This window comes from Cimex lectularius, unplaced genomic scaffold (assembly GCF_000648675.2).
Source record: "Cimex lectularius strain Harlan isolate CLEC.00 unplaced genomic scaffold, Clec_2.1 scaffold284, whole genome shotgun sequence".
Lineage (NCBI taxonomy): Eukaryota > Metazoa > Arthropoda > Insecta > Hemiptera > Cimicidae > Cimex > Cimex lectularius.
The window spans coordinates 191,957-336,135 of NW_019392966.1; the positions used below are offsets into that span (position 1 = coordinate 191,957).

At 34.5% G+C, this 144,179-nt stretch overlaps 5 protein-coding genes and 1 non-coding gene across 14 annotated transcripts; 5 read left to right on the plus strand and 1 right to left on the minus strand.

Moving 5' to 3' along the window:
• Nucleotides 1-21,345: 21,345 nt before the first annotated feature.
• LOC106673259 (FMRFamide-related peptides type HF-1) lies at nt 21,346-23,071 on the plus strand. The gene has a single exon (XM_024229513.1). It carries the CDS (start codon nt 21,776-21,778, stop codon nt 22,901-22,903), a length of 1,128 nt encoding a protein of 375 aa, XP_024085281.1. The 5' UTR covers nt 21,346-21,775; the 3' UTR covers nt 22,904-23,071.
• A 3,884-nt stretch (nt 23,072-26,955) lies between these two features.
• Nucleotides 26,956-39,707, minus strand: LOC106672191 (lysoplasmalogenase-like protein TMEM86A). Of its 6 annotated transcripts, none has more exons than XM_014403419.2 (8): nt 39,608-39,707; nt 31,684-31,850; nt 31,415-31,497; nt 31,154-31,329; nt 30,758-30,948; nt 30,430-30,545; nt 30,257-30,367; nt 26,956-27,668 (listed from the first exon to the last, which is right to left on the minus strand). In XM_014403419.2, the coding sequence occupies exons 3-8, from the start codon at nt 31,430-31,432 to the stop codon at nt 27,594-27,596; spliced, it is 687 nt and encodes a 228-aa protein (XP_014258905.1). In that variant the 5' UTR covers nt 31,433-31,497; nt 31,684-31,850; nt 39,608-39,707; the 3' UTR covers nt 26,956-27,593. The 6 variants fall into 6 exon arrangements, with proteins under 6 accessions (XP_014258905.1, XP_014258933.1, XP_024085282.1 ...); XM_014403447.2 differs by lacking the exon at nt 39,608-39,707 and adding an exon at nt 39,190-39,293; XM_024229514.1 differs by lacking the exon at nt 39,608-39,707 and adding an exon at nt 36,821-36,959 and having other exon boundaries at nt 31,659-31,850.
• LOC106672169 (uncharacterized oxidoreductase YjmC-like) lies at nt 39,334-46,733 on the plus strand. 2 transcript variants are annotated; one of them, XM_014403381.2, is made up of 10 exons: nt 39,334-39,436; nt 43,375-43,539; nt 43,807-43,995; nt 44,068-44,129; nt 44,203-44,256; nt 44,494-44,592; nt 44,873-45,068; nt 45,183-45,337; nt 46,405-46,515; nt 46,621-46,730. In XM_014403381.2, exons 2-10 carry the CDS (start codon nt 43,383-43,385, stop codon nt 46,666-46,668), a joined length of 1,071 nt encoding a protein of 356 aa, XP_014258867.1. In that variant the 5' UTR covers nt 39,334-39,436; nt 43,375-43,382; the 3' UTR covers nt 46,669-46,730. The 2 variants fall into 2 exon arrangements, with proteins under 2 accessions (XP_014258867.1, XP_014258859.1); XM_014403373.1 differs by lacking the exon at nt 39,334-39,436 and adding an exon at nt 42,460-42,502 and having other exon boundaries at nt 46,621-46,733.
• Nucleotides 46,734-49,184: 2,451 nt separating this feature from the next.
• On the plus strand, nt 49,185-56,309 carry LOC106673116. 3 transcript variants are annotated; one of them, XM_014405111.2, is made up of 10 exons: nt 49,185-49,330; nt 52,065-52,252; nt 52,311-52,421; nt 52,542-52,647; nt 52,716-52,812; nt 52,871-52,960; nt 53,057-53,194; nt 53,259-53,410; nt 55,815-56,013; nt 56,108-56,199. In XM_014405111.2, exons 1-9 carry the CDS (start codon nt 49,311-49,313, stop codon nt 55,951-55,953), a joined length of 1,041 nt encoding a protein of 346 aa, XP_014260597.1. In that variant the 5' UTR covers nt 49,185-49,310; the 3' UTR covers nt 55,954-56,013; nt 56,108-56,199. The 3 variants fall into 3 exon arrangements, with proteins under 3 accessions (XP_014260597.1, XP_014260604.1, XP_014260587.1); XM_014405118.2 differs by having other exon boundaries at nt 55,833-56,013; XM_014405101.2 differs by lacking the exon at nt 55,815-56,013 and having other exon boundaries at nt 56,108-56,309.
• Nucleotides 56,310-65,500: 9,191 nt separating this feature from the next.
• Nucleotides 65,501-87,699, plus strand: LOC112127935. Its single transcript, XM_024229524.1, has 3 exons — nt 65,501-65,657; nt 66,526-66,841; nt 87,637-87,699. Exons 1-2 carry the CDS (start codon nt 65,646-65,648, stop codon nt 66,838-66,840), a joined length of 327 nt encoding a protein of 108 aa, XP_024085292.1. The 5' UTR covers nt 65,501-65,645; the 3' UTR covers nt 66,841; nt 87,637-87,699.
• Trnaq-uug lies at nt 68,586-68,657 on the plus strand. Its single transcript has one exon. It is a non-coding gene; the product is annotated as a tRNA-Gln (tRNA).
• Nucleotides 87,700-144,179: the final 56,480 nt, after the last annotated feature.

Genomic DNA, 144,179 nt, shown 5'->3' on the forward strand with positions numbered 1-144,179 from the left:
AACAGAAGACATTATACACAGTAGTGCCGAAGATCGTGGGTTCGAATCCCGCTCTTGCCATTGACTTTTATTATCTCAACTAAAAACCTTAATTAATTGTATTATACACAGTTTTAATTGCTTTAAAAAAATTATTGTGTCCAATAAACAAAATTATGGAATTAAAACCTTTTATTTTGTTATCTTTCATAATCCCATAATTAAATTTTCCTTCAGTAAAACACATAATTTCTAATAAATTTTAACGCAGTTTATAGCAAAAATAAAATCAAAATGCTAGGGAAAGAAGGCAAAATTCCTATTCATTTTTGAGCAGTTTATTTGATGACAAAAAATGGGATTTCATCGGAGTGTTTAGCTATGTTCAGTTTCTCCGTTTTTATTTCGGCCAGATTGCGTTTAGCAAGCAGAGTTGTTCGATTTCAGTTCATTATTGACAATCTGTTTCTCTTTCCCCTTTTCAGCATATATATCACACAGTTGGAATAGAAGGAAACACAATGACGTTGTCACAGACGAGAACGATTGTAGAAACGCGGATGGCCGTCGGTGGTAAAAGCATAGCCGAGCATAACGAAATTCTCGGCCTGGACGCTGCTCTTAAATACATCAATACGACTTTGATCCACAGGTGAGGATTTTCTTCTTTTCTGAGGTTGCAATTGGGTGAAATATTGAAGAGTGGTTTAAACTCAACCCCAAAATGCAATACAAACATTTTTAAAAGAAGGAAGCAGCTTCGGTTGGCCGCCGCGTCGGCAGAGAAGCTTTCACGTATCGAGTGTATTGTCGATAGGTGGCCCTCGGAGGATCTGATTCGTAAAAGGTGGTCATCCTCCCCCGATTAGGAAGTAGCCATACGTGGTTGACATAAGGACACTTGTATTTGATCCAAAGCCCATGTATGTGTCCGGCATGTAGAGAAAGGTTGCTCCATGCGGCCCACCTAGTTGAGTGAGGTGTGCAATACATTGGCTCCATGTAGAGAGCGTGAAGGAGTGCCACCCGATATGTGAATCGTGCTTGTGCATCAAAAGGGTGATGGAGGAATATCGATTACTCCACAATTCTAATTGAATTAACGTTATGTAAATAGGAGAGAACGTATTTAAGAATGAACTGAGTATGAATCGTTTTAGATCTAGAAGCTATGTATGTGCATTTGTGGATTTTGGCCTATATAAACCCAAATCCAAAGCCAAATCTTTTGATTTAACAACTATTCTGAATTGTGGTTTTTCATAACCCAATTATTTTATATTTTTCTTATATTTCATACCATCTCCTAAGCGTTTTTTATAATGCTTTATAGAAAGGGTTAATTTGAAGTTAAAAGGGGTTCATTTGAAATTAAAAAAGGTTGTTCTAAAGTTTAATAAGGTTTATTTTAAATTTTAAAAAACAACAATTAAATTGAAACCAAAAAGAAATAATTTGGAAAAAGGATTATTTTGAAGTTGGAAGTTAAACAGGGTTAATTGAAAATTAAAAAGGTTATTCTGACTTAAAAATGGTTTATTTTAAATAAAAAACGATTAATTTGAAATTAAAAAGAGATATTTTGAAAAAAAAGGTTATTTTGACGTTAAAAATTAAAAATGGTATATTTAAGATTAAAAAAGATTATCCTGAAGTTGAAAATAGCTTATTTTAAATAAAAACGATTAATTTCAAATTAATAAGAGATCATGTGAAATTAAAAATGGTGATTTTTTGAAGTTATAAGTTAAAAATGATATATTTAAAATTAAAAGATGTTATTCTGGAGTTAAAAATGGTTAATTTAACGGAATACACCTTGTATACATTCTTTCGTATATTCGTAACTGTATCTAAATATGTATAGAAAATAAAATACAAATAAATACATACTATAAATAATAATGCAGTTCACGAACGGTTGACTGACATGTCAGAAACAATTAAATTTTCTTGAAAAAAATATTGGCTGCATTCTTTTTGTAATAAAAAATCGCGCATTGGTTTTTTTAAATTTTGACAAGTTTTTCCAGCCGCCTTTGCCCAATTTGATTGCATAGATTTCGTTCTACAGCCTCATAAATTACTAATTACTAATTGACAGAGCCTAAAAATTACTAATTAGGCAGAGGAGGATACTCATCCTAGATTTATTTATATTAAATTAAAATTATGTATATATATCATGTATATTATAAATACGATAAGGTCTCTCGTTATTTGTAAATCACTATGATTCTTTCTTTGTAGTGGCGGAGGTAAGGAAGTCCGATGCGTATGCAAGATAGAAAAAGTGGTCTAGGACGCTTCCTTGTATAACTCCCGCTTTATATCATGGTTTTTTTGTTTTTGTTTTTTTAATAAAAAGGGTAGTTTAATAAAGTGCTATTTAAAATTTAAAAAAAGTATAAATGTTATCTTTTTGGTCCACCCTGAATAAACATTTTCCATAGGACAATGGAAGGGTATAAAGGCATTCCTCAATGGGTCTAGTGATTATGAAAATCAGAGTACGATATTTGAAATATTTTCTGAAAAGGGTATATTATGGGATTTTGGCCAGTGTCCGGGGGCGTTCTTCGACGATTCAATTTCTTTATTTACGATTTTCAGTATCGAAATTAAGAAAACTGACTCGAGATGGAAGGAATAAGTGGATTCCTCGATTTAATTACTCCAAAAACACGATTCGACCGTTTTCTTCTTGTTCTTCTCTGTCTAATTAGTAATTTATTTAGAAATCGTGAGATGCGGTCTGGTGTGATGTAGGTTTCAGAAAAACATTTTCTTTATCGTGCCAACGTTTCGATCTTTATTGAGATCATCTTCAGGGCCTGGGATTTACAAACATTGTTTACATATAACAATTACATTTTGGATGTGGAAAAGTGAATTTATACAATGCAAAATATATTTTATATATTCAATCATCACACCAGACCGCATCTCACGATTTCTAAATAAATATCGATTAACGGTCACTAATCACCACACACTAATTAGTAATTTTTAGTAATTGATAAGGCTTGATAAGATATTAAATTTAATGTGAAATTTAGTATTAATTTAATAATGTCTGAATTTCAATTTTAAATGTTTTATTTTGAGAAATTTCCTGAGAAGTTGTTTCCTATTCATCAAGAACAGCCGTTTCCAGCCTTTCTAAGTTGTTAGGAGCTGGGTTTCGCCGTCGTACTCGTCGCTTAAGTTTGTCTCAAATTTGTTCGATTGAGTTCAAATCTGGATTTCGAGTTGGCCACAAAAAGCACTCAATTCCAACTTCATTCAGGTAGACATTCACATACGTGCTCTATGGGGCCTGGAATTAGCAAGAATCTATAACCGATGTGAAGGCAAATGACACTACGCGTTCTTCGATTGTAAGTACCTCTATGAAGTTGAAGTGACATCTTCCTCGCACAACAACCAATTCGGTGCGGGTGCCCAAGGAAATGCCAACCTAGAACATCGATGCCACCCGAGGAATCATAAAGCCGGGAACACACTTACCCGATGCAACGCCATGCAACGCCGCTCGATGCTACCCGACGCAAATCCAAAATCCAATTTTCCATAAGGTTGTATTACGTGCACATATGCCCGATGCTAAGCAACGCTAACCTACTCTACGCTCTGCGATCCCCACAATCCAGATTTTCGTCGGGTAGCATTGAGTACAGTCGAAGATAAAAGAACCAGACACTCATATTTTTATTCAAATTACATAATAATACAAATAATCTTTGAGCTTTATCCACTCGGACACTAATTTCCCATCTCAACTTACAAACTTTGGAATTTTCCCTCTTTTTGCCATTTTGCAGTGATGTGGAGTTGGAGGATCAAAGTCACGAGAGTTGTTGTTAGAAGTCACAAGTTGTTAGAGCAACGGCGTGTTAAGCCAGAAGGTCGGGGTTTCGAATCCCGCTTGTGACACTGACTTTTTTTATCTCAACCAGCACCTTAAATACAGTTTAATTAATTGAAAGATATTATTTGGTCAAGCGGACCACAAAAACTAGTGAATTAAAATAAATGCCTTCTTTCAATTTGAGTTTTTTTAAATGTGCAGTAATTGGGCTTTCAAAAAGAATTTCTCACATTTCTCAAATTAAAAAATGAATCCATTATTTTTATTAACTTTTATAAAATTTCTAATTTTAATGGAAATTAATTTTAATATGGTATTCTAATAACTAATTTTATATCTAAAATAAATTTTGATTTATTTTTATATTCACCCTTTTCCTAGTCAAATTAACCCTTTTTCGCATTGAATTAGCCATTTTTAATTTTAAATCAACTTTTTTTTCAAATTAACTTTTTTTCATTTCAAATTAAACCTTTCTCTAAAACATCAAAACCCTAAAAGATGGAATTAAAGTAAAATTCCTGTATAATTGCGATTTTTAAAATACAAAATTAATTAGAAAACTATGAAAATGAATTGCAATTAAAATTATGATTTTATAAAATTAAATATTAAAATAAATCATATATTTTTTTCCGTCAACTTAACCTTTTTTAACTTCAAATTAGCCCTTTTTAATTTAGATCACCTCCGCGCAATAAATAAAACCTGATAAAAACATAGAACTCTGGTGATATTCACTTCGCCAGAGTACTCGATATTCCTCGGGGCGGGGTTAATAAAGCCCTTCCTTTCACGCTAATAAATTACAATCATAAATTAACATAGGCACAACACCATAAAAGTCTGGCCACATTCTCTCCCCCCAGAGGAGTCGATATTCCTTGGGGTAACGATATTTTCAAATAAAGTTACACGGTCAAAGAAAGGGTGATTTTTAAAACAATGCATAGAACTTGAAATAGTTAAGTCTAGAGCTATTAATCTGTTTAATTGAATTGTGTCATCAGACCTTGAAACGTCTAAAAAAATAAACCCCCAACAATCGTGAAACAGTAATATTTTTGTATAAATAACTCCCAAGGAAGGTCTCAAGGGCTAAATTAACTTTAAATAGTCAGTCTTACTTTCTTTCCGTTCGGTATTTATTAGACAAGAATGAATTATTAATTTCTAAACGACTACCCCCGGGGTTGATGGCAATTGTGGGAGGCTAGGAGGGGTGGAAGTCAGGGAGGTATATAAGCGGAGCCGGAGAAGAGGACGTACCAGTCTTTTCTCCATACGGAACTTGGTACTTCCGTCTTCGTTCAACGAATAACGAAAATACCTGTGAGTTTCTGAAATCTAGATATAATAATAATAACTAAATTCTGTACAGATTAAAAAGAAAGAAAACAAATTGCCCTCCTAGTAGAATTTGCTGTTCCTCTCACACTATTTATTATATTATTATTTTTTACAACTGTTAATGAAAACTAGTCAACGTATATGTTAAAGGGCAAAAAGTCTATTAAATTTATATTATTTGAATTGAAATAAATTCAACGTTTGAATTATTATAATTAAAAACAAAATTTTATTATGAATGTATGAAGAGAAAGCTCGCCCTGGGTCGGAAGGCGTCTTCAATTAGCTGACTATTATTGCAAAGTGCAAAAGCTCGTTATCGTAAATTTGTATATCGCGATGGGTCTGCGATGGGATAAGCACACCCACCACCCCAGCTTTTCAAAACTTACCCCCTTATATTGTGCAATTAGTGCCTTAATTTCCTTTTTTATATATTTGATTTTTTGAAACGTGTTTTCTTTAAATAAAATAATTTAAGAAACAGCCAACTCATACAATTTTTAAAATTAAATCAAATCTTACAAGATATTTGGAAGGCAATATTGAAAACTCGTCATATTCCAAGGTTGAGCGCGAAAAATGGGAAAAGCATTTCAAACATCTAGGTTTTGAAGGCCTGAAGGCCAAAGAGAGAAAAGGGGGAAAAGATGGATATAATTTATATGCTTGGTCCAGTGAAACTAATTTTCCTGTTTAAAATAGATATTGATTTATATGTTTGGCCAATCTTAAGGGTTGATACACGAATGACGGATGTTTTTATAGCGTTTCATGGTCAACGAATTTCAGATAATCCTATGATGTAAATTGTATAAAATCGATCAGCCGAAATGATACCAATAATCCATCAAAACAGCGTAATAAACCGGAAAACTGAAAAGTAACTAAAATATCCCTGGAATGCTTTTGATGTCAGTCGAAGAAAAAATTTAAATATCCATAAACAGTACAGTTTTAAAAATCTTTGTCCTCTTCCCCTAGGACTAAAGGTTTTTTTTTCATACCTTTAAGCCTGTTTTCTGTTAGATTGTCCCCCCATCCCGTTGTTGGGAAAATTGAATCTGGCTGTTATGCTGCACGAATTTGTATATTAAGCGTACCAATATCCATTTGTAAATAGTCGATTGACTCTCGGCTTATTTTCTCATCCTCTCTCAAATTTTCATCCGCGAGCAATAACGAGACAGAGACGGCGATATTTTTCCTTTCTAGTCCGTGCTCTCAAGAAGGAATAAACCTGAGCGATACTTTCCACTTAAACCATGTTCATACACACGGTACCGGTAATATATTTAACTGATATAACTCGTGGGATCTGAAAATGTACCCAATCCCACACGAAAAGGGTTTTAACCATTTTTCTTTTGTCCGCTGTGAGAAATATGGTCGGCACGTAGGAAAGGACTAAGTATCCTTCGGACAAAGAGTCTCCCGCAAATGTTGCCGGGGCTAAAGGTAAAATTACGTAGACAATCGAGTAACGCCACGAACCGACCACTCACCATCGAGTTGTCATAGCTAGTCAATTAAAAAACATTATTTTTTTTAAAGGGTTCAATGATTTTTGTTATTTTCCTTTCCTCCAAACTCTTTCTCTTCCTTGCTTCCCCCTAGGATTATATATTATTATTTTATTAGAGACTTACTTGTTGCTTTGTTTACACTTTCCAAACTCAATTCAGTATATGGGTCGAATAATAGGTTTAATAGGTTCAACCTTTAACAAATTAAATTAAATTTTTTACAATTCAAATTCATTCTTTTGAAAATTAAACTCACTCTTTTGAAATTTAAATGCATATTTTGCAAATTAAATTCACCGTTTTGAAAATCAATTTCACACTTTCCCAAATTAAATCCAGCCTTTTTTAAATTTAATTCACACTTTTGAAAATCGATTTTACTTTATTTTATAATATAATTCAGCCTTTTGCAAATTTAGTTCACGCTTTTACACATCACGTTCACACTTTTGCAAATTTAACTCACCCTTTTGCAAATTAAATTCACCGCTTTGAAAATCGATTTCACATTTTTTCTAACTAAATTCACCCTTTTGCCAATTTAATTCCCTCCTTGTGCAAATCAAATTCACTTTTTTGAAAATCAGTTTCACATTTTTTCTAACTAAATTCACCCTTTTGCCAATTTAATTCCCTCCTTGTGCAAATCAAATTCACTTTTTTGAAAATCAGTTTCACATTTTTTCTAACTAAATTCACCCGTATGCAAATTAAATTCACCTTTTTGCAAATTTAATTCCCCTTATGCAAATCAAATTCCATTTTTGAAAATCAATTTCACATTTTTTCTTACTAAATTCACCCTTATGAAAATTAAATTCACCTTTATGCAAATTTAATTCCCCCTTATGCAAATCAAATTCACCTTTTCGAAAATTAATTTCACAATTTTTCAAATTAAATTCACCCTTTTGCAAATTTAAATCACAGTTTTACTTACTATCAGTTCACCCTTTTGCAAATTTAAATCACAGTTTTACTTACCACGTTCACTCTTTAGCAAATTTAACTCGCCCTTCTGCAAATTAAATTCACCGTTTTGAAAATCAATTTCACACAATTCCACATTAAATTCAGCCTTTTGCAAATTTATTTCACCCTTTTACATATCAGTTCACCCTTTTGCAAATTTAATTCATTCTTTTGCAAATCAAATTCACCTTTTCGAAAATTAATTTCACAATTTTTCAAATTAAATTCACCCTTTTGCAAATTTAAATCACAGTTTTACTTACCACGTTCACTCTTTAGCAAATTTAACTCACCCTTCTGCGAATTAAATTCACCGCTTTGAAAATCGATTACACATTTTTTTCTAATTAAATTCATCATTTTGCCAATTTTAATTCAGTCTTTAACATACCAAGTTCACCTTTTTGCAAATTTCATTCCCGCTTATGCAAATCAAATTCACCTTTATGAAAATCAATTTCACCATTTTTCGAATTAAATGCACCATTTTTCAAATTTAATTCACGGTTTTACTTATCACGTTCACTCTTTAGCAAATTTAACTCGCCCTTCTGCAAATTAAATTCACCGTTTTGAAAATCAATTTCACACAATTCCACATTAAATTCAGCCTTTTGCAAATTTATTTCACCCTTTTACATATCAGTTCACCCTTTTGCAAATTTAATTCATTCTTTTGCAAATCAAATTCACCTTTTTGAAAATCAATATAATATTTTTCTAATTAAATTCAGCCTTTGGCAAATTTAATTCACGCTTTTACATATCAGATTACCCTTTTGCAAATTTAATTCCCCCTTATGCGAATCAAATTCACATTTTTTCTAATTAAATTCACCTTTTTGCAAATTTAATTCACTCATTAACATATCAAGTTCACCCTTTTGCAAATTTATTCCTCCTCATGCAAATCAAATCCACCTTTTTGAAAATCAATTTCACACTTTTCCAAATTAAATTCAGCCTTTTGCAAATCAACCTCGCCATTTTGCGAATTAAAGTCACCATTTTGCAAATTTAAACCACACTTTTGCATATCAACTCCATCTTTTCGAAAATCAATTTTATACTCTTCCTAATGAAATTCACCCTTCTGCAAATCAATTTCACCCTTTTGCAAATTTAATTCACTCTTTTGCTAATCAAATATTTCTGCATCCACGTTATATTTAAAAGTACAACAAATACTGCCAATTACTTAGTAGGAATTATTACGAATGGTCGAGTTGTAAAAAAAAGTCATCGAAAATCGCGTTGCCATAGACACGTTTTCGGAACCAATTTTCACGCGATTTGTGATAAAATTGAAAAAATGGACGAATCTGCAAATGAAAATGTAGAAAACCATTTTATTTGTTTTACTCTTTTAAGAAATTAAAATAACTGCAATGATTATTGAGAGCTTGTACTACACAATATTTTTTTTAAATTTTATTCTAAGTAGAGAGGTTTTGGAGAAAACCAGGGGTGACAATATTTAGTTGACACCCTGTATATTTATTATATGTATTAACCTGTTGAGAATGTAATGGGTACCAGGTAACCGCAAAAGTTCGTGCTGTTTTACGTAATTTTTGCACGGCACTCAGAGATGAAACAATAAGTGAGCGCAGTGTCCAAAAATGGTTCAAAAAGTTTGATTCTGGGAATGAGGGGATTGATGAACCACGGTCTGGTGGACCTTCTCTTGAACTACGGCGAACTGACGGCGCTCACTTATCGTTTCTTCACCGAGGGCAATGCAAACTTTACGAGCTGCTTCAGCCACCAAGCTAATATTCATGCAACAAGAATGTACTAGCTTTGAAGCCATAAGAAAGAAAATGTTTTATATTTTAAAATAAACTATTCAAAGCATTTTTTCTTATGAACTACCGCATTATCTTTTAAAAAACGTACAAAATTTTCTAGACGTAGAAATAGATACGATATAAATGAAATAGATAATTATGGTAGAATGAGTGAAATTAAAAAAGTTATTAAAAGAGTCAAATAAATTTGCAAACGGGTGAATTTAATTTGGAAAACTGTGAAATTGATGGGGAGTGAATATTCTTTCGAAAAGAATGAATTTAATTTGGAAAAGTGTGAAATTGATTTGCAAAAGGGTGAATTTGATTTGTAAAAGAATGAATTTAATTTGGAAAACTGTGAAATTGATTGGAAGTGAATATTCTTTGGAAAAGAATGAATTAGATTTGGAAAAGTTTGAATTCGAATTGTAAAAGAATGAATTTGATTTGGAAAAGTGTGAAATTGATTTGCAAAAGGGTGAATTTGATTTGTAAAAGAATGAATTTGATTTGGAAAAGGGTGAAATTGGTTTGCAAAGGGGTGAATTTGATTGGTAAGAATGAATTAGATTTGGAAAAATGTGAAGTTGATTTGCAAAAGGGTGAAATTGATTTGTAAAAGAATGAATTAGATTTGGAAAAGTGTCAAATTGATTTGCAAAAGGGTGAATTTGATTTGTAAAAGAATGAATTCGATTTGGAAAAGTGTGAAATTGATTTGCAAAAGGGTAAATTTGATATGTAAAAGAATGAATTTGATTTGGAAAGTGTGAAGTTGATTTGCAAAAGTGGGAATTTGTTTTGTAAAGTATGAATTTGATGTAGAAAAGGGTGAAATTGATTTGCAAAGGGGTGAATTTAATCTGGAAAAGTGTGATATTGATGTTCAAAAAGATGAATTTGTTTTGCAAAAGAGTAAGTTAAATGAGCAAAAGTGTGAAATTGATTTGCAAAGGGGTGAATTTAATTGAAAAAACCGCACTAGGCTGTTGTGCCGATTGATGTATCAATAATAAATATAGTAAAAATGATTAAAAAAAGATACTGCCCTTATTGTTTTTTTCTGTACGTTAGCAGATTCTGGTTTAACTTCAGCTTTTAAAAAGTCCATAACTACACCCATCTCGGGTTCAACACGTAAACGACCTCTGGCTAATGATCTTGCTGCAGATAGCTGGCGGCTGGTCACGAGTGGAATATTGTAAACAGCATTTCTCGAAACTTCGAACCCACGGGACGATCAGCATTTAAAATACGATATAATAACGTTAAGAGTCTTAGGGAGGACATTATAAAACGCCATATATAAGAGGTTTTATCATTCTAAAAAATTATCTAAATTTTTGTTGAAAATCGAAAGGGAGATACAAAGAATGTAGAGAACAATAAGCGGTTATGGATATGGGATCCGGATTTCAATAGAACTTATTTTTTGTGAAACTAGATCGAAAGTATTAAAGGGTGTCTGAGCGTTTTAACCAAAGAGAATCGGAGTTGACAAAAATTTGAATTTGATGTTTTTAAATATAGCTTTCTGCATTTATTGCGCAAGGCACTATATATTAGTCGATTTGTTTTTTTACGTAGAATAAGAAATAATATATACGATTGTAATAAATGAGATTAGATCTATTAAAAGTTACAAAAACCGAAAGACTCTCCGTAAACTGGGCCAAAAAAATTTTTTGATGAGAAAAGCAACTCTGATTTGTTTTAATCATGTTGTCAACCCCTTAAATATGAATTTTAACAGTAATGACAAAACACTCTTTTGGGCTGGATCAGCCAGGGGTAGTTTTTCTTTCCTCCGAATCGAGTGTTATGCTGAAAAATTCATAGCTCCTTTTGATTTTATCCCAATTTCATTGTCATTATAGTTAATAAGAAAAATGGCAAAAAGGAGGGAAAATTCAAAAGGTGTGGTTGAGATGGGAAGTTGATGCCCGAGTGGATCGAGGTCACGATAGCTCAAGTGGTATAGCAGCGGCGTATCAAGCAGAAGATCGTGGGTTCGAATCCCGCTCGTGCCATTGACTTTTTTATCTCAACTAAAAACCTTAATTAATTGTAATGTATTAATTGGTCAAGCAGACCACGAAACTAGTGAATTGAATAGTTAATAAGGTTCTACAATTCCGTAATATTTTCACATGTATCGGTTTACTCTTCTCAAAGTTATCTATGTTTTCACGATTTTCGGAAAAAATCATAGGGTCATTTATAAGATTGTAAAGCCCGTAGGATTTTTATTTCATTTTTTACGGTAAAGTTTTGTCAGTTTTGCGAAAATGTCACGTCCTAGAAAACAAATTTTATCAATAATATATGAAATATTTTGTTTCACTATTACTTGCCATGTTATTTTATTATTCCCTCTTCCCAAAACGTAAGTATTTTTGAGCAATGAACTAACTCTGCGATGTGTTTTGCGCAGACTTCAAATCAAATCAAGTTTTTCTCATTAATAGAATTTTGCAGAGCCCGGAGGTTGTGAAAATCTGAAGTGGTAATGACTAGGTAATGTGCTGGGTGGGGCATCACAGTCAAGCTCCAACGATTTTGGACGTGTATTATTCCCGGTTGAAAAAATCTTGAGATTAGTCGATTTCGGTCGTTTTTCGTCGATAGCTGACTTTAATACAATGTATACACAATAATTAACGGTTTAGTTAGGCGGAAGAATCTCATAATAAAGCTGGACCCCGTTCTAATCCCACCGAATACACTTTACCTTAGGGTGTAATCAGCCTTTGGAGTTTTGGACGGTGTTTCGCTGCGTTTTCTCCACGTTTTTCCTCTCTGAACATTGCCGTAAAGAACCCCGGTTATCCATTTTTTTCACTCGTGGCTCTAACAAATCCAACTGCTCCTGAAACATCCTATTCGACAGTCAGCGAAAAAATCCAAAAATCTAGGAAATATTAAGTACAGTATATAAAAGTTTTGTAAAAGTTAAAATATAGCTAAACAAAAAAGCCAATAGGCCCACGCTTTTCAATAGCTTTTCGAAAAGGGTATGAACGATTTGTATGCCAATTCAGCCATGAAGTCCCGGGTACAAAACTCAACCTAAATTCAAAATTTTTTAAAAATCACTATAATATTAAATAGTCCAACAGAAAGAATTGTCTTTCATAGAGAACCCTGCGGTTTTGTCTGTAGAATGGGCTTTGCGAAACGACCACTCGTTACTCTCACGCCTCTCATCCCGATTCATCAAGGATCATTTCACAAAAAGCCAAATGCACTTATTTCCCGACTCCGAATCCATTAGACTTCGGAATTAGCGAAGGGAATTGTGAGCGGCGAGTTTGCGTCATGATCTAACCACACAATTGATCGATAATGATTGATAGAGTGGTGTGATTAAAAAATAAGCTATTTTAAAAGAAAGGGTTTGAAGCCATCTTTCCGGACAAAATACAATAGACGAAGTATTAATTAGTACAAATATGTTTATTGTAGATAGATGTCAACAGGTCTGAAGTTTTTCAGCGCCTTGGAACGAATGAATCCGAAATTTTTAAGAACACTAAAGTCACAAAGTACCGGGACCGCCGATTTTAACGAAAAAACTTTTTTGTTGATACTTAGTCGACAAATACGGCGTTATATATTTTATATTATTTTGATATTAAGAAAACTGCCCTGGACTTAATTACACCGCACGTTCGATAGACCATTTTCCTCATGTCATCATCTAATTAATAATATTTAGTAATTGATAAAGTTGTAGAACTTGACATCTGTGCAATGACAATTCCTTCTGTTGGGTTTAATATTATAGTAATTTTAAAAATTTTGAATTTAGATTGAACTTCATGTCCGGACTTCAGGGCTGAATTGGCATAAAAATCGTTCATACATTTTTTTTTTTTTTCAAGTAAAAGCTATTGAAAAGCATCGGCCTATAGGCTTTTATGTATTCAAATATTTAAACGTTTATTTCACTTTTATATACGGTAGGATAGGAATAGGATGTTTCAGGAGTAGCTGAATTTGTCAGAGCTACGAGTGAAGAATTTATAGAAAAGCACCTCCATTTTCAGTTCCTCCTAACACGCAATATAAACAATTTTTAAAAAAATTGATAACCGGGGTTCTTTACGGCAATGTTCAGAGAGGAAAAACTGGAGAAAACGCAGCGAAACACCGTCCAAAACTCCAAAGGCTGATTACACCCTAAGATAAAGTGTATTCGGTGGGATTAGAAGGGGGTCCAGCTTTATTATGAGATTCTTCCGCCTAACTAAACCGTTAATTATTGTGTATACATTGTATTAAAGTCAGCTATCGACGAAAAACGACCGAAATCGACTAATCTCAAGATTTTTTCAACCGGGAATAATACACGTCCAAAATCGTTGGAGCTTGACTGTGATGCCCCACCCAGCACATTACCTAGTCATTACCACTTCAGATTTTCACAGCCTCCGGGCTCTGCAAAATTCTATTAATGAGAAAAACTTGATTTGATTTGAAGTCTGCGCAAAACACATCGCAGAGTTAGTTCATTGCTCAAAAATACTTACGTTTTGGGAAGAGGGAATAATAAAATAACATGGCAAGTAATAGTGAAACAAAATATTTTATATATTGTTGATTAAATTTATTTTCAAGGACGTGACATTTTCATTGAATTTACCGTAAAAAATGAAATAAAAACTTTACGGGCTTGACAACCCTATAAATGACTTGTGACCGAACGACGACGTAGCTAAGTAGGTTAAAATATTTTTTTAACGAAAAACAAAGTTGATATTATTTTTCGTACCCTTAAAAATCTATGAATAAAATTTTTCGAAAAATCGATTTTTTCCGAAAATTATTCCGAGGGAAAATATGGTATCCGTAAATAAATCAGAACCGGCAATTCGTACTGGTTTTTATCAGTTATACTGACATAAAATCTAAACATAATTTATAAATTCTGAAAATAGACATATTCCGCATTCGGACGGTTTTGATGACATTGAATTGGGATCAAATCCATAGGAGTTATGAATTTGCCAGCATAAAACTCTATTCGGAGAAAAGAAAAACTGCCCCCGGTTGATCCAGGCAAAAAGTGTCTGCTTTTCATGACTAAAAATTCATATTTAAGGGGTTTACAACATGCTTATAACATATCCGAATTGTTGTTCCAAACAAAAATTTTTTTGGCCTACTTTACTGAAAGTGTCTTTTGATTTTTCTAACTTTTAATAGATCTAATCTCATGTATTACAATCATACATATTACTTCTTATGCTACGTAAAAACAAATCCACTCGTATACAGGGTTCCTTTTTAGATGACCTGGCTGAATTTCTCTTGAACCAAAAAAAAAAATCTTGTGTATTATTTTTTAGCCTAGTTTCAAATTTTTAACTTTCTTTGGAGAAAAAATTATACAGGCTACCTCAGGCCCTATAGATCAAATTTCAAAATTTTAAAAACGACCCTATACATCTTGGCACAACGTTTTAACGGATTTTTTACGTTGAAAACAATGGTGCAATTGGATTTTGGAAATTGCTCAAAAATGACAAAGGTATTGCAAAACGTTTGAAAAAAAACATCATTTGGTTTGCTAATTATTAATCACATTTCATGTTAGAACTGCCAGCCTAGCGTAAAAATGCTAAGATTTCTCTTTTTTACCACTCTTCACCGGTGCTCAGAGTGACAGAGTCAGGGGAGATGGATTGACATTGACAAGCATTTTCTACCCTTTGCCGCAGTTCTTCAATTGAAGTTGCTAGGTTGTGATTGGCGTAGACACTGTTTTTTAAATGGCCCCACAGAAAATAGTCAAGTGGAGTTAAATCGGGTGACCGAGGAGGCCAACAGATCGGGCCATGAGGTTCTTCTATCCACCTATACCGGAAGTGAGGATTCAAATAACGTCTCACTCGCAAAGAATTGTGTGCCGGGCATCCATAATGCTGGAGGTCTCTTTACGAGGAGGAACATCATGTAATAGTGTTGGTAAAAACTTCCACAAAAAAAATGTAACTGAGCACCATTTAAATTATTTTCGTAAAAGTAAGGCCCAATTAATTTATTCCCGAGAAGTCCATACGAAACGTTGATCTGTGAACCACCTGATGATGACAAGAGTACCAAATGCTCGGATTTTCCTCTGCCCAAGTTCGAAAATTCCAATGGTTTAGCATGTCATTAAAGGTGATTTGGATTCATCAATCCATAGGATGTATGGAAGAACGTTTTCTTCACCCTCCCAAATCGACATTTGTGCAAGGAACGTTAGACGTCTGTCATCCTCAGAGTGCTGAAGTTCCTGGACAAGATGAGAGCGATACGGCTTAAAATTGTAAGCCCGGAGTACATCTCTGATTTTATTTTTTTTTAATCTAAAACCCTTCCAACATTTCGGAGAGAGGTTTTTCGCGCACAGTAAAATATTCACTCCTCGTCGAAATTACGCTGCCGGTTTCTTGGTGATGGAACAGCAGCTGATCCGTCCTCATTTTGCGAATAAACGTTTTGCGGTTTACTCTGGGGTGATCAGTAAATTTCTGGGAGTACAACATGGCTTCAATACCAACATCATCAATAAAGCAGTCGTACATATCAACGCGTTGTTGATCGGAAAAATGTGCTCTTCGGTTCATTTTGAATGGAATACTGAATGCAACGGATAGGTACTATTGTTTTTTACTAAAATTTATTTACCTCCAGGAATTAAGATTTGCTCTCGTAATGCGAGTTTGACGAACAATGACAGAATGTAAACAATAAAGGCAATTAATGTTTATTTTAGTGAAGAAGCAAATTATAGAAATTAACAAACGAAATTGGTTTTTTCAAACTTTTTACCATAACTTCGTCATTTTTTGACCAATTTAAAATCCAATTACACCATTGTTTTCAGCGTAAAAATCCTTTAAATCCTCTGTCAGGAGTTTTCATATGTATAGGGTCGCATTTGGAATTTTGAAGTTTAACTGGGCCTGATGTACCCTGCATTTTTTTTTTAATAGCATCATAGAAATTCGGCCATCTAAAAAGGACACCCTTACCCTTGAAACACTTACACAATAAAGGCAAAAAACTATTAAAAAATGAAATTACATATTTTTTCTCGGATCCTAGGGCCCATTGGTTGAAACGATCAGACGTGTTTCTCATATTTTTGATCTAGTTTCACCAATAAAACTTTGATTGAAATCAGTGATCCCATATCCCTAATCTCTACATATGAATGTCATTTTTCCTGTTTTTAACTTTAATTATATAGAATTTTTAAGAAAACTATTCAATGGTCAAGGTAATGAGTCAGAAACCTCAACTGCCTGTCGAGATTAACACTTTTGGGCCTGGTCTCGTATGCGAGGATTGTGTTTCTTATTTATGATCAGCCAAGACGAGAAGTAAACAATAATAATTAGGTTGGAACACCAAGTCGTTACAGTTAATTGAAAGTCTCAACTGACAAATTATGCTGAATAGCTCTCATACAACGCGTACAGTCACGTGTCGAGAGCGGTTCAAGTTATTAAGTTATTATTTTAATGATAAAATGAAATCACATTTGAATCGAAGCAGTGTAAAGGAACATTTTAACTTGTCCTGCAAAAAAAATCCACCTGTTCAATTTTGCGCGTAAAAGTAATTATTATTGAAGTTTTCTGTACAAGGAACCTTCTGTTCGAACAGTGTGGAAGGAAAAATTCCTCATAGCTTCATTTAAATTTGTTGTTTCTGATTTCCGGTCCGGCTGTCCTCGCTGTTTTCGTCCATCATGCGCATTTCCCTTAACTTCATTCATGGGTTTATGTGGGTCCTTTTCCTTTGAGGCAAACAGCTGCTGCACTAGTAAAACAATTAAATAAAAACCCTAATGATTCTATGATTATAATTTATGTTTCAGGAATTTTGGGAGGCGGCGGAGTCGTAAGAAATATAAATGGTCATCTGAAAAGGGGACGCAGAGAGCTGGTCAATTTTCACCTGATGTTGCAACATGCAAAAAACATCTAACATTTTAAAAGTCACACAAACAAACAAAAAAAAACTTTTTTAAATTAATTTTTATTTATTATTTTAAAAAAATCAAAATTCCTTATGCTTAATCTTCATAAATACTATTTTTGTTTAAATTTTGTGGTTGGGGGGGGGGGGCTGCGAATAAACAGGGAAAAATTGGACCGGTGGTTAGGTTAAAAGTATCTACAAAGGATAATTAATGTAATGTATAAAAAATAAAACTTTTTTCTTTCAGAGGACACCTCAAAAGTAACCGACTTTGGGACATCATTGGAAGATTGGCCAGCCGAACTGCATGAATAATGCTGACGAGCAACGTTCACCACCTCTTCATGCAAAGTACAAAGGATCAATTTTTTATTTTATTTTATTTTATTTTTGTTTATTGGAACAGTTATAGAAATATACTAGGGAAGATAATTATAGTAAGAGGAAAGGGTAATAAACAAAAATAATTAGTACTACTGACAATAATAATCTCTTTGGGCGTCGGTGGCCGCAACGGTTTAGGTGTTGACACGGCGCTCATCACTTAAGGTAAAGGTCCCGGGTTCGAAGCCAGCAGCCCTGCATTCGAACCCGACATACTTACTTTTTCAAAAACACCGACACCCCGAGGGTTGATATGACCTGTGCTGTTGCGAACCCTCGTAAAAAAAAAAAAAATAATAATTTATCTAACAAAGACGATAAACAAAACATATTAACAACGGACCAATCACAACTTGCCAAATTTGTACTTTAGATTTTTTCGTCAATTAGCCTTTTTCAAACTTCAAATTAACCCTTTTTTTAATTTCAATTTTACCCGTTCTTTAAAGTATTAAAAAACTTCGAAGCATGTAAGCATGTAAAGTAAAATTGTCTTGTAAAATAAACGGTGTATTTGACCTTTTTTTTTTATATATAAAATAATTGGGCTCTTAGAAGAACATATAAAAATTAATTACAATTAAAATTTAAAATAGATAAAATAAAATATAAAGCCAAACGATTCTTCTTTTAATTACAGAAATTGTGATATTCAAGAGCTTAATTATATTTTTATAAACCTCAAATTGAAAAAGTCTGTTTTTATATTTAATTTTATATAATTTTTCATTTTAATCATAATTAATTTTCATATTGTCTTCCAAAAGCTCAATTATTAAGTTAAATTATTTTTTTTTATAAGCAAAAATTTTTCTTTTAGTGCTTACATTCCACACCATCTCCTAGTTTTTATAACCCTTTACAGAAAGGGGTAATTGTACGTGATACGAAAAAAGTTGAAATTCAAAAAAGTTAATATCAAATTAAAAAGGATCAATTTAATGAAAAATAGCTCTACTAAAAAATCTCAAATTAAATGAAGAATAATTTGTTTTTATATTTTTATTATATATCTTTTAATATTAATTGTATATCATTTCCATATGGCGTTCTAAGAGCGCGTTTATTAATTTTTTAATTTTTTTTTCAAATGCACGAATTTTACTTTTATTTACCTTTCATACCATCTCCTCCCTAGGTTTTTTAACGTTTTAAATAAAAGGGTAATTGTAGGTTAAAAAGGTTAATTTAAAATTAACAAGGGTTATGAAGTTAAAAATGGTTAATTTGTAGGACAAAAAGATTAATTTGAAATTTAAAAGGGTTAAATTAATGCGAAAAAGAGTTAACTTGATGATTAAATAAATTAATTATTGAAATTTAAAATTAAAATTTAAAAAAATTCAAAAAATTAAAATCAAATTGAAATTTCAAATTACAAATTACAAAATGATTAATTTTACGGAGATAATCTATATTTAAGAAAATCTCAAATTAAAAGAAGATTAATTTTTTATAGTTTTTATTTTATATCATTTTTAATTTTTACTTTAATTAATTTGCATATGCTTTCTAAGAGACCAGTTATTGAATATTTGTATACAATTTTTTTTTTTCAAACGCAGGAATTTTACTTAAGTGCTTACATTTCATACCAGGTTTTTTTTAACGTTTTAAAGGAAATGGTGATTGTAGGTTAAAAAGAGGTTAATTTGAAATTAAAAAGTATGTATTTGAAGGAAAAAATTAATTTGAAATTTAAACAGGTTAGCGTGATACGAAAAAAGTCAATTTGAAATTCAAAATGGTTCATATCAAATTAAAAAGGATCAATTTCCAGCACTGACTCTCGCGCGAGACGAGGATGCTCTTAGATCTCTACAGACAGCATAGTTTATATACCCCAAGTTACATCCCATCTTAAGCGTAATCAGTTTTAGTATAGAACCCTATTTTCTTGGTATGACTATAAATTGAATGCAGGAAGAGAATTTTACCTGAGAACAGTCAGGTAATTCTGGAGAGATTTACTATAAAAAGATGAGTGTTTAGTATTTAGTGATTGTTAATTGATTATTATTTGGAGGTCGAGAGATGCGGTCTTGGGTGATTTAGGTTTAGAAAAACATTTTCTTTATTGTGCCAACGTCTCGATCATGAGAAAATAAGAGAGGCGAGGTTGAGATGGGAAGTTAGTGCCCGAGCGGATCGAAGTCACGATAGTTCAAGTGGCAGAGCAGCGGCGTATTTAGCTGAAGGTCATGAGTTCGAATCCCGCTCGTAACATTGACTTTTTTATCTCAACCAATACCTTTCATAAATAATAATTAATTGAAAAATGTTAATTGGTCAATCGGACCACCAACTATAATGGGTTTCGATCTTTATTGAGATCATCTTTAGGGCCTGGGATTTATAAACATTGTTTAGATTATACAAACACATGAAAGATGTGAAAATGAATTTATACAATGATGTACACAATTTTGAAATTTTAGGTTTAATCAAAGACACACTAACATTACAGAGAAAACACATACTTTGAGTACAAATACTTTGATTAAACCTAAAATTTCTATATTGTGTACATCATAATTCGGAAATCGTGAAATGCGTTCTGGTGTGATGTAGGTTTCAGAAAAACATTTTCTTTATCGTGCCAACGTTTCTATCTTTATTGAGATCATCTTCAGGGCCTGGGATTTACAAACATTGTTTAAATTTAACAAATACATGTAGGATATGGAAAAAATGTGGTTTATATGTTATATTATATGTTTTGTGTGATGTGACTCAGTCTCAGCTACGCCAATATCATTAATCAAATTCAATATCGATAACATACATATATCATCTCATCACAAAACATATAATATAACATATAAACCATTCATCACATACCACACATCAAACATTTGTACATAGTCTAATTTTTGAACAATTTAGCTTTCCTTTTCCTAATTATCCCCGCCTATATAATCCTGAATGGATAATCTGGCCGAACCATTACCAACGTTTTTCCCATCGTCGGCTCTTTTCACCTCTATCACGACTTCCTTCCCCATCTCTTCAAAATCCAACGTATATAAACATAAAACAGCAAAATCTCACTGGCACTCTCAACTCGACACGCAAGAATGGCACAATTACACAGAAAACAAACATTTTGAGTGAGTAGAAATACTTTGATTGAATTTAAAATTTCTAGCATTGCATAATTTTTTTCCACATCCTACATGTGCTTGTTAAATTTAAACAATGTTTGTAAATCCCAGGCCCTGAAGATGATCTCAATAAAGATCGAAACGTTGGCACGATAAAGAAAATGTTTTTCTGAAACCTACATCACACCAGAACGCATTTCACGATTTCCGAATTATGATGTACACAATATAGAAATTTTAGGTTTAATCAAAGTATTTGTACTCAAAGTATGTGTTTTCTCTGTAATGTTAGTGTGTCTTTGATTAAACCTAAAATTTCTATATTGTATAAATTCATTTTCACATCTTACATTTATTTGTATAATCTAAACATAAATAATCCCAGGCCCTGAAGATCTCACGATCTCCAAATAATATTTAATTTAAAAAAATGAACTTAGTTCTAGAGGAGGAAGAGACTTGAAATGTGATCCGGAGGAGAGAGTGCTACGCTGACGACGCAGGTGGTAAGGTAGAATGCTAATTTATTTTTTATGGATGATACCGATGGACGATATGGATGATGGACGATTTTATGAAGCGGAAACGATTTCCTTTACTTTAAAAATATAAAGAATATAAAAAGTGACATTCGTAATTTTTAAGGTTTCAGTTCCGAACTATTGGCAACATAGCTTTGCGAACCCAATGGTAGTTGTGTAAAAACACTGTATACGTAATTCACTCAATTGGGGTGCAGGGAACCGAATTTAGGGTCTTTGGGCGATTTCGTTTGTCGATGTATTCTTTTTCTCTTTATTCCTGTTCCAGGTTGAAATGTTCGGTGCAATGTTGGTGGGGGCTTGGTTGCTGATACACCAGCAGTGCTGCGTCACGGGGGAGGCAGATTCAAGAAACCGATATTCCCTGTATGACCCGTTGACGAGAAGGAGTGCCCTCGAAAAGAATTTTATGCGTTTCGGCCGTTCTCTGTGGACCAGCGCCGATGACTACAATCAAAGCGAGACGATGGCGAAATTCAGCTTCCTGCGATTCGGAAAGAGCAAAACGGACAGTTTCACCGAGTTGGGCTCGTACGGCCGTGGAAACGAGGATATCGGACCGAGGGCGACGAGGTCGGACGACAATCCCGTCAACGAAAAACACTCCGACGGCCAGCAGTTCGACGAGATCAAGTTCGATCTAGACGGATTTTCGAGATTCGCAAAGGCCAAAGGGAATTTCATCAGGTTTGGAAGGAACGCGGACAATTTCATGAGGTTCGGCAGGGCTAGAAACAATTTCATCCGTTTGGGTAGAAACACGGAAAACTTCATTCGATTCGGACGAAACAGGGACGTCGTCCTCAGTCCGTGGACGGGGAAAAGGCGCATTCCCTCCATCTCAGAGGCGAAACGCGGGAAAGAGGATTTTCAGAGGACCGGGAAAAATGACAACTTCATGCGGTTCGGAAGATACAAAACCGGTGATTTAGATCCTTTGCAAGGGCGAGGGGAAGGAAACGAAAACGAACGGCCAAGACGGCGTACGAGGAGCACAAACGAGAACATCCTCCGTAAAAACCGCGGTAGGGGTTTCGTGGGTTTCGCGAGGCAGAAGGAGATGGACAAAGGGGGAGGATTTATACGATTTGGCCGTACTGGAAAAGAGGAAGGGAGCAGGTTCGACGACGAGATACAGTTCGCGAGCATGGACTGCAAGCAGAAGCACTACAGGCTTTCGAGGGTGGAAAGGGGAGAGAACGACGACGACCACCGTCTCCGTCGGTTGTTTCAATTTCAAAAGAGCGTCGGGATGGCGCCAAATTTCACGGCCCTCCTCCAAAATCGAATGGCTCCGACAATCGGTTCTTTCCCAACAGATTCTATGGAGGTGACGCTCAAAAACTTTTTCCACTTCTATTCAATCCTTTTGACAAAATTAAATGCAATCGCACTGAAGTAAAGAGTCACTAGTCGGCTAAATTATCCAAATCCAGTTTATTGACAAACGAACTCAGCTGATACCAATTGATGATTGAATTATTCAACCTACTCATTAAAGCCAATCCTTGTGAATATTTATGTTAATTTATTATTAAAATTCCTACAAGTATGATTAGTGTATTTTTTGAATGTAAAAATAAATATACGTGAAATGTGTGTGTTCCTACTTTATTGCTTTATGGACTTCCACCCCGAAGGGTTGTCACCTCCCAATATACTGCCCCTAGGGTATACCAGGGGAGTTCACCTACCCAGTTAAACGGCTGGGTCGCTAGTATCTCCCTTAAGCCAGATGCCCAGATCATCTCTTCCCAACCAACGGGGTTAGGCTCCAGGAATTTCAACAGCTCGGTCATTACAGCCCCAACACGTTCGAAATATAATTTAGCCTAAAACTAACTAACTTCTATCATACAGTTGCACAAATAAATACATTCACACCTATGTACATCCATAGGAATCCATCAATGTCAAGACCATTTGCTATATACATAAAATATTCTTCAATGTCGGCAAAAAAAAGAAGTTTAAACAGCAGCGGACGGAGTGATTATCCTTGTAGATCTTTTTTAGGTTTCCTTAATGTTTTCAGGTAATTGGCCCTTCTTCAGATTAACCTGCATCTTCGCCGTGAGGTAAAGATTATTCATTACATGAATTAGTTTTGAACTGATGCCTAGATTAAAAAGTTTTGCCCAGAGTTTATGCTAGAGTGAGTTGAATGCACAGTGAAAGTCCACAAAAATGTGGACGATCGAGCCTGTGGCTGTAGCCGTATAATGTTGTGAATCAGATAATATTTTATAATAATATTTTTTTAAACCAACCCCCTTATGTGGCTGGGTCGCCAGTATTCCCTTAAGCCAGATGCTCAGGGGATCGTCACTTCCCAACCAACGGGGTTAGACTCCGACACGGGCTGTACAGCTAAGTCATTTCAGCCCCAAAGGCATGTAAACTATAATCTAGCCTAATACTATCTATATTCTATGAGACAGTCGCACAAATAAATACGGTATTTGTCGGTAGAGTACTCGATATTCCTCAATCGGCCTACAAACAATATTAAACGTAGATATAATGATCTAATCTAAATTAAGGTCTATGAGGTACTTTTATAAAATTCCGCCATCGACCCTAAATACACCACAGCTGGAGGGTGCCATGATAACGCTATATTTCACCACCACTCCTCTTCACTCACACTAATAAATTCAGGCACTCAAACAAACAACATAATCACAAAATACATAAAACATAGCTGTATACAATAAAAAACCGACTCCTCCAAAATGCGGAACAGGGAACCCAGAAAAACGCTACTAAGGCTACATCGCTACTCGCTCACTGTAAGGAGCCAAGCCATGACAAGGTTCAATTACGTGGACACATCGAGCAACATCTGCATAAGGGCCACCTGCGTGGGCTTTGGCCTATTGCGTATGACCTATTCTTAATTGAGTAGGTACGATTCCTCGTTTCCGGCTCAAGTTCTCGGAGGGCTATCTACAGGTCGTACTTGTACTCGTCGCACTCTTCATACGCAAGAGCTCTCGGACAATCCCGCTCCTTGATTTATATAGATTATTAGATTTTATATAGGATTGCCATCGGAAAATTGTGCTTAAGCACGGCAGCGACTGTTTGGAAGGCTGTTTTATTACATATAAGCAAGTTATTGGTAGATATATAGTTTTGGGTATATTGAAAGCATTTATTAACATGAGATGTAGTGTGAGCGGGCTGATAGTGGACAATGAGTAACAAAGTCTTCTCCGTCAAATTAACCCTTTTTAATTTCAAATTAACTTTTTTTCCCTTTAAAAGTAACCATTTTTAAATTGAAATTAACCCCTTTTAACTTCAAATTAACCCGTTTTAATTTCAAACCTCTTTTTATGATGATGAAATATAAGCATACACATTAAAATTCCTTTACATTTGATTTTTTTTAATAAAAAATAATTGGGCTCTTAGACCATATGAAAATAAATTGCAATTCAAATTGAAAATGATATAAAATTAATTATAAAAGCAAATGATTCTTCTTTTAATTGCAGATATTTTTTATATAAAATAATTGTTCTCTTGAAAACGACAATTTCTCAAATTAAAAGAATCCATTATTTTATATTTTTTTAACTTTAATTGAAATTAATTATCATGTTTTACCAAGTAAATTATTTTATATTTAAAAAAGATCAAACTAGAAGAAGAATAATTCCTTTTTTTTATTTAATTGTATATTTTTAAATTTTAATTGTAATTAATTTTCATGCGGTCTTCTAAGAGCCCAATAATTTTATTTAAAAAAGGCAATTTTTTATGCTTTAAAGAAAGGGTTAATTTTAAATTAAAAAAGGTTAATGCAAGGTTAAAAAGGGTAATTAAAATAAAAAAGAATGTGAAGGTAAAAAGGGCTAATGTGACATTAAAAATGGTTAATTTGAGGGTAAAAAAATGGTAAATTGGAGATTAAAAAAAAAGTTCATTTGAAGTGAAAAAAAGGTTAATTTGATTAAAAAAATCCCAGTTAATACCTTTTCCTCAAATGCAGAAATTTTACTTTACATACATTTCAAACTATCCCATAGGTTTTTTTTTACATTTAAAGAAGGGTTAATTTGAATTTTAAAGACTTTGAAATTACAAAGATTTAATTTGACCGAAAAAAGCTTCAGTTAGATATTATGGATAGTGTGTGTTATGAAGGAATATCCAATTTTTGGCGAGCTGTTTTATTGTATATATAGTGCTTGGTAGATACCTTGTTTTGAGTATATTGAGAGTGAATGTATTTATTAGCATGTTTATGTGAGAGGGCCAATGGTGGAATATGTCTACTCCATTGTCCCTGAATTAGATTCTGACAGAATCAGTAATCCAGAAAAACCAGTTATCCCTTTTCAAATATCAACTTTTGTAAGAATCAAAACTTCGTACGTGATTGTGTTATTGTAAAACTTTGAACTCTTTCTCATTTTAATATGTCTAATTTCACTCCCTTCTCTTGAACGAGTGTGGGACTGGTGTCTCTCGTGGGCGGTGACCAGGAGGCAATTCTTTTGTGTTTAGAGTAGACCAAGCTAATTGCCTTTTATGACTAGTTCTATTTTGAATAATAAGAAATGTACAGTGGTGCATTTTTTTTGGAAAACAATTGTGATGGAAAAAAGCATCACTTCTATCGAGTCATGTCCCTTTTGTAGTGTATATCAAATCTTCTGTTGTTTGGAGACTCAGGATGGGCTGATTAATAAATAAATTTTATACCGCATAACTCTTAGGGTTTTAGCTTTATATGTTCCTCTTGAACTAAGGAGAACATTATTACAATACATACAATGACAGAGGAGTCAGTGGCACGAGGAATCTGATAGTTCAGAATTCAAATCCGTTAAAAAATAAAAATAAATAATTAAAATTCTCTTACTTTTTTCATTTTGACCTAATCCACTCTGACCTCTGTTATGTTATGTCACCAAATTCTGCTTTGACAACATGTTTCTTCATAAAATCCATCGTCATGAAATGTGGAATAGATGAACATTTTTATTTCTCTTGCAGTTGTGTAACAAGTTAATACAGTAGATCAAGCGATAAATATTTCACTGAAACATCGTTGTTTAGAATGAAGTAAATAAATTTATGCAAAACCAGACAAACAGATTGAAGAGGCTTATGAAAAGAAAATAGGTACAAGCACTGGTACTGATCATTAAGAAATGGTTTAAACAATTACAAAAATGGGCATCAGTGGCCGCAACAGTTTAACATCAGTCAGTTAACATTGACACAGCATTTATCACTTGTAAGGTAGTCCCGGGTTTGAATCCAGCAGCCCTGTATAAAAACCCAACATACTTACAAATGGGCTTTTTTTTAAAAACACTAGTGCCACAAGGGGGGATGATCTCACGACTGTTGCAAACAGTTTTAAAAAATTCAAAAGACTCCATGAAAGAAAATCTCATACAGTGACCAGGTTCAGGTTAATATATAAAAACTATATAAATTTATAAAATATCAATATTTATTTCATAATAAAATAATCAATATTGCTTAACAGGGAAGACTAGTTACAAATACTTACAAATTTCCATTTCTTCAAACATATATTTTGTAAATTAGTTTTCACATTAATTTCACCAAATGGAACAACATTAACACGTTTTTCAAAATAATAATAATAATAATAATGAAAAAACTTTAAAGACAGAAAAAATTGTCATTAATTAAAGGCCTAACATTTCAATTTCATTCTTGGTTATTTATTTATTTTTTAATGCCATTGAAAGCTTGAGTTTTACTACAAAGCAACTATGTAAAAACACTGAGATTATTTGAAATTGTATTAATATTTCAAGTAAAGAATTTAAGTTTGCTCTAAGAGAAGTTAAAAAAAAGTAATAAGGAAAAACTAGTGGTTTTTATTCCAGTAGGAATGGATTTAGTAACCATTTATGAAAAATCTGGAAGACTTGATAATTCATAAGGCAGTTTGAACCAGCCAAAAAACTCGTGGAAGTTGTAAAGTCAAGAAATACTATTAAAAATAAAATTTCTTGGTGGGTTCTTACATTAAACAGATTTTTGTTTGTTTGCCTATAATATTCCTAAGAGTTTTATGTTGTACAATTTGCCGCCCTTTAAGCTTTACACTTTGTTAGCGTGCTCAATGCTATTCCCAGCTGGCCGAAGTAGTAAGTAAACATTATCAGAAACTGAAACAGAAATCAGTTCTTTCAAGGGGAAGCAATTTTATTTATACAAAAGGTTCATATTAGGAGATAAGCAGATGCGGTCAAACACACACACACACACATTTATTTATTTTAAGAAGACTGATGTTGAACTGCAACCCAGTGGTTTATTATTTTTTCTAGAAATAAAGTGTACAGAATTTTGTTGGATAAACTTTAATTAACCTGTCAAACAAAAGCATGCTTGTAAGCTAAGAAATAGAGCTTCAAAGGCAATTAGTTAAGTTGCATGTTGCCGTAGGAGCGTAATTGATTGAATTTAGGACTTAAGCACATGCACGAATCAATTATTGTAGTTTTTTCTTTATCAATCCATATTAAAGATGCAACTTGTTTTAAGCAACATTTTGTACTATTTAATTATTTTACAATTATATTTTAATTTAACATAAAAAAAACTACGATAAAAGAGCAAGCCACATGCTTGACCATTTAAATAGGCATTTTTCACCGGAATATTATTATTGAATTATTAATTAATAATTGTTTGATTACCATTGGTATTGATGACCACAAAGGTTAGAGCACTGAAACAAGGGTACCAGGTTTTAATCCAAGTGTCCCTCAATTCAAACCCAACGTGGACAAATGAGTTTTTACTTTTTTCTTTTCAAAAACATTGGAACCCCAGGGGTGGAATTATTAATTATAAATTACTCTTGTCGAGTCTCACCTATAGGGATTTCCCCCCTTCTCCTTGTTTTGAGTACAGATTTAGAACTTTGCTTAGCACGCTATGATGGTATGGGTAATAAAAACAAAGGGTTGATATGACTTCGTAGTTGAAATTAAAAGTTAAAAATAATAAATTATCTATTCACATTTCCTATTTCGTTTCCCCACAGTGGTGATGAGAGAAAAGTAGATGAATGCAATCAGATGTGAATAAATATCAATGTCATTCGATACGAATAAGACAACTTCTTACCATAATGAACAAAATGGCCAGACTTAGCTTGCTCACCCAGTGTATTAAATTCTTAGAAATGAGTTGTACTCAAGAGTGAACATTTCAATTGTCCCACTCACAGAAAACAATTCAGTTCAATAGCGTTGAGGCTTAGTTTAAAATTTAACCCAATCAGGTATGTCGATGCTCCAGGATATTGCTGGATTTCAGGCCATTAAGAATTAACTAGAATTTTGCCCAAATTGAGTCTTCATTTTCTTTATATTTTTCCCTATCCTCGCCTGATTCATCAGACTCTCTTACACATCCTCTCCTATGCAATCTATTTAAAATCGTCTTCCAGATACAATCTCTAATTGTCTCCCTAAAGTCAACCCTTACGAGTTTTCTTACATTACCTTCTTAATGAATTTCCTTCTTGCCATTTCCTGTCCCCCAATACCCTTTACAATCCACCCAATTTGTTCATACTGTTGAACAAGAGCTGCAACAGCAGAGAGAGCATGGGAGCACAGAAGGCCCGAAGTCCTATGCCTATGCCCTCAGTGACAAAAGGGTGATCATTTCTAATTTATTTTGATGCATTTTTTCCCACTTTACGCATTTAACACATGCCCAATACTTGTGGTCCTCTGGGCTGGATGACCAATTTTGGCGTGTATCGAATGCATAAAAGGGGCAATATTATATTAATTTCCTAATGACCAAAAGGCCCCCAGAATCAACAACGTGCTTATTCTCAAGTTGCCTTATTTTAACTTGAGTAAGTAAGTTTCAATGGTCATACACATACATTTTTTATAAGTTCACTAATTTCGTGGTCCGCTTGACCAATTAATATATTACAATTAATTAAGGTTTTTAGTTGAGATAAAAAAGTCAATGTCGCGAGCGGGATTCGAACCCACGATCTTCGGCTAGGTACGCCGCTGCTTTACCACTTGAGCTATCGTGAACTCGATCCACTCGGACATCAACTTCCTCTCTCAACCCCACCTTATGAGTTTTCCCTCCTTTTTGCCATTTTTCAAATGTCGTGTAATCGGATTGGATTCTGGGCGACAAATGAAATGGCCATGGAGAGCTTTTATAAGTGTTGATTTTTTTATACTTTTTTTAATGAGGATATTTCAACTACGAGGTTGCAGGCCTGTGCCAGTGTTTTTGAAAAAACAAACATTTGTAAGTATGTCAGATTCAAATACAGTAAAAGACTCAGTGAAATCACCACTGTAGGAAACCAAAGAAAGAAAATATTTGTGTTCACTACTTTTTTTTTAAATCTTTCTTACAGAGATATTTCAACTATGAGATCATATCAGCCCTCAAGTTTTTTACCCATCCACCACCCCACTGTTCCTCAGGTGAACACAATATTTATATGGTATACCGTGCCAAGCAAAGGACCTTTACCTTACAGTGATGAGTCACCATATCAACACCTTAACCATTGCGGCCACCGATGCCCCTGATTTCTCTACTTTACCTTCATAAAAACTGAGATAATTTATTTGATTCCACATTTTTAAATTAAATATCCTGAAAACTTTTTTTTATATATGCATAGGTATTGAATAGAATAAATTTGGTAAGCATAAGTAATCTGAATAATTGGCTAAAAAAGTAAACTCGCATTTACCTGAGAAAATGGCACTGGAAACAAAAATTTATTAACTCCCAAAAGGCCATCGGAAAGCATCCACGAAACCGAAGATACTCGGATCACATTGTTCATCCACATAAAATCCTTCTAAAATACAGAATTTTTCCTTATGACAATAATTTTATTAGCTTTTAAGTAAGCGAACGTACTTTCAAGTTATGTGTAAATGCTAGTGATCTCCACACCATAGTTACAAGTATAAAACTGTAAACAGGTACTGCATACTGCAATACTCCTTCAAGCCCGTGGATCAACATATATAAAACTAAAACCAAGTTATACCTGTATAATTATATAGTTATATTATTAATAAAAATATTTAATTATAAGTAAATAATTTGTAATGCACATTATTTTTCACATATTTTATGTAAAAAAAATCTAAAACTAATTATTTGCAGTTTGAAGCTTTGAGCTTTTTGATTTTGCTGTTTTGCAATCTGAAAAGGTAGCTAAATAAAACATATTCCTACTTACTGATTATACAGAGGGTGTAAAGTACAAAGCCATACTCAATTTTTAGAGATGTAAAACCAAATGCGGCGATATAATATATATGTGCGACCGCAAACGCTATCATGCCTAATTTGAAATAATCCCACATCAGAAGTGCATCGCCGAGGCTTGAATATAGTAGGCCATACAAAATTTTATTTTTAAATTTTTGCCTAAAAGAAAAAAATTAACACATTCCAAATCATATTTTACAGAATATTTGATTTGATCCACTTTTGACTTAATTTAAAATATTTTTTAGTTATTGACAAATTTTGCTTATATGGCTGAAATGTACTTAAAAAGTTTATCTGCTTATAGGATATTCAGACAGAGTGTAATGAGCAAATAAATTAATTTTTTTAAAAAGTTACTTACTCTTTTGACCTTTTATGCGAATCAACTGAAGCGAGCCAACATAGGCAGAATATCGGCAAACATTTTAAAAATGTTGCAAACCATAAGCCATGAAGCAGTACCCAATCGTAAAAGAAGAGGTATAAAATGGAGAAAGCACAAAATGCTACTAATGGGTAGCTAATTTCTGGCCGCGTCTGTAAAGTAAAGAATTATACTCGAGCTTTATTCAATAAAAATTACGATCAGGACCAAGAATTGTAAAGATTAGATTTTACTTACAAGAATCTTGGGAAGCATTGCAATTTAGCTAATCTCTCAAGTGTGCCTGTGCATGTGCCTCAGTAAAATATTGTTTTGAAATTCTTAAAATAAAATATGGAAAAACAAAAGAAGTTAATCAGCCGTAATAAAATAAAATAACCAAAAAAAAAATTAACTAGAATAAAAACACATCGGCTGATACGACTGATTTATTTGTTTAAACAAAACATCTAAACTTAATCATGTGCTCAAAAGTGATTACATATAAATGTGAATTGTAAACCCACTAATCTCTGCTATCAAAGGAATTCGTTCCTATATTTGACCTTTGTGATCTTGTTTCTTCAATTTAAAACATAGCATTTGTTCAGGTACAGATTGTTGAACGTTTGCAGTCACTCTTTGCGTTTCAATTTATGTTTGGCGTTTTTTTCAACTTTAGTCAAGTTCAATCCTATAAAAAACAACAATTGAAATGATTACCCAAATATATTAAAAATAAATTAGTTTCTAATAAAGCTTTTTTCCGTCAAATTAAGTCTTTTTTGAACATTAACTTAGCCCTTTCTTTAAAGAATAAAAAAAGATTAGGAGATGGTATGGAATATAAGCATGTAAAGTAAAATATATTTGCAAATTTTTAAAATATGTTATATAATTATTTTATATTTTTGAAAATCTTGAATTAATATAAGCAGTTGTTTATATATTTAATTTTATTTGTAATTAATTATCTTCTGGTATGTTAGTTAGGAACCAATATCTTTTTTTAATTCTCAAATAAAAGAAAAATCCTTTACTGTTTATTTAACTGTATATGTTCTTTTAAGAGCCCAATGATTTTATGTCAAAAATCTCAAATATACAATTTTTAATGCTTTAAAAAAAGGTTAATTTGAATTTTAAACAGGTTAAAGTACTTATTTAAGTAAGGTAAGTTAAAGTATTTTATCTAAATTAAATCAATTTTATATTTTTTTAATCCTTTTATTTTTATTAGCATGTTCCCTTTACATAGATTACATGTTTTTCTTATAGTAATGTATTGTCATAAATAGTGTAATACATTGATCACTCTTAGTAAACAACAATTAATTCAGAACTGATGACAAACTTAACTACTCCTTAAGAAATCAATAAATTATTTTAAAATAACATGACAGCAAATTAATCAACCATTTCAATAACTTTTAGAGTTATATATATATATGTAATAACAACAGGGGATCAATCAGAAATTTCCATTTTGATTTTGGAAACCAATTTTAAGAAGCTCTCAAACAAGTCCTTTGACTCCAATTCCATTGGAAATGCCGGCCACCTGTATCCTTTCGAAGCTGCGGTTTGAATCAAATACATTCTCCATTTCTCCTGAGGATTGCAGTCATAAATAAGAGTAACGATGTTTTCTTATATTTCGACCTCAACAGTTTAACTTATGATTTTTCCTTCTTGAAGGAGGGATAATAGGTCATCTCAAAAAAACCACGTTTTGGATTTATTTTAATCCTTCCTCAGGTGACAACGCAATGGTTAAAACAGTGGTCGTCAGTCATTAATATTTTATAATAGTTTATTTTAAAAAAGAGCCAGTGTGGCACATATTTGTCTTTCAGACTCCAAACAATTTTTTTAATATTTTGAACCTGACTGTCAGAATGAGCATTAAATAATTTTAACGTTTTCTGAGTGAGATACTCGATGTGGCAGGACCACTTTAAGTTTTTTGTAAAGATGACCTCAAGGTAAGTTAACTGAATAACAATTTCCAGATTTGTGCCGTTCACGTAGCTGAAAATTAAGCGACGTGCGCCTTTTTGTAATGTTAAGCACCTTTGTTTTATCTGCATTGAATATAACCTTATTAATATAAGGTATAGTCATTAATACATAATCATAATTATATTATGATATTTTAAGATTCTCTTATTATTATATTATGTCATAATCATCATAATTATATCATATTTTTTAATCCTTAAAATTTTTAATTCATATAGTTTTCTAAGAGCCAAATTATTTTATATTAAAAAAAGGAAATATACAGAAATATAACTTTACTTGATTATATTTCATACCATCTCTTTTTTTAAATCCTCTAAAAAAAGGGTTAATGAGAAATTAAAAAAGATTAATTTGAAGTTAAAAAGGGTTAATTTGAAATTTAAAAAAGATTAATTTGAAGTTAAAAATTGTTAATTTTTAGTTAAAAACGTTAATTTGACTTAAAAATGTCATATATTTTATTTAATATAACTTTTTATGTTAAATGTAATTATTTTTACTTTACATGCTTATATTTGATAACAACGAATTTTTTTAATGCTTTAGAGTAAGGGTTAACTTGAAATTAAAAAGGATTAATTTGATGGGAAAAAGCGATGACATCAATTTGTATCAACAATTAAAACTAATAAATCAACCCCATACTTGGCAATTTCATTGTATTAATTTTATCACTCACATTATTACCAATGAAGCAATACATTTGCCACAACTATGTACTTTTTGTATTACTTTTGTAATTCGGGCCAAAAGAAATTGATGAAATTAAGGTGCCTTTATTTCCCTGTGGTATCGTTAATAAATTATGCTAAGGTTATTTTTGAGTCGGTCTTTAATTAATAACGACAGATTAGATAAATCCACTTAAACGACACTGATAAAATGTCAAGTGATGACCGATCCAGCAATCTATAAATATAAACTAAAAAATTCGCTATGCTTGAAACCACAAGTTTCAGTATTGTAAGTAGATGTTGATATTTTTAAACCTTAAGGCTTGAACTGTGTCCTTAATCTCTCACTACACACCAATAAACCTAGATAAAGATTTTTTTAGAACAAGTGCGTAAAACTTGTTCTGCATAACTGTTTTTTTTTTGTTTTTTTAATGTTAGTGTGTGAAATCCATGACGAATAAAGAAATGTGGGTTTGACAATCATATTATAGATCATTAGTTATTTTCTGGCCATATCAGATTCTCTTTTAACTAATGGAAACAGGACTCTGATAGAAACTTTGCCCTTACTTACAAGACTGTTGGATCATAGGACGATCCTAACCTGACTCAGAATTGGACATACATGATACACAGACAATTATTTAGTGGCCGGCATGCAGAGAAAGGTTAGGTTGCTCAATATGTCTCATTTAATTGAAGGGTGCCATTCCTAGGCTCCATTAAGTGAGTGAGTAGGATGCTTCCTGATATGAGAACTGTTGGAACTAGAATGAAAGAGGTCCAGAATGCATTAAAGGAAGGCGGAAAAAACTGCGAATCCTAACAGGATTCTTAATTGGACTCTGCAAACTAAATTGGCATCTGAAGAATCTTGGCATAACCCAACACAGCAAGTGCAGATTCTGCAAAGAAGCAGTGGAAACACTAATACACCTACCAACAAACTGTGGAGCTACACTTGCCTGCAGGAGGAAGTGTGTTGAGATGTATACATTCCAGAAAGTTATCCATTTTTCTGACAGTTAGTGGCACTTAAAGCCTCATGCGAGGTAAAGGCAAAAAGTGTATGGAATTGTATAGAATCCCTGGCAGAAGTCAGTGACACCAATGACTGACCCTGGCAAGTGGGCCGTAGAGGTGATGAGAGAGCAGATATGGACCAAAAAAGGAACCAATATGATTTCTCTAAGCCCCAAACCTTATTGGCCTTGCACCTTGTCACAAAAAAGATCCTTAATGAGTACAAAACCTGTTGGAACAATACCTTCAGGCATGAGGTGAAAAGATTCATAGAAGGGCCATCCGCAAGATTTAGGAATTACTGGAAGGTAACTGCAAAAGAACCAGGATTCTGCTTGATCTCCTGACAGGGTACTGCCGCCTATGAAGGCACATGCACCAGATAGAAGTATAGATGGAAAAAACACTGTGCAGACACACAAGAAGAAGAGGAGACCACAGAACACATTTCATGTTTTTGTGAGGATCTATGAAGGTGTAGATTCTTGCAACTAAGGAAAAGCCGCAAGCAAGTTCCAATGCTAAGGAGTCACTGGCAAGGCTATTAACAACCTGAAGATAGCCAGTGCTTTATAAAAGTCGATCTACTCAGGTAGAGGTGCAGGATTTGTGGCCAAATCTTTTATCCCTATCCCTATCCGTCTGCCAACGGAGCTGGCAATCAGGCAGGATGAGGGCTTTCTAGGTTAAATGGACTATTTGGAGGATTTTGAGGTTGATAATTTGATAATTATTGGAGATGTAAGCAGGTGCCAATGCTCTATGGTAAGTGATAAGAGAACATTCAGCGTACTTGCTTAACTACTTTTTGTGTAGGGAAAGGAAGGGTTCCGAAAATAGAATAACCAGAGAGATGTATTTTTTAACATTTATTGTTTCACTGGCTTGTCTTAAATAGGGGGAAAAAAAAAAAAAAAAAAAAAAAAGTCAGCTAGTCAGCTACAACTCTAACTGTGGGTCCGGGATGAGTTTATTCACAAGAGACCTAGCTGCCATCATCTTCTTTCTGCTGCTTCCTTGGTCCTTGACAGTTGACTCTATTCAACTTGTTGCAATGGCTGAGTCCCAGACTGCTTACTGCACCGGATTGAATCCTCCACTGGACTGGGATGAGTCTTTGAGTTGACTGTTGTTGCTGTTGACTGAATGCTCTCACTGTCATTCTGGCTCTGGCTGACCGAGTATGTCCTCCTGAACGCTGCTTCTATGACACTCGACAAGTTGACTGACTTTGATTACCAGATCATCTTAATTTATACCAGTTTCCCAACCAGAGAGCGAAGGAAAGAAAAATCAAAAACTATGGGGCCAGATAAAATCTGGGGGAGTTTCCATTAAACAGCCTTGGTGCCACGTCACTGGGCGACCAGCAAAGATATTGCCCACCCGGCTGATATGACCCTAAATTTATGGTGTCCCACAGCTCGAAGAACTGTGCTTGCTACAACCTTCCCACTCTAAACAACTCTTCAACTTTCATTATTAAGTGGACCGAGTGTTTGACTATTGCGTTTCTATGATCCCCAAGTTTGTGGGAAACATCTCTTTGCTTCCTACTGGGTGGGCCAGTGGGTCAGATCTACAACCTTATTTCAAATATATGTTTAACATTCCTTAGAACTATTTTTAACTTATTTTAGTAACTATTCCTAACTTGACCGGCTTAGAGACATGAATGCAGAGATTGGCATTGCCCAGTCTTTTGATGCTGCATGCGGCCCGTATCTTAGTAGTTTTAGATTGTCTCGTTTCTTCCAAAGATCGGATGAAATAAATTGGAATACAATTTTTGGCCTGCCATGACAATAACTTCATAGTGAATGCTCTCTTGGGTACCCAGAAGTTAACTTCACTTTTATCAGACCAAGATGTCAGATAATCTGTTGCATTTTACTCTCTGCTTTATTTGACTCCTTATTTGACTACTTTAAGATCTTACCTGAAAATGCTCAGACCACCTCCCAATTTGCCTTACGACTGACATTAAAAAATTGAAAATATAAATCAATAAATAAAAGAAGACTATTACACAATAAGTATGAATAATTGTTTGAGATAACCCCCCCTTAATAAAAACTTTAAGAACAGCGGAAGTTTTTAGATTTGTTTACACACTTTACCAATGATAAATTATTCTGATGAAAGTAATACATTTTAAAGAACAATTAAACTTTTTTTTTCTTGCATGATTTTTCTAAATAAACAGTTCATAATATTATATGAATTTTTACAATAAACGATAACTTTAAGGACAATTTTTTACAATTAATAAATTAAGTTAATAGTTTGTATGACTTTTTTAATCAACTGAAAAACACAATTTTTCATTGATTCGACCAAATTTGCGCCAAGTATTTCAGGACTCTTTTTAGGTCATTAAGCATCGAATAATGCCTGCTTTCGCGAATAACGCTTCCCATTTTGATATACTCTCCTAGACAGATCTCCCCACAAGTTCTCGATTGGGTTCATATCTGGACATTTCGCTGGCCGTTTAAGTTTGTCCATTCACATGCTGTTCATCCAAGTTTTTATAACTTGAGAAGCATGGACAGGGGCATTGTCTTGCTGAGATGTTGACTTTTCACAGCTAGAACTTCAGCATTAGGTACAAGATATTCCATTAACAATTATTTATATCCATCACCATTTATCCTACTAGAAATAAATGTAAGAGAGCCCTCACCATTATAAGAAAATGTGTGGTGATTAGTGACTGTTAATCGATAATTATTCAGAAACCGTGAGATGAAGTCTGGTGTGATGTAGGTTTCAGAAAAACATTTTCTTTATCGTGCCAACGTTTCGATCTTTATTGAGATCATCTTCAGGGCTCAATAAAGAGCGAAACGTTGGCACGATAAAGAAAATGTTTTTCTGAAACCTACATCACACCAGACCGCATCTCACGATTTCTGAATAATTATAAGAAAACTAACCCTATACTGTAACGAAACCATCGTCAAGTTGTCTTTTAGAAAAAATTTCTTTTTCCTTCCCCAAATCGTGCCAGTAATATTTCCAACAATCAGGTTCATCGAGATTAAGTTTTTTTTTTCATTGGAAAAGATCACATTAATCCATTTATCATCCCAAATCATGACACCTTGGGCAAATTCTAAGCGCTGAATTTTGTATTGATCTAATAAATGAGGTCCTTCTTTTTCAAAGTATAGACTATGTTCCCAGCTCTTTTAATTGTATTGTTGAGTTCGACAGACTGGAAGTCTTGTCGCTTGAATAATGTCCCAACACGAATATTTTCCAGAAGATACCAGGCACAAAACTGTCCATATACCTGGATATTTTTCTAGCTCTCTTTTATACATAAAAAATTACACATGACAGTTTTAGAATGCCCAATAGGGATTAAAGAGACGGCCACAAGGCCTACTGCACCTCGATCTGAATAGATCTATTGTGCTCCCCTGTTATTTATAACTCACTGGCCAGCTTCAGGTCATTAACCAGCCTCAACAGCTTGCCAGCGGCTCCTTGGTGTAGGATCTTGCTTGTGGTTTTTCTTGTCCTAGTTGCAAGAACCTACACCTACATAGACCTTCACAGAAACATAAAATGTGTTCTGCGGTCTCTTCCTCTTCCTCTTCCTGGCACAGTGTTTCTTCTGTCTGTACTCCTATACAGTGCATATGATTTCTTAAGTGGCAGTGTCATGTCAGGAGTCCAACCAGAATGCTGGTTCAGTTGCGGTTGCCTTTCAGTAATTCCTTCGAAAGTTTTGCGGATGGCCCTTCTATGAATCTCTTCACGTGCCTCGTGGTATTTTTCCACCAGGTTTTAGACTCATTAAAGATCCGTTTTAAGATGTATCCTGTTTTGTGGCTTTTCTCCTTTAAACGTTAAAAATTATATATGGCAGTTTTAGAATGCCCAATAGAAATTGTTATATCGCATCAACTCAAACTGTCATCATGAAACTCAACAATTTGTCATTTTTCGTACTCACTTAAGCGTATCTTTTTTAGGCATTATGGTGAATATAAAACGTGCAATATACTCAAAAGAACATGAACATTTATCGAAACTGATGAAGTTTGATGTGAACTGATTTTTTGTACTGTCCTTAAAGTAATTGTTCAGATATCGACAGACTAGCGAAATTGTCTTGTTAATCCTTTTACGGGTGAACTGTTTTTATGTATACTCCGTCAACTTTAAATATAATCTGAAGAATATATCGCAGAACAGAGTTTATATAACGTAAATTTCTTATGTCTTTAAAGTTTTTATCATGTGGGGTGTAAGGCTATGTAAAATCAAAGAAAAGAAAATTCCAAGACTATTCACCAACAAGAGGCTGGAAAGTTGTCACTTTTTTTTCAAAATATGTTTGAAAATACATGTATTTCGCCACAAATGTCACATAGAATATTAATAAGCCAAGGATGATGTGAAGGTAAATTTACCTAGTCCGTTGCGTAACAAAGAGCCAAAATAATGTGATAACAAAGTTAAGAGATTATCAAGGACAATTTTTTTCCCGTTATTTATTCGAAAACAGGTTGACATTTGATAGGAAGCCGTCTTGTCAGTGGTAAGTGATTTTAATTTTTTTAAGTCCGCGTTAATATTTTGATATTTCCAGTTCATTTTGGTTGGTTTTTGTTCCATACTTACGAATTTACATCGTGTAGAGAGAAGGAACTCGCCTTAATAAAATCGGCCCTTTTTTTTTTACTTATTTCTATTCTGAAACTCGTCTTACCTGCTCTGAGGCATTTAAAGTTAATTTTCTGTTTTCCCACGTTTAAAAGTGCTTTTAAGGTTTCTTCCAGGTGTCAAAGTTGTCTACTAATTGCCCAATGGGACGTCAACCTCTGCCCAGAAGCGGCAAAAACCTATTTTTAAAATTAACTTATACGAGTATTAAATTTTATAAAGGTTTAAACTATACATAAGTAAAAATGTATAATTGATTTGGATTTGGATTTATGTAGGCTCAAATCTGTTCCTCTAACATACAAACATGTGCCGGATTGAGCCTATTTGCTTCTCGTAGTACATCGACAGTTCCAGGTTTTGCTGTATTCAGTAAATTGCCGGTGGACTCGACAATCATCCACCACGGATGTTGGTAGTCCGGAGGCAGAACTCAGTCTTATCCGTCCAGCCACTGAGGTTGAGCTATGGAGGGTGGGTGTTGTCAAGAGCTAGGTGTCAATTCAGCACCCAATGCCGTCCAAACCCATTCGTACTTGCATTCATTCTTAAATAACTTACATACCGTACATTCAATAAGTGGGGAAGGATTACTTGATTTTAGTATTCTTCCATCACTATCGAAAACATTTGAGAAAATTTTATTTAAACAAATATTTTCATTTATTGACTCCCATGCCCTCACATCCCCTTTTCAATCTGGCAAAAATTTCATAGTCGTGAGACAGCCCTTCTCAGAATCTCAGATGATATTCGCTTAGGCATTGATGATAAGTGTACTATTTTTGTGCTACTTGATTTTTCCAGTGCATTCGGTTCCATAAAAAATAATCTGCTTATTTGGAAACTGACGCATCGTTTTGGTTTTTCTTCTACTGCTATTAATCTCATTTCCTCCTATCTGCCTGACACAACTCAGAGAGTTAAAGCTTCAAATTCTCTCTCAATTTCACCTGGTGTACCCCAAGGCTCTATTCTTCGGCCTTTACTCTTTTCCATGTTTCTAAATGATCTTCCATTAGTTCTTAATTTCTCCCAATTTCATCTTTATGCTGATGACATTGAGGCTAAAGATTCAATGTCCTGCAAGCAACATCTCTGAAGCTATCTCTATGCCTAACCATGACCTTCATTCTCTTAACCAATTGTCAACAAATAATGGCATTCTTTTAAACCCTACAAATCCCAGTCCTTATTAATTTCCAATAAAACCATTAATATAGATTTCCTATCATCCCCTCCTCATATCAATTAATTTTTGTCCTAAAGTTAAAAATTTCGGTGTTATTTTTAACTCCAAGCTTACATGGCATGACCATGTGAACTCTATTATTAAAAAGATCTACTCAAGCTTCCATTCTCTTTGACATCTTAGATTTTTCACTCCACAGAAAACTAGAATACTTCTTATTAACTCCCCAATAATTCCTTTATTCTCTTACTGTAGTGATATTTTTTTCACTTTCCTTAGACTCTCAATCTGCTTATCGCCTGCAAATTAATTATTATTCCTGCATTAGATACTGTTATGATCTTATGAACCAAAGGATCATATTTATTTCTGTATTAGAATCATGTTCAGCAACCTTACCATTCTAAGCACTTATAAACTTAGAATTTTCATATACATATTTAAAATTAAATCAAATAAATGTCCTCTATATCAACTATTTTCCCTCATTCCTTACCCAAATATACCAAACATATCCCAAGCCTTCAAACTCTTCTAAACGTTTAGCCTTATCCTTCAGAATTGCAGGGTCAAGACTACGGAATTTGTTTCACCGGGAAGTACGTTGTGCTTCCTCGCTGGCTTGTTTCAGGTCCATGGCATCTGAGTTTTTCAAAATGACATGAATCATCTCTTTTTCTTCCCTCTTCCTTTTCTTTTCCTTGTTTCCTTTTTTCTATTTCTGCTTTTCTTTCATAATGTGGTTTCATCATGCGATTATAAATAATTAATTTTTAAAACTATATTATTGTCATTATTGTTTTGTATATGTGTTGGAAGAAGGGGCTATCCTTAATTGGCAGCAACACTCCTTACCTTTGCTAGGTCGCCGGAACCTGTCCCTTCACGTTGACTCCCTGACAGAATCAGGACGCGATATGAAGAAATATAGATTAAATTAAACTAAATTAAATTAATATGATATACATACATTGGGCGATAAAATTAATTTAATTTAAATAAGTTGAACAACAAAGTGACCTGGCCAGGGTCAATAGATTAAAGAGAATAGTGAGACTTATTACAGAAAATTAATCAAACGATACAAAAAACTTGGTTTTAAATGTTTTTCACAGTACTTAACAATTATGAGAACAAACACTTCAAATTAAAGTCTTATTAGAAGATGTGAGCAGCCGAAAGGAAAAATCTGACCTGGGAACAGCAAAATGATGTGCGATGAAGAATTGCAGGCGACGTGATTCCACAGCGATGAGCGGGCGAAGAGAAAACAAATAACTTTGTAATCAGGCGGGGTACTCGTAAATTGTAACTTTGATTACAAATCGAGATCAAAAAGAATTAGACAAACGCGTTCATCCACTCTCCAATACTAACTGGCCAGCTGTGGACCCCGAGACCCTTTTTTTTGTTTTTCGTCTCCATGGATATTTGAACAAATAAACAAAATTTAAAAAAAAAATGAATAAAATTCTCTCCGGCGTAAACAGTATTATTTAATGTTTTATTATTATTATTGCTGTTATTATTATTTTACTATGTTTAAAAAACTTAATTTATTTCAGATATAAATACAAGTAAGGGGGCATAAACCTATCTGCACCTTTAAAATAAATAAATAAAATAAATATTCCTCCAACACCCTTTACTCGTATTGTACAACTAACCTAATTGATGGGGTACTCGATATTCCGCCATCGACCCTCTCAAATCACACATTCATGCTAATAAAGACATTCACTCTCAACGGTAGGTACACACAATGACTATTACTTATACAACAGAACAACCCCGTTTCCTCCGAGATTGGAACAGGAGATCCAAATATCACTGCTCGAGCACAATTCTCAAATCGGGTGTTATTCCTGCGTGCTCTCTGTAAGGAGCCAAGGAATTGCACTCTTCAATTAGAATCATCATCACATCGAGCAGCCCCTTTTTCTGCATGCCAGACACATACACGGGTTTTGGCCTAAAAGTAAGTGTCTGTGTGTCAGCACATGGCCTATGCTTAAACGGATGAGGATAACCATTCTTCTATGAGATAGATCCTACAAGGGCTCCCTATTGACAGTGTTATTGATAGGCGAAAGCTTTTCTATCGATCCACCCCTTTGATGCTGCCACCTTCTTTTAATCATGTTTTTAGCATCTGAGGACAGGTTGGTGCTTAAGTCTGGAGATAGGATCCTTAGCCGCCTCATCTGGCTTTTCATTACCCTCCAGACCTATGTGTCCAGGTACCCAAACAACATCCACCGTTTTGCCAAGACTTATATAAATTTATAAATTAAAAAGCTATAATTTAAAATTATAGTCTTCAAATTCTGTCCCCTCCGAAGTTCCTCAAGGGTCACTACTTGGATCTTTCTTGTTTGAACGAATTATTTATTATAATTCCTCTTGTTATATATAATATATAGCTATATAATGACTGCTGATATCAAGCAATCAATGTAATATTCCTAGTCTTCAAATTCTGTTCCCTCCAGAGTTCCTCAAGGTTCACTACTTGAATCCTTCTTGTTTGAACTTTTTATAAATTATAATTCCTCTTGTTTTCCACTATTTGCCAATATCAAGTTCTAACTTTTCTCAATTTCATTTGTTTCTGTCATTAGGTAAAAATATGTCAACGAAAAGAGTGAGGGTCGATGATGTGAGACGTTTCATGAAATCATGTTTGACATGCGTCGGTGCTCCTTCAAATCATGCACAGCAACTTACTGATGTACTCGTCGCTGCTGATGTTAGAGGACATTTTAGCCATGGGCTCAACCGTCTTGGTGAGTGAATGTTATAAATAACGGATGGAAAAATTAAATGAGACTAATTAAATTTTATGTTAGTTAAATTAAACTAGCAAATGAGAGCCTAGTTTATTTTCACTATAAAACAACCAACTATGTACCTAAAAAGAGAAACACTCTTTCTTTAATTTTTATAGTTTTATACTGCATTTGATACTTTTCTTCTAATAAGCTCCATAATTATTTACACTTTACTATTATTTTCATCATGATCATGACTTTAATAGATTTTTTTTTTTTTAGAAATGTATGTTAGAGATATCCAGAATAAAACAACAGATCCAAGTGCAGAGCCAACGATAGTGAAAGAAACAAGTTCCACAGCCTTAGTGAATGGAAACAATGGGCTGGGGCCAGTTGTAGGCAATTTTTGTATGAAATTGGCCATCAACAAAGCCTCCGATGCAGGAATCGGTTGGGTTGTAACAAAAGGTTTCCCACATATATAAATTATAAATAATAAAATACTCATTTCAGTGTAAAAGAAAATATTTCATATTTCAGGCTCGAATCATTATGGCATGGCTGGCTGGTATAGTATGCAAGCTCTTGAGCATGGAATGATGGTGAGTCCATTTATTTTTTGATTTTTTTTTTAAAATAAATATTTATTATAAAAGGATTGCATATATGTTTAAGGGTTTCTCATTTACTAACACTTCTCCATTGATGAGCCCAACCAGAAGCAAAGGTGTAAGTACTTGTGTTTTTTACCCTTATTTTACTTGACTGCCAACAAAATATTGGTAATATTACCAAAGAAAATTTCGGTCACCTGAGGCAGCACGGTCCTAAGTCTCTCAGCTGAATACCCGGACAACAAAAATTTATAATTTTTATTAAAACCATTAATGTATATTAAAATTTTGATCATGATTTCATATTTTGATTGACTTCTTTTATGGCTATGTCTATTTTTTGTAAATTTAGGCTGCTCTTGGGACAAATCCAATTTCTTTTACTGCACCGGCAATGAATGGAGACTCATTCGTTCTTGACATGTCTACCACTACTAGTTCTCTTGGAAAGGTAAATAATTAAATATGTTTTGAAAAGAAAAAACAACAACTTCTAAATAAAAGATATCTGCACGAACTTCATTCTTGATTTTGGGTCAAAAATTAGAAGTTTATTTGTATTCATTGCTAAGTGTTCACCAAACAAGAAGAAAATTTAATCAGTAAAAAAAGAATTATTATTAATTTAATAAATTATAATCGGTGTATCATGTATAAAAATGTTTCATTCATAGAAAAGTTTTTTTCCCCTTATACTGGGAAAAATTCAGGAAATGTTCACACGGTTTCAGATTGAATATGCAAAACGAAAACAAGAGCCTATCCCTAATGTATGGGCGCAAGATGATGAAGGGAAACCAACGACTGACCCTGAGGTCGCTTTTAAAACGGCTAATTTGTTGCCTTTAGGGGGTAGAGAAGAACACGGTGGCTACAAAGGCTATGGGTTGGCCCTAATGGTCGAAGCACTCTGCGGCATTTCTGCAGGTGAAATATACTCTACAAAAAATTCCAAAAATGAAAAAATATATAATTAAATAATAATCTAAAATGCTACAGAAAATAATGCTAATGAACAATTCCTTTCTCTTTCTTTCTTAGGCAGTCATTACGGTTACAAAATTCGAGCTTGGATGGGGGCGGGATCAGTAGCTAACCTGGGTCAGTGCTTTGGGGCCATAAATCCAGATTGCTTTGAAACCGGTTTTAAAGAAAGGATGTCGGATATGATGTCATTCCTTAGAAACATGCCAAAGGTATATTTTTGGTTATAATTGTGATATATTATTTAATAAAATTTTGAGATTTTTCTATATAATAAAAAGGTAAAGCTACTATAAACGATGTATAACTTTTGATCATCAAATTAACATTTTTTAATTTCAAATTAATATTTTTTTACTTCAAATTACCCCTTTTTAATTTCACATTAAACCTTTCTATAAAGCATTAAAAACTTAAGAGATGGTTTGAAATATAACCTTAAAAAGTAAAATTCCCGTATATGCACATTTTTTTATGACTTTATGAACTTGCATATTAGCCAGAGTATGATTCCGTTGATTATTTTATCATTTACAGGTGGGGGGAAGGGAATCGAATGGTGGTGTCTACCAGCTGAGGGTCTCTCATGCTGGCCACTCGGAAAAGCGTTAATTTGACATTAAAAAGGTTAATTTGATGTTAAAAATGGTTAATTCAAAGTTAAAAGGGTTAATGGTAAATTTAAAAAGGTTAATTTGAAGTTAAAACATGTTGATTTGATGGGAAAAGGTATTTATATGGTGTTTGTAGGCCATGATGTGTTTTTAAATTATTTTGAGTTCCACTTATTCATTTTATACTAACAGAATAGAAAGCAAACCTGAGAACTGTACTTAGTACAGTTAAATGAAACTTAAATTTAAAATTTAGTGTAATTGAAAGATACTTAAATACTTATATAGTTTATTTTTTATTGTATGAACTTACAACCAAATAAATATGTTATATTATTATCATACAGATTCCAACCATATAGTTTTTTATTTGTGAGGTTGTTTAATTTAATAATTTTGCCTTGTTTTTTAAAAATTTTGATAATTATTTGGTTTATATTTTCCTTTCTTCTGTCATACAAACCTTTTTTAATTTTAAACTAACCCTTTTTAACTTCAAACTAACCTTTTTTTAAATTCCAAATTAACCCTTTTTAACTTCAAATATAGAAAAAAAAGCTATATATGTTTTAGAGAAAAATCACAAATTGAATGTGTATTTTTCTTTTTTAAAGATATGTATGTATATGATATAATCAATGACAATGCATATTCCTATTTTATAGGCAGATGTAAATAAACATGTACTAATTCCTGGTGATCCTGAACGGCATAGTGAACAAGAAACTGTTAAAAATGATGGCATACTTTATAGCACCAATCAGCTCTTACATTACGTATGTAAAAATTCCATCATTATAACTGTAAAAAAAGTGTCCACAAACCATATTTCAAATATTAAATACAAGAATAAGTTTATTAATATTTCTTTTTTGTCGCAGGAATTATTTGCTAAAGAGCTTGGCGTGGAACAGTTGAAATCGTACTAATTGGATGGTCTGTTGATATCAAATTTATTGTTTTACAGTGATAATTATACAAGTTGTTAGATCAAGATGTACTTTTTTTCCATTATTTCACTATTAATAAGACATGGCAGAGAGCTAGAACAAGGATGTACATATGCTGTGGAGGTTGATTAACAACCTGGAGCTAGCCAGTGATTTGTAAAATCAGAGTTGTACTCACACAGAATCCACTCAGGTCAAGGTGCAGAAGGCCTTGTAGCCACCACTTTTATCCCTGTCCCTAACCTATGCTAGTAATCGAGTCCTTACTGTTGTCGCCTCTAACCACGGAAAGCACAATTAGGCTGATAGGATTTCAGAATTATACCTAAGCACTCAGATATTCAAAGCAAATTTGTGGTAATTTTATTTGAATGGTGTTGACATTAATATCTAGGACTGCAGAATTTCCTTGAGGAGTTGGCTTAAAAGGTCTGCTTGCGGTCGACTCTTTCCACTTACGATCAATAAGAATCAAATAATGTACAATGATTAAAAAAATACATATACATTGATTTAGATTTATGTGGGACTAAATCTGCACATGTACGTACAAACATGTGTCAATTTGAGCCTATTTGCTACTCGTAGTTCACCGGCAATTCCAGCTTTGGCTATTTACAGTAAACTGCTGGCAGACTCAAGAATCATTCACCGCTGGTGTTGGCAGTCTGGGGAACCTTAGTCTTATCTATCCAGCCCCCGAGATTGGGCTGTGAGGCGGTGGGTGCTGACAAGGTCAATTCAACACCCCAACGCATGTAGTTCCAAACCCATTCGTACAAACGTACATTCTTTCTTAAAAGCTAAAGGCAAACTCCTACTGGTACACCGACAGCTCCAAAACTGACAAGGGCATGAGGGCTGGAATCTTCAGGATGAATCCAAAGACCAAACTGATGGTTAACCTAGGCAAATATGTTACAGTTTTCCAGTCTGAAATCATAGTGATTCAACACTGCGACAGGGAAATTAAAAGGCTAGGAATACATTTCAGGTAGATAGCCATCTTCACTGTCAGTCAGGCAGCACTAAAAGCCCTAGCCTCATATGAGGTGAAGACAAAGAGTGTTTGGAACTGCAGGGAGGCCCTGATGGAAGTCAGCGACACTAATGACCTGACCCTGGCTTGGGTCCCTGGGCATTCGGGACGTAGAGTCAACAAAAAGGTTGATAGTTGGCCAAAGAGGGAGCCAACTTGGACTCTCTAGGTCCTGAACCTTGCTGTGGCAGCATTTTGCCTCCAAAGAAGATACATCTTAAAATCCTTGATGAGTCCAAAACCTGGTGGAACAATACCACAGGTATGAGACATGTGAAAAGATTCATAGAAGGGCCATCTGCAAAACTTAAAAAGGAATTACTGAAGCGCAACCACAACCGAAACAGGATTCTGGTTGGACTCCTGACATGACATTGCCACTTAAGAAAGCATATGCACTGTATAGGAATGCAGACAGAAGAAACACTGTGCCAGGAAGAGGAAGAGACCGCAGAACACATTTTATGTTTCTGTGAAGGTCTATGTAGGTGCTGGTTCTTGCAACTAGGACAGGAAAAACCACAAGCAAGATCCTACTCTAAGAAGCCACAAAGGCTACAATGAGTTATTAAAAAAGAAAAAAAAACAGGGGAGCACAATAGATCTATTAGGTCGACGTGCAGAAGGCCTTGTGACCGCCTCTTTTATCCCTATCACTACATACCATTCATTCAATTAGGGTGGTGGAGTACTCGATATTCCTCCATCACCCTTTACACATATGTGTTATAAAAAATAACCTAAGGGTCGATGGGGTACTCGATATTCCGCCATCGACCCTCTCACATCACACATTCACGCTAGTAATACATTCACTCTCAATAAAAACTAGGTGTACACAACTAATGTTACTGTATACAATAGAACAACCCCGTTTACTCCAATACTAGGAAAAGAGGGCCATTTTTATATTGAAACATGGCATTTACGTGTGTAATTGTGTGGTGTTTAGTGACCGTTAGTCAATTCGGAGGACGTGAGATGCAGTCTGGTGTGACGTAGGTTTTAGAAAAACATTTTCTTTATCGTGCCAATGTTTCGATCTTTATTGAGATCATCTTCAGGGCTCAATAAAGATCGAAACGTTGGCACGATAAAGAAAATGTTTTTCTAAAACCTACGCCACATCAGACCGCATCTCACGATCTCCGAATAATGATGGCATTTACTTTTTTTATTTATAAGTTTTGAAAGAAGCTGAATCAGTGGACACTTTAGCAATTAAAATCGACGTCAAAATCCGTTTCGACTTTCAAGAGTTGGACCTCAGTTGCCTTACAATTTCCCAGCTAAAAACCTGTCTAACTATTTAACAGCAATTCCATGACAGTCGATTTTCAGTAATAAATATTCATTATTGGTAGCTCAAAAATAATAAAATAATAATAATGGGTGCTTAAAAATTTATTTATCGATGGTGAAAACATCGATTTTGAATGAACGGGCTCGAGCCTAACGATGAACGTATTTTTTTTCAACACGGCGCCAATACCTGTCGGTTGTCCTTGTCAGTTCCCTGTATTTTCGGCCTAACTTATACTTTATTTTTATAATTTAATCTTTTCCTATAAAACACGAACAAATGGCTACTGAGACAATGAGGTAAATACGACATTTATTCAACCGTTTCTTTTTTCTATCTATAGATAAACATGTCCTATTTCATGCTGAATTTATGTTGGAACTCGACTACATATGTTTGAGTTCTTTCATTGACAGTAGAAGTACAGTCAGATTGGCAAAAGCTCTCAGATTATTTCAAATCAGCCTCTAACACCGATCTTTTACTTCTCATAAAGAATTTCCCTAAAAAAAATTGATCGAAGTATTTTTTTTTGCGTTTTGATTCCTTTTCTGTTCGTTATTTCGTTGACTCTTTTAAGTTTGAATATTTTATATTTGTCAATATATTTGAAATAGTGTTGGTCGGTTGAGCACAGCAGCCGTGTAGGCTTATCACTTTTCTAGACACCCTGTGTGCAGAGTACCTTTATTTGGGTTGTCCGGAAAATAATGCAGGCTTATAGTTATAAAATAAAAACAATTAAAGAAATGATTTTAAACATTTTTTATTTACTAAAATATCCTCAATCACTCTCAATACACTTTTCCCAATGTGATGGCAACTTCTCCATACCCTTATATATATTATGCAGGGTGGGCGACCAAGACCCGAAGGGTTAAATGCCTGGGTAGACTCGTACCCCATCCCTAAAAGGTCCGGGACTTGGTCGGTTCATGTGTCTTGCATAAACCTCTTGGACTTGTTCACAAACTCCAAGATTTTGGACCATTTTATCTCGGGGAGTGATTTGGTAATGTCCTGTCCTTCAAAAGTTTCGAATCTATACCTAGCGTACCTATCACACTCTGTGAGGTAGTGCCGTGCCGTTTCTTCTTTTATTCACAAAAACGGCACAAGGGGTCTGGTAAAATACTCATTACGAAGAGGTGTCTTCTCCACGGGCAATGGCCCGTCAGGATACCTATCAGCCTCCTAATTCCCTTCCTTGAGTTTGAGAATAGGGTTGTTGTACAACGTCCAGGTGTCTGAAAAAATAGTAGTTGATAGGCGACGAGTCTGGAGAATAGGGAGGCTGAGGCAGAACTTCATAACCAAGATCCAACAGTTTTCGTGTTGTCACATGTGAGACATGGGGATGAATGTTGTCGTGTAACAGAATCAATTGACTTGATGGCTTCAACATTGTCAATTTCTGGTGCACTGCTTAAATTTAATTTCATTTCGGCATTGATTGTGTTGCCAGGATTCGACAAGCTGTAGTAAATCAGCCCAAAACAAAGCCCACCAAAGAGTCAACATCACCTTTTTTTGATGTGTTGGGGGCTTTGGAAAATGTATTGGAGCTTCTCCTTTGTCGAGCCACTGTCCAGAACGTCTAGTGTTATCGTAGAGAATCCACTTTTTATCACAAGTAACACTTCTATCCAGAAAAGGTTCGTTTCTGTTTCGGCAAAGAAGTGTTGTGCAAACTTCATAATGATGATTTTTCTGCGTCTTTTAACGCATGAGGAACCCAAATTTTGAGCTTTTTACCTTTCCCCTTTTACCCTTCGAAGGTGGTCAGCGACATTCAATTTGCTAACTGAAAGTTTTCTGCGAGTTCTCAAACTGTCGTTCTGGGATTTTATTTGACCAAAGGTCGCAGAGCATCATCATCTGGGGAAGAAGTCCTTTGTTTTGCAAGGCTATAGTCTCTCCCTTTTAAATTTTTTTAAACTAACTGAACGGTGCTCTCGTTCACTCATCGCTCCAGACTTCATTAATGTTTCTTACTGTTTGGGCACCGTTACGACTGAGTGTAAACTCATAGAACAAAATTACACGAAAATCACGCATTATTAAAGACTGAATTGTTTTGAAGTAATGAAATGGTGCTGAGGTAACAAACATTTTTGTGTTGTAAAGGATTAAAAAGTCTTGACATTCCTACAAAAGAATAATACATCAAATGCAAACAGTTTATTATATAGAGGGGTGATTGAAAGAAAACATGGATTAGTTTCTGGACAACCCAATAATTTCCTTTATGTTTGTAAATTAAGATGCTGTAAGTGGCTTATTGTTGAGCAATGCAAGGACATTTAGCACACTTCGTTGCATTTTTCTGGACAGTCTCATTGTTTGTATGGAATAAATGAAATGGTACTAGTCAAACACAACAACTCTGACTTAGGGGATGATCTTAATCGCAAAAAAACAAACGATACTTGCCAAAACCAGTTTTCTTATCCTTCAGCTCCCAGTTTCACTTTCTGCTTTCTGGCTGCTTCTTAGACACTCGACAGTCAACTATATTTGACTTGTCTCACTGGCTGTCTCCTTTCTGGCTCTGGCTGACTGGGTCCTTAATCCTTTCTGCCCCTTTACAGACACTTGACAGTTGACTAGTCGACTCATCTCACTGGCTGTCTTCTTTATAAGAGCTATAAGTGAGTCCTCTGATTGAACTGACTGAGTCTCTAGCTGTCTGTCTACAACCTTTCCTCCTTATATTGGTTTCCTAACAATGGGGTGAGACAGGAAAGCAAAACTGTTGTGCCGGATGGACAACTCCCTTCTTTCAGGAGTTTGTAATGACTTGGCCATTTGTGCAACACCTTGTAATTCTAGTTGAAGGGTTTACAAAGCCCATCTGGCTGATGTGATCCCGAATTTATGGTTACCCTCACCTTGATAATTTCTGTCTGGCTAAATAAGAAATGTCTCTTTATAAAGAAAATTGTGTCTAACTTAATTTGTTTATTTAGTGTTTTATACTAATCATCTTTGGCTGAAAGTATTTACATGATTTCACAATTTATTTTTTCACAGGGAACTCATTGTCAAATGGAGGGAGGAAAGGCTAATGAAATATAAACAGAGGCTGGAATCTAAAAATGGCGGTAAACCTATACCGCATTTGTCTAAAATTTTAGGAATAAAATTAACTTCAACTGAATCACAAAACCTAGTCGTCAAGCATGTACAAGTGTTGCCTCCTACTAAAATGACTGTATTAAGTATGCAGTTTTCGCTTTGTTTGATTATTTATTTTTCATCTTGATTATCTATTTGTAGAATGTAGAAACCAACCGCCTAAAATAATACCAAAGGAAACTAAACTCAGTTTACAAAGGAAGCAATTAAAAAATCCAGATTTTTTATTTCGCTTAAACTTTCCGAAACAGCGTAAGTTACATCAGTATATTAAAAACTGATTACTTCTATTACGGGGTGCATGCAAAAAATGTTATTTTGTAATTGCTATGTGTGAAATAATTATTATTAATTGGTTAATATTGACTACAGAAATAAACCAAAACAGACTTGCTACCAACATTCAGAGCAATGAGAAAAGCAGAAATACAGAAAAAGTCAAATCACCAGTTCCTAATCATGAAAGTATTCTTGTTGTGTCAGTAATAATTTGAAAATAAAATTTTCAATTTTATTCGCAAATACTCATTTATCTGACAATTTTAGAAAGGGACTAGACAAATGGTTGCAAAGCAGGGGGAAAATTCGAGAATTTTCAAAACTGAAACAAATTGAAAATATTGAGCCGTTAACAAACAAGGAGGTAGGCCTTTTAGAAATTTTATAATTTTATTATGTCCTATCTCAATTTTATTTTTTAGATGCAAAATGATGTGCAGCCCAGCCCACCACAGATTGGTGTATCATATTATAAAGATCTTGTAGAAGAGCTGTGTGCCCTAATCCGTTCTGTAAATTTATTTTTTTAAGTTCAATTTATTAGCTTTAAATTTAAAATATTAAAGAGTTGACCCATGTTCAACTTCAACATTTTTCATTTTTTGTAGGGCTATCCTTTGCATAACGGAGAACAGCTGCTACAGAACCTTTTAGAGTCTTGCTGTAATCTTAAAGATGAACCGATATATTACGAGTGCATGGCACTAATAAACAATAGAAGTAAAGATGAAAGCGAATCCAAAGAGGTTTGTTGTATGGAAATTAAATTAATGTTAAACTGGTTTGATTTTGATTTTTAAAAAAATTTAGAATCGACCTACAAGCTCGCCCATTGATGAGATAAATAAAAAGTTGAAGGCTATCAACTTAGATGGCTCCTGGTTAAATAAAGAGGTCCTTAAAGATGATGGCAATACAAAATCGTATACGATTAAGTTTGCAATTTCCAAAAACAAGAAACTGTAAGTATGCATATTTTAACATTTACAAGTTTTTTTAAATTTATTTTTTACAATAATAAATATATTTATGTTAATTTATTTGAATGAATGCAGTTTATTAGTGAGAATGGAGTGGGTTCAACCTCGTCTCGAGGCGTATCAAGACTAATGGTTCAACCGGGCATCTACCGATGTCTCAGGTTCCTCCTGACAGAGTCGGTACCTTTCTGTATCTGTTCTTAAGAAAGATCAATAAAGGGCCGATATAGAGGCCTATAATTTGTCTCAAATCCTGCCTGCTGGGAGGGAGGAATTCCTTCGCCTTCCTTTTTGAGAGATTTGTGAATCTCTTAGCTTGCCTCATGCCTGGAGTGTTTGTCCAGTGTTGGAGTTTTTCTATCACAAGCCATTTTTCCAGTTCCAACTTAAGCATACATTCCGGAGTACTTAGTTGTGGTTCTGGTCCCATGGGTGAGAGGGCTGCCCCTTTTTGCTAATTGGTCTACCTGTTCATTTCCCTCTATGCCTTCATGTCTGGGAACTCGCTTTAAGCCAGGAACACACTTACCCGATGCTACACTATGCGACGCTACCTGACGCCTTGCCACGTTTTGGTGGGGTGTGCACATCTATCCGACGCAAGCACACGTCACGTACAGTCCACAGCGTTTATCACAATAATCACTATCACAATCGCAACGCATCTTTTGTTCTTAATGCACTATTTTGAGCAAAACCTTGTAATAAATTGTTAGTTAAATTTTATGAGCACAACCATCTAATAAATTGTTTGTTAAACTTAATTGTTTTAAATAAAGTTACTCCTAACCATCATAATTAAACAANATTAATAAGTTACCAACACGTTGGGAGAAATGTATTGAGAGTATGGGAAATTATTTTGATTAAAGAACATTGCTTTAAAGTAACTAGTTTCTTTTTTTTTGTTTAATACCAAAATCCTGCATTATTTTCCGGACAACCCAATATTATATATATTAGTATATAAAAATCGTATTCCGGTGTTTTGATTAATTTTCTACCAAACCATTAAAATTAATTTTTTAAATAAAAAGTAATTAATTTTTAATCAGTTAATTTGGTTTATATTAAAATAAGTATGTTGAAATTAATATAACGACAATAATACATGTAGTTTGAATAAAAAAATGAGTGTCTGGTTCTTTTGTCTTCGACTGTACTTGATGCGACCCGACGAATATCTGGACAGTGGGGATCGCAGAGCGTCGGGTAGGTTAGCGTGGCATAGCATCGGGTAGATGTGCACGGGGGTAATGGAACCTTACGGAAAATCGGACTTTGGATTTGCATCAGGTAGCGTCACATGGCGTAGCATCGGGTAAGTGTGTTTCTGGCTTTAAAGTAATTTTTTTCTCAGAATCATTAGGCAATTTAGCCACTCCCGGAAAAGTTTGAAGTTGAAAGCATATGCATTTAGAGCCTGGCTATCTGAGAGTATGTAAATCTGTGCACCTTTCATAATTTTCTTTATTAACTCTTTCTTTAGATTTCTTTAACTCCTGTACTCAGAGTTGTAAAATTGTTAGGGTTAGTCCAAGTATGGTTTAGTCTGTATTTAATTTGCTAGGGTGAAGTTCGGCCTTTTTATCCCTGTGCCTGTTGCCTGTTCGATCTTCGATCCATTTGTATTCCATATTATTCCCCTTCATGAAATTTGGAGCCACCTTTCTTCCAGAAGGTGTCATGATCTATGTCCACTTGGAGGGGGTCTGTCAAAGTTGAGTTTTTCTCTCATTTATTTTTTAATTCTTTCCACAATTTTGTGGTGGCTCCTCCTTACATCTGGTTTTATTGCTTTGTATCTCAGGAGTCTGTTAACACCCTCAAAAGCCTCCTTGTGTACATAGGCGTGAAGGGTGGGAAGTAGAGTGCTGTTTCCATTGCTAGTGGGGCAGATATGTATTGCCCCTGTAATATTGAGGCATGCTAGTTTTTGTAGACTTTGTAGTTTGATCTGTGTCCTCTAATTTAGTGTTTTTGGCCACCATATAGAGCTCCATATATGACCAAGGGCTCCCTGTTGTGTATAACCAGCATGCCATTTTGGGGTTTATCCCCAATTTTTACTGCATAGTTGCTTAATAGAGCACTGGCTTTATTTCTTTAGAGAAAGTTAAAGTTTCACCTTTTCTAGGAGGAGTTCAGAATTTGAATTTCTTTCTATTTGTGAAGGATATAAGATACATTTACATTTAAACCCTTTTTCTCATACCATCTTCCTTCAATATTTAGGGTGTTTTGCATGTGGTATTAGTAAATGATTAGAAAATGGAGTAGGTTCAACCCTGCCCTGAAGAACATCGAATACTCTGGCTCAAGGGTGGAGTGAATGTGACCAATTTTCATGTTTGTATTGGGTGGTGATGGGATACCGGTGTTATAGGAATATCGATTACTACAGATGTCGGTTGTGGGATTCTGGTGTACTCTGCCATGACTCCGTGGCTTGGTGGTTCCTGGGTGGGATGCTTAGACTCTCAAAGAGAATTCTTGGTATCCTGCTGGGTGTCGCCTTGCCGTGACAAGCCGCTCAGGTTGCGGCTTGGGTAGCAGGGTTCCCGTCGGTCGCAGTGCTCCAGTGGGTCGGTTATAATAATTAAAGAATACATTGTATTTACAGATTTATCCTGTTTAAAAACTTTTAACTTTCTTGAGCTAACAATATATAATTTTCAGAGATAATACAGATGGCGCTGTGGCAAAGGAGTTCTTGGTAACTCCTGTACGTAAAAGCAGAAGATCTCAATTTGCCACACCCTCTTCAATAACATATGTCAATTCATTAAATGAATTGTCACCAAACCTCAAAGCTCAAATGGATTTTAAGCCAAATAAATTTTTATTGTAAAAAAAAAAAAAAATTAAAGAAGCATTATGATGCTAAATAATATATTGTTCATAGGTATTACATTGCTAATTAAAATATTTGAAAGGAAAAGGACAGCAAAATGTAAATCTCCCATTTCTGTTCTTAAAATTTTATTATTTAAAAGAATAAGTCTACCATTTCTTTAATTCTTCCACGTCTTTAAAGTGAGAAGTATAAATTGTAAGTATAAAGTTTATCTTATTTAAATAATTGTGTGTCTTGAAGTATGTAAAACATTTTGAATAAACTTTGGATTGTATAAATTCACTTATCCATATCCTAAATGTATTTGTTAAATGAAAACATTGTTTGTAAATCCCAGGCCCTGAAGATGATCTCAATAAAGATCGAAACAATTAATTAAGGTTTTTAGTTGAGATGAAAAAAAGTTAATGGCACGAGCGGGATTCGAACCCACGATCTTCGGCTAGATACGTCGCTGCTCTACCACTTGAGCTATCGTGACCTCACCTCATAGAGCAGCGGCGTATCTAGCCGAAGATCGTGGGTTCGAATCCCGCTCGTGCCATTAACTTTTTTTCATCTCAACTAAAAACCTTAATTAATTGTAATGATTTAATTGGTCAAGCGGACCACGAAATTAGTGAATTTAAAGATCGAAACGTTATAAAGAAAATGTTTTTCTGAAACCTACATCACACCCGACCGCATCTCACGATATCTGAATTACCATTTTGAATAAATCTGACATGATAAATATACAGTGAATTAAAATTATACCTGTTTCCTCAAGTTGATTTTAATGCATGTATGAGGTGGATTCTTTGCAAATTTGACAAAAAATATTGTATATCATGAAAATGGTGTGATATTACACATTTGGTTTGATAAAAACCCAAATAGAAACTATTTACTTCATATGCTTAAAACAATGGTTTTTATAGAATGGAATTTGTCTTGTTAGCCAAAACATAGTAGGTTTTACTTTCAATTTGGTATACATAACATTTGGTTCAAGAGAGTTGTTAAAGGAAAAATGTATTCAGTTTTTTCTTGAGTTTCATGCTGTTTTTGATTTGCCAACTGATAAGCAAAGGAGTGAATTTAATGCGCAAAAGAGTACAATTAATTTCTGCAAGGATTAATTTGATGTGCAAAAAGGTGAATTTTATTATAAAAAAGGGTGAAATTGATTTGAAAAACATTTGCAAAGGTTCAATTTAATTAGCAAAATTGTAAAAATTGATTTAGCAAAACGGTGAATTTAGTTTCAAAATGGGTGAATTTGATTTGCAAAAAAATTGTGAAAGGTGAATATAATAAGCAAAGGAGCAAATTTAACTTGAAAAAAACGAGAGGTAAAGAAAGCGAATTTGATTGTTAAAAGAGTGAATTTGATCAGCAAATGGTGAAAGTGATTTCCAAAATAGTGGATTTAATTTAATTTTCAAAAAGGTAAATTTGATTTGCAAAAGGGTGAAATTGATGTGAAAATTTTTAAAAAGGGTGAGTTTAATTAGCAAAATGGTGAAAATTAAATTAGCAAAACGGTGAATTTAGAGTTTCAAAATTGGTGAATTTGATTTGCAAAAAAAATTGTGAAAGGTGAATGTAATAAGCAAAAGAGCGAATTTAACTTGAAAAAAGAATAGGAAAAGAAGACGAATTTGATTACTAAAACAGTGAATTTGATCAGCAAATGGTGAAAGTGATTTCCAAAATAGTGGATTTAATTTTCAAAAAGGTAAATTTGATTTGCAAAAGGGTGAATTTGATTAGCAAAAGGGTGAATTTGATAAATAAAGGAGTGAATCTAATTTACAAAAAAAAAAAATTGATTTGCAGAGTGAATGTGATCAGCAAACAAGAGAATTCAATTTGGAAAAGTGTGAAATTGATTGGAAAAAGGGTGAATTTTGTTTAAAAAAGGGAGAACATTATTTAAAAAAAGGTAAATTTGATTAGCAAAAAAATCTCATTTGCATAGAGTGAATTCGATTTGCAAAAGGGTGAACTTGATTTAAAAAAGAGTTTATTTGATTTGCAAAAAAAAATGTGAAGTGCAAAGAGCAATAAACTAGTAAATTCAATTTAGAAAAGGGTGAAATTGATTTGCAAAAGGGTGAATTTGATTTGTAAAAACTTTTAATTTGTAAATGGTTAATTTGAACACCAAACTAGTGAATTCGATTTGGAAAAGGGTGAAACTGATTTGAAAAAGGGTGAATTTTATTTAGAAAAAAGTGTGAATTTTATCTAAAAAAGAGTGAATACGATTTGCAAAAAAGAATTTAATTTGCAAAGAGTGAATTTGATCAAACAAATGAATTCACTTTTGAAAATGGTGAACGTTTTTGAAAAAAAGGGTGAAATCGATTAAAAAAAAATTAATTTCAAAAGAGTGAATTTGATAAGCAAACAAGTGAATTCGATTTAGAAAAAAATGAATTTTATTTAAAAAAAAGGGTGATGCTGTTTAAAAAAGGTGACATTGGTTTGCAAAAAAAAATTAATTGGTAAAGGGATAATTTGACGAGCAAAATTGAAATTAATTGGCAAACAACAATTAATTTGTAAATAGTGAATTTGATCAGCAAACGAGTGAATTTGATTAGGAAAAGGGTGAAAATGATTTGCAAAAAAAAAAATTAATTTGCAGAGTAAATCTGATCAGAAAATTAGTGAATTCAGTTAGGAAAAGAGTGAAATTGATTTGCAAAAGGGTGAAATCGATTTAAAAAAAATTAATTTCCAAAGAGTGAATTTGATAAGCAAACGAGTGAATTCGATTTAGAAAAAAACAAAAAACAAATTTTATTAAAAAAAAGGGTGAATGTTATTTAAAAAAGGTGAATTGGTTTGCAAAAAAATTAATTGTTAAAGGGATCATTTGATCAGCAAAAATTGAAATTGATTGGCAAACAACAATTAGTTTGTAAATAGTGAAATTGATCAGCAAACGAGTGAATTTGATTAGGAAAAGGGTGAAATTGATTTGCAAAAAAAATAATTTGCAGAGTGAATCTGATCAGAAAATTGGTGAATTCAATTAGGAAAAGAGTGAAATTGATTTGCAAAAGGGTGAACCTTATTTAAAAAAGGGTGAAATCGATTTAAAAAAAAGAAGAGAATTTAAATAATTTCCAAAAAGTGAATTTGATCAGCTAATGAGTGAATTCAATTTGGAAAAGGGAGAATTTTATTTAAAAAGGGTGAATTTTATTTAAAAAGGGTGAATTTTATTTAAAAAAGGGTGAATTTTATTTAATAAAGGTGAAATCGATTGCAAAAAAATTTAATTGGTAAAGGAATAATTTGATTAGCAAAAATTGAAATTGATTTGCAGAATGGTGAATTGTATTAGCAAAATTCTGAATTTAAAGGGTGAATTTAATTTTTAAAGGAGGTCGGCAGTCGTAAATTTATTTCTATGGGGATCTCCCCGAAGATAAATAAACTACTACTACTAGCTTTAAATTAGATTTTTTTTTAAAAACAAAACCCAAATTAAATGAATAAAATGCTGAATAAAAAAAAAGGATCTTTTGCAGTTGGAATTGTTATCGACAGATGGCAATTGCTCCCACAACCGTGCTGGGTATCGATTTAAGGAGAGGTCGAGATGATCTGCCAGTGCCGTTTTCTACACCAGAATCCTCCGTTTATAAACAAAGTCATGGAAGGATTTAAACGCGATCTTTATTTAAAAAATGGACTTTTTATCTCCGGATAAATAATAAAGAGGAGAAAGAGAGTCGTAGGCAGGCTTTTTTCCAAAGAAGCGTGGATATGCACGTGGTTTACTTTTGAAATAATCCCGCTTCCGAGTTTTATTACCCAAGATTCATAGTGACAACATGAACATAGTGGGTGAGTACCGAGTAGTCCAATTATCTCAGCATATTTTGAGGATTACAGTTCATTTTTAAGTATCGAGGATTGACCGTCCGTCCGAGCCGAATCCTCATCCGCCGAAGTCACACCGGCTGAAACAGCTTCGGGTTGCTCGATTGAAGTTTTCAAAACTGAAGAAACGACATTTGTCAAAAGTACCGATGAAGAGTCACCTGCCATCGACATCCAAGCAACTTTTGTCGCTGTCTCCTTACGATTTTGCGATCATCCCCCCCATTAACCTTTAACACGTCGTCATCATAGAAAATTCCCGATTAATTTCAAAATCTTGTCTCATTCGTGACCAATTTATTACATTTTTTTAAAGTAAATTTTAATTTTAGCTTAATTCGAAAATTAAAATTTTCATTTTTCTTTCTTGGTTTATTACATTAACTTTTTTCAAGTTTGTTTAGATATCAACACACTCGACATTTCTGGCATAATCGTTGGAATTTTTGATGATTTATTTCGTATGAAAATTTGTAAAAAATTACAACCTGTACCAAATTTCACTTTATTATATTGCAAATATTTTATTTAAATTATATGTAAATGTAATTTGACTAAATTATATCATATGTAGTTTGTAAAAAAAATTTAGCCACTCACATGATCGGAACAAAAATTAAATGTCACTGGGTTTACAATACAAATTAAATTCACATTTGGAGAGAAAAATTTACACATTTGCAAATCACATTCACCATCTTTTCAATCATATTCATCCTTTTGAAAATTAAATTCTCCCTATTTGCAAATCCAATTAACTGATTTGCAAATTAAAATTGTCTCTTTTGCAAATTAAATTCACCCTTTTTGCAAATTTAATGAACTGTTTTGCAAATTGAATTCCCATTTGGTGAATAAAATTCACACATTTGCAAATCACATTCACCATCTTGCTAATCAGATTCACCCCTTTGCATATTAAATTCACCCTTTTTGCAAATCAAATTAACCGTTTTGCAAATAAAATTTCCCTTTGGCGAATTAAATTCACACATTTGCAAATCACATTCACCATCTTGCCAATCACATTCACCCTTTTGCAAATCTAATGAACTGTTTCACAAATTAAAATTGTTTCACAAATTAAATTCACCCTTTTCGCAAATTTAATGAATTGTTTTGCAAATTAAGATTGTCTCTTTTACAAATTAAATTCACCCTTTTTGCAAATCAAATTAACCGTTTTGCAAATCACCCTTTGCACAGTAAAATTCACACCATTGCAAATCACATTCACCATCTTGCCAATCAGATTCACCCTTTTGCAAATTAAATTCCCCCTGTGGTCAATCAAATTCACTATTAAAAAATTTTCTTTTACAAATTAAATCCACCCATTTTCACATTAAATGCACTATGTAGCTAATTAAATTCACCCTTTGCAAATCAATGTCGCCCTTTTGAAAATTAAATTCACACTTTAGCAAATCATATTCACTGTTTACACATTCGATTCCCCGTTTGCAGATCAAATTTACCCTTTTGCACATTAATTTCTCTCTTTGGCAAATCATAGTCACCGTTTTTCCAATTAAAATAGTTTATTTTGCAAATTAAATTCACCCTCTTTGAAAATTAAATTGTCTCTTTTGCTAATTGAATTCACTCTTTTGCAATTCAAATCCACCATTTTGCATGTCCAATGGAACCTTTGCAATCAAATTCACCTTTTTGAAAATCATTTTCACACTTTTCCTAATCAAATTCGCCCTTTCGCAAATTAATTTCACTCCTTGGAAAACAAAATTCACCATTTTGGAAATCAAATTCACCTGTTTTCAGATCAATTTACCCTTTTGCAAATCCAATTTTCTCTCTCGCAATTTTAATTTACTATTTTCTTAATCAACTTTACCATTTTGCAAATAAAACTTACTTGTTTGCACTTTAAATTCACCCTTTTGCAAATACGTTGCTCTTTTGCAAATTAAAATCATTCTTTGGCAAATAATATTCACCCTTTTACAGATCCGATTCCCCATTTTGAAGATCAAATTCATCCTCTTGCAAATCAAATTCATTCTTTTGCAAATCATATTCACCGTTTTGCAAATCAAATATTTCCACGTGTATATCTTATATTTAATAATCTTCAAATAATGTTAATTAAACTGTAAGAAATCGATGACAAATGGTCAGGTTAAAACTATAAAAAGTAATCGAAAATCGGGTTCCCATAGTCATTTTTGCCTGAACCGATTTGCAAACGAATTTATTTTTGATGAAATCGAATCTACGAAATAGAACTGTTGAATCTGCAAGATGTAGGCTATTTGAAAAACGAAAATTTTATTTTTAAACTCTTGGCTCCTATTTATGAAGATCGATACGAGGTCGGCTTTCGGAGGATCTTCATCCGATTAAGGATTGGCCATACGAGGTTGACACTTACTTCTGTGTCTGGCATGTAGAGTAAGGGTGCTCGATGCCTCCCACCCAATTGAAGGGTGTAGTTTTTTGGCTTTGTATTGAGAGCGTGTTGGAATGAGAATTGTGCGAGTATTTGGGTCCACTGTTCCGATTTATAGAGTAAACAAGACTGATTTTTTGTACATATATGGTTTATAGATGTCTCGTGTTTCTTTGTGTACATTGAGAGTGAATGTATTTATTAGAGTGAATGTATTTATTAGAGTGAATGTGTATTGTGAAAGGGCCGATGGCGGAATATTGTGTACCCCATAATAAGAATTGCCCATTTGACACATTATTGTGAAAGTCACCGAAGAAATAGTAGAAGATCTCTGGGTCCTCAAATAGAAACAATGATGCATAGAACATTTTATGAGCGGATCAGTGGGTGCAGCTCATTGAGCAACGGCTTAAGATATGTTCAGTTAACAAATTTGAAAGACTAGAACGATTCTATTGTTTGAATTTAGATTATGGACATAAGTTAATTTATAAGGGGGTGCATGGTGTATCAACAGACAAATTCGATGGTGTTGTTGAGTCTTGTTAGACCCTCCCTAAACGCTGCTATTTCAACTACCATCTCATAAAATTCTACAGGCACTCAAGATGTACCAGACTTCCGAGGGGGCTGGTTTTCAGTACTTGCGCAATAAAGTCCAAGTGTCAGGTGTTAACTTCGATTCCCCGCATCGCCTTTGGGATTGTCGATGATGTTTAAATTTGGTGTTGGATTTATGTACGGTCCCACGCGAGTAATCAACGATTTCAGTATTTGATTTAAGCCATCAAAACCATAAGCATAGTAAGGATTCCAGACAACACATACTGTACTGTACTAGACGGAATAAAGCCTTTTAACCATTGCAGTACTTTTGAAACAAGACGCCAGTCGTTTTCCTGAAAACTTTAGAAAACCCTAAGCGAATATGTTCAGAAAACTAGAAAATATATCAAGAAGAACACCAAGATGACAGATTGTGATGACACGAGATATACTATGACAGCTGGATATATCATAACAAAAGTTAATATAGAGTGAATGACCAATCCAAAAATTAACACAATTTCATCATAGAACACGATAGTCATCGAGAGAGTTAAGGTCGTAAGTAAAATTCTTGGTCTGGACCGAGGAAGTCTGACTCGAATCAGGGAGAGATTGTTCAAATACAATATAAACAGTACTGGGCAATGGTGTTAACCCTAGAGAATCAATACATATATTGTTATATTGCAAGAAAATTCATTTTTCTGTCACACATGTAAGGAGGAATCCATTCAAAAACATTTCCCCCTAAGCAGACAACTCAACTTGAATAATAATCTCATGGGGTCGAAACTCAAACCTGAGAACCACTTTCTATAGCATTAATAATAAATTCTCTAAAAAGTAAAAAAAATGTGGTAGTTAACTTTCTAGCAACAAATGTGAATGAGCCAAATTCACTAAGCATAGTTTGAATAGACAGATATTCACGATGGGCGAAAAGGCAGGCATACAAACGAACTTTCCCAAACCTCAAGTACTAGATTTTGAGATAAAGAATTTGTAAACCAAAAAATATAAAGTTATTTAAAAATATATAAGGTTCACAGCACAACGTTTCGAAGTAATAGTAGAGACCATGGGCACCATAACTTGTCAACTAAAACAGACTTTTCAATATCACAGTGAGAAAGGATCACAAATGAGGAAATCGTGACCACACCATTCGCACTAATAAATACAATAACAAACCACATTTCATTCATACTATCCCAGAGTAGGCGATGTTTGACAGGGTAATTGGGGGATAAGCCCTTCCATTTGCGCTAACCTATTCACCCTATGCACCCTATTCGCGCAAATAAACACATTCACACACCAGACTTATATTTCTAGGGGTAATTGGGGATGAGCCCCTCAAGTCCCGCTAATAAATGTAGTCACACACCAGACTAATTCACACTGCCTTATAATAGTTGATATCTTTCGGGATAATTGGGAATTATTCCCTCCATTCACGCTAATAAATACATCCAAACAAAATACTCTGTTGTCACTGCATCATAAGTCGATATTGCTCGGGATAATTAGGGATAAGCCCCCTCCATTCGCCCAAATAAATACACCATACTTTGGTTACACCGACCAACAGTAGTCGATATTCCGCGGAATAATTTTGATGAGCTCTTCCATTCGCGTTAATAAAGTAATCACACACCAGACTTTGTTCACACCACCCCAAAGTATTCGATATTCTTCGGGGCAATTGGGGATGAGTCCCTCCATTCGCTTTAATAAATTACATTCACACTACCCCAGAGTACAGGATTTACTTGGGGTATTTGGGGATAAGCCCTTCATTTACGCTAATAAATACATTCGCACACCAGCCTTCGTTCATACTATCCCAGAGTTCTCGATATTTCTCGGGGCAAGTCCTCCATTCTCGCTAATATATTCATTCACACAGTAGGCTTTGTTTATTATTTATTTATTACTACCTCAGTGTAGTTTATATTTCTCAGTGTAATTGAGGATAAACCCCACAAAAATTAAATATAGAGTTCTGCGAGCTATTTCTAGATATATTGAGTGATTAAACGAAAGCTTTTTATAATTTATTCATTAAAATGAAAAGTTCCCTTTATAAACTTGGAAATCCGAATGGAACAGATTTTATTTGCAATTTTAGACCCCGCTCTTTAAAAAAACCAAAAAAACCCATTATTTTCATTTCAGTACCTCTTTCGTTCAGTTGTCAAATAACCTAGAAATGAAACAGTTTCAAATAACTTTTTGGCACGATGCGCGTGGGCCAAAATACTGGTTGTAGCGAGGTGGGTGGAGGGGTCGTGCCTACTTAAGGGGGTGTAAACATCCCCTCCGTTATTTCGCCTTCAACCCTCGCCACGTGACGACAACCGACGGCTATGCGATTGTTTATTTCCAGCGCGTAATTTTAAAAATTTTCCTCTGTGCTTGAAGAGGATGTTTGTTGTAAAACTTTTCTTAAAGTGTGGACAGTGCCTTATATCCGTGTAAAAATTATATTTTGGATTTCCTCATCACTTCGTAACATGTACAATAAGGTTAGTTTTTTCTAAAAATTTTTCTAACGGACTGCTTGCTGATGTGAAATAGGATCAGGTTATGCTAACCTCGAAACATACAATTTTTATTGTAGAGGTTAAGTCCTGTGATTGTTCGAATATTTCGGGACTTGGCTTTCCTAAGTCCACATTAAATCAAAAGGCCGATTATTTATTTAAAAAAATCTACTAAATAATCGCCTGATTTTAATAATAGTCATAAGGTGGATGCCTAGTATAGTTTCCTCTTTGTACTAGGTTTTGCCTTTCGATTTTTTTAAAATTTCTTTTTACGCATACAAAGATTTTTTAAAATTTAATTTTTGACTTTATAACTCAATTCTACGTACAGCATTGAAGTATGAGGAAAACTGATCTTTTAATTTGGCCTGCATGTAAAACTAGCGGTCATAGAAAAATACAATTTAAGATGTAATACAAGAAAATACAATTCACATACATATGAAAAAAAGACTAACACAACACCAATACGACACCACAAGAATAGCACCACATTTTATGTGAGTATGAAATGCTTGGTTTCAAAATTTATATTTACATCTTAAGTTGTATTTTTTCTAATCAAGATATGTTTTGTAATTTACCCACGCCCTGAAGATGACCCGAATAAAGGTCAAAAAAGTAAAAAAAGGTGTTTTTCTAAACTACCTCGTTCTTGACCGCTCCTCACGAGTACGACAAATTAAAGAAGAAAGTAAATTTTTCAAAAGATTTATTTTTTCTTGGGTTAACTGTGAAATGAAAATGTTTTGGTGTATATTTGGAAAAATTTATTATAAAAAAAACCCTGTTTTTGACAGTTTTTTGACGACTCGAACCGTTTCATTGGGCGTCACGTTTGTTTCAGGGCCAAGATAACAAAGAGCTCCAAATCCCACTGAGCGGGAGAGGCGGTTTCGGTCTGAGGTTGATGGAGAGCTACCCGGGCCTCCCGGCACACTTTTTACACCAGCTCCAGCCTCAGTTTTTCCACCCGGTACCCTTCCCGGCCTCCGTGCCCTCGGCTTTCGCACCCCCGCCTCTCAAAGCGCTGAAACTGGAGGATATGCTGTCACCGATCAGCGTCTCCGTCTCGCCCTCGCCTGAAGACCTGACCGACGATGCCAGGGAGCCGACACCCGGATCCGAACTCTCCACACCGGACGACGGACACCTACTTTGACGTAAGTTCATCTCTCAACTCAACGCATGTCTCTTGTCCACGATCAAACGGAGTCGCATTTTTGCACATTTAATTCAATTTCGTGCTGTGCGACACCTTAATCTACTCCTAAACATAAAACATACATCAGGATGATCAGTAAGTCAAAAGCAGCATATATTTTTTCAATTCTGTCTCCTGTTGGTTAAAAAGAACCTATTCCTACATGACAATTTATACGTTTTTTAGTTCTAAACCGTATATACATATGAAATTGAGATAATGTCTGGTTTTATAAGCAGGGATATGGAAATTAAGATGGTATAGAAGATCAAGACAGTCAACAAGTCTTGTAACAATTTGTAGGCGAAGAATGTTGAGTCTTTAGTTTAGAAAATGTACTACCAAATACTCCAGCCTTTCTATACTAAACTATACGCAAAACGCTTCTGGAATTCAAATAAGACCACTGTATTACAAAACGTGAAGAAAGAGCCTTTGAAATTTTGTAGTTAATCAACATGAGTCTTAAAATTCAAATGATTATTCTTTAATCTCCTTTCTTTTAATCTACGTTCTTTAAGCTAAATCCAAATAATGGATAACCATAAAAAACTTAAATCATAGTGGGAGAATGTAACAGTTTAAAGTGGTAGATGAATCGACCACGTTTTTATCAACGAATACTCTGCATCTCTGTTTGGTTAGGAAAAAAACCAGTTCATTTTCATCTGCTAAGCTTTCGGCATATTTTAAGGTCATCATTAGAGCAAAACTATCTTAAAGATGTTTAAAAATTGTATAATTAAATTTTTAATATACGGTATCAAATTTCTTTGAAGTTGAATCAGTAACAGTGCCAAGCCATAGGAAATGTCGTTTATAAAGAGTATAAACAAGAAAGGACAAAGATGTGACCCTTGGGAACTCCAGAGGGGACAAAAGTCCTTGGCAAATCTTAAAGATGTCTACAAACAGATATAATTAAGTTTTTAATAGATGGTATCAAATTTCGTTGAAGTTAGATTCAGCAACAGTGCCGAGCCATAGGAAATGTCGTTATAAAGAATATAAACAAGAAAGGATAAAGATGTGAGCCTTGAGTGACTCCAGAGTGGACAAAAGTCCTTGGCAAATCTTAAAGATGTCTACAAATTGATATAATTAAGTTTTTATTAGATGATTTAAAATTTCTTTGAAGACCGACACAGTAACATTGTCAAGCAATATGAAATGTCGTTTGTAAAGAATATAAACAAGTAAGGACAAAGATGTGAGCCTTGAGGGACTCCAGAGGGACAAATGTTCTTGGAAATGTTGGTCCTATCTTCAAAGAAATTTGAAACCATATATTAAAAATTAATCGTCAATTTGTAGACATATTTAAGGTTGTTTTGCCCTTACGATGACCTTAAAATAGATCGGAAGCTTGGCATATAATAATTGAATTTGTTTTTTCAATCCAGACCGATTTCTAGTGTATTCGTGAAAATGTATACAGGTACACATTTCTTCACATCAAAGGATCATTTGATTTCAATTCTACAGAATTTAAGATTTTAACATTATCAGGAAAGTGTGGAAAATGTATAGGAAATGTAGTTTATAATCTTCACTATTTTTCGTGGTCCGCTTGACCAATTAGTATCGTTCAATTAATTAAGGTTTTTAGTTGAGATAAAAAAGTCATTGTCACGAGCGGGATTCGAACTCACGACCTTCGGCTTCAAACGCCGCTATTCTACCACTGAGCTTCAGTCTTAGAAGTCACGATAGCTCAGTGGTAGAGTAGCGGCGTTTGAAGCCGAAGGTCGTGAGTTCGAATCCCGCTCGTGACAATGACTTTTTTATCTCAACTAAAAACCTTAATTAATTGTACGGTAGTTTATAACGTGTATATATATATATGAAGGAGCAAAGGAGTCTTGAGGAACTCCAGAGGAGACAAAACATTTTTTGAGGCTAAATATAATAATTCTATAGGGATCTGTTTTGACTTGTTTCGTGGTCGATAAAAATGGTAAAAAGTCAATACTTTGATATTAAAATCAGTGGAACTCTTCTACGTTTTAAAATCGTATTTGTGTATTGTTTGTCTTGTAAATTTTGAAATAACTTTTCCACTTTTTTAATGTAAATCTTTTGGTTTGTATGTTTAAAAAATATTGCGTATAAAACAGATCTAATTTTAGCCTTTCGACCACAAAAAATCCTTGTTTTTTGACCAAACAAATTGAGAAAGTTTTTAAAAATATTCGTCCTTGCCATTTAATGATAAGTTCGAGCATATTTATTTCCATTTAGAAAGAATTATAAAATTATAATATTATAAATGATTTCTACTTATTCACTAAGATGTGCTGTCGATTCTATTTCATTTGGCCGACGTTTCGGAAAAAATGGTTTCTTTTCTCAAGACAAAACGCCCGTGAACACAGCATATTTTGAAAAACAGGAATAATAAATGATTTAATATGAATTAATTGTTTTTCAAACTTTTTACACGTAACTCACGAGCAATGATTTTCAATATTTCTTTGGTTTAATTTTAAAAAACTTTTTTATAGATGCATTTTCATGATTATTTTGTAATTTATATAGGTAAATTGTATATAACTTAAAAAATGCTCCTCAGCAAGCATCAATGTAATCAATTAATCTCTATGCCAGGGCCTACAGAAATAATTAAATCATAACAATAAAGTAAAGAAAAAAAATAAGTAGTATAAAACGTAGCGACCAAGAAAATTAACGATGAAATGAATAAAAAGAACCAATAAGAGTAAATAATAAACTAATAATTAAATTCTTTTATCTGTCAAATTACCCATTTAACTTCAAATTAAAAGTTTCTTCATTTGAAATATAAACATGTAAAGTAAAATTCTTGGATATTTATTTATTAAACAGAGTTCGATTTGACGGGGAAATCGTTTAATGTGAAATTAAAAAGGGTTCATTTAAAAATTGTATATTTGAAGTTAAAAGTGTTAATTTCAAATTAAAAAAAGGGCTAATTTGCTGGAGAAAAGGGTTAATTGGACGGAAAAACTTTGTAACTTGTTACCAGACGATTTAAAACAAAATTCTCAACAATTCTAGATTTTACTTTACATGCTTATTTTTCACTCCATCTCCTAGTTTTTTTTAATGCTTTAAAGAAAGGGTTAATTTGAAATTAAAAATTGGGTAGTGTTAATTTTAATCTAAAATGGGTTAATTTGTCGGGAAAAAGCCATTTAACTTGTTACCAGTCAAATAAAAAATCTCAATTATTCAAGATTTTTTTAAATTCAAGTTATCAGTCAAATAAAAAAATCTCAATTATTCAAGATTTTTTCTTTACATGCTTATATTTCGTTTAATCTATTCGGGTTTTTAACGCTTTAAAGTTTACTAAAGGGCTAATTTGAAATTAAAAAAACGTTATTTTGTATTTGAAAAATGTTAATTTCAAATTAAAAAGGATTTATTTGATAGGAAAAAAAGAGTTTATTTGTCGTGAAAAAGCTATTCAATTTAGATATTACCAGTCAAATAAAAAAACAAAAAATTCTCAAATATTCAAGAATTTCAATTTATATGCTTGAATTTTATTCCATCTCATGGGTTTTTAATGCTTTAAAGAAAGGGTTAATTTGATTTTTTTAAATTAAATTGATTTATTTATTTGAATACATCCTGTACTGTTACAAATTTATATAGTGAATATAAATATATATGTAAAAGTATTAATAAATGGATACTTATAATAACAAATAACAATAATAATACTAATAATCAAACTATACTAATAAATGTACAATACTAAATACTAATAATACAATATAAAAGAGGAATAACCTCGTCAGAAGAAAATTTAGAAATAAGAAAAAACATAAATTTGAAGTTTAAACGTGATAATTTCAAATTTTAAAGGGTTAATTTGATGGGGGGAAATAGCCGAAAAATCTGGTATTAATTGAAGAATCATTTGCTCTTACATTTAATTTCAAATTTAAATATTAAATGTTATTAATTTTAAATGACTAAGGGTCTCATTCTATAAGACTATGGTCTTATAATATCCCAATTATTTTATACTATAAAATAAATTTAGTCAAACGTTAATTTGTACTTTAAATGTTTAATTTGACGAGAAAAATATACATAACTTGCTCTCATATAGAGGAGTTTTACTTTTCATGCTTATATATTTCATACCAACTCCTAAGTTTTTTATTGCTTTAAAGAAAGGGTTATTTCGAAATTAAAAAGGGTTAATTTGACGGAAAAAATATACTAACATGTTTCTATATTAATAAAGATTAAATAATACTAGATCCTTCCAATATCCACTGATGAATCAATTACACCAGTGATGAATTAACTTCGTCAACTTAAAGGATATATTTTTAAAGGTAAAACTATAGAAAAGGTATTTTATTCTTTATTTAAATACCCTAACGAACATTTTATGGTTTATGCTTGTCATCTACGGTTTATAATTAAGATTCAAGGCCAATCTTAACTTTCAAAATAACCTCTTTATATTCCAAAGTCTTTTATTCATGTAGGTAACGTTATAATTTAAATATTTGTAACTTTTCGGAAAGTTTTTCACTTTTATAATTTTTCTGAAGAGCGAATTAGTTTGACTTGTTCATTCAGACATGCTAGTTGCAATAAATTTCTAAACCATAAATTATAATTTGCTTTGGTTTCAATGTTCATTTTTTGACCAACTGGGTGCTTTGATTAAAAAAAAAAAAAAAAAAATATTGGCTGATGCTCACTTCTCTAATAAATCCAGCCTGTCTCGTCCGCAGTGACTTGAACAAAGCAGCCGGACGTCCTTATCAAAAAGACACTTGTTCGGCCATGCCCGTGATTCGAAAGCTAAATGACAAGTTGTTATTGTCAAGTGTGATAAGAAGTTTTCACCAAACGGTGCTTGGCGATGATTTATCCCTGTGAGGGGTAAGGGGCTCTGGAAGATGAAGGGATGAGACCTAAGTTTCGGTCATAATAACTTTAGTTCAACCACCAGATGGTCTCTCACTCCGTCTCTCTCTCTCTCGCGTACTCTCTCTATCTCTATCTTTCCTCTAATCGCCTAACTCTTGACAACTTTCTCCTCCATATTGATTTACTCACGCTGCGTTACTGCGCAAAGGTCAGTTTCATGCATTTTTTTTGACAGCAAAAATTTATCAACCCAGCCTCCAACGCTTGCAAATTATCAACTAAATCATTCATCCTTGAAAATATTATTATAAAAACTCACTCAAGAGGACAATCATCATAAATCTACACAACTAATGTAATTAAGGATCCAATACTCGACGTTCCGCCATCCTCTTCTACTATTCACGCTTGTGGATACATTCCCAGAATACATTTCTTTACAGTAGCACGATTCTCAAAAACCGAGAAATGACACCTTTCGGTTACGTAGGACATATCAAGCAAGCTATGTCTACATGATGGACAAATATACTGGCTCGATTCAGACGAGGATTCCGGTCCACAGACGCTGTTCTGTTGTTGACTATTTTCAACGCACTGTTTCTCATCAGTTACGTAGCCATTTTCTCTGACGGTCAGGCGGCACCTCATGCGAGGTAAAGGCAAAAAGGTTTGGAACGTACGGTTCCCCTGGCAGAATCAGTGGCTGACCAATGACCGACCTGGCATGGGTCCCCGGGCATTGGGGGCATAGAAGCAACGCCAATTCTCTTGGGCCCGATCTGTACTAACCAAAAAATGGATTCTTAATGAGTCTAAAAACTGTAGAACAATAGTTCCACGGATGAGGCGACGAGGGGCCGTCCGCAAGACTTAAAGGAATTACTCGAAAGGTAACCACAAAAGGACTTGGTTGGGCTCCTAACATGCCGCCTATGCATGTTCTGTCTCTACACCGGATAGGAGTAGAGACAGAAGAAACACTGTGTAGACGCCACGAAGAAGAGGAGATCGCAGAACATGTTTCATGTTTTTGTGAGAGTCGGTGTAGTTGTAGGTTCTTGTAACTAGGTGAGGAAAAGCACCTAGCAAGATCCTACCTAAGGAGCAGTTGGCAAGGCTATGGAAGTTGATTGAACTTAAGCTGGCCAGTGACTGAAAAACTAAAGTAGCACCATTGATCTACTCTGGTCGAGGTGCAGAAGGCCTTGTAACCATCTCTTTTTCCCTGTCGGAAAACCTTGTTCCACCTAGAGCATGTAGGAATGTCCTCCGATATCAGAATTGTGTTTAAGCTCGGCTGCGAGTTTTGGAACAAACAGGGCTATTTCAATGTATATAGTAATTAGTACATGTCTCGTTTTTTGTGTGGATATTGAGAGTGAATTATTAGAATGATGTGTAGTGAGAAAGTGTCGATTGTGGAATATTGAGTACCCATACGCGGGCTTTGACCCAAAAGTAAGTGTCCCACTTAATTTAAGAGTGTCATTCCTTGGCTTCGTATAGAGAGCGTGCCAAATGGTCAGGAGCACAATATATCTATGCAGGTCGAGATGCTGAAGACCTTGAGGCCACCTCTTTTATCCCTATCCATATCCTTATCCGTCAGTTACGTGTGACTATTAAGTACCTTATGTCTAAATACTGGTTCCACTCAAAGACTTCACCCTGAAGAGCGTCATAGATGAAATTCTGGAGAATAAATTTAAAATGCTTGACAAAGGAAGACCTGCGTTCTTTGAAAGATGAAATTTAGGGTCTGAGGAGGGGAAATTCGGATCTGTAGAACGAATTGGCTACGATGAAGGGAATCTCGGTGAAACAAGAAAAAATGATTGACCAAATGGATTGCAAACTGCGTCAACACAATTTGTAATTTAAAGGACTTCAAATCAAGGAAATAACCCGGGGATTTACATTGTTGAGTTTTGCAGACAGTTGCTGTCTGTGGAACTGGATCCATATAACATCCACGCTTACTGCATTGTGAGTAGAATCAAGGAAGGTCCTCTTTTAGTGTTTTTAACCGAATTAGGGATAAAATAAAAGTTTTAAAAAATTCAAGGGAACAGGTTTCTACGTACACAGGATCTCCCATTCCCAATATGACCAATATGAAGCTATCATCAAGGCGAAGAGTGAAGTCACGGTGGCGGTAGTTGCGGACAGCTTGAAACTTGAGAATCACACCTTCAGGTGGTGTCCCAAGTCTGGTTCGAAATATGGTGCTAAAAACGGTGTACCAATCCTTAAAAAACTTATAAATAGTAACTTTTCGATCACTGTTCAAAATTTGTTGTCAAATTCTTCTACAATGGATCCGAACGCCGGCAAGGCTGATTCCTGAGATCCATTCGTCTATCGACAGGCATTAATCTAGTAAAAAGATTTAAATTCTAATCCTCTTAATGTAACGTGCTGTAATATCAATGTTCTTGGTTCTAAACGTAATAATTTACTATTTTTCAAATCCTTTGACATTTTTATTTTATTAGAAACATTCATTATGGATACAATTCCAAAAGTCTATGTGGAATTTTTTGAGAATTACAATTAAAAGAGGCTACCGGCACAAAAAAAGTTCTAACTTTGGAAGACCTAAGGGTGGTTCTCTATGTGCTTTCAAGAGAAATATCATGAGTAACAAAATTGATTTTATTAATGTTTCTGAGCTATGTACATACATGTAGCTATGTACATCCTAAGCCAATTGTACGTTCTTCCAGTTTATTCAAACCCTTCTTCTTGGGATGTAGATTTCTTTAATTTAAATAAAAAAATGATTTCTTGAAATATTCCTGAATAACTATAAAATATTATGGGTGTTTCTTAGTGACCGGTTGTTACATAAATGGTTTAAGTCGTGAGGAGCGATCATCAGCGAATGTTCTGGTGTTGAAACTACGCCAAACTTTCGGTGTTTTATTTCACCTTCCTCAGGTCTAGATTCTCCGTCATTATTTAAAATTGTTTTCTCTTATCAACATGTATAAATATTTTTTCTCTCGTTTTATCATTTCTTATACTAAATACAATGTTTTTTAATAAATAGATGAATGACACTTTTTAACAACTATTATCTCAGACAAAAAGAATGAGTTTTTGTTTTTTATCTGTGGCAATAGTTTGTAAAAAGTGCTACTTATTTATTAAACAAACATTGTATTTGGTATAAGAAATGACAAAAAGAGAGACAAAATGTTTATACATGTTGATAAGAGAAAACTATTTTAAATACTGACAGAGAATGCCCTGAGGAATGTGAAATAAAACACCGAAAGCTTGGCGTAGTTTCAACACCAGAACATTCATTGGACCACATCCCCGATCCTACCAAATATCGTGTTAAAATTTATATTTACATCTTAAATTGTATGTATAGCGTTTTTCCGTCAAATTGGCCGTTTTTAATTTCAAACCAACCCTTTCTTTAAAGCATTAAAAAACTGATAAAATTAAATAATTATTTCATATTTTATAAAAAATTTCGAAATAGTACAATTCTAATTACTGAGTACGGAGTTATGTAAGCTCAAATTTGCAATAAAGACAATTGAAAAACCATTTATTTTTATATTTAATTTTATGTAACTTTTAATTGTAATTAATTTTCATGTGTTATTTTGTAAAAATTCTCAGATTAAAAGAAGAATCCTTTATTTTAATATAATGTTAAATTTGTTGGAGCTGTGAGGAGCGGTCAAGAATGAGGTAGTTTAGAAAAATACCTTTTTCATTTTTTGACAACGTTTCGACCTTTATTCCGGCCATCTTCAGAGCCTGGGTAAATTATAAAACACACGTTGATTGGAAAAAATACAATTTAAGATGCAATAATAAATTTAATAAAATAAATATTACACAACAGATGTATGGAACCAACATGGAACGCCGTAGATACGCCGACATTATAAAGCAAATAAACTATTAAACCTTAATTTCATATTTCCCTTTACTTCGTCTGTCGTTCTTAATAATTAACTTCCTTTCCAATATTGAATGCCGAATCACAAATCCAATCCAGAAAATCCCCATTCTTGGCTTCCTTTGAGTCAAATAAAACTGCCCATGATCAAAGAAATTTTTCCCAGATTTAGCGCGTCCCCCACCTTGTCACAATCATCAAAAAATAGCAAGATACAAATTCACGTTTCACAATACTGTCACACAACACCAAAATGGCACCACAAAAATAGCACCACACTTTATGTGAGTATAAAATTCTTGGTTCAAAATTTATATTTACATCTTAAATTGTATTTTTTCCAATCAACGTATGCTTTGTAATTTGCCCATGCCCCTAACATGTGTAGTATATGTATTAGAGAATTTTGGAAAAGGGCGCCAGCCTAAAAGAGGGCGCCACAAAAAGATAGAGAGTTTTCGTGGGGAAAAAAACCTCTCCGGTAAAAAAAGGATTTTTTCTCTCTCTTCTCTTCTTGGGTCGACCACGTGAATACGTCCTTTAGATTTCTGATCTCTCCTAATTTAAAAATTAATATTTAATATCTCAGCTGAGTGTGATTTGCGAGTAAAGTCTTTATCATAAATTTTTATTGTTTGTAAATTAATGTATATATGTTTTCTATTATTTTTTTAATTAGAAGGATTAACTTTATTTTAAATTTTGTTTTTATTTTTCTTCTTTAAACCTTTTTTTTTCTGAGGGGATTCACGTAGTTACCATAATTTTTAGCTTTAACTATTCCTTACTTAGTTTATGAATATGATTACCAACTTTCAACCTTGTCAGAAATTGAACAAAACATAATTTATCAAGTCTATTCTTAAAATAATAATAGCCTAGTTCTAGTTTATGTTTAAGACTGTTCGTTTTGTCTTTTAAGTGAGTTAAATTGTGAACTTAAATTAAATACGTTTACTATTTAATACGGCGGATGCGTAGCGTTTTGTATGAGCTGCTTTTTGATAAGACCCAATTTGGATGACTTCGTTCAAGAAAGAGTGTTAGAATTTAGATAGCACATTTTGTGAATTAAATATAGTTTTCTCTGTTTAAATACAGCGATGAAATGTTAGAATAAATGAAATTTAAAAAAACTTCGTATTCCAGCCAAAAATGCTCTGTGGCAATGACGATAGTTTCTGCGCTGGTAGGAAGATAGTTTCCTCGGCATCTCAGCGACAATTAATATCGGCTATTAAATTTCCTGAATAGTTAGAAAGATAAGAAAAATCATGAAAACTGTAAAGGCATTCAAACACTACCACTAGAAAGAATAGCAGGCAATTTTGAGTCGAAGAGATTTTTAGCCAATGCAAGTATTAAATGGAAACAGGGAAATATAGGTAATAAAAAACAATTTCACACACAGTAAACCTAGTTTGTGACCATGAGGACATCATTTAGTAATAATCCTTAACTTTAAATTTCCTTCTTGCCCTGCTTTATTTTTTTTTAATTGCTTTAATATAAACAGTTAATTTATCAGCTTGTTGATTGATTAATTAACGTAACGTTGTTTCTAAATCTGCCCTGACGGCGCAAGGCCAACACTTCTGCAACACACACAAGTCTTGCGGGTTTAGTATGCCAGGTGTCCCGTTTAAAAACCCCATAGTTCAAATTGATTTTTCTTTTTATTTCTAGTTAATAAATATGTTTATAGTTAGTTAATATATATGATATATGTAAATCATAAACATAAAACATAAATACAAAAACAAAAAAAAAACAATTTTACATAGTAAATATATTTTATGACGACGTGGATATCATTTAGTATTAATCCTTATTTTTGTACATATTTTCTTCTTATCCCGTTTATAACGCACACAATTAAAATATCTATAAACTAAATATAAAAATATTGAGCGATATTTGTGGGCGTCTTAAACGGGGGGTGGGTCCTGTATATACTTTAATCAGGCTGAAGTAAGGAAATTAAATGAGACAATTTTTATTGATTTTTAGTCAAGGATTCGGCCAGGAAGAAAAACATTTAAGAAAATTCTGACTCTCCGGAAGCCCATCTTCAGGGACATTGGTATGAGCATTATTTTTTAGAGGGTGATAAGAAAGGAATTACAAATACTCATATTCCCTTTTCCATCACATATTTTGAAAATGAGTGTTCCGAATATGTTCTACATCCCTGATAATGTCTCCGAGAGAGCCAAAACCTCGAGAAATATGCAAATCTAAAAAACTGATCTCTGATAAAATTTTATTTCTGAAACAAATTAAAAACTGAACCTATATATAGCTTTTTCTTTCAAATTGACCCTTTTTGACATTGAATTAAGTTTTTAAATTTTAATTAACTCTTTTTAAGTTCCCATTAACCTTTTTTAACGTCAAATGAATTACCGTTAAAGTTAAAACGGTTCGATGTAGGAAAGGAAAACACAAAGGGCTTACAGTTAAATATAAAAACAAATTAATTATGATTATTTTAAGAATCTTTTAAATATAAAATAATCATTTTATATACCGATTGTGTTATATCGTAAAAAAACTTGAATTATTAGGAAAACCATTTGTTTTTATATTTAATTTTATATAACTTACCTGCAAATATACAGGTATTTTCTTAAAATGCTTATATTTCATACCATCTCCCAAGTTTTTGTAATGCGAACACAGAGGCCATTAATTAAGGAAGATAACAAAAGGTTTAATTTGCAGTTAAATAGGGTTAATATGACAGAAAAATGACAGAAAGTGTAAAATAATCGGCTCTTTGGTGGCTATATAATAACTAAAAAATTAATTACAATTACAAATAAAATTATATAAAAATAAATATAAAAACAAATGATAAATAAGGGATTTTTTAAAACTTTTAGAAATGTGAGAAAGTGTGATTTTTAAAAGATGAATAAGGGCCCTGGCTATGATTGTAACATTAATGCCAAAAAAAGCCGAATTATTTTATATAAAAGAAGAAGTTTTAATCTTTTTTTTTAATGTAGTAATTTTGATGTTTACATTTGATATCATCTCCTAATGTTTTTTAATGTTTAAAAGAAAGAGTAAATTTAAAATCACAGAGGGGTAATTTAAAGTTAAAATTAAATTTGAAGCTAAACATATGATTAATTTGAAATTAAAAAAGCCTAGGTTGAAATTAAAAGGGATTAAAAAAATTGAAGTTAAAGGCCTTATTTTTTTTATTTAATTTTATGTTAATGTAAATTGTAATTGTCATTAATTTTTCTATGGTCTTTTTAGAGCTCACTTATTGTATATTTAAAAAAAATCGCAAATCTATAGAAATTTTATTTTACATGCTTATATTTCATAACATTTCGTTTTTGATTAATGCTTTAAAGAAAGGGAGAATTTGAAATTAAAAAGGTTTAAAAATGGTTGATTTTAAATTAAAATAGAGTAGTTTGAAACTGAAAAGGTTTAATTTGAAATTAAAACGGGGCAATTTAAAATTAAAAAGGGTTAACGGAAAAAGCTATATTGATATTTTCATAAATTCATTAAAATTAATTCAAGAAATTGTCTATAGCTACATAAAAAATATTGATTAAGTTAATTTGTATAACTTACAATTATATTTATAATATAGTGTATTTCTATTTTATGTAGGATGTGATATATATAAAATTTCGTATAAAACGGGAAATGCAATAAAAATAAGTCTCATGACTTCCACACAGGGTTTTGGTTTATTATTATTGCGGGTTTTCCTTGAGTTAAATCTGTCTCTGAGGAAAAATTCTAACTCGATTTTAAAATCCGAAGAAAAAATAAAAAGTTCCTGTCGGTATACTTTTCCCCAGTACTCTTCACAATATTGAAACGATAAGTTGTTCATTTTATGAAACAATAATGGGCACACATTTATAGCGAGGCGTTCTTAAAACAACAACCGGAGGTGTCAGAATTTTGTCGCAACGTTCCCAGATTTTCAAAACCCAAAAAAACCAAAAATATTAATTGTAATAGACAATAGTTTGAAAAAATGGTACGGAAACATGGCAACATTTTAGCTTCTCTTTGAATAAATAAATGTCATAAAAAAATTTGAAATACGGTTTAATTTTCGTATTTGACGCTTAATAATGCATCTTTTTTCTTTCAGTAAATTCTTCGTTTCTTTGTAACACTTCAAGTACAAGTGTTATAAAGAATCAGCTGTATATGCTCGTCCGTGTTTTATTTTCTTTGATTATTACGACAATCCAGAATCAGGAATAATAGAAGATATATCCCATAGTATCAACTTAAATCTTGCTAGTCTTTTGAATTGCCGTAAAGCCGTTAGTTATTGTTGGTAAAGGGGGTTTTTTCGTAAGTTAAGAAATGTCGACAAGTTGTTGAATAACCGACGAGGGTGTCGAGTCCCCATCCCTATAAGTAAAGGATTATCGTTAGGCCGTGTGTTCTTCTCCTCTTTCCCCGCCATACATTTTTCATGAGTCGTTTTCCACCTGCTCACCTCAAGGGCAATTTGTAAGCGTCTTAATGCCGGCTAAACCTGTTTTCTTTTTTCTCTTATGCATTTTGTCTGAAATTCCATCTTTCCTTTCAAAGTTGATGTTTAAATATGAAGACTTTTTGGAACTAAAGTTATTACTGTAATTAATATAAAACTGGTATACTTCGGACAACGGACTGGATGTGTTGTTGTTGAGCCGTTGAGGTTTTACTTCTATTCTGTAGAAATTTGATGTTTGAAAATATCCAACGTAAAACTTGTAAAATACTACCATTAACAAAAAACACTACAATTTAAATAAAATTCAATAATCAACTCATAAACTAGGTATTACATTTGATCATTGTCAAATAATATTTATGTATGGTTTTGTTCATTGTACGTCACGTATGGTCTGAATTATAAATTCAAATATGGCTAACAAGGGGATGACCACGGATTTGGCTCAAAAGTTTTTTGGTGATTCTAATCTTCAAAATATCGGGCATTTCTCGACCTAAAATGATTTTATAAACAGATTATCTGAAAGAAGTGGAACGTATCTTTTTAACGACGTATATAGCATTAAAATAAAATAAATATTTTCATAAGAAAATATACAAAATAGCAAAAGAATTTGTCAAAAATTAATCTCGTTTTTTTAGATAGAAATAATAGTCCGATTTTAATGTATGATAAACTTATAAAATACACTTGAACTTCATTATTTTGAAACAGGAGGAACCAAATATAATTAATTTAGATTAAAAGAATATTATTTTTGTTGTATTTATTTCATTGTTGGTTAACAAAAAAACAAAACTGTTCTACGACGTAGAGTATTCTAATTTGGTATGGTTTAAAAAGATAAACCAAGAAAATATTGCTTTTTTGCATATTTTCACCAAACTTTTCACAAGACATTCGCGGAAATCGGTGTAAGTTAACATTTTGACTGATGATTTCGACGACCTTCTTCGCCTGCCTGGTTCGAGTTGTACCATAATTTTCCTCAAAAGCTAGCAGACTGAATTTTATGGTTGAAATTCGTTTTAAAGAAATTGTCAAGAGCATTCATGGTTCATAACTGAACCAAAAATTCAGATCGGACTATTATTACCGCCATTAAAAAAGTGAACTTAATTTCTGACAAATTATTTTGTTATTTTGCGTATTTTCTTACAGATAGATTTCATATATTTTAATGGTATGTACGTCGTTAAAAAGCTACGTTCTTCTTCTTTTAAAAGGTCTGTTGACGTTGAAATTCTTTTAGCCGTTTTTGAGTTAAAGCCGTTTTGATTAGATATTCCGATGACTTCTCAAATATCGAAATTAGTGGTGAAAAACTCGATAAATTTAATTTCAAACAAATATTTATATTTAGGTATTAAAAGGAAATTGTATACTAGTTTCCTGGAAAAAAATTTTTTGGCCTAATTTAGTTGAAAAATATTTGGGTTTTAAAAATGTTTTGGTTATTGATAAACTTCGATAGGTTCTGATATATTTTTGTTGCAAGTAGAACGGCGAAATAAAAATATTAAAATACAGGAAATTTCAACTTTCAACACTTTTTTTTGGCGAAACTAGAACCTGTGTAGGCCCAGCCGATGATGTTTCCGTCCCAGACGTCACTTCTATATCCGTCATCCAATTAAGGCGTGACGGACGTGCTGATGTTGTAGCTACCGCCAAAGGTGGCGGCAGCTTTGGTGGGGCGATGTTCGTCCCCGGCTTGTCGGACTGCTTCTCATGGCTAGCCGCGACTCCCCGTGCCGGGGACGTTTGGGAAGAGGATGTTACCATCCTCTTCTGGGGGAGGGTAGCATCAGCTACCCTTTCTATTTCCCCCGCCATCAACGGGGGGGGGGCTTTGGCGACTTCTCCTTTTGGAGGAGCAGCCGCCAGGGTTTGCTCCGCGACCCTCAGTCCAGGAGCGGGACTAACTGCAGCTTGGGCGTATGTCCCCGCAGTGCTCCTACTTTCGACCACTGCCCTGGCCTCTCGGAAGCTCATCCTGTCTATTACTTTGCGTTTTTGTATTTCTCGTTCTTTGGAGAGAACAAGGCAGCTGGCGGATCGAGCCGTATGGCATCACCCGCAATTCACGCAAGTGGGAGGGTGGCGTACCTAGATTCTTTCGGATGTGCTTCCCTCCCACACTCACACACTTCCTTTGGGGACTTACACCGCAGGGAGATATGCCAAACTTCTGGCAACGGTAACACTTTTATGGAGGTGGGATATAAGGGCGGACTTTCAATTTGTAGAAAGCCGCCCTTATTTCATCTGGGCACCTCGGGGCGTCAAAGGTGAGGATTAGACTCGCGGACGGGACAATTTGTCCGTTCCGGCGAGTGTTCATTCTCTTCACCTCCAACACACCCTGGTCCCCAAGGCCTTCTTGATTATCATGGACGCTGCTGTTCATGAGGTCACGGCATACTACCACCTCTCTGGAGGTGTTCATCTTTGGTGAGGGGCAACCTCGACCTCATGGCCATCAAGCGTCTTTAATGACAATAATCTTTCTTCGATTTGTTCACCTGTTATACCAATGCAGATCTTGTCCTCTCTACTCTTTGTGATGGAGTTTGTAACTCCTACGTTCTTTTTTATTTCCTTGTGTAGAAGGAAAGGGCAAGTGGACTTGAAGTCTCCCTCTTTCTTTTCTACGTTGTAGTACCTCGTTTGGTACGTCTCATAGAGAGGTGTAATCCCCATGATGCCGAGACCCAGCGACAAAGCACCACTCCGCGATTTCTTTTTGTCTTCCTTTTTGTCTATGTTACCTTCTTTTCTCTTTTTCTGTGCTGGTGACTCAGGAGTCCCAGGCACATGTTTCTCTGCTCTCTTTTCTGTCGTCCCTTTCGCTGAGTTGTTGGGGACTCTTCCTTTTCCCAGCTACGGGAACGAAGCCGGCATCCTCCTTCATGGAGTGGATGGTAGTGGTGGGGTGGTTGAAGAGAGTGCAAGGGGTAGAGGGATATGGGTCTTGGTGGCAGAGGGACCTTCCGGATTCTGATGAGGCAAATCCTTCAGGGGGATTGGCAAAGGCCTTTTACTACTTTTACTCCTTGTTCCATTGTTTCACCATTTTCATCGTCATTAGTTTTGAGTTTTGTCTGTAAGATTGCAATCCTCAGCCTTAGGAGGTGATCCCCCGGCCCATTCGGGTTCTTCTCCGATCTGCCCGCACCCTGTTGCTGTGCCCAGCACTGTAACCATCCAGTCGCCAGCCAGCTGGCGGTACTAGGCACCACAACATTATATACGAGGTGATAGGACTGCCTCCCCGGTGGCTAGTCCGGGGTTCGGGTACCTGTACTACCTCGCGGCCCAGGAGTGCCGTAACCCAGTTTTCCTCAAAAGAGAAGGTTTCACGGACACCCAAAGAGACCGGGAGATCCCCCCCTCCATATGAGAATTGTATGTTGTATTTGTAGTGTTTTGTGCACGGTTATTTACGTTTGTTATATTCGGGTTCCGAGGCCCTTGACAGCGTGCATCGGCCTGTGTGTTAGTGGTGGCATGTTGACGGAGGCCCAGACACCGTCCAAGTCCCCCGCCCTTACTCCACATAGTGGTGGCGAAGTTATGTACGTACTGGGTCGCCAATCCCAGGACGAGAGATTTTTAGTTCGTCTCAAGAACCTTCCTAGGGTGTATACTGTTAGTGGCTTAAGTCAGTGTAAGTCTAGGTAGGGGGGGGAGTGTGTAATACGTGAGGATGCAGTTTACCCTCATGCCCGGGAAGCATAAAATGTTTATTGCATTAAAGAAACTTTTTTTTAAAGTTCTAAAGTATTAATCTGACATAAAAAAGTTATATGAAGGTCCGAAAACAACAATTAAAAAAAAGTTGTAATGTCTGTTTTGCCAAAAGTGCGCCGATTTAACGGTCCAATTGATTTTAATGGCTTCTGTGCCGATAATTAAAGAAAAATAATTTAGCAATTAATAAAAAAAATCTTCAATTAAAAGAAGTATCCTTGAATTTTTATATTTTAGTTTGTTTAATTTTAAATTTTAATTGAAATTAATTTTCATATAGTTTTTAAGAGCCCAATTATATTACAATTATAAAACAACTCCCATATATTGAGAAATTTTAATTTACATGCTTATATATTCATACCATCTCCTAAGTTTTTAATGCTAGGAAAATATTTAAAAAAGTGTTAATTTGTAGTTTAAAATAGATAATTTGACGTTGAAAACACTCATCTGCTCGGACTCATATTATTAAGAAAAGTACACGTAGGCGTCTTAGACCAGTTAGGTTTATTTTGTTCTATTGATGGACATTTTAGATCACCTCTGAATTAGTATAGTGCCTTTCTAATGACCATAAAATGTCTGCTTTTTTATCATCCAATATTCTTGAGCAGTAAGATTAGTTGAACAAAGATGGGATGTTCTGCTGATTTACTCGGCGGTACTGTTTATCATAAATTATATTACAGTAAAACGATAAAGAATCCTCTATTTAGAAGAGATCTCCGTTTGATTCTGGGTCCTTTGTCCACATAGGATTTGAGTTATTTCTTTTTTCCCCTCAATAATTTATATTAATTATGTTTAAATAATTCACTCACAAATCACTCCCAAAAAAACTCATGACTTTCATCAAGTCAATCTGTCTGCCCTTAAGGTATTTCATTTATTATCAAGAGTTTATAACATTTGAACTTTTTGTTTGCACTGTCGAGAATATTTCACCATGCAATTAGTATTTTCAGTCCTATTTCTTCCCGGTTGAGTTCTTTTCGAGTAGGTAACAAAACTGTGGATTCACCAACCCCAATAAAATCAAAACGTGAAATACCTCGTGATTTATAACACGTCAATCTCAGTTCGACAAGCAGCATGTGATTTTGCAACGCCATATGAGTAATGATTGACTCCCCCAATCAATTAATCTTAACATATGCTGCACGACACCGGATTTACATTTCACCCGATGGATTAAAACAGTAAACCGTACAAAAATTAAATTCTAATTAAACGTGGGATGTTTCGCGCTCCCTGTTTGTTTCTTCGTTACTGAACATTTCCTTTTGTCCATCCTCGCTGGCTTGGCTGTCAGACGCCTTTTCGCCATCCTCAGTGGTGTGTTTGTGAGATTTTCGGAGTCGGGGATCTTTTAGAGAAATAAGCGACGGCATATAGGAAATTTAAATATTTGTTATATGCAGACATCTTACTGATATGCCTGGTAGTTTGACAGTAAATATCAAGAAATCCAAAATAATAATAGAAAAGGAAAAGGGAGGAAGATTGGGAAGGAAACCATCACAAACCTAAGAGTACGCCTGACAGCCTCCTATCTTTCCAAAAACATCTCAAACTGCGCTCATCAAATACTCCGAGTATGCAGCTCAGGGTTTCAGCTCAGGTAAAAATAGAGCAGAGAATAAGGTGTGACCTTCCCGCAGATTTTAAAAACTTTTAAAGCACAGTAGTGATTATAAATTAAACAGATATGCGAAGTAGTTAAACGTATATCGTCCCAAATAGCGAGCTGGTTGAAATTATATTCTTCCTTTGAGCATATGTATTTATTAGCGTAAAAAGAAATGTTTGAAAGTATTTGTGATAGAATAGCAAATTCTCACGAGCCCACCGATGTACCTAGGTTATTTAATTTTATCTATATTTGCAGTGTAATAGGAGGGTAATCACTGGCGTAATATCAAAAACCCCGGTGACGACCCGTTTGTGTAAATGTATTTATTTGCGTGAGTGGCTGAGTGTGGACACGGTCTGTAGTGGAATGTCGAATACTTATAGACACACCAAAGTAGTTTAGGTTATTTAGTTTAATGTATATTTTTGCAGTGAAACGGTGGGGTAGTCAATGGCGTAATTAGTTTTTCCCCGACAAACTAACCCTTTTCCCATCAAATTAGCTTTTCAAATTTCAAATTAACAGTTTTTAACTCCAAATTAATCCTTTTAAATTTCAAATTGACCTTTTTTAATTTCACAATAACTTTTATAACAAGCCCTTTTTAAAAAGAGCCCAATTATTTTACTTTAAAAAATTCGCAAATTAAAAGAAGAATACTTCGTTTTTATATTTAACAGTACAGAACTTTTTATTGTATTTGTAATTTTCACATGGTCTTCATAGCCCAATTATTGTATATTCAAAAATTTTTTGCAAATTAAAAGAAGAATCCTTCATTTTTACATTTAACAGTACATAACTTTTTATTATATTTGTAATTAATTTTCACATGGTCTTCATAGCCCAATTATTTTATATTTGTAAAAAAATTTGCAAATTGAAAAGAAGAATCCTTCATTTTTATATTTAACTGTACATAACTTTTATTGTAATTAATTTTCATATGGTCTTCACAGCCGAATTATTTTATTATTAAAATATTATGCAAATAAACAGGAATTTTACTTTACATGCTAACATTTCATAGCATCTCTTATGTTTTAAAGGTTTAAAGAAAGAATATTTAAAAAAAAACATTGAAATTCAAATGCGTTCATTTGAAGAAACAAAAAGATTAACTTGAAATTAAAAAGGGTTAATTTGAAATTAAAAAAGATTAATTTGAAGATAAAAAAATTTAGTGTTAAATTAAAAAGGGTTAATTTGAAGTTAAAAAAGGTTGATTTGCAGTTAACAAAGGTTAATTAAAAAAAGCATTGTTTGATGTTGAAAAGGGTTAGTTTTAAGTTAAAATTTAAATTTAAAAGGGGTTAATTTGAAATTTAAAAAAGTTAATTTGCAATCAAAAAATTCATCTGATGTTGAAAAGGGTTAGTTTCAAATTAAAACTTGTTGCTTTGTAGTTAAAAAGGTTAATTTAAACGTTGGTCGGGAGGGCGAGTTAGTTAATTTATTATTAATAGAACTAAACAGCCTCATCCGTCAAATAAAGGCAATAATTAGAAAAATAACCTTAAGACAAAATAATTTATTAATCATTCTGCCTCGCCGCGCTTATAACCCTAACCCCGCCAACTAACCTGCCTCGCCTAATGCTCAACGATTTTTTTAATAAAGACAACCAAATCAGAAAGAGCGTTTTCCAACTTCACTGGCCCAAATTAATTCAATCGCTTAGAGCAAACATGAATTTTAATTAATAAGTTTGGAAGCCACTGGTTTAATGTGTTTCGGACCGCAATTTCAATGGAAACGAGCCGTTTTCCGCATGGAGTTGTCAAAATTTGTTTTCACTCGTGCGTGGGGTGGACAACGTGGTCTTACTTGTCAAATTCACACGCACAACCCTGTAATTACGGCGTGTCATCAGACCTCGTCCAACTATCGCGAAATGATTACGTGTCGGCCGATAGCCCTCAGCCTTTTCCGCCGGTTTCAATTCCAATCCACACGTTGCATGCGATTATGGCACAAACACACATAACCAAACCCTGTGCAAAGGGCTGTAACAAGACTGAAATTTGGCTAATGCGATTGTTAAACATTGTCCCCCAGATGGCCTGTTACAAAACTCGAACCTGCTGCTCAGGAGCTTCGCGTTGGCTGCTTTTCTCAATACCGCAGGTAATAACACTCTACCTCTCTAATAATACTTTATGTAGATCTTTTCTAGCCCAGCAGGATATTAGTCAGTGCGAATATATCGATAACATCACAAACAAAAATTGTCTTTAGACAAAGAAACCTCTTAATGGTTAAAACCTTCTGCTGAGACGTGGTTCAATTCATTCCATTGATACGTTCGTTCGAGTAACAACCTACAACTTCGACAGGCCATCATCGTGAGTGTCGTAAGTCTTCGTGATCGGGTGTTGACAGTCAATCAGAGTTTTTTAAATCGTACACGATTTAAGAGTACTTGTCAAAGTCAGAATTCGGAATAGCGACGACTATCTTGTGGAGCAGTCGGCGTTTCCATCCCTCGTCTAACAAATCCTTCAATCCCGTTGATACCGGCGGATGACGGCTAAACGCGACCCACCGTTTCTTTTTACTTTATCTCCGGTGTACATGCAATTTTTTTTAAAAGTAAACCCCGACAGTTTTCTTCTTCAATCGCCTTTGTCACGTCGAATGTTGGGTTGGGAGGATGGCAATTCTACGAATGGCGTACTGAGCATCCGATAATTTGTTAAGATTAGTAGAAACTGTCTAAGATCTCTTTTAACTGGGTGTTCTGTACTTGATAAGTATTTGATGGAAATAGGAGTAGGATGACTCAAAACTCAAAATGTCCGGCACCTATTAGTAGCGGTTTAAACAATTAATTGTTTATTTGTAAAAAAAATACAGTGGTCTTTCAGAGTACGAAACTTCAGAGAGCGGAAAAAAATTGTAGCGCAAATTACAGATTTCATTTCTTATTTAACTGATTTGCAAACAAATTAGCGTGAAGTCTATATATAGTATATGTGTTATATACTCCACAAGAAAACAAAAATTTGAATAGTATAGAAATGAGAGGTCAAATGAAGTAATCATCCGTAATATTAAAACGACACTCCAATTTTGATGGGACTCAAGAGTTCTCTGTATGCTGAAACCCAGCCCCTCGACAACTACGCTACAATTTTATACAACCGAAGCCTACGGTTGAAGGGACGTTGGTGGCCGCAACGGTTTAGGCGTTGACACGGCGCTCATCGCTGTAAGGTAAAGGAACCGAGTTCGAATCCCCCGACCAAGGTTTTAATATTACGCCAGAGGTTACCCCCTATTAAACTGCAAATATATAAAACTATATAACCGAGACTACTTTGGCATGTCTTTGGGTTCTCTATATTTCACCATTGACGGTGTTAGGTTGGCCCTTGGAAAACAATTAACTACTACTTATTATACTAACATTTTATTATCTTTAAAGAAATTACATAAATGAATTTGTTCCTTGTCGATTATAAGGGTATGGCTTCCTATCAAGTGCAGGTTCTAAGATTACCGATAAACTTACAGTAATGGCATGGTTCCTATGCACAGGTGTTACAGTTCCCCAAAACTATTCTACGAATACAGGATTGCATAAACTACTCAGACTGAGAGGGACAAAACACAAGACACTCACCCAGTATCAGCAAGACGGCCGCGATCATCTTCTTCCCAGCGTTAGAACATGACTGACTCAACGTCCGCCGCGCGAAATGGGATCCGTCTGTCTCACATTTCTTCCCTCTCAGTCTATACAGTTTTTCTACAACTTTAAATTAAACTAAAACTAATTGTCTCTCATACATTACAGACGGTGTCCACATTTAACTACTCACGCAAATAAATACATTCACAAAATTGGGTAGTCAGTACCAGTAAGTGATACCCACATATTAGACTGAAAATATATAAAACTAAATAACATAGAGTTCTGAGACTACTTTGGTGTGTCTGAGACCTTGATATTTCACCACGACCATGTTCATACGCACTTACCCACTCGCGCAAATAAATACACTCACTCAATCGGGACAGGGATTTGATATTACGCCAGTGACTAACCCTCCTATACACTGCAAATATACAAAACTAAATAACCTAGACTATTTGTCGGTGTCTGTGAATATTCGATATTCTACCCCAGACTGTGCCCATATACATACATTTAACTATCAATAAATTCGGGTTTTAATATGACGCCATGACTACCCCCCCCCATATTAAACTGCAAATATATACAACTAAATAACTTACTCTAATTTGGTGTGCGTGTGAGTACTCTACATTCCACCACAAAAGTAAAGTCCATACACATTTAACCACTCACGCAAATAAATACATTCATTCAATCGGGACCAGAGTTTTTGATATTCTGTCCATGATTGCCTCCCTATTATATGGCAAATATAGAAAACTAAATAGCCTAGACTATTTGGCGTGTCTGTGAGTACTCTATATATCATCCCAGACTGTATCCACACTTACATTCACGGAAATAAATACATTCACTCAATCGGGACCAGGGTTTTTATATTACGTCAATGTCTACCTCCCTATTATAAGGCAAATATAGATACACTATTCTACTCTGCTATATTAAATAACCTAGACTACTTTAACGTGTCTTTGTGTATTCGGTATTCCACTGTAGACCCTGGTCCCACTTAACCACTCACGCAAATAAATACATTCACACAATTTGTGCTTTAATAATACGCCAGTGACTACCCACTTATTACATTTCAAATATATAAAACTAAGTAGCTCAGAATACTTTGGTGTGTGTGTGTGTGTGTGTGTGTGTGTGTGTGTGTGTGTGAGAGAGAGAGAGAGAGCGAGAGAGAGAGAGAGAGAGAGAATAATCTATATTCCGCCTCAGACCATATCCATGCACATAATTTAACCAATCACGCAAATAAATACATTTACCAATTGGTTAGTCAGACTAAATGACGAAGAGTTCCTTTGGTGGGTCTTTGTAAAGATACTCCATATTGCATGAAAGACCTTGTCCGCTCACGCAAATTAATACATTCACACAATCCGGTAGTCACCAGGGTTTTGTTATTAAAGTTTCAGTTCCGATTCGCTGTTATTCGTAAATGTGTCAGTAGAAATCCGATGTCCGTCCCCCTTTCGACGCATCGTTACAATTCCAGTGTCGAGATTTAATTTTAAAAGGAGGCAGGGGCGACTGAAAAGGGGTGATAAACAGATTGAATCCGGCGGCCGCGGAATGGCTCATTGTTGTACAACTAAACGCCAACGGGTAATCGTCCGGGATTTAGGAGAAAAAGGGACATTCTTGTATTGAGGGCAAGTGGCAGATAGGCAATAAAATCTAACTGCCTGTTTCACAAGCAATATTTTAAAGAGGGTAATCTAGGGCCGTCGTAAAGGAGGCCGAGCGGGGGCGAAAGTGTTGCATTTTGTCTAGCTCGTAAAGGGGAGAGTGAGCCAGAGGGTAAGCTATAAAAAAAAGAAAAAAGAATTGGGGCGGGGGTTGTGAAAGTAATCTGGTGGAAGAGCGTCTTGCCCACTCAGACGACTGACTGAAAATTTCATTTCCTCTTCGGCCTTCTACACTAAACAGAATTCCATGTGACTATTCATTCAAACATATTTTGCTTAATGTAGCTCGATGACGACAATTTCAGTCATATTTCATAGTAGCTATCAATAATAATACAAAACCAACACATGGAACTGAAAGAATAAACATCTAAACAGACACAACAAACATTTGGTAAATATTAATCCATAAATGTTTAGCGGTCATAATTGACCATATTAATTATTTCTATTAATTATTCTTGTATCTAAGGTCTTGGTTGAGATGATAAACCTAGTCTCATGAGCGGGATTCGAACCCACGACCTTTGGCAGAATACGCTGCTGCTCTAACCACAGAGCTATCGTGACCTCGATCCAATCGGATTGATTGACTCCTCTTCTCAACCTACAATCTTTCGAATTTTATCTTTTTTTGCCATTTTGCAGTGATGAGGAGTTAGTGTCCGAGAGGATCGAAGTCACGATAGCTTGGCAGATAGAGCAGCGCCGTATTGAGCCAAAGGCCGTGGGTTCGAATCCCGCCCGTGACAGTACATTTGTCATCACCACCAAGACCTTAGATAAAAAGAATATCAATATTTAGTATAATGTTGTTTATTTTTAAAAATTTACTAGTATACTTTTCTTTCCGGAAAAGTTCAGCGGTGGTCCTGAACCTTTTTTTGTCCTTTTTGGACAAATTTTTTATGAAATCCAAGGAATTAAGAAAGGAATGTTTACTTAGTTAATTATCGGATGTAGAATTATCGGCCGTGTAATTTGCCCATTTTGAATATGCAATTTGTGATAAATGGTGATGATGACTTCGTTGTGATAATTAGCCCGTAAAGTCCTCCCGTAATCCAGGACTGACCTAAGCCCCAAATCCGAGATAACAGGGGATTAAAGGACCAACAGGCGCTAAGATTAATTGACGGGATGTAACCCCCAGGTTTTCAAAGGGGATGGAGTCCGAAAACCGCTTTTATCTCCAGAACCGATGTGTATTCTGTCACGGTCGGAATAATGCCGTCTTTTTAGTCGAGTCAAACTGAAATAAAAATTGATAATTAACTAAAGTAATACTAGATTGTTATAAGATGCGTTTGGTTTTAAATTTAATTGAAAAAAAAATCGATAAGATCCCGAATGTATTATAATTTTTATATTAGTCCGAACGACTAAGTGTAATGGTTTATTAAATTGATAAAAGAGCAAATCAACTAGAGTCAAACCTTTACTCAAATTCAGTCACTGAAACTGCCATAGTTTGAAAAACCCGAATCACCATAAGAAAATTTTTTGAGGGACTCTGATTCATTTGGTGGATTGTGAATGCCGAAAATTTGCAGGGAGTTTAAAATGAAGAACATATGGAGAGGAATATTGACTCAACTCACGCCGACCCCAAAACAGGCACATCTGCGTATTGCGTGACACACAAGTCATTAAAATCGGTTGAGCTGATAAAGTGAATTTGTTTGCAAAAACAAGTATTAAAAAATTGAAAAAATCGTGCAAAAATTGGACCTTCATGTAACTTTTTTCCCGTGAAAATAACTTTTTTTAACTTCAAATTGACCGTTTCTAATTTCAAATTAATCCTTTTAATTTCTAATTACCCTTTATTTAAATCAGTAAAAAACTAATGAGATAGTAAGAAATATAAGCAAGTAAAGTCAAATTCCTGTATATTTTTTTTTCAGTTCGTTTGATAGCAATTTAGATAGCTTCTTACCTTAAAATTAAACTTTTTAACTTGAAATTAACCCTTTTTAAAGCAATAAAGAATAGAAGATGGTATAAAAAATAAGCATGAGAAGTCAAATTCCTTTGTATTGAGAATCTTTTTTTAAATTCGTCTTGCAACATATTATATAGCTTTTCCCCGTCAAATTGGCCCTTTGTAATTTGCAATTAACCCTTTTTGATTTACAATTAGTCCTTTTTAATTTCAAATTAATCTTTTTTTTTGTCAAATTAACTCTTGTTAATTGTTGATTATTGATGTTGATAATTGTAATTTGCAATTAACCCTTTTCCACTTCAAATTAACCTTTTTTGATTTAAAATTAGTCCTTTTTAATTTCAAATTAATCTTTTTTTTGTCAAATTTACTCTTGTTAATTGTTGATTATTGATGTTGATAATTGTAATTTGCAATTAACCCTTTTACACTTTTAATTAACCTTTCTTGATTTAAAATTAATCCTTTTTAATTTCAAATTAACCCGTTTTTTTATCAAATTAACTCTTGTTAATTTCAAACTAACTCTATCTTTAGAGCATTGAAAAAACTTAGGAGATAGTATGAAATATAAAAATTTGCAGTCAAATTTCTTTATATTTGCGAATATTTTTTAATAGAAAATAATTGGGCTCTTATGGGGATATGACAACTAATTACAGTTAATATTTTAAATTATGTGTGTTTCTTAGTTGTCTGTTGTTTCATAATTTGTTGAAGTTGTGAGGAGCGGTCAAGAATGAGGTAGTTTAGAAAAACACTTTTTTCGTTTTTTTGCCGACGTTTCGACTTTTAATCGGGTCATCTTTAGAACCTGGGTAAATTGGAAAACATATGACGTTAAATGTCGGCAAAAAAATGAAAAAGGCCTCTTTATAAACTACCTCATTCTTGACCGCTGCTCATAGCTTCACCAAATTTAAAATTATATTAAAATAAAGGCTTCTTCTTTTTAATTATTCAGAAATCGTGGGATGCGGTCTGGTGTGCTGTAGGTTTCAGAAAAACATTTTCTTTATCATGCCAACGGTTCGATCTTTATTGAGATCATCTTCATGTCCTGGGATTTACAAACATTGTTTAAATTTAACAAATACATGTAGGATGTGGAAAAAAGTGAATTTGTACAATGCAAAAAAAAATTATACTCAATCAAAGTATTTCTAATTTTTTTTGCATTGAGTTGAACAATGGCAAAAAGGAGGGAAAACTCAAAAGGTGGGGTTGAGATGGGGAGTTGATGTCCGAGTGGATCGAGGTCACGATAGCTCAGGTGGTAGAGCAGCGGCGTATCTAGCCGAAGGTCGTGGGTTCGAATCCCTCTCTTGCCATTAGCTTTTTTTCATCTCAAATAAAAACCTTAATTAATGGTCATGTATTAATTGGTCAAGAGAGTAGTGAATTAACTTCTTTTTAATCTGAGAAATTTTACAAAATATCACATGAAAATTAATTATAAGTAAAATTAAAAGTTACATAAAATTAAATTTAAAAATAAATAATTTGCAATCGTCTTTATTGCAAATTTGAGCTTATATAACTAAGTACTCAGTCATCAGAATTGTATTATTTCGACATTTTTTTTATATAATATGAAATAATTATTTAATTTTATCAGTTTTTTTAATGCTTTAAAGAAGAGGTTAGTTTGATATTAAAAAAGGTCAATTTGACGGAAAAACTCTAAACATATCAGAACAAGTCACAGCTAGGATGTTTCAATTTTTAAGACACTTACAGCACTGACCCTTGGAAAGTAAGAAAAATTGAAATTATTACAGTTTAAAAAAAATGAAATTTTCCATCTCTTCGAAATTGATAGACGATTATAACACGAGTGCGACTAAAGGGACTCAAAAAGAATCACATTTATTCACACAAGTGCAATTCGTTTTTATATACCTCAATATTGACATGTCTATCTGTTTAAGAGGCCATATGGGAAATGTTCTAGCGGTAAAAAATTGTCGGAGGGCGATCGTTGCCCTGTGTATGATTGACTTTTCACACGGTGGTATGGGGCAAGTGCAAAAAAGGGTGAAAACATTCGTTTAGTGGGGGACCCGGGGGTTGTATCTCGGTTGTTATACCTCGTTTAGTAACCGCTTGCTTCCTTCGTCCTCTCCAGGAGCCCTCCGATCAATTTAGATCTCATCAACTCGAAACGCCCTCTCACCCTCCTCCGGGCATTAGCGTCTAAACGGATATCGTATCAACGGCCGAAAGTAAACCGCGGAATTGAACGTTGTATATTTTTGAATAATAAGTAGTCTTACTGGTTAGTTAATTACAATGATGACCACGTGAAGGAGGACAGATAGGAAAAGGGTCAATTTTTTTTCAAACAGTATCATAAAAATGTCAGAAAAGGCAATGCATTTCAAATTGAACTGTTGGTCGGAAAATAAACAGACTTGATAAATTGCTAACGTGATGGCCGCGGTAAAAAAAGAGAGCAGGGGCTGTTTTATACAGGATCCTCTCAATATCACATTAGCGCCTAGTGAAACAATTCTGTCGTAACATCAACCAAAGTTCTGTAATCATTTTCGAATCAATGTTCCAGTCCCCCGATGGTGAGGGTATTTGTAGACAAGTCCGATAACAATGGGATTAGTTGCATGTAGATCGGACAAATTGTTAAATGTACGCTTGTGGGGTGACAGGGCTTCACAAGCCCAAAAAAAGATCACTCTGTGTGTCACTCTGCAGATATAAACTGCTCAGAAATGAATATGGATATTGCCAATTTTGTAGTATTTACTTTCCCTAGCATTTTATTTCATTTTTATTACAAATTGCATAAATACTTATTAGAAATTATTATGGATTTTTACAGAAGGAAAATTTACTGAAGGAATTTTGAAAAATAAAAGGTTTCAATTCCATAATTTTGTTTATTGAATCAATGTATAATGCCTTCTTTAGCTAAAACCTCTGTGCACCTGTTAGGCATATTGCTAATAAGCCATTTATGTTTAATGGTCTAATTGACCATATTAATCATTTCAATTAATTATTCTTTTTATGTAAGGTCTTGGTTGAGATGAAAATTTTAGTGTCACGAGCGGGATTCGAACCCACGACCTTCGGCTCAATACGCCGCTGCTCTTCTAACCAGTATAGCTATTGTGACTTCGATCAACTCGGGCCCGAATAATGTCATCTAAGACCTTACAAAAAAAGAATAATTAATTGAAATAACTAATATGGTCACACTAAACATAAATGGATTAATATAAGTAAAGAAATATTGACTTCACTAACAGCTCGCCGTGGCCATTTTCATAAGTCGCTGAGAATCAAATCCTTATTACACGACTTTTGAAAAATGGCGAAAAGAGGTAAAATGAGCAAGGTTGTAGGTTGAGATGGGGAGTTGGTCTGCGAGCGGATCGCGATCACGATAGCTCAAGTGGTTAGAGCAGCGGCGTATTGAGCCGAAGGTCGTGGGTTCGAATCTCGCCCGTTGTTTCAAAGATCAAAATAGTGTATGAGCCGGTGAAATGATACAGAGATAAACAATAATTTTATATCCCCGATTAAAAAATAATACAAGCCAGTTTTCGGTTTTGTTATGAAAATATTCATAACTTCGTGAAAAATTATGATAGAGAAACCAAGACTTAAGTTCATAAAAAATTCGTAGGGGTTAAACACACCTCAATTTAAAATAAGGAAGTTGAGTTCGATATCTGTGTTATTCCGTACAATTACAAATAACTAATAATATAGAAAAAACACTAGAACATAAAGGGGGTGTTACCTTTGGATTTTTTACGACAAAAAGCAAAAAAATTAGGGGGTATCTCTTATCCACCCTTTATAGGATTTTTGACATAACATTGGACTTGTTCGTAGTCTTCGGGTACGCAGCGTGCACAGGTCGCTGTTCGGGTACCTCAGGGCTACAGGGATTTTAAAATGTATATGGTGTTTATGTGTGTTCGTGTTATGTCTGTGTTCTGTTTATCTAAATTTATTAGATTGTATGTAATTTATTGACGTAAAGAGTAGTAATTTTTTAACCCCGCCCAGACCAATGTCGATATTCGAATTTGAAATTACAAAAAAAAGGTTGATTTCAAGTTAAAAAGGGTTTATTTGACGGACAAAAGATATATCACATGAAGATTAATTGTGTACCATGAAAATCAAAAGTTATATAATATTAAATAAAAAAGAAAATGGTTCTTCTATTGCATTATTCCGAGATCTTTTAAAATATTTATTTCATTTTATGAGTTTTTTTCACTTATTTCATTTTATGTGCTTTTTCATGCTTTAATGAAAAGGTTTTTTCGACAGAAAAAAAACTATAAAGCCCCTACACTGCCAACGAGACACCTCACTGAAGATGGAGTAATGTGAAAGGCTTTTGAAAAAAATTGAAAAAAACCCACGAGTGTAAATGGACCCAAGTTGTTCCATTGTTAAGATAGGAAAAGAACTGATCATCTAACTTAACCAAGTGAATGGGTAACTAATTAAGGTTTTTAGTTGAGATGAAAAACCTTAATTAATTGTCTTGTATTAATTGGTCAAACGGGCCACGAAAATAGTGAATTAATGATTTAAAAATGAAGTACACTTCACTAAAGCTCTCCGTGGCCATTTCAATTGTCGTCGAGAATCCAAACCGATTACACGACATTTGAAAAATGGCAAAAGGAGGGAAAACTCATAAGGTGGGGTTGAGATGGGGAGTTGATGTCCGAGTGGATCGAGGTCCCGATAGCTCAAGTGGTAGAGCAGCGGCGTATCTAGCCGAAGGTCGTGGGTTCGAATCCCTCTCGTGCCATTAGCTTTTTTCATCTCAACTAAAAACCTTAATTAATTGTCTTGTATTAATTGGTCAAGCGGACCACGAAAATAGTGAATGAATGGGTAACTTTGTCGAATGCCTTCTAGAGGTCAGTGTAAATGGTATCAACTTTTGGTTTCATATAAAACTCGACACTTTCAACATTTTCCCTTCAACAGTTTAAAACGTATTTTTGGAAAAGAGTAAGAACCTCTTGTGAAATCATGCAGCTAAGGGCTTAGGCCACACCGGAGGTGACAAACTGGGTGATTAGTAACAAGGTGAGTCGGCTGGTTACTTGGTGACAGGTTACAAGTCGCCTCACCAGGATGACGTGTAATATAAAAACCTCTCTCTAAATTAACTATAAAACTATTTCCGAAAATGCTAAATAGAAATATGATTTATTATAAAGTATAAATCAAGGAGTTTGGTGGATGACATCAATCGGTAAAGACTGTTGGAAGGTGAATTCAAAGGGCTGTATGGACAATTACGTAGTTAGGGTTTTTGTGGAGAGCCTCATTTGGATTCCATAGATCAGGTCTTTTAAAAACTGCGGAAATAATAACCTAATAACCACGTCTATCATAAAACGATCAAAAATCAGTACCCATCAGGTAAAAAAAAACAGACCTACTCGTTTACCTTATGATTCTTCCTTCTTGAAGGTGGGATAATAGGTCATCTCAACCATGAGATGACCTATTATCCCACCTTCAAGAAGGAAGAATCATAAGATTAACTGATAAGGTCAAAATATAAGAAAACATCGCTACTCGTTTACTAGTCGACTCTCCTGGTGAATCGTTATGCAACCACGTGCTAGTTTCTTCGTTTTCTTGTGTGACTCGCCTTGTCACTAGTCACCTAGCTTGTCACCTCCGGTGTAGTCTTAGCCAGTATTTTGATAAGAAGGTAGAATCTACGTCTACTGGGTCTTGTCTTCCGAATCTTCTTTCAGACGATTGGGATTGTTTACTTATTATTTGCTCTGTTATTTTATGGTAATATCGCAGAATAGTTAACGGAATTTCGGCACGTGTACTCACAACATAATAATAATGAAAAATCCATTTTTTCTTAGTGGTCCTAATTGACCATATTAATTATTCCAATTAATTATTATTTTTATCTAAGGTTTTTTTTGTTGAGATGAAAAATTAGTGTCACGAGCGGGATTCGAACTCTCTTTTAGCCATTGTTCAATGATGGAGTTGGTGTTCGAGTGGATTGAAGTCACGATAGCTATAATGGTTAGAAGAGCAGCGAAAGAATAATTAATTGGAATAATAAAAAAAGTGTCTTTGCTTTATATTCAAGATGATTTCGGTGAGATTTCTTAATTTCCTAAAATCGTGAGACCAAGTTAAAATATTTACAGACGGCGTTATGTGCAGAATGTTTCCATGGTAATTGTCCTCGGTGTTGAAAGGTGTTGTTTGTATGCCTCGGCGATAACAATAAACAGAGAAATATGCGGGCACTTTAGGTGTTTGGGGGTAGAATTTTATTACTAGCATTTGTCAACGGTCCCCGTTTCAATATCTCCATCTAGGCCAGTGGTATTAGTTCTAAGTCTGAAAGACATAACACTTGTGCACGGCCATCACTCATCCCGCCTTCCTTCTTTTCCTCTCGACAAATGCTTTTTTCCCTCTACCTTTCCACTGTTTCCCAACGGGGTAGCAACAAGAGATGAACGTAGAAAGGAAGGATAAATCTAGGGGGCCAATTTTAGACTAGCAAAATTGGAAATAAAGTAGACTGAAGTTTAAAACCTAACTGTATTTTCTTTTGATGTTGTAATATCCTTCATTGCTCGTTACTCGTAATGAGATTAAGTAAATTCACTTGTTTCATGTCTTATTTTACCTATATTTACTATTTTACTTACTTTTACATTTCATCTCCATTTTAACCAGTCATCTCGTCAAACAAGATTCTTCACAATTATGGACTAAATTGCGAATTTCTTCCTTGGGTCTGCACGTAAACCAGTTTCCAGTCATTTTATTCCTTGTATGACCTCTACTTTCATTACAATGGAGCTGGCAACAGAATAGATATACAAAAATAGAAAAAAATGAACTTTCAAGAGTCAAATATAAGTCAACGACTAAGCAATTTAAGTTGAACCAGCGCGGGGTTAGTTATTGGACCCGTGCTTAGTTTCGACTGCAACGAACATATCGTCCAAATATATGCAATCTAACACATTTGATAACAATGGGGATAAGTGAACTTCCAACTATGGAAATCAAAACTGCATCAGCAATTAATGAAAAATGAAGCTTAAAGTCGATAACAAACTTTGGCTGGAAAAACTCGAGATAATTGGCATATCATTGTCAGAAACTAAACATCAACAATTAATGAAAAATGAAGCCTAAATTAGATGATGATGATGATGATGAAACTAGGAAGAGGTAGTTTGTCCTCCGCACGCACTGCAGAGTTTTGGCTTATTGTACCTTCCTAGTCCCTTAGTTCAATGCAGTAGACTCAATCGTTCTTATCAGAAGTACTAGGCCATTGATTGTTCCTGCTACAATTTCATTCCCTGGTTTTTCCTGTATGCTAGGTGAAATCTCCATTGAGCCGTTGCTTCACATTAGAATATGACATGGGTGGCAGTTTCTTCCTCCACATTGCATAACCTGCTGATGGCATTATCTTTGTGTATGCTCACGTTGTTTAGATGCTTTCTGAGATTCCAGTGACAGGTTAGTAGTCCTATCACTCCTCTAAGTCTAGCCCGCTCCAACTGCAGCAGTGTGTTGCCAGCCTTGTGAGGGTTGTTTTAACAGAAGTTTACTGTGTCTAGCGTCGCTATAGTTTATCCTCTTCTCCTTTGGATCCATTCTGCGATGGAGGAGTCTGTATTTGTTTTTGTTATCCCAAGAATAGGTTCGAGGCCTATGTATGTATGATCTTGGAGATCCTCCTCTGGCCAATGTGTCTACTTTTTCGTTACTCAAAATTCCTCTGTGCCCTGGCGCCCAAGATATCAGGTTGTTGTGTTTCCCCAGGTTTTGAAGATTTTAGAAGCTTTCACTGACTAATTCTGATGTGATTCTTTTACATGCTAATGCTTCAATAGCTACTTGGCTATAAGATCTTATAAGGATTTTTTTTGCCAGTGTAACCTCTTTTAAGATTTTCCACGCACAAGTATTGATGGCATGTATTTCTGCTTGAAAGACCGAAGTGTACTTCCTTAATGAGTTTGATTGCTCATGTTTTGGGCTTGTACAGAAAACGTCTGATCCGGTTCCTTCGTTTGTTTTAGGGCCATCTGTATACAGTATCATAGTATCTAATGCTCTTCTGTGTTCTTCCTCTCCTTTATAGTTCGTTGAGACTTTATAGGATGTTCTGAAAAATATTTCCGGGATCATATAGTCAGTCCTCATTCCTAGGAATGGGTATCTGATTTTATTTTTATTTTTTTTTTTTTTTTTTTTTTTTTTTTTTTTTTTTTTTTTTTTTTTTTTTTTTTTTTTTTTTTTTTTTTTTTTTTTTTTTTTTTTTTTTTTTTTTTTTTTTTTTTTTTTTTTTTTTTTTTTTTTTTTTTTTTTTTTTTTTTTTTTTTTTTTTTTTTTTTTTTTTTTTTTTTTTTTTTTTTTTTTTTTTTTTTTTTTTTTTTTTTTTTTTTTTTTTTTTTTTTTTTTTTTTTTTTTTTTTTTTTTTTTTTTTTTTTTTTTTTTTTTTTTTTTTTTTTTTTTTTTTTTTTTTTTTTTTTTTTTTTTTTTTTTTTTTTTTTTTTTTTTTTTTTTTTTTTTTTTTTTTTTTTTTTTTTTTTTTTTTTTNGGGGCGCCCAGCAAGCAGAGCTGTGGGGGCCTATGGGCCCTCCTTAATCTGCAAAAGTGGACGCAAACCGTCTTCGACGAGGAGAAGGAGAAGCCGGTTTCCTCGGCTCTCGCAGCCACAACGTCTATTGCTGATTGCACCCTGCCGCCGACCTCCGCCAAATCCTTACCGGAATGGTAGAAGCAGAGGTCGTCGACAAAAAGCATCCTTTTTATCTGCGGAGGGATGCCGTCAGCAATTCCGTTCACCGCCACTAAGAATCTGATTTTATTAATTATGGTTGTGTGCTCCAATTGTGTAGTTCCTATCCAATCTGATTGTTTTTGGAGGTTAAGTGAGCTTTTCCTAGCCTCTCCTTGCATAAATATTTCCAGTGGAGGTAGATTTAGCAGAGTTTCTATTGCATTTGTAGGGGTTGTTCTCATTGCCCCTGTGATACATAGGTTTGCTAATTGTTGTATGCTGCCTATTGATTGAGTAGTTACTTTTTGATGAGCTTTGGTCCACCAGATTAATGATCCATAGGTTATTTTGGGTCTTATTACTGCCGTGTAGCCTAAAATACAAACACTGGCTGGAAAAAAACCTTCATAAAATAATGAAAATTGAGGAAATTGAAATTTCAAAGGCAGAACCAAAACTATTTCAGTAATTAATGAAGAATGAACCTTGAAATAGATAAGAAACTCTGGCCGGAAAAACTCCAGAAAATTGTGAAACCTGAGATAATTGACATGTCAATGTCAGAACCTAAAAATTAACAATTAATGAAAAAGGAAGCCTAAAGTTGATGACAAACATTTGCTGGAAAAAACTTCGTAAATTGGTGAAACTTGAGGTAATTGAAATTTCAAAGTCAGAATCAAATCTGTCAACAAATAATGAAGAATGAACCCGAAAATATATAACAAACTCTGGTTGGAAAAACTCCAGAAAATATTGAAACTTCATTATTAATGATGATAATTGAAATTTCAACAACAGAACTAAAACTACAGTGATTTAGTTTAAAATTAAATCCATTATGTTATTTATTAGTTACAGGTAATTAAGAGCTATCGTAGTCAAAATAAACAGCAAATAATACTGTGTTTACTTTTGTACTGATTAATCCTACTTGATCAAAAATAGCATTATACTCTTCCATTCCGCTACGCCTAAAAATCGCTTTCAGTTAATCTTTTTCCTTCGTTGATTTCATTTGATATTATTTTTATTCTTAAACCTTTTTCAATGGCTCCAGTCAGGCATTTCAGTTAATATATCAGTGTCAGAGTCATAACATTATTAGAGAAAGAATAGTCAGTCACCACGAAGTCCCGAGGAGACGGAATGTAAATCACTCTACAGTAGGAAGGGTCCTTCGGCTTTCTTCAGATGGGCTACAGCCCCGTGCTGTCCATAGGTGGCATTCCACGGTGGGTCATTGCCATTCTTGGGGCATTTCGTTGGAAGCCCGCACCAAATTGTTGTGCGAGGAAAATCTCTAACTTCACAGAGGTGCTTAGAAGACATAATCAAAGAGCAAGTAGTGCCTTGCCCACATCGGTGAGAGATTCTTCCTATAGCAGGTTAATGCCATGTCCCATAGACGTATTGTGATGACTAGCTGAATGAGGTTGGAATTGAGTGGTATGGCCAGCTCGAAGTCCAGATATGAATCCCACTCAAACACATTTGGGATCAACTCGTTTAACGGACGTGATTCGTGCCAGAGGTGGAAATACTCGGTATTAAAGGGGATCAAAGTTTTTTAAACATTTTTATTTGTTTATGATTTTTTTTTGTTTTACCTCAATAATTGTTTTTAAGTAGTAATAGTAATTAGGTAATAAACATTAAAACTCTACAAAATAAAACTATGATAATTGAAATGTTTCAACGAATAAACTAAACATCAACAATTAATGAAGAATGAAGCCTAAAGTAGATAACAAACTTTCCCTTGCTAAAACTCCATACAATAGTGAAACCTGAGATAATATGGATATTATAATAGTTTATACGGTTTAAATAAAAATATTTTGTTTTGAAGGAAGATTGACCAGACTTGAGGCTTAAAATACTGTGATAGGTCCCAAGTGAATTTCTCATATATCCATCGAATATGTACCGACAAAATTATTTTGGAATGCTGAAATTTTCCGTTTTTTTATATTTTGTGTGATGATTAGTGACCGTTAATCGGTAATTATTCAAAAATCGTGAGATGCGGTCTGGTGTGATCTAGGTTTCAGAAAAACATTTTCTTTATCGTGCCAACGTTTCGATCTTTATTGAGATCATCTTCAGGGCTCAACGTGTTTGTCTTCTGTGTAATTGTGCCATTCTTGCGTGTCGTGTTGAAAGTGCATAAAGAAAATGTTTTTCTGAAACCTACATCACACAGACCGCATCTCACGATTTTTGAATAATTAATTTTTTAATATTTTTACTTCGCCGTTCGATTTGCTCAAACTTTCTATGTTAATATATCTTTTTACAGCGTTTTTTTGTGTAGATTGCAAAAAGCTGTCCAAGTTTATCAATAACAAAAATCTCTAAAAATCACATTTGTTTCCAATAAACAAAGTGATTTAAAAAAATCGTGAAAGTAAAATGAAATTTCTTTTAGCACCTCCAGAGACCCCTAAATGGAAATTTTGGTTTGAATTTAAATTTATCAATTTTTGATGTCTAAAATTTTTCCTGTTTTTAAGTAGTTATCGGAATATGTGATTGAAACGGCTATAATTGAAAAACGACTAAAATGATTTTAACGTTAAACACACTGAAAGAAGAGGAATATAGCCTTTTAATGACGTATGTGTCATACAAATAAATAAAATATTTCTGTAAGAAAATACACAAAATAGCAAAATTATTTGTCAGAAATAACCTCGTTTTTTAAATGGAAATAATAGTTCCATTTTAATGTTTGATACAGTTATAAAATGCTCATACAATTTCTTTAAAACGAATTAACAACCATAAAAATCGGTGTACTAGGATTTGAAAAAAATGATTAACAGAGCTCGTACAAGGAATGCCAGTCAGGCAGAAAGGTCATCAAAATTATCAGTCAAAAAATTAATTCATACCAATTTCCGCGGAAGTCGGTATCTAAGGGTTTTATCACGCTAGAATCACGACTATGAGGTCATATCCAAGTTTCCATTTTCATGTATTTTCTTACAGAAATATTTCGTAGGTATTAAAAGGACATTTTATAATAGTTTCCTGGAAAAAAATGTAGTCTAGTTTACTTGACAAATATTTGGTTTTTAAAAATGTTTTGGTTATTGATGAACTTTTATAGCTTTTACTATATTTTTATTGCAAGTAGAACGGCGAAATAAAAATATTTAAAAAAAGGGAAAATTTCGATTTTCAAACACTTTTATGGCGAAACCAGAACCTATTCCCAAGAAGGGGCGGATACGTGTCCGTTATTTTGGAGTGTAGAATCATCAGAAAGGTCTCGTCCAAATCCGTGACCCAACAACCTGGTCGTTTTCTTGTAACTAATAAACGTAATAAGAAATAAAGTATATCAGTGCAGTTAAATTGTGGGTCGGATCGGCAGAGAAATCCACTGACGATAAGTGGGTCTCGGACGACCTGACTCGTAGAGGTAGGGTCATCTTCACAGGATTTAGCTTAATTTCTTACAAATTGTTTTGTTATTTTGTGTATTTTCTTACAGAAATATTTCATATATTTTAATGGTATGTACGTCGTTAAAAAGCTACGTTCTTCTTCTTTCAAAAGGCCTATTTGGCGTTAAAACCATTTTAGCCCTTTTTGAATTATAGCCGTTTTAATCAGATATATAACGACTTCCCAAAAATCGAAAAAAACTAGAGGTCAAAAAATCGATAATTTTAAATTCAAACAAAGATTTGTAATTAGGGGTCTCAGGACATTTTAAAACAAAATTTCATATTAGAGATGCGGTCTGGTGTGATGTAGGTTTCAGAAAAACATTTTCTTTATCGTGCCAACGTTTCGACCTTTATTGAGATCATCTTCAGGGCTCAAATTGTTTGTTTTCAGCGTAATTGTGCCATTCTTGCGAGGCGTGTTGAGAGTGCCCAGAAAACAAACACTTTGAGCCCTGAAGATGATCTCAATAAAGATCGAAACGTTGGCACGATAAAGAAAATGTTTTTTTGAAACCTACATTACACCAGACCGCATCTCACGATTTCCGAATAATCATCGATTAACTGTCACTAATCGCTACACATTTCATATTAGTTTCACGAAATTTTTTTATCATCTTGTTTACTTGAAACAAATTTGATTTTTAGAGATTTTTTTGTTACTGACAAACTACGTAGCTTTTACTATATTTGTTTGCAATCTACATAAAAAAAACGCTATAAAATGATATATTCGCAAAGTTGATATAATTTAGTAGAACGGTGAAATGAAAATAATAAAAAACGGAAAATTTCAATTATTTTTTTTTTTTTGCCGAAACCAAGGCCTATTCACAAGTAATGCATTTTACGTATTTTCTTATAGAAATTTTTTATATATTTGTACGTTACATACGTCGTTAAAAAGCTACGTTCGTCTAATTTCAAATGGGTGGTGACGTTAAAATCTTTTTAGCCTTTTTTGAATTATAGACGTTTCAATCAGATGAATTAATTTTTATCTTAAAAATCAGAAAAATTTGAGACGTCAAAAATCGATTAATTTAAATTCAAACCAAAATTTTTATTAAGGGTCTCTAGAGGTGCTAAAACGATATTTCATATTAGTTCAGAAAAAAAGCAATTTATGACCTAGTTTACTTGAAAAAAATTGATTTTTAGCATTTTTGATTATTGATAAACAATGATAGCTTTTACTGTATTTTTATTGCAATCTACGTAAAAAATGTTGAAAAATGATATATTCACAAAAAAAAAAAAATTGTGACAGCTGGGCCTATTCACAAGAAGTGGCGGATACGTATCCGATATTTTGGCGTGTAGAATCACCAAAAAATGTTTGATACAAATCTGTGACACCAACCTGGTCGTCCTCGTGTGAGATTTGAATCTTTCCGGGGGAAAGAAAGAAGCATGGCAGGGGAGAATGCGGTCTCCTCACTTTCGGCCCTTTTTGTTTCTAATTTGCCGTTCAGAAATTAAATCACATCCTATATCGCAGGGGGTTGGCGTTCGTTTCGAAAATGCCCCTTCAGACAGTTTCAACCGAATTTATTATTCACCCACTCACTAGTTGTAGGTTAGTGAAGCACGGCGTTTTTAATTAAAACAAGCAGCCCGAGATAATCGAGGTTAATAAATGTCAGTGATGTTCGTTTCGACAAAATGGAAAGGAAGGAGGCTAATGGAAAGGGCCTATAATTGTAGTGGAGAATTTCTAACGAGGGGCGCCGCGCCGCCCGCCTCTCAAATACATCATTTACATATTTATAAATTAATTTGTACTCAAATCCAGTGTGACAAATTAAATGTACTAATGTGGGCTATTACAGCGCCGTCGGGTTGTAGTAACGAGATAAAGATGGCAGGGAGTGTGTATAAAGGATTAAAGGCCATCAGTCAAGTAGCACATGTTTGTGTAATCAGTCGGAGCGGAGGAGAGTCTCTCTCTCACTCTCTCTTTGTTTTTGTTGGATTAGCCGACGGCCGCCGTGGTCAACCCTTATTATTAAACCTCTCCCCCGCCACCACGAATGCGTGGAAGCGATTCGGTAATTTCGGCGTCGCTATGTGTAGGAACATTGAGTAGCCCATCGACCCTCGCTTAATTTTTTTTTCTTTTTAAGGCATGGATGACAAAGAAAAAATCAACTTATTTAGCGAGTTCGACTAAAAGTATTGAAGTGGGGAATCGCGGTGGTCGAGTGATTAGGGCGTTAGACTCGTATGTGTCACGCAAGCGTTCTGGGTTCGGATCTCTGCATAGTACATGGAAGTTTAATTGAGAGTAACATGGAAAAAGTGTTCAAGTTGTTTTCACCCGTGCTCCGCGACACCCAACAGTTGGACATTAAGCCCTTCTGTGTGACTGAACTTACTTCACTTACAATAGCTATCCATTTTTCTCACATTTAATATGATTTTCCTTTTCGAGATCTGATATTTTATTTAAATCCGTTCAAAGTATTATAATATCCACATTGTCTTATGTTTCACTATTTTATGGAGTTTTTCTGTTTAGTTTTCTGGCGTTGATATTTCAATTATCTAGAGTTTTATTATTTTATGGAGTTTTTCCAGTTAGATTTTGTTCCATACTTTACGGTTCATTCTTCATTATTTGCTGATGTTTACTTTTCTGGCGTTGATATTTCAATTATCTGGAGTTTTATTATTTTATGGATTTTTCCAGTCAGATTTTGTTTCTACTTTAGGCTTCATTCTTCATTATTTGCTGATGTTTAGTTTTCTGGCGTTGATATTTCAATTATATACGGTTTTATTATTTTATGGAGTTTTTCCAACCAAAGTTTGTACTTTATTTTAAGCTACATTCTTCATTAATTGCTGATGTTTAGTTTTCTGGCGATGATATTTCAATTATCTAGAGTTTTATTATTTTACGGAGTTTTTCCAGTCAGATTTTGTTACATGCTTTAGGCTTCATTCTTCATTAATTGCTGATGTTTGGTTTTCTGACGTTGATATTTCAATTATTTAGAGTTTTGTTACTTTGTGGAATTTTTCTGTTTAGTTTTCTGGCGTTGATATTTCAACTATCTAGAGTTTTATTATTTTATGGAGGTTTTCCAGTCAGATTTTGTTTCTACTTTGGGCTTCATTCTTCATTATTTGCTGATGTTTATTTTTCTGACGTTGATATTTCAATTATTTAGAGTTTTGTTATTATATGGAGTTTTTCCAACCAAAGTTTGTACTCTATTTTAAGCTTCATTCTTCATTAATTGCTGATGTTTAGTTTTCTGACGTTGATATTTCAATTATTTAGAGTTTTGTTACTTTATGGAGTTTTTCCAGTCAGAATTTGTTCATACTTTAGGCTTCATTCTTCATTACTTGCTGATGTTTACTTTTCCGCGTCAAAATCTCAATTAGTTCCTGTTATGAAGACTGTTTATATAATTGGAAGTCGCTAAAAATTTGTATTGACGACAATTCAACAACAACAAGTGAAATTGTACACGTTACAATTTTACGACAGCGTAGAATTGGACAAAAAATGAAATCGTCCTATTCTGTACTGTCTCGGATTTTTATGTGCTAATATTCTACAATTAAGAAATACGAGGGGAGAGGCAGGGTATCGTAACTCGCTGTGATTATTGGCCGTAGCTCCTGTACGTGATGTGGTTCATGGATGGGACCATATTTACAATTTGATAGTGCTTTTCTAAACACTGCTTTCCAACGAATCAACGATTTGTCGTAATTTGTTTTTAATCAAAGGAAACAAACCCCTGTGATTAATTATCGATCTTCTATTTGGAGGACAAATTCAATTAAATCGGAGAACGGGGTGGTTATTAAATCAAGGGTGTCTTTGAATATCCTTAAAACACTCTTTCGATTTGAAGGAACGAAACGATTGGCGTTAAGTAATTCGTGAAATTTACTGATGACCTGTTCCGTCCTCTTATACTAGTTTTAAGTTTAAGTGTTTTCAGTTCAGTTTTTATGCTGGCTAAAGAAAGTGTTTGATTTGATTTGATTGACATAGTGTAAGACCATTAGCTGAAAAATTAAAGCATAGCATAATATACAAACTGCTATGTGCTATCAGTCAATGAAAACCTTTCTTCGGGGGAAACATTTGGAAAGAGGGAAACACTTGTGATACCATGACTGTCCATTATCAAGAGGTTTCACTATAATATTGTAGTTAGAGTTATTCACTATTTGAAAATATTACAATGATTAGTGTAATATTGTATATTATATATAAATACAAACTTACATCGCTTTCGGTTTGTTTCTTTTTTTTGCCTTTTTAACATGCAAAATTCATGATAAAACATGTAAAACGGTCGGCGGGAGAAGGTTGGCCCTGGTGACACTCATCCACTCAACGGCGGTAAATCCCCCTAATACCGGAGGATCTACCAGCCCTAAACGAAGACGCCTATCCTTTCTCCGGCGGGATGTGAAAAGCCGATCCAAATCTTCCTCCACCTTAATTCCCAATTCAAAAAAACCCTCTGAATAAGCCAGACAATTTCCCGTTGAGATAATTCTATGGTACACTCTGGGTAACTGTTTCCTAAACTAGACACGTCTTCCTAGCACAGGCGTGTTTCTGCTGCTCCGAGTATATATGTCTCCTGTTGTGCCCGACGTCAGTCCTAACACGTCCTAGATTTAGTTGTTCTGATGTTAGTTTCTGATATTTTATGAACTTTTTCGCCCCTGCCTGGAGTACAGCTCCATTTAACCGAGGACTTACTTCTAATGAATCTAAGTTTTTGACCATTTGTATGCCGCACTTGTTGTAATCGATCCTTGGACCATCTATCAGTCTATCAGCCCCTGATACTCATACAAGGTAAGCTGTTGTTAATAAGACCCTGATGCAATCCCAAACGGCCCTGGGCTTTATTACAGACAAAGCAGTTGCCATTATGGTTCAGGATGGGTAGTTGTCCTCGTCGAACTTTCCTTGGCCGTTGTCCTTCTCGTCCCAATGCCCAACCAAGGGTAATTTTGTGGTTGTACCCAAACTGGACTTTACTATCGATGAGATTGGCTGTCCCAGTATATGGCTATTCTTTTGTTAATCCCTAGCCTTTAACCTCCTTGACTCAGTGTCCAATAGCCACAGTTGAAGCTTGAATTGTCCAAGGCTATATGAACTCTAGTCTTTGTTTATTTCCATAAATACCAGCTCCAGTTATACTCTGTACCACAAGCATTTGACATTAACCGGAATCCCATCGGAATCTCAGTCTGCTCTATCAGGTTTTTGAATTTTTTTTATCAAATCTAGATTTTGGGGTTATGGAACAGGCATCGACCTTGTCTATTTGAAGCTCCTCCAAAAGCTTTAATTGTTCTTTGTTATGCGAGTCTCTACATCAGCCTGGTTCCATCATAGTACCTTGCACTTGCCGACCCTCTGGGAAATGAAAAACTTAAATTCGACATTTCTAAGTAAATTGTGTTCTAATTGCGACGTCGAACATGTGGCTATCTCGTTCTATAAATTGGCTTTTGTGCCGAGACAAAATCGACAGATTAGAAACTTATTATATCCCATTTTAATAAGGAATAAGGGGCAATAAGACGTTGTTAATTGTATAAGAAAGTTTTTTAATAGGGATTGATTAAGGAAGCCTTTTTATCTAGACGAGGGTAATTATAGGGAGAAGAAGGTGGTGTAATTCCGTTTAATGAAATTCCGTGCGACAGAACCAGATATGGACTTTTCCGAGCCAATGAGCATAAACACAGAGAGCCTTAATTTCATTAGGAACTCGCAGATTTAGGTATAAAACCGGAAAGTCAAGGAGGGGAGAACCGTATTAAAAAGGTTGATATTAAAGGAAGTGACAAGGGTGGGGCGGCGGCCCTATCTTCACAATATTGCAGCCCTCTACAGACGGACAAAGTTTCTTAATTACCACGACAAGACCCCTCCATTTAAAGACAAACCCCTTATGGAATCTCCCGTCACACTGATTTCCAACGGCGGCCACCCTCGGATCTTGAAAGAAAACCGTTTTGAAAAAGATATCCGTGGAGAGTGCGGAGAAGATCCCGTATCGGCTTCCGCATCGGCGGCCCCTTTGATCCACTCACAATCTCGCATAGCCGCCGGGGGAAAATAAAGGTTTTTGTTATAACAGGTACTGTAAAGGTTTCTCTCTCTCCCTCTCTCTCCACGCAGTCGTTTGCCGGAGGAGGAAGAAACGGGGTAGATTTAAAGCCAGAAAAGACCCGCATCCCGATAAGGAAGACCTCAGAGGGCTACGCCCGCATACTGACAATCATAATTTAGATAGGGAGGACATGGATATCCAAGAACGCAAACCGCTTTGACACATCTGATGACCTCGATGCTCTTTCCGCATTCAGTTTTCAAATCGTTTACAATATATTGGGTTGGTGCAAAATTACTGAAGGTTTTGAAAATTTGTTGTATATTCGCAATTGCTTGTCATGTAGAGAAAGCTAAATCCTCCAATCTAATTTATGGATTATAATAAGTACGTGTTTCTTAGTGGCCTGTTGTTTCATAATTTGCTGAAGTCGTGAGGAGCGGTCAGTTTAGAAAAACACCTTTTTAATTTTTTCCCCGGCGTTTCGACCTTTATTCAGGTCATCTTCAGGGCCTGGGTAAATTTCCAATATTGAATGCCCAATCACAAATCCAATCCAAAAAATCCCCATTATCGACTTCCTTTGAGTTAAATAAAACCGCCTATAATAACAGAATATCTTCCCAGGTTAACCGACCTGTCACAATCATGTAAAAACAGCACAACACAAATTCAGGTTTCACAACGATTTCACACAAAAGACATAAGACACCACAAGAATAGCACCACACTTTATGTGAGTATGAAAAACTTGGTTCAAAATTTATATTAGCCCTGAAGATGACCCGAATAAAGGACGAAACGTCGGAAAAAAATGAAAAAGGTGTTTTTCTAAACTACTTTTTCTTGACCGCTCGTCACGACTTAAACAAATTATAATAAATACTAAATTCACTAATTTCGTGGTCCGCTTGGCCAATTAATATATTACAATTAATTAAGGTTTTTAGTTGAGATAAAAAAGTCAATGGCACGAGCGGGATTCGAACCCAAGACCTTCGGCTTGATACGCCGCTGTTCTAACCACTTGAGCTATCGTGACCTCGATCCACCCGGACACCAACTTCCCATCTCAACTGCAATCCCGCTCGCTTTTAACAGAATTTAATTGATCTTTTATATGATTTTAGTTTATCCATATATGTTTAGTGGTGATCATTGACCATATTAATTATTTCAATTTATTATTATTTTTATTTAAGGTCTTGGTTGAGATGAAAAAGTTAGCGTCACGAGCGGGATCGAACCCACGACCTTTGGCTCAATACGCCGCTGCTCTAACCACTTGAGCTATCGTGACTTCGATCCTCTGGTTGACACCAACTCCACATCACTGCAAAATGGCAAAAAAGAGGGAAAATTCGAAAGGTTGTAGGTTGAGATGAGGAGTTGGTGTCCGAGTAAATGGAAAACGGTTCGAATCCCTCTCGTGACAGTTTTTCATCTCAACCAAGACCTTAGATAAAAAGAATAATTAATTGAAATCATTTTAGTTTATATTGAATTTTATAAAAGTGAGGACCTTCGGAATTAAATATGCCCAAACTTTCGTCAAATTTATTTGTACGAATTTAAAATTGAGTAAAGTGCGGCCCAAACCGCGCGGTTTGGCGAGAGAGAAGCATGAGCGAATGCACGGTGCAGCAATGGTTTCTGAGATTTCCTCTTGGAGGGTTGCAGTGGCCTTCCGTTGTTGATGACGACCAACTCAACACGTTGATTGAAAATTCACGTAAAAACACATGGGAAATTGCGGAATGGATTAGCGTTGACCACTCAATCGTTGTTCTCCATCTGGAGCAAATGGGTAAAGTAAAGAAGCTTTACAAGTGGGCACCGCACGAACCGAAGCCCAAAGAAATCGACGCTTTGAAACTTGCATGTCACTTCTGCCACCAAAATGATCCATTCCTCGATCGAATCATCACATGTGATGAGAAATGGATTCTGTACGATAACAGGAGGCGTACATGTCAGTGGTTGGGCCAGGAAGAAGCGTCAAAACACTTCCCGAAACCCAATCTGCAATCAAATAAGGTTATGTTGACCCGTGGTGCACACCTGGGGTTGTTCACTATATTTTCTTGAATTATGGTGAAAAAATCTCAGTATAGAAATATTGCCAAGAAATTGACACAATGCACGGGAGACTGCAACGTCTTTGACCAACATTGGTAAACCGCAAGGGGCCAATTCGTCTCAAGTGATAGAGCAGCGGCGTATTGACCCGAAGGTCGTGGGTTCGAATCCCGCTTGTGACACTGATTTTTTTATCTCGACCAAAACTTAATTAATTATAAAGATTATTATATGAGAGGAATAACAGCGCTTATAACACGTTGACAATGATATATAGATTGTGATGGGAAATGTTTTGAATAAATTTTCTTTATTTTATAAAAATTAAAAATAGCTTTCAAAAACTGCATAATTTTTGCACCAGCCCAATAAATTGTTTTTCATTATATAATGTTTAACCTTGTTCTAATTACTTGCCCTACTAGACTGAAGCCCACTCAAGTTTTAATTACTTAAAATTTTAATTAAACAGAAATAATTCCGCCAGATTTTCGTTTTATACCAGCCGGTTTTTTTCCCATTTTGGTTTTCATATTAAAATAAAACGGGTGACAAGTTTCAAAAGTCTTTTGATCTCGCTCAAAAGATTACGTTTTATTATTTCCCTTAGAAGAGGGGGCTAATGAAATATTTTGCGGCTGAGATCAAGACCCTCAAGTGCGCCCCCACGTGACATTAAAAACCTACTTGGCGGAACTTAAACACCTCTTAGAAAGATAAACCCCCCCTATAACAAGCTATTAACTTTACAAAAAAAAAAAAAAAAAATGGATAAAAAACGTCGTGTCGTTTTATATTTCGCGGCCGGCTGGAAACTTTTGCAGTCGTAAATATGGAAGGTCTTATCAGCTCGTAAACCCTTAACATAATTAACGATTACGAGAAAGTGAAATGGAAAAGTTCACTTTGGTCTTCTATAAACGTTGCGAAGAGGAAAACCCCGAAGAAAGTCGTAGAAGTTAAAACAGGACGATTAACTCCTCCAACCACTCGAAATTAATACAGTTGAGGTCATTGGGTCACGGAAATTCATCCCCGTTATTTTATTTATTTATTCTTGTTTTAAGTAGTTATTTAATTGTATTTATTATATACAAATGTATGCAATAAGTTAACGGTTAATGCTTTTTGCGTCAAATTAAGCCATTTTAACTTCAAAGTAACCTTTTTTATTTCAACTACATCCTTTTTACTTTAAATTAACCCTTTATAATTTCAATTTAACGTTCTTTATAACATTAAAAAAAAGGAGATAGTACGAATTATATGCTCGAATTTTTTATATAACTTATAACAATAAACGATTCCAAATTGAATATAGCTTTTTTCCGACAAATTAACCTTTTTTAATTTCGTATCAACCCTTTCTTTAAAACTTTAAAAAACTTAGGAGATGGTACGAATTGTATGCTCGAATTTTTTATATAACTTATAACCGTAAACAGTTCAAAATTGAATATAGTTTTATTCCATAAAACCTTTTTTAACTTCAAATTATTCTTTTTAATTTCAAATTGACCCTTTTTAAATTCAAGTTACTCCTTTTACTGCCAATTTAAGTTTTTTATTTCCGAGTTAACATTTTTCTTTAAAGCATTATGAAATATAAAAATGTAAAGTAAAATTCCTGTACATTTGTATCTAAATTTTAATTGTAATTATTTATCAAATGGTCTTATAAGAGCCCAATTATTTTATGTTTCTCAAGCCTAGAAGAATTTTACATTACATGCTTTTATTTATCGTCTCCTAAGTTTTTGAATGCTTTAAATAAAAGAGTTCATTTGAAATTAAAAAATGAAAAAACTGAATTTAAATTTAAAAAAATAATTGAAGTTGAAAAGGATTAATTTGTAATTTAAAAGGGTTAATTTACAGTTAAAAAGGTTATTCTGAAGACAAAAAAGATTAATTTGAAAATAGAAAGTTAAATTAGTTTTCACATGGTCTTATAAGATCTATTTACTATTTTATATATATATATATAAAAATATGTATATATATATGTATGTATTAAATATGTATATATGTATATATATATATTCGCAAATGTACAGAAATTTAACGGCACATGATTATACACCAAAACGAGTTAATTTGAAATTAAACAATTGATTTAAAGTTTTTTTATGTAATGTCTTGGTTGAAATGAATTAATGGAAAGAAGAAATTTAGTCAATCAGACCACTAAATATAATGGAATCAATTTAAACTTAAAAAAAGTTAACTTGAATTTAAAAAAGTTTATTTAGAAATTAAAAAGATTAAATTAGTTTTCACGTGGCCTTTTAAGAGCCCTGTTATTTATGTTTCAATGGGTGAATTTGAAATTTAAAAGTTAATTTTAAGTTATTCTTTATTTATCTTTAGTTTTAAGTTATCCTTTATTTGAAATTATCCTTTTTAACTTAAAAACATTAAATTTCAAATTAAACCGTTTTAATGTATAAGCATGTAAAGTCAAATATACAGGAATTTGACTTTACATGCTTAAACCCTTTAATTTGAAATTCAAAGGTTAATTTGAAGTTCAGTTGGTTAATTTGAGATTAAAAAGGTGAATTTTATGTTTGAATGGGCGAATTTGAAATTAAAAAGTTTATTTGAAGTTAAAAAGAGTTAATTTGATGGGAAAAACTTATATGTCAACTAAAATGTATCTTTATTTAATAAAAGCCATACGTTAATTTATTTTAATGTAATATGCTTTACGGTACAGAACATATTCGCACCACTGATGGGGTGGTAAGTGTCTTTATTTCACTGAGTATTTACCACTCTCATCCCAATCTTAGGAAACGTTAACAAAAAAGTATTAACACGGTATATTTTCTATAGACTAAGGATTATCATAAGGCTTTATAAGTACTGTTTTATTTTATTTACATTTGTACGAATCGAATTCGAAATAAAATTAATTTTTCATAAGCAGAAGACGGAGGGAAGGTTTAAGGCCGCAATAGTTTTTTAAAACTATAGATAAAATCAAATAGTACTTAGAGATGATTATTCGAAAATCGTGAGATGCGGTCTGGTGTGATGTAGGTTTCAAAAAAACATTTTCTTTATCGTGCCAACGTTTCGATCTTTATTGAGATCATCTTCAGGGCCTGGGATTTAAAAACATTATTTAAATTTAACAAATACATGTAGGATGTGGAAAAAGTGAATTTATACAATGCAAAAAATATTTTTTTTATATTCAATGAAAGTATTTCTACTCAAGAAATAAAAAAAATTTTTTTCATTGTATAAATTCACTATTTCCACATCCTACATGTATTTGTTAAATTTAAACAATGCTTGTAATTCCCAGGCCCTGAAGATGATCTCAATAAAGATCGAAACGTTGGCACGATAAAGAAAATGTTTTTCTGAAACCTACATCACACCAGACCGCATCTCACGATTTCTGAATAATCATCGACTAACGGTCACTAATCACCACACAGTAATAATATAATAAATTATTACAAAAACAACCTACAGAAAGTATAAATTTATAACCATAAGGTTCGTATTACCTTAGAGCCTATAAATTTTCGTCCTGAAAATAGATGTCAATTGGCTTAGATCAATGTGAGTACAGGTCGTTTAATCATAGGAAAATAATTCAAAATTAGCATTAAGTGAGCTTTTTTGCCTTTCGGGCCCACTGTGCAACAGTTTTTCAGGGAAAACATTTTCGGAGCATAGTGTTTTAATCCTCGGTCCTATGAACGGAGTGATTTGTACGCCTTTGTAAATAGTACTGCGATGGGGTTGCACACGTAAAAACGTGTTACCCGATATTTCCCCGATTAACCAGGTCGCGGTATTATCGCAATATTTGGAAGATTTCAGCCAGGGGTCACCCACCATCTGGCAACACAGACGAACCCACTTTTCTGAAGAAAGTAATTCCTATAAGGAGGGAAACTACTTCCATCACCTCCTGGAAGTTGTGGAGCGTTTACAATACATTGTTTTTCCAAATTGCTATCTAACAAAATAATAAGCGAGCCGGGACATGGGTTAATACATCTAATATCAAATCCTGTAAATAATAATGTGTACAGAACTTTTGTTCGGTTCGGTATGCGAAGGTCTTGTTAGATGAGCATTCTCTTATGATAAATGAATCTATTATCTCTTCTATATTAAAACGATGATTTGTGATTTTAGCATGTTAGTTTCAGTCAGTGCACAATAAAGACAGTTTCATAACAGGACCCGTTATTGCATTTTTCCCATTCCACCCCTTCTCCATCGATGCACTTATTGCCCTGAGGGAATGCACACGAACGCTTTTTAATGGTCTTAGCGGTATGTGGTGAACATCCCTTACAACCGACCTCCTATGCTAATAACAAGCGGGTCAAGTGAGGGGAAAGCAGCCTCGCCCGCCACCGTTTCTGATGTATGCAATAAGCCTTTTCATTGTCATCTCTCCAAATGAAATGACTGTTCCTTCAAAAGTCTAATTTCCGATCTGAAATAACAAAACATCGATCACTTTCTATACTAAAGTTTTCGCGGCCGGTACTGCTTATTTTGAAAGTATGACCAAGACATACTTGGTCTCAAGTGGCTGTTTAACAACTTGGCCTAGGCTGTTTAAACTTTTTATTTCCGAAGCGGATGGCCTTGGGATTGATGATTTCCCGTCGATTTTGATGCTATTGTCGGCCAACGACTTGGCCATTTTTTTGCTGTTCTCGTGTTGACGTTCAAAGAAAGTTGACGATTTTGTACGACTACTGCGAAAATAACAAGCGTTTAGTATTTAATGGTTTAGTAGTTAATACTCAAAGATAAAAATGGTTCGGTTCTCCAGGGGCTCTTGTAAGCGTGAAGACTGTCTTCAACGAGCAAACAGTGGAATTTGACCAGACTTATAAAGACCTAGACATCAAAATTGATAATCTGTCTTATAAGCCCGCTGCCACTTAGATGTAAAGACCGCTTCGGGCACTGTTTTTAAGACGCTTTGTCAGACAACCCAATTTTTGACTGCACAAACTTTATGCCGAACTTTGGTTGAAGGAATTTCAGTTGGGACATTCCTGGACTTACCGGAGTAAGTTTGAGACTTGGTTCGGCTCATATCTCCAGGGAAGGCAATACGTGAGTGCCTCAAGGACGCAAACTAGGTCAACTACTATTTCTGTTTTATGTTAACTACCTGCTCACCCATCTCCTCTCGTTCAGAGTTCATTCTCTCTTCGCTGCTTTATGTCGAACTGCTGAAATATTGAAAATCGCAAGCCGGTGGTTTGCTATCAACATTGACTAGAATCATCCTAAAACGTCATGTGCAATATTAGGAACCCGTAGCTTTCCCTCTTTTGGTAAAGTTTTTGGTAGGCAATTGGACATTGTGGATAGGGTGTAGTTTTTGGGTACTGAACTTTATTATAGTCTTTGTTTTGACTGTCACATAGGTGCGGAAGCTGACTGGTATTTTGGACTCAAGAGATTGAAACTAGTTGTATACCACTCTCAACTGTTAACACTCTATGCTCTTTTTATGTCACATACCAGGCATGGATTCTGAGAGAGTTTTGTCGGCCTGTTTCATAAGGTTTTCCTACTTCGAAAGTGAGCTTTGAAAGTGATTTTTAGGCAGGGATATAAAGACAGGTTACAACTTTACTGAGACAACGGACCGTTTGAAAAATATCTCTTCTTTCTAATATGTGCGGATTCATATTTATGCACGTAAGAAGAGATGCCAAAGTTGTGACTTTGAAAAACACTGGAAGCCCAGGGGTTGATATGACCTCTGCTATTGTAAACTCCAAATAAAATATTTGCGTTATGCAACGGTTATCCGGTTATCTTCCACTGATCAAGACAAAAAAGAAAGAGTGAGAGGGTGAGGACTTGGAAGGTGGGGGCGTTGGCGAGCCGGAAGAGAGGTGTACAAAAGGGGATCGATCTGGAGAAGAAGGGCCAAGCATATTACGCATTTACAAGCTGCCACAATATGTTACACCCCCACTAACTACCTCCATCTATCTAATCTTTCCGCAAACTCTCACTCCGACCCCTTTTTCTAAACAGTTCTGTTGAACGGGGTTGGGTCGATTTCTATTCCTCTCCAACCCTCTTTCGTTTTAACTCTTTCAGTTTGATTCCTTTTTCTACATTAGCCAGAAACACGCTTATATGCGAGCGCGCTCCCGTCTTCCTTTACGTATAATGTACACGAGGTGTCCCCTTCCTAACTTAGATAATCAAATTTTTGTAAAATTTTTTTCTCATATAATCCATCATAAACTCATATTAAAAAGACTGTCCACACCAGCAAAAGTGGACTCTCCTCTACGTAAGAATACCCGCCAAGATTATCTAGAAAAAAATAAAAAACAGGAAGAAATATAATACGATAGTGGCCATTTCGTTTGTCGCCGAGAATCAAATAGATTACATGACATTTGAAAAATGGCAAAAAGAGGGAAAGTTTTAGGTTGAGATGGGAAGTTGGTGTCCGAGTGGATCGAAGTCTCGATAGCTCAAGTGGTAGAGTAGCGGCGTATCTAGCTGAAGGTCGTGGGTTCGAATCCCGCTCGTGACACTGACTTTTTTATCTCAACTAAAAACATTAATTATTTGAAAGATATTAATTGGTCAAGCGGACCACGAAAACTAATGAATATAATACAATAGGTAAATTAAAAAGGCAAAAGAAGAAACATAGAGGAAATGTTGCAAAGAGGTTGAAAACACTACTAAGACAGGTGGTAAATAACCTCTTTCAATTAGAAATTAACTCTTTTTAAACATTAAAAAACTTAGAGGATGGTATGGAATATAAGCTAAAGAAATTTCCCTTTTATTTGCTAATAATATTAGACCAATTAATAAAATAATTGGTCTATAAAATAATTATTTTATATTTTACAAAATTCTCGAATCAATACAAGAATCATTTGTTTTCAATAATTTTTTTAAAATTGTAATTAATTTCCATAGGGCCTTCTAAGATCCCTAAGTCCCAATTATTTTATATTTTATAAAAATCTCGAATTCACAGGGATTTTACTTTTTATATATGTTTAACTAATTTTATATGTATTCTTAGAGCCAAACTGTATTACATTATAAAAAATCTCAAACATACAGCAACTTTACATGCTTACGTTATTTTCATACGATCTCTTCATTTTTGTTAATGCTTTAAAAAAAGGTTTAATTTGGAATTAAAAAAGATTAATTTGAAATGACAAAAAATTAATTTGAAAGTGAAAAAATGTTAATTTGATGCGAAAAAGACGAGATTTGACGGAAAAACGTTATGGCGGCTCGTCTCGAATTTATCAGAATGCATCACAAAAATATAATATATTTAAAAATTAATAATTATTATTTGGAGATCGTGAGATGCGGTCTCGTGTGACGTAGGTTTAGAAAAACATTTTCTTTATCGTGCCAACGTTTCGATCTTTTTTGAGATCATCTTCAGGGCTCAAAATGTTTGTTTTCTATGTAGATGTGTCATTAGTGTGTGTCGTGTTGAGAGTGCCATTCACTGTTTATATTTTTTTTGTATTTTCTTTGTTGTGTTTATTAAGGCTAGGTTGAACAAATAGTTTATATAAAAAGAAATTAATAAAAAATGGATTAAGGAGAAAAATTTGTAGGTATTCAAAGGCCTATGAATTTTATATGTTGTGTTTATTAAGGCTAGATCGAACAAATAGTTTATATAAAAATAAATTAAAAAGAAATGAATTAAGCATAAAAATTTGCAGGTATCCAAAACCCATAACTAGGTGATTTACTTTTTTTTGCTATTTTCCATGATTTATTGATTTTTCTTTTTTTTTTTTGCATTGTCTATGTTGTATTTATTTAGGCTCGGCTGTACAAGTAGTTTATTTAAAAAGGATGAATATGAAATTGAATAAAACCAAAANGGCGACCAAGACCCGAGGGGTTAAATGCCTGGGTAGACTCGTACCCCATCACTAAAAGGTCCGGGACTTGGTCGGCTCACGTATCCTGCATAAATCACTTGGACTTGTTCACAAACCCCAAGGTTTTGGACCATTTTATCTCGGGGAGGTAATGTCCGCTCCTTCAAAGATTTCAAATCTGGACATATCATACCATCACACTCTGTGAGGTAGTGCCTTGCCGTCCTTTTTAAAAAAAGATAGTTCCTACTCACAGTAAGTTGTTTTGGAACGATACGGATTTCGAGCCCTTTGTGTGGAACCTTCAACCTGATGATGAGCTAAAGGGCTCGAAATCCGGATGGTTGCAAAACAACTTACTGTGAGTAGGAACTATCTTTAAAAAAAAAAAGGATTGAACGCCACATTCACTCCATCATTTATCATTTCTGGTACCTTGCCGTTTCTTCTTTGTTTCGCAAAGACGGCAAAAGGGATCTGGTAGAGTACCCATACGGAGAGATGCCTTCTCAATGGGCACTGTCCCGTCAGAATACCTATCAGCCGCCTAATTCCCTTCCTTGAGATAGAGAATAGCCATTTCCATTCTGCTGGTTTGATGACCTTAACAAACTCTTTCGATTGCCTGTGTCCGGGGGATAAATTCCACTCCCTAAGGAATTGTTTCATGCCCCAGTTATTGATACTCTCTTTCGCTGTGCTCATAGAGTGAGGTAATACCGGTTGTGGCCCGACAAACGCAGTATTTAGAACCTTCCTTGGCCAGGCTATCCGCCTTTTCATAACCATGGTGTCCTTTATGTGCTGGTATCCAAATAAGGGTTACCTTGTTCTCAAACCTGGAAGAGATCCTATTGATAAGATCTACGGTTTCCTCCAACAGTCTTGAGGTTGACAAGGTCCGAAGTCGTCGAATGTAATGTACAATATGCTACAAGTGCCTTTAATCAGTTCAATAGGAATAGAAATGACGATAGTTTGTATAAATCATGTTTTCTTTCATCTGGAACTGATGAAAGAAAACATGTATGTTTTCGGTTATATCTCCTCTCATCTGCACGTTTTCCGGAAAGTAAGGTAAAAGCCGATACGCGATATGAAGACGATATGAAAGCGATATGAAAGACGACTCGACCAGTCGTGGCGTTATTTGCATTAAATAAATATGGTGGGAAGCCAACGTATGAATGGAATATCGGTAGAAACACGCTATACTTTAACTAGAGGCGTCTCTCGGAGTTAATGGTAGGAAATGAGGATTCCAGGCTTTGGATGAGGGAAAATTTTGCCAAATTCATCTTATTGGTCGGATTGGTGATTGAACACGCATTTTCGCGCCATGTTGATGAAACAGTCCTATCTGCAGTAATTGTCGAAGCACTTGCTGAAACCTGGAACAAAATTGCGAAGAACCCTGCCTGCCTAAATTAAATAGAGCACTTAATAAGTCTGTAGTAATCTGGAAGTAACAGCCTGGCAAGAAGACACAAAAAAGAAATATAAAAAAAATTATGTGTTTCTGTTTGAGTTTTTTTGTTTGAGAGCACCCGAAGTTGCTATAAGGGAGCTTTACTCAAAAGAAATATTGGCGCGAAATTGTAAACCGAATTTAGCAGTTTATTATCTCGTTTTCCATTCAGATCTAAAGAAAAGACTTTCAATTGAATGTTTACATAGACAATTATTCCACTCTACGAAAGATAAAACAAAAAGAAACAATAAGCGTCGCCTAAGAGAGAAGAATAATCGCCGTTGGCACAGTTCCTCGTGATCAAATAAAAGCTTTTACAAATGTCTCTTGTCGGCCACAAGTATTTATGGGTTGTTGGAGTTCCCCCGCCACAGGTTCGTGTAATATTCCGTGAATTTATGAGGCCACAAATATTAGGTAGACCCTATTGTGGCCGGTTATTAAAATCATGTTGTGATTGATGGTGTCTGTATTGACGGTGCCCTCCCCGGGGACTCGGGTCTTTTTCGTTATTGATCTTTAAACGCGTCAACCATCAATCCGGCGATGATCGCTGTTATTATCAACGCGGTTGTTAATCTTCTCGATATCAGCAAGTTTCGAAATTTTTTTCTATTTCTCTCCATTACGTTCCTACACTTTCGAATCGGATAGGATTTCAAAGGTTCGGCGTTGTTATAACGTCATAATTGTAACTTTAAAATCCATTGTGTTTAGTGGTCTGATTGACCAAATTACTTTTTTCAATTAATTAATCTTTTTATGTAAGGTCTTGTTTGAAATGAAAAAGTTAGTGTCGCGAGCGGGATTCGAACCACGACCTTTGGCTCAATACACCGCTGCTCTAACCACTTAGTCACGAGAGCTCAAGTGGTTAGAGGAGCGACGTATTGAGCCGAAGGTCGTGGGTTCGAAACCTGTTCGTGGCACTAACTTTTCCTTTACAAAACCTACTGTTCACGTATGGAGTTCCATCTGAAACCTCACCTCCTTCACCACATTTTCGTAATCTTCTAAATAATGTGTGGTGATTAGTGACCGTCGATTAATAATCGATAATTATTCAGAAATCGTGAGATGCGGTTTCTCCTTTCAACTCGACACTCAAGAATGGCACAATTACACAGAAGACAAACACTTTGAGCCTTGAAGTTGATCTCAATAAAGATCGAAACGTTGGCACGGCAAAGAAAATGTTTTTCTGAAACCTACATCGCACCAGACCGCATCTCACGATTTCTGCATAATCTTCTAAATAATATGGAAATCTCTTCCGTCGAGATTATTCACTTATTTGGGCTACACTAATAGGGGAGATTTATGGAATAAAGTCTGGGTTGAAATAAACACTGTTAGCACAGTTTATTTTACAGCACGCCTGCTTCCAAGAAAACCATAATTTTTACCAGATACCAGTTATCAGTAGGACTCTGGGGTCGTGGGTTATATATAGCAAAGGCTATATATAAAGCCAATATATAGGCTTTAATATATTTTTGCTTTATTAGTATGTCGTTAGAGTATATAAAACAATCTTTACAGTTATTCAGATATAGTGAGATGCGGTCGGATATCTGAATAACTATCGATTAACGGTCACTAATCTCTACACAAATCTTTACTGTATTTCCACAATGAATTCTGTATTCTATACATTCGGGAGATCTTATTGGATGAGAGAGAACAATAACGGACTCAGGCTACAACCCTGCGTAACACCGGAACCCATCTTAAACTAAACTGCAAAAATGAATAGGGATATTGCCAGTTTTGTAGTATTTACTTTATACGTTGCGTTAAAATGTATTAGAATTTGTTATGTTTTTTACAGAAGGATAATTTAATTAAGGGATTTTGAAAAATAACAAAATAATAGGTTTTAATTCCGTAATTTTGTTTATTGGACACAATAATTTTTTTTAAACGACTAATACCGCGTATAATGTCCTAAAACCTCTGTGCATCTGTTAGGCATACTGCTAATAAAGTTGTCACTAATTTCAAAAGGAATTTCATTCCATAGATGTTGCAACGCAGCACTGAGTTGTTGCAGGTCAACTGGCTGAGGATGGTGATCGAAAAGACTTCTCTGCAACGCATCCCACATGTGCTCAAGATGATTGAGGTCTGGATAAAATGGGGGAAGAGCTAGATGGAAAATTCACAGGTTTTCGAAACATTGATGAACAACTCTGCCTCCTCTAATGATGTCTGGCATTGTCATCCAGAAATCGAAAATTCCTGCTACTGAGATCCCTGGTTCGAGGAATGTATTCCTCGATAATTTCTTAAATATAACGGCCTGCAGTGAGGTCGTCTTCAACAATATGGAGTCCAGTTCCTTCTCCAGTGTAAATCCCAGCGCAGACCACCGCCTCCTCCAAACTGCACTGAAGGGAGCACTAACTGGGGCAATGTACGCACCCCTTGTTCTCGGTAGACTTTTTTGCGCCTGCTATCACTATGCAGACGGAAACGCGACTCATCAATAAACATAACGACATTTCAATTGGTGTTCTCTTCTAGGCGCTCGGTGCACCATATTCTCTTGAGTTGCTGGTGGTGGACTGTTGCTGCAGTCGTCTCAATGGGGCTACGATGTGGGGCCAACTTTGTAAACGTTTGTGTTGATAAAGGCTTTGCCCAAACTTCTTGTACTTAATTTAGGATCTGGCGGGTACTATGGAAAGGGTTCCGTCTTGCAGCAATGACATTTCTGTCATCTCTTAGCTGAGATCCACTACCAGGCCTCCTATTGCCACTTCCAGTCTCTCGGAATCCGACTAAACCCCCAGAGACCACGTTCGGAGAAACACCAACTGATCTCGATGACTCATCCTCACAATAAAATTGCGAACTTCTGCTTTATGATGATGTCTTTCCATGGTTAAAGAGAATACAACTGGATTGAGAAAAGACGAGAAAAGGTGTTTGTTTACAAAATAAGTTATCTTATGTTTGCTATTCTTAAGCAATACCGTTGTTAAAAATGAGGATTAATATTTGTTTGTTTGCGGTTTGTATTTTCTATTTTATTTTATCCTACTAACAAGAATATATCGGTTAAATTAATTAAAATTGAATAAGAATAAATTACACATGTCCCTATTCATTTTTGAGCAGTTTAGCTGGATACTGATACCCCACGGCAGAAGGTGGGGAGAATTACAGATTTTTACAGAAAATTTGTGAGAATAAAATTAGTAGAAACACTTAAACCAAATGTTTTGAGTCATATTTTATTCACCTACGACGAACCTTTGCCGAGTTACTAGGTCATTTCTAAGATGCGCTCGACTCATGTCCGACAGTCGCCATGACAGGTCGAGTCGTCTCTAGTCGCATGTCGGGCGTGTGAATGTGGCTTTTACCTTACTTTCCGGTGGAGATTAGAGAGAACGTGGAGACTTATAACCGAAAATTTACATCTGGAACGTGTTTTTAGCCATATTTTCTTGGCGAGTGTCGTGGGAGTGTGGATACGACTCGCCCCACATCCCGGTGACACAGTCCACAAACGTAATGATGCAGTGTGGATTACTTCTTTCGATTTTCGATTTTCGGTTCCCCAATAATAATGCAAAATAGCAAAAAGAAGTCAATCTCCTAGTTTTGGCTTTTGAATAACTGCAAATTTTTGGTCTTATTCAATTTCATATTCATCCTTTTTAAATAAACTACTTGTACAGCCGAGCCTAAATAAATACAACATAGACAATGCAAAAAAAAAAAAGAAAAATCAATAAATCATGGCAAATAGCAAAAAATAATAAATTTCCTAGTTTTGGCTTTTGGATACCTGCAAATTTTTATACTTAATCCATTTTTTATTCATTTCTTTTTATATAAACTATTTGTTAAGCCTAGCCTAAATAAACACAACATTGAGAATACAAAAAAAATCAGTTAACCATGGAAAATAGCATAAAAATGTACATCTCCTAGTTTTTGCTTTTGGATACCTGCAAATTTTTAAATGTATTCAATTTCATATTCATTCCTTTTTGTATAACCTACTTTTTCAGCCGCGCCTAAATAAATACAGCATAGACAATACAAAAAAAAAATTAACAAACCATGGAAAATAGCAAAAAAGTAAATCACCTAGTATGGGTTTCAGGTGCCTGCAAATTTTTATGCTTAATTTATTTCTTTTTAATTTTTTTAATATAAACTATTTATTCACTCTACCCTAAATAAATACACTATAGAAAATACAAAAACAATAGACAATGGAAAATAGGTAAAAGAATAAATTCCTTCGTTTTGGCTTTTGAATACCTGCAAATTTTTATGCTTATTCAATTTCATATTCAATTTTTTTATACCTTACTAACCTTACTAAATCGCCTAGTTATGGGTTTTGGATGCCTGCAATTTTTTATGCTCAATTCATTTCTTTTTAATTTCTTTTTATATAAACTCTTTGTTCAACCAAGCCTAAATAAACACAGCATACGAAATACAAAAGTAAATTAATGTATTAGTAAATAAATCAGTAAACAATGGAAAATAGCTGAAATATATAAAATTCCTGGTTTTGGACTTTTGGATACCTGCAAATTTTTATGCTTATTAAATTTCATAATCATTTCTTTTTATATAAACTATTTCTTCAGCCTAGCCTAATTAAACACATCATAGAAAATACATAAAATATCAATAAACAATGAAAAATGGCAAAAGAAATAAATCTCCAAATTTTTGGCTTTCGTATAACTGCAAATTTTTATACTTAATCCATTTTTATTCATTTTTTGTAATAAATTATTTGTTCACCCTATCCTAAATAAACAGAACATATAAAATAAATAAAAATTATCAATAACAATGTAAAATTAAAGTTTTAAGATGAAGTTTGTCGTTTTTGATTGCAAGGCAGATACAAATCCAGGCATTATTGTTAATTCCCGAAACCTCTGCAAATTTATGTAAATTGGGCTGAGCGCGGGAGGGTTCATAGCAGGGCGAAAGGGTGGAACGGTTTGACATTTCCATGGGGCTGTTTACCCATGTTTTTTCCCTTAAATACATTATTCACGGTTAACACCAACCATGGATAGGGGCCGGGTGGTATTTAACGTTTGGCAACAGTTCTCGTTTCATTCGATAAAAGTTTTAATTCTGCTTGTCTTTGCCGATAAATTAATTTAAAATATTGTGCGATAAGGGCTCAGAGCCAACATCTGAACACTAACACTTCCAGTATTATAACCAATAAACCGATGGGAATTATCTATATGCTATATATTTTTTTAATATGTAGGTAACACTTTCGGGCGATTCCTCAGCATGTTAACAGAGAAAAAAAAATCCTGGCAGTATCTGAGGACAAAAAGTGCTGCCTTTGCCAGTATTGTCAACCGTTGACCGCGTTGACGAAAAATCGTTCTGGCATGTGTGACGTTAACTCCACTCTTGTAGATTAATCCCTCTTGTCGTCTCTCGGCTAATACGATTTTTGACTCGGGGAATTTCGAATTGAAGAAGATATAAATGAATAAAACCGGATTGAATAAGGGGAACGGATACTTTGGTTAAGCTCGTACAGGAGCTTTGAATTCTGCCTTAAATGAAAAAATGACTTGAAGGCAGTCAAGTATGCCATGCAGGCGAAGCGACTTTGTGCTTAAACGCTTTCGAATATAACCGGGCTTATTGGAGCTGTCTAATATTACCATGCGGATGTGGGACGAATCGGATCCGAAAAACTCCTAGGACACATGCGAAACTTGTCGAAACGTATCGATTTCAAGGAGTTCTAAGAAAATGTGGCTAAAATCACCGTTGATGTAAGTTTTCTGATATAAGTGGCTTGATCTGCACGTTTTTCGGAAAATAAGGTTAGTAAGGTATAAAAAAATTGAATATGAAATTGAATAAGCATAAAAATTTGCAGGTATCCAAAAGCCAAAACGAAGGAATTTATTCTTTTACCTATTTTCCATTGTCTGTTTTTGTATTTTCTATGGTGTATTTATTCTTCTATTATTATTATGGGTAGAGTGAACAAATAGTTTATATTAAAAAAATTAAAAAGAAATAAATTAAGCATAAAAATTTTTTGGCACCTGAAACCTAGGTGATTTACTTTTTTGCTATTTTCCATGGTTTGTTGATTTTTTTTGTATTGTCTAGGCTCGGCTGAAAAAGTAGGTTATACAAAAAGGAATGAATATCAAATTGAATACATTTAAAAATTTGCACGTATCCAAAAGCGAAAACTAGATGTACATTTTTATGCTATTTTCCATGGTTAACTGATTTTTTTTGTATTCTCAATGTTGTGTTTATTTAGGCTAGGCTTAACAAATAGTTTATATAAAAAGAAATGAATAAAAAATGGATTAAGTATAAAAATTTGCAGGTATCCAAAAGCCAAAACTAGGAAATTTATTATTTTTGCTATTTTCCATTGTTTATTGATTTCTTGTATTTTCTATGTTGCAATTATTTAGGGTAGACTGAACAAATAGTTTATATAAAAAGAAATTAATGAAATAAATTAAACATAAAAATTTGCAGTATCCAAAAGCCAAAACTAGGAGATTTAATTCTTTTTGCTATTTGCCATAATTTATTGATTTTTTTTATATTCTCTATGTTGTGTTTATTTAGACTGGGTTGAACAAATAGTATATATAAAAAGAAATGAATAAAAAATGGATTAATTATAAATATTTGCAAGGTATTCAACAGCGTACGTATTTTTATGTTGTGTTTATAAAGGCTAGGTTGAACAAATAGTTTATATAAAAACAAATGAATAAAAAATGGATTAAGTATAAAAATTTGCAGGTATCCAAAGGCCTATGTATTTTCTATGTGTTTATTAAGGCTAGGTTGAACGAATAATTTATATAAAAGGAAATTAAAAAGAAAAGAATTAAACAATAAAAATTAGCAGGCATTCAATAGCCATAACTAGGAGATTTATTCTTTTTGTTATTTTCCATTGTTTATTGATATTTTATGTATTTTCTATGTTGTGTTTATTTAGGCTAGGCTGGACAAAGAGTTTATATAAAAAATGAATATGAAATTGAATAAGCATAAAAATTTGCAGGTATCCAAAAGCCAAAAATAAGAAATTTTCTTCTTTTTGCTATTTTCCATTTTATGTATTTTCTATGTTGTGTTTATTTAGGCTACTCTGGATAACAGTTTATATAAAAAATGTGTTTTTCGGAATGTAAGCAACTCATATTCACACCGTAGTCAGAAGACTGGAGGTGACTTTCGAAGTTAGCCGCCCAGTGATAGAACGTTATTTGCATATTACATAAAAATAATGAAGATGAAAAGCCAACATGTGAATCGAAAAAAGGAAGAAGTAATCCGGACACTATCACCACGTCTGTGGGCTCTTTCACCCGGATGTGTGGCGCATCGAATCCACAACTCTCCCATAACAGCCACGAAACTTATCGATCACTTCAACACTAATCATATATAATTTATCAACACTAATCGAAATGTATCGATTTCAAGGCGTGACAAGAAAATTTGGCTAAAACGACCGTTGCAGATGTATGTTTTTCGATGACCCATTTTTTTTTTTTTTTTTAAGGCGACGCGACGTGTGGAGTTAGTCGCTTGTCGCCATGAATGTCTAGGTGTCTATGTAGGAAGTTGGTTGAAGTACTGTTCAAATTAACTAATAATTAAGATGAAATAAAAACACGAGACTGAAGTGAGACTATTCGATATGCGAAATTCTCATTCTTCTCTCTTTCACATCTGACAAACAATGAAGTCTCGGCTAGTTCGTAAGCGGTTTTTTTCCGAATGTCGAAACTCGAATTTACACGGATTTTTGTCGATTGTGAACAAGGGGCGTGCGGACGGAGGCAACCTTCCAGAAATAATCTGAGGGAATTCAGTTAGTGGGAAGCCCTCTGAACTCCGTAAACACCCCCGCCGACACTTTCCAATCTTGGCGACGTTTCCACAGCTTGTCAACTCGATAATAATACGCATCACCGCTCGGCGAGTCCCTCAAAATGCGATAAAAGTCATCCGAAGATCATCTCGGTCGGACTTTTACTTTCGTTTATGTTATTTTTTATTATTATTGTATTTGCCCCCTATACGTAATTATACGTGTTAGAAAATGATTGCAAAACTTTTTTTCGCCCGGTCACTAACAGTAATGTTGCTGCACCAGGAGGGCATATGCCATGAGAGATCAGCCGATCCTGGCTCTCACTGTGAGGGATTAAAGAGCGAGGAGGTCTCGAGGCATTGTCGTTTAAGGCGACGTGGTGGATTCTCAGGATGGAAATATGTCGACAAAGTTTGTGTAGTAGTGTCAGGATGGATCGAAAACCTGGTGTGGAACTTTTGAAAACGGGATCGTATCACCTCAGACAAAAGTAATGTGGAGTTCGTTATGGATAATGATGTTAGTGACTTATCTGAGGACTTTTGATTGGAAGGATCGGATGGAAGTTGGGTGGCATGGCAGAACCCCACAGTTCAACCCAAATGTCCAAAGTAGTAGTAGTAATTCTTGTATAAGGCTAGGTTAGATGAGTTCGTTGATAAAAACAGGTATGTTGAGGTTATGGGCAGTAAGGTAAGCGACGTAGTAAAGAGCTTTGTCTGAGGACTTTTGATTCGAAGAAACGGATGCACTGGATGTTGGATGGCTAGGTACAACACCTGAGTTCTACTCCGAATGTCCAAAGTGGTCGCCGTCAAATCTTATATAAGGTTAGTTTATCGGCAACGGATGAGTTCGTTGATAAAAGGTATGTTGAGGTCGTTGTGTTGGATGGCTTGGCAGAACAACTCAGTTTAACTATGAATGCTCAAAGTCGCAGTAAAATCTTGTACAAGGTTGGTTTAGTTTTGACGGTCAAGTCTGATTTTGGTCCTAGAAGTCTTCGTAATTGTCCAAGGCTTGTTGAGTTATCCCTTTCGTTTCATGTGAGGATTCCAGGTCGGTCTGCTATCTAGGTATAGTCCTAAGTATTTGATTTGAATGGATGTCGGTACCTCTTGGTTGAATACAAGTCAAAACACGCAAAGTTTTTACTCAAAAACAACGTAAAACCACAAAATCGTGGACATGTCATCGAACTGAAATTCCAAACAGAGCAGCATGTAAATTATTGCCTATATGAAATGAAATAAATGGTAAAAGGTGTTATGTACACGTAGGAGTTTTCTTGTAAATAATAATTCGCTTTTGTCGGAGGTTTACCGAAAAGGACTCCTGGCCATAATTACGATTTTTCAGCCGGTTCGCTCCCTGAATAATCCATGACTGTGTGAATTGTGAGGCTTAGCTCCGACGTGACCCCACTCCAGATCCTCCAAAAAGCCATCCACACCCTAACAAAGTTTTAAATCAATGGATATAGCTCGTTACCGAGTAGCGACTGAACCTGATAAATCTCACTAATTGCTCAAAACCTTTAAACCTGTTAAATTTATTAGAGCCGATAATCGTCGATAAGAAGGAGCTCGTGGATTTTCGAACGCCCGGTGATTTTTAATTAATCCCCGGTTATATTTAATAAAAGAGTGGAAATTTCGGAGTCTGACAAGGGAAGAAAAGGATGGGACGGGGGGGTGAAAAAGAAAACGGGGTTGAAATTGTTAGGTTGTAAAAAAAGGAACGTTTAACGTCGTATTACTTCCGCGATTTGACAAGCTCCAGTTGTCACCCTGATTGAAATTTTTCTACAGCCCTTCTAACTTTCGATCCGGCCCTATTTCCTTCTAACTACTTTATCTTCCATTCTTTCATCTTTGAAGCATTTTTAATATCGGAGTCCAACGCAGTCGCCAGACTGTAATGTCTCTGGTTTCCGGTAAATAAAAGCTTCAACATGTCTAGTTTTACTCAGAGAGGATGTCGAGATAGTTTAGCGTAATGTTACGGGTAATCTCAACCCTCAGTAATTAGTAACGAGGCAGAAATCGTAGCCGTTGTTTTTTCCCCCCGTTTGAACGTTGTTTAATTATATAAAATAGCAGGTCGAAAATATTGCAAGGAGGGTTGTTTTTCGCTCCGACAGAAAAACGCAGTGGCGAGGGTTCCATAAAAGCCTACTTAGAGGAAACAGGTGGCAATAAAGAAAGGTCTTGGGAAGTTAATCTGAAATTGAAACCGTCCGCACCATTTGCTTAAGAGAAATTATTTCGCTGTTTATTATATACTTCACACCATTTTTTTTAATGGCGCATTTTGAGTCTACGCCATAGGTCATACAATAATAACACACGCTTAGTTTGGGGCTGAAATGACCTAGATGACGGAAGCCCCAGTAAAAAACAAAAAAAAACACGGGCACTTTCTGATCAGAAAACGACCGCGTAGGTGATATGAAAGAATGGAATAACGATCGAGCATCTTTTCTTTTGTAAAAGGCGTGAAGTATATAGACAATATTTTGGCATATCCATCGGATCTGTAGCCTTGGGGCACGACAGCATGCACCAATCGTTGTTCCGGTACCTCAGGGCTATATGGATTTTTTTACGAGTATGTCAACTACGAGGGTACACGAACCCTCGTTCTTTGGTGTAGTGCTGATTCACACAAGCTTTGACAATTTGACTGAGGGCTTTTGATTATAAGAATGGATTATTTGGAAGTTCTCAGGATGGAAATGTGTCAATAAAGTTTGTGTAGTAGTGTCAGGATGGATCGAAAACCTGGTGGGGAACTTTTGAAAACGGGATCGGATCACCTCAGACAAAAGTAATGTGGAGTTCGTTATGGATAATGATGTTAGTGACTTAGTAAGTAGATTTGATGATTTGTCTGAAGACTTTTGATTGGAACGATCGGATGGAAGTTCGGTGGCATGGCAGAACCGCACAGTTCCACTCCAAATGTTCAAAGTAGTAGCAGTAATTCTTGTATAAGGCTAGGTTAGATGAGATCGTTGATAAAAGGTAAGTTGAGGTTGTTATGGACATTAAGGTTAGCGACGAGGTAAAGAGCTTTGAAAATTTATCAAGATCAAAGTCGCAGTAAAATGTTGTATAAGGTTGGGTTAGTTTTGACGGTCAAGTCTGATTTCGGTCCTAGAAGCCTTTGTAATTGTCCAAGGCTTCTGTTAGGTTTTCCTTACGTTTATGGATGAGTTCGTTGATAAAAGGTATGTTGAGGTCCTTATGGACAGTAAGGTTAGCGACGTAGTAAAGAGCTTTGACAATTTGTCTGTGGACTTTTGATTCGAAAAAATGGATGCGCTGGATGTTCGATGGCTAAGTACAACACCTCAGTTCTGCTCCGAATGTCAAATCTTATATAAGGTAAGTTTATCGGCAACGGATGAGTTCGTTGATCATAAACATGTTCAGGTCGTTGTGTTGGATGGCTTGACAGAACAACATAGTTTACCTACGCATGTTCAAAGTCGCATTAAAATCACCTCAGACAAAAGTAATGTGGAGTTCTTTATGGATAATGATGTTAGTGACTTAGTAAGGACATTTGACGATTCGTCTGAGGACTTTTCATTGGAAGGATCGAATGGAAGTTGGATGGCTAGGTAGAACCCTTCAGTTCCACACCGAATGTCCAAAGTGGTCGCAGTAAAATCTTGTATGACCTTATTTTATTGGCAACGGATGAGTTCGTTGATAAAAGGTATGTTGAGGTTATTATGGATAGTAAGGTTAGTGACGTAGTAAGGAGCTTTGACAATTTGCCTGAGGACTCTTGATTCGAAGAACTGGATGCACTGGATATTGGATGGCTAGGTACAACACTTCAGTTCTACTTCGAATAACCAAAGTGGTCGCAGTAAAGTCTTGTATAAGGTTGGTGTAGTTTTGACGGTCAAGTCTGATTTCGGTCCTAGAAGTCTTCATAATTGTCCAAGGCTTGTTGAGTTATCCCTTACGTTTCGTGTATTCCACGTCAGTCTGCTGTCTAAGTAAAGTCCTAGTATTTGATTTGAATGGAAGTCGTTATATCTTGCTTGAAAACAAGTCAAAACACGGGAAGTTTTCTCAAAAAACAACGCTAAACCACAAAATCCTGGGCATGTCATCGAACTCAAATTCCAAACAGAGAAACATGTAAATTATAGCCTATATGAAATAATATACCACTTCTTTTACCTTTTTGTGGAGCACAGAGGGCTGCACTTTTCTTCTATCCATCTGCAGCTAACGCTTTTTCTCGGTTGTTCAGTGAATCCTCTGTTTGTATCGTTATTTGGTGTAGTGCTGATTCACAGGATTTTCCTTTCTAGTAGCCTTGTTGATATTTATGAAAGGGATTTTCTTTCATGGAGTTCCTTATATGCTTTTCAACTTTCAAGTTTTTTGAGCATGTCTTTGCCTCTGTGTACTTTTTACGTGTTTCGGAATAAAGACCACTCTTAAAGTTCTCCATGTGGTTGGGATGCCATTGCCAGATAGATTCTGTACATATTTACTAGCAGAGGGCTTAGTACTGTATTTCTCTTTGTAAAAGTACTGGGTATACACCGTCTATTCCTGGAGATTCGGCTGAAGTTGTCATGCCCATTCTATTTTTCCACGGGTAAATATTTTTTGGCTATTTCCCTGCTGACTTTGTACCTTCAACGGGATCAGTGTTATCCCTTTTGTAGAGGTATGAATTACTATTAGGTAGTTTCTCCATTCTATGTAACATTTCATCTTAAAAAAAATTGCGACAAATATATCGTTTCATAAGCATGGAAATGAGACGTCCATCAGATGGCTGTTGAAAATATAAAGCCCTCGTGGTTGCAGTTTCTTATTATTATGGTAGTTTTCTTGATTTTTTAGGTTAAGTTTCTTTTAAATTCTAATTGGAAGAATGCAATAAATCTGACGCTAAGCTGGAAAATTGAAGGAGCCGTTTATTAATTCGATAAATTACCTGGGATGAAGGAAGGAACAGGTAACACACACACATCGCGCAATAATTTCCCAGTAATTTAATAAGTTTAAGGTTGATAAGGTGTAGAAATCCCTTGTGATTTACTACTTGTCACAGGGCCTATTAACAACTTGTAGTAAATCCGGGGCCTAAATAAAGAGCAGTTGTGAGCCTCGGCCGCGCTGCATTAATTCTCACCCTCCATTCGACACTTAGCACGTCTCAACGGCTATCCCCAAGGCAAATTAAATCTTAAGTTTTTTTATACTTTGTCCTTCGTAATCTGTCATTTCTGGGGGACAACCTCCGTTTAGAGGACAGTTAAATATGCAGGAAAATTTTAAAAGCTCTTGAGATCGTTTGAAATATACATTTAAATTACACCTCGCTTTATACATATGCATATACAGACTATCTAATTAATAGAACTGATAAATGATGGAGTGAGTGTGATGTTCAATCCTTTTTAAAAAGATAGTTCCTACTCACAGTAAGATGTTTTGCAACGATCCGGATTTCGAGCCTTTTAGCTCATCATCAGGTAGAGAATTAATTAGTTGGAGGAATTCTTTGATTGAACCGATGAAAAAGCGGGGTTTACCAACTCAATTGTAATGATTTTGATATTAAATATTTAGGACAAAGCGGTAGAGAAATAAAAACAAGAGTAAAAGAACACTTGCCTAAATCGAGCAAATTTTCGGAATTTAAGGACCATCTACAAGAAACAAAACATAATTTCAATTCAAATCAAAATTCAAGAGTGTTACATAGTTTCAACAAAGGGAAAGAACTAGATTGGTTTGAGAAATTTGAAATTAAAAAATGTAAAATTGAACATGGTGATAAATGCATTAATAATATAACAGATTTTGATCTACCTCCCATTTTAAATATGTACATAAATAATATCAAACATCCAAATAATTAAACTAATTATTTTAATTGTTATTATTTTTATAGTAATTTAATAATATTAAGTATTTACTAGTATAATATTTATTTGTGTTATAATTTCCGCGTTTCGCACGTTCAAATTGAGCGCCATTAAAAAAATCAGCTGCTAATTGGAACGTCGCGTTGGCGGAGGTATCAGCGGGTTCACTTTGGCAATTCATGTCGAGAGACGTGGTTGTAGAAGTCCTTCAACCTGATGATGAGCTAAAAGGCTCGAAATCCGGATCGTTGCAAAACAACTTACTGTGAGTAGGAACTATTTTTTTAAAAAGGATTACAGACTATCTTATCTTGTTATTTCTCTGTAAAGGATACCTCCTGAAAGATGACAAAAGTCACCATGACTGTCCTTAAGCAAGAGGTTTCACTGTGCTTTCTTTTCGGCCGTCTAGCTGCTAGGGCGGTTGCTTGGTGCTCACGTTTTGCCTCGCATATTTTTATATTTTTGATATTTACCCTTTCACCCGTGATTAAAATGCCCTAAGTGAAATACGGTTAGGAGGCTGTCAAGGAGTTTTTTCACCTAGACTTTATTCCTTCATTCACGCCAATAAATACATTCACACAGGGACAAAATCACTCATTCACCGTCCTAAGTTGACCTAATTGGTCCGACATGTCTGTGGGGTACTCGATTTTCCAAATAGACCGTGTCCATACGCACATAACCGCACTTAACCACTCACGCTAATAAATACATTTACATCGGGTAGCTTTTTTTTTCTTCTTGAAATTAACCATTTTTCGCACCAAATTAATCCTTTTTAATTTCACATTAACCTCTTTTCCAGTCAATTAACCAGTTTTTGTACCTTTTATATTTCAGTATTATTTTTTAACTTCAAATAAATCTGTTTTAACTCCAAATTAACCCTTTCTTTAATGCTAAAAAACCTGTATTTTTATGATTTTTTTGACATACAATAAATTTGCTCTTAGAAGACCTTATGAAAAGTAATCACAATCCAATTAAAATTACACCAAATTAAATGTAATTCTTCTTCTTTTGATCTGAATTGTTTAAAAATATAAAATAATTTACCTCTTAAAAGCTACAATTTTAATCCTTTATTTTTATATTTTATTCATTTTAATTGTAATTAATTTTCATGAGGTCTTCAATGTCTAAAATAAGCGCTACATCGATGTTAAAAAAGGTTAGCATTGAAATTTTAAAAAAATATATATACGGTGCGAAAGTGTTAATTTGACGAGAAAAAGTATTAATGCGAAATTGAAAAAAATTAACCTAGTGCGAAAAATTTGCGTTTAAAAATGGTTAATTTGAAATTAAATAAAATATAAAAATAAAGGATTCTTTTTTTTAATGTGAGAAATGTGACAAATTGCGGTTTTTAAGGGCCTAAATATTTTATGCTTTTAAACTAATTCAAATTAAAAGAAGTATCATTTGTTTCTATATTTAACTGGCTTTATAGAAGCCGTTGCCCAGGGGCAGATTATTTAACACACTATTTTGAGTATACCATTGCTATTGCTAGAAGTGTGTAGAGATTAGTGACCGTTAATCGATAGTTATTCAGATATCGTGAGATATCACCCGACCGCATCTCACGATATCTGAATAGCTATTGCTAGATANGTATATAAATGAATAAAGTTTAATGTTTGGTATCAATGATTGTATTTCGTCATTATATTAGACATTTACATACGCAATATTATTTTTGTTTTGGATTACATTGTAATCACTGCGTTAAATTCAATGCAATGCTCTTGGATATACAATGTTTTTGGTGATTCCATTTGGCAACAAATCCCCATCCTGGAGCATGCAACGTATAATTGTCCATGAAAAAAACATGGATTCACCACATGCAATCCAAATAATAGCAATGATTGACCTTGTGATTTGTTTATCATTACTGCAAAAGCAAGTTTAATTGGAAATTTCAACCATTTAAATTGGAAAGGTACTTCTATTGGTATCATTGGTATGTGTTGTATTAGGATATTCTCTCCTTTGAATTTTAGTAAGAATATTGATATTATTCTAAGAATAAATATGTTGACGTTTTGGTGGTATTTTAAACAACAGCAAAATGAAATTCTAGATAAAAGTAACAAGAATAACGCACGGGCACCTCTGGCCGGAAAGCGTCCGCCAGTTATATAAGGATAGAATAACGGTCGAGCATCTCTTCAAGTGCAGAAGACTTGATGTACATAGACAATATTTTGGCATATCATCGGACCTGTGCGTAGCCTTGAGGCACGGCAGCGGGCACACATCGCTGTTCCGGTACCTCAGGGCTATAGGGATTTTTATATGTATATAGTTTTATGTGTTTGTGTTGTGTCTGTGTTTGGCTTTATGTTAATTTATTGGAATGAATGTAATTTATTAGCATGAAAGGAAGGGGTATTTTACCCCGCCCCGAGGAATATCGAGTACTCTGGGGGAGTGAATGTGACCAGACCTCTATGTTTCTATCGAGTGTTGTGTTTGTGTTAATTTATTGTAATGAATGTAATTTATTAGCGTGAAAGGAAGGGGTTGCTTATAACCCCGCCCCGAGGAATATCAAGTACTCTGGGGTGAGTGTATGACGTCTGGAGAGTAAAAGTAATTTATTAGCGTGAAAGGAAGGGGTTGCTTATAACCCCGCCCCGAGCAATATTGAGTACTCTGGGGGAATGAATGTGACCAGACATCTATGTTTGTAGTGATGTATATATATATGTATTCTATGTTTTGTTTCTATTCTGTATTTGACAATCTGAGGTACAAACGAGAGACTAGCATTCTAGAATATCAACGTAGTATATATCTGAAATCAGAGAATCAGTAAACAGATCGAGACGCTCAAATGGCTGCAGTTTAAAACAAAATATGCGCGAAAGAAAAGAAAAAGAAGGAAAGCACGTAGAGGGCCTCAGCTGTTGGTCGGCCCTCCCATTCCCACTTATGTATAGATAAAAGTAATATAATCAGAATGTAAGATAAAACATAATTCATATTACAACAAAATCGTCACAATTAATACTGAACATTAAGAAACATAAAAAACTAAGGTAATTTACTACTTCATATTCATTTCCGCAGATGTTTGCCACTATGTTACTACCACAGTATTTCAACTATACCCGATTCAGTAATTTTTGCAACTATAGAGTGTGCACGTAGTTTTTGCGTCTGTCGACTCTTAGCCCGTCCAAATCGTAATTTGAAAGACGCGGGAAACGTGTGTCATACCGGGACCTGAAGGCCCGACTGGACAGCTGACAGTTGAGAAAATGGACGCCACAAATTCCTAAAATGTATTTTGTCTATTTTATATTCTCTAAACCCGCCCGGCACTAACAAAAACTAAGTGTGAACCTTTCATCGAAATCGGTCCAGTAATTTTCGTTTGTATGTTTAACACANATAATTAATTTTCATATGGTCTTTTAAGAGAATAATTTTTTTTTCAAACCCAAGAATTTTACATTATGTGTGGTTACCTTTCGAACCATCTCCTAGATATTTATGTTAAAAATAGGTTAATTTCAAATTAAAAAGGAAGTTTAAAAAATGAACGAAAAATTAAAATATACATAAAACTAAATGCCCCAGACTGCAGTGTGACCTTGTCCATACACATTTAACCATTCGCGCAAATAAATGCATTCGCGCAGTCGGGTAGTCAGTCACCTGGGTTTTTGATATTACGCCAGTACTAACAATACATAAAAAATATATACTGTAAATATATGCAATTAAATAACCTAGACTACTTTGGTGTGTTTGTGACCTCAATATTCCACAACAGACTGTGTCCACACTTAACCACTCACGCAAATAAATACATTCACAAAATTGGATAGTCACCAGGATTTTTGGTATTACCACCAGATATTTGGTCTAGGGAGTATTACTGCATGTAATTTTTTTAGCTTAACCTTATAGCTTATTGATGGAAATAATACTAGAAGGTTATACTGGGCTGGTTGTAAGGTTGTAATACTTGTCAGAACCTCACGTTTTTTAACCAGGAATTCAATTTGAATTTTTCTTCTCCTTGCAAATGTTTTGCTAAAATAGAATTAAATTTAATTCTCCAACATTAATAACATTCTGTGTTAATGTTTGCGGATTTTCGGATTTACCATCTAAATCCGGAAGGAGAGGATACTCATTTTTCCCCAGAGGGTAACGAAGCCGAGGGTGCCGATCCCATAAATCCATGCACGTTAAAATGCAAATTGATAAAAGTACTGGAGGGCAGATGTTGTCTCCGGGATTATCTTACTGAAGGTTCGGACTATCGATTCCCGGCCATATGCTACCTCACCTCTGCAAATATCTTCGGCTTATCGCCACAGTTTGTATTATTCTTACATCTGAGTCCCATCGTAATTGATAGATCACCTCTCGCCCTTCCATCGACGAAGCCAAACCGCCTGATTATCGGAGCTTAATATAAGCCCCCGCCTCTGACACGCTTTAAATCACTCCATCGGACTTACAACTTCTATTCCGTCGGAATAGAACTAACGCAATAAAACTGTACTGGGGAAATACCTATACCGGATGGGAAAAATCTAAGGGACTTTTTGTTATATTTTACTTTATACAATATTTTTTTATGAAAAAAGGCACAACCTTTTAACCACTACATAATACCAGACGTATTACACCTCTTTGCAGAAAAACTCAACAATGTTTTCCTATATAAACCGCAACTGGCAATTTCTACTCTGAGTTCGTTTAATTTATGTAACAGATCATAAAATCACCAATGATAAATCATTGCAGCTTGTCAACCTAGTCACCCATCAGAAAAATTTGTATGTGCTAGAACATCTTTTACCACGACTTCTCTTCTTCAATAATCTCTTCATCCAGATTCTTTGGTCTCTTTTTCGTTTTGGTATTTTCTTTTCTGTCAAACAAGCACTATCACGGAGCAAAAGCTTTTAGAAATATTTACTTTATCCTATAGCTAACCTCCATGTACCTAAGGTCTGTTGTGGGTAAACTAACATAAATAACAAACACACGTACAAATAAAAACATAAACAAGTTGATAGTCTGGTTAGCATACACACAACCTTGAGTACTCGATATTCCTCAGTGTAATTGGGATGAGCAGTTCCATTCGCGCTAATAAATACATTCGCACGCCACAATGTATTCACACTACTACAGAGTACTCGATATTCACGCTGATAAATTTCATTCCGCTAACCCCGAGAGTACTCATTATTCCCTCGTGGTAATTACGGAAGAGCCTCTCCATTCGCTCTAATAAATACCTTCCCACGCCCAACATCAGGTCTCGTCAATTGAGGATAAAATAGCACAAATGACAAACCCACAGTTTTATTACTGACCCCACAGAACCTACATACATAAAGGCAGAAAGACCTATAAACAGTTCATGGCCCTGAGATCTTGGTGCCAGAAAACCGCGCATAGATCAAGTAGGATTCTCTGGAGACGTAGTTCTTTACAGTCTGTTGTTAAGTGCTCTACCGAAATATGTTCTCCACACAACGGGCACCTGCTTGGTCTCACCTCCTTAGAAAGTGTCCTTGTGTGATCTAGTATATTACCTATGCGCAGTCTGGTATGACTTTTTACCTTCAATTTGAATAATTGAGACTACTTCATAATTGTTAAATTTTAATTTCACCCACGGTGTTCAAAGGTTGGTATCGAACGACGGCGGTGCTTATCAAAAGCATAACCACGGAAAATGATTGTCAAATTGCCAATAAGTACAGCTAGCTGAACGTCGAAACAAGTTCAAAACCGTTCCATAACTTCTCTCGTGTTTTCCATTCGGCAATCGATGTATGGAATTTATATTAGAACATTTCATCGTGGGGGGAATGTAATTAGAACCGGTTGGGCGATGCCCACAACCGGACTCTATAATAACTCATTCCCCTGTTTTACTGATATATTAGATGTATTTCAAAATGAACAAACGGGCGGCAAGGCGCGCGGATTTAGATGTAAAATTTCCAAGGGATTTGGTACCAGTGGGTTTCATCAAGGGTACAGTACATCCAGTTTAAAACTTCATCTCTCAATTATAAATAAATATTGAAGTTAGATTTAAAACTAATTTGGTTTCTGTTGGGAAATATGAACTAAAAAGCCGATACTAAAATACTCTTTTTTTTAGAGTGATTTACTTTTTGATAATTCGTCCATTGTGATTTTGTCGTTGTTTTTACGGTTTTGCAGTGCCTCAATCGGTTGTTGATCTTCTTTTCTTCGTTTTTTTTATCCTTTTAATTTTGAGCTTTTGTGGATTGGTTAATTTTTCCTACTTCTAGTTTTTTACGGTGTTCCTTAAACATTTGTTAAAATGTCCGACGTTTCGGCATCCCGAGCAATTTTCAAGTACATGTTTTATTTTTTTAATAAAAAATTGTTATTTTGTTATAATTTTATTTGTTANTTCCTTCATTGTAGTTTTTGTTCTTGTTGTTGTATTTCAGTTCTTGTACGGACTCAAACACTTTTTGATATGGTTCTTTTCTTCGTTGTTGTTGTCCTTCATTTTTCGCTTTTATGGATCGTTTAGTTGTTGCTATTGCCAGGCTTTTTTTAAGGTTTTGATACATTTATGGTATCTTGAGCCATTTTCATGTAGATGTATTTTTTAATCGTTTTTCATTGTAGTTTTTGTTCTTGTATTGTTGTTGTATTTCAGTTATTCTTGGACTCGAACGTTTTTTGATATTCTTCTTTTCTTCGTTGTTGTTGTTCTTTTTTATGCTTTATGGATTGCTTCATTTTTTGTTTTATTTTTAGGTCTTTTCTTAAAGAATCATTCAAAAGTACGACGTTTCGCTATTCTGTGCGTTTCAAGTAAATTAAAAAAAAAATTATTATCGTTTAGTTGTTGTTTTCCGGTCTTTTGGGGCCGCAATCGCTTTTGGATATTCTTTTTTTCTACGCTTTGTTGTCCTTCTTTTTTCTCTTTTAAGGATCGTTTAATTTGTCCTATTTCTAGGCGTATTTTTTGAAGTGTTGTTTGAAGAAAAATTGAGGCTGTTTAATATTTCGGAAGGAGTGCAGTAATGAGTATGGTATCGATTCTTAATATCGGGTTAAAACATAATGAAAGTAAACATAAAATAAAGAAAAAGGATTATGTGATGCAAAATCGAACGTAATAAAAACCAAAAATCGTCTAAAAATTCAATTAAACGGTCACAATTTCCATCCTTCTTTGGCTTACATTCTTCAAAAAGGGGGATAATTTGAATCTTTAATTTAATTTTGAGAAGCTTTTTGTGTTTTTTCTTTTTCTTCTCGATCTTTGTAAAATCAAGTACATCTATTTAAAGCTCATTAACCGGGGCAACCTTTCAGTAAAACCTGTTAGTATTGAGAAAACCAACAAATATCACTTAAAGTTTAGACAAGAACTTAGGAAATTCGTAAAATTTTATATTTCAAGTAATTATTTTTATTTTGTGTGCTTAATGTAGCAAACAAAACCCAACGTAAATGAACATCCTTCGGTTTTTAATGCTCTTTCCATTGCTGTAATCAAATTAAACATTGAAATTAACATTTTATAAGATGGGAGGAACTTTGAGGAATAAAATTGCTGTAAATTGAAGTAACTTGATGTGTAAATTATCTGAAATACGTTCAACTTCCTTTAAGAAGGCATCCATCCAGAAATTTTCAATTTAATTT

Bases quoted from the DNA above. Each gene is read 5' to 3' on its own strand.
- LOC106673259 (XM_024229513.1), top strand. From the start codon at position 21,776: ATGTTCGGTGCAATGTTGGTGGGGGCTTGGTTGCTGATACACCAGCAG.
- LOC106672191 (XM_014403419.2), bottom strand. The intron at 30,546-30,757 runs GTAAGTAGGAAT...ACTTGGTTTTAG, and splicing joins TTACACCCTCTGTATAATCA to TTTTATATATGTTGATCCAC. The intron at 30,368-30,429 runs GTACGTTCGCTT...TCTGTATTTTAG, and splicing joins CATTTACACATAACTTGAAA to AAGGATTTTATGTGGATGAA.
- LOC106672169 (XM_014403373.1), top strand. From the start codon at position 42,475: ATGCTAATAAAGACATTCACTCTCAACG. The intron at 43,540-43,806 runs GTGAGTGAATGT...TTTTTTTTTTAG, and splicing joins CCATGGGCTCAACCGTCTTG to AAATGTATGTTAGAGATATC. The intron at 44,130-44,202 runs GTGAGTCCATTT...TATATGTTTAAG, and splicing joins CTCTTGAGCATGGAATGATG to GGTTTCTCATTTACTAACAC.
- LOC106673116 (XM_014405101.2), top strand. From the start codon at position 49,311: ATGGCTACTGAGACAATGAG. The intron at 52,422-52,541 runs GTAAGTTACATC...TATTGACTACAG, and splicing joins CTTAAACTTTCCGAAACAGC to AAATAAACCAAAACAGACTT. The intron at 53,411-56,107 runs GTAAGTATGCAT...TATAATTTTCAG, and splicing joins ATTTCCAAAAACAAGAAACT to AGATAATACAGATGGCGCTG.